Source organism: Magnolia sinica, chromosome 7 (genome assembly GCF_029962835.1).
Source record: "Magnolia sinica isolate HGM2019 chromosome 7, MsV1, whole genome shotgun sequence".
NCBI lineage: Eukaryota > Viridiplantae > Streptophyta > Magnoliopsida > Magnoliales > Magnoliaceae > Magnolia > Magnolia sinica.
Window position 1 is genome coordinate 78,378,535 of NC_080579.1, and position 144,179 is coordinate 78,522,713.

A 144,179-nucleotide genomic window follows, 5' to 3' on the forward strand; every position below is an offset into this window, starting at 1 on the left:
AAGAATAAAAATTAAATGGTATTTGAGCTGCTTGGATGGTTTATCTAGGGGTGTACACCAAGTTGATTTGGCCTCAGCTTGACTTGGCTTGGCCATTGGCTGACCCCAGATCAAACTCGCCTTGGTCCATGAGCTTGATTGGCCAGCTCGGCTTAGTTTGGTCAACAACTTAGGCTAGTTTGGGCGAAGATCGAGCTGAGTTTGCCTGTGCAGCATTTTCACAAACATATGGACTACACCTTCAAAATCTCGATATATGTAAAACAACAGTAGCGATTTTACATGTATTTTATCAAACACCTTCTAAGCAACATAATGTATTTGTTTCATATACATACCTTCCTTGCCAATGGCCACACTTCGTTGATTCATTTCATTAGGCACCTGGTGAGCAACATCAATATCAAAATAACCAAGTCACCGAACTGGTTCGATTCAAGTTGGGTTCGATCCGAGTCAAGTCGAGCCGAGCTTAACTCGAACTCATTTTAGAACTCAAAAATCAGCTCGACTTGGCTCAAATTCAGCTTCGAACCGAGTCAAATTGGGCTTTTTCGAGTCGAGTCGAGCGAGGTAACTAAGCTAGCTCGGTTCGTGTTCACCCTTAGTTTTATCTAAGCTCAACCGAAGTTGAAAAGTAGTTTGATTTAATTTTAAGGAAGATGAGGGAGATTTGAATGGAAGGTATTGTTCACCTTTCCCTGCTCTAAGCTCGTGCATCATTGTTAATGGCGGAGAACAATGCATGTGATTCACTAGATGACAATATTCATATTAAGATAATGAAGATCAATGTTTTCGAACATTTCAATTTAAAAGTTTTAAACCGTTTGGATAACTGAATACGACCCTCCTCAACTACACGGGGATTTATTCTAACAATGACGTCAATGAAGGGCCACTAACGTCAGGTGGCAGAAAAAATATGGTAATGATCTTTTGGCATACATGTGATAGAGAACTAAGCCATTCATTAAGGTATAGTTATTGTGAGCATGCTATATCCGTACCAAAAATCAGGTAGCGTACTTGACACCACACATATTGTATGTTGAGTCATATATGTTATGTTAAAATTGTTGAGCTTTTTTTTTTTTTTTTAAATAAAAATTAAATCAATTTTCTCATATAAGTTTGAGCTTTATAATTTAGGCGTACATATATTTTTTTTAATCCATTAAGGGTTGTTTTGTTGGATGTATTTTAGGAGACTTATAGTGTATTTTATACCTTTTAAGCATTAATTATATAGAATTTGTCCTGGAAGGGATGCTGTATGACATTCACAGCAACAACTTTTAGGTATGGAAAATAAGATGGGCTTGGTGAGTCCCACCATAATTTATATATTTTATCTATGCTGTCTATTCATTCTAAGTAATTATGCCTCATAAAATTAGACATATTGTATGTTGAGTCATGTATGTTATGTTAAAATTGTTAATTTTTTATTTATTTATTTATTTATTTTGTTTTAAAGAAAATTAAATCAATTTTCTCATATAAGTTTGAGCTTTTTAATTTAAGAGCACATGATTTTTTATCCATTGAGGGTTGTTTTGTTGGATGTATTTCAGGAGACTTACAGTGCATTTTATACCTTTTAATCATTAATTATATAGAATTTGTCCCGAAGGGACGCTGTATGACATTCACAGCAACAATTTTGAGGTATGGAAAATGAGATGGGCTCGGTGAGTCCCACCATAATTTATATATTTTATCTATGCCGTCTATTCATTCTACGTTACGCCTCCAAGAATTAGACGGATTCAAAGCTCAATTAGCCTACACTATGGGAAGAACATTTAAACAATTAGTGTTTAATGGTCCATTTGATATTCGAATCGGTCTTATTTTTAGGCACATGTCCTAAAATGATCTATACTAATGTGATGTGGAACGTGTCACAGATACGTTCCTAGCATGGTTGGGCCAAAAGAAGATGGATTATAAATTGACCATAACTTTTGATCTGGGTATCGTTATGGGGCACGCAACCTATCAATCTTTACTGAAACGGGCCATCCGAAGTGAACCGACCCAAAAGGTGGGTCGCATTTGTCCGTTTCATCAAAAAACGCTTGCTTTCAGCTCAAAAACGAATTTTTAGAAAATTTTTACTATTTTTAATAATTTCGATTAATTTTTTTTTCTATTTTTAGAGTTTTAGATTATTATTTTTCCTTTAAGAAATAACTTTTAATTCTACTAAGACTCTTCTAAACAAAGTTTATTTGGAATTTTTATTTTTAGAAATTAGGCATTAGAAGAATTTTATTAGAATGAGGATTTTTATTAGAGTTAGAATTTGCTATTTTTGGTAATTACGAATTTTAGTTTATTTTTTCTTTATTAATGGTGTAAGGAGACGCATTAGATGATTATCAATAATTCATTAATCAATTTCGAATTTATTAGAATTTATTTCTATTTTCTGCTTTCTTTCCTCGTGGATTCAAGAAGTCTCTGTAAGGAGTCCAAAAAAGTTCTGTGGATTTGGAAGAGTTATCCTCTTGAGGAAGACAGTGCTCGACCTCACATCCTTCCCTGCGTCATAATGAATGTATGGAATGGATATAACACATATCATGGTGGGGCCACCAAACTTTGGCTTGAAATTATGGTGAAATCTGATATGGGACAATTGTTCTTTCATTTTCAAATGTAAGTGGTATTGGTTGATGTATGCATTTAATGTTAATTCTAAAGAAATTTTCTGAAAATACATGTAATTACATCACACCAAATAAGTTATTTCTAGTACCTTCAGAAAATAGTTAAAAGTAATTGACACCACTATATAAAATATAAGAGTGTAAAATATATAAGGGTGTCGCTTTCAAGATTAAGTATATAGAGTGATAAAATGCAACATTTGAATGTGACATTTCATAAAATGTTGAAATTAGATGTATGTACGCATTGGAATTTGACTTTTAAAATGTTAGATTCAACCATAGAATAAGAGCTTACATTTCCTGAATATGCGGTATATGATAAAACATATTTTCGGTTAATTAATGAAGATGATTAGAGTAAAGCAAAGATGATTCACAAGTTTTTCAAAGTTTTTTATAACTACGAAGATTTTTTCTGAAAATAAGTATTTCACCACAAATATGTTTCTTTTATCTCTTTGGAAGATTAAGAAAGCCCTAAAAAATTACAGTTAGGGTCCAAATTTTATACAGATGATGACAATTGGTATGCAAATGAAATTTGATAAGTACTGGGATGAATGACATTTATTAATGGCTTTAGAATTTGTTGTTGATCATCGTTGCAAAATAGGCTTAGCTATGTTTATTTTTATGAAGATTTATTATATTAAAAGGATGGTAATTGAAACCTCTAAAGTTCATGACATAATTAAAGAATTATATGTTACATATATTTTTACTTCCTCACAACAAATGTTAAGGAGTTGGAGTCCAAATTTTTATACAAGCGATGACAATGTGATTGATGAATACATGTTTGTCTTTCTTAATATAAGAAAAAATAAAAGATCAGGCAAATAAATCAGAGCTACGCTTGTATCTCAAAGAGTTAATCGTAAAGCGCCCAGATTCAAACTTGGATATTTTGAGAAGGTGGAAGATGAGAGTCAGTGAATCAAAATACTATACACTATTAGTGATGGCACGAGACATGTTGTCCATTCCAAATTCAACAGTGACATTAGAATCCGCTTTGAACACGAGGAGTAGGGTCGTGAGCAAGCATCGAAGCTCACTTTTACTAAAAAACAATTGAAGTATGAATTTGTACGTAAGATTGATTATGACCAATTTGGGGAGGTAATAATTTTGGCGATGAGGATGAGGAGGAGATCGAGTCTCAAGACGAGATTGCACGTGCAACAACAACTACATGAAGAAAGTTATAAATTATTTTTTATTCTGTTGAAAGTGGTGTACCGTGTACTTGAGTTAAATGTATTAGACATCTGAAGGAATGTGATATCTTTTATTCAAATTTTTTATATTATGCTTATATCATAACATATTTCATTATTGCTTTTGATTATCATATTATTTTTGTTTAGTTTTTATGTCAGGTTATTCATTTCTAATTTCTGTTTGATTCCTAATTGTGTCAAAATACTATTTTTTCAAACGATGGAGTGTAGATATGTTGTCATTTGATTCATCGACCGACATTTAGAATTACAGTTCCCTAGTCAAATCCCCAAGTTCTAAAAAAATGAAGATTATGTGTCATTTGTGTGGGGTAAATTTTGTTTACAAAATTAATTGGCTTAGATTATACTTAGCATATCGGGGTGGGGATGCAAAACCATTTCTTAAAGCCCAAAATAAGGTTCAACCTTTTTTTTTTTTTTTTAAAGGCTCCTATAGACTTAATTAAGAAAGGTTTTACTCCATCCAAACCTTCCACAAGAGTCGTAATTGGCGAAAGTTGATACACGAAAAATAAAGAGAACTAATAGGGAAAATGAAAATGACTAAGTTAGATTATTAGTATTAAAAAAAGAACAATTACAATTTGCCTTAAAATGTAGTATGAAAGAGACTTATAGATATCAATGATGTCCTCCAAGATATATAATATGATGCTGAAGCAAGATTAAGTACGAGAAAAAAGAAAAAGAGTAACAGTATTGAAGTTTCTCTAAAGTCTCAGTGCATTTTACAGTGTGCTATGTACTTCATAAAATCTGTTCACAAAAGAAAGCTTGTAAAATCTAATTGAAATTATATAAGAGCACGATGTAAAACTCTCTTCACCTTCTGATTTAAAAGAGGTGAACGAGTACCTATATAAAAATTTAGATAGTAACTCGAGCTTTACAAATGAATCTTTTATAATTTTTTTAAAAAATGCATCTAAAGATAAATTGACAACGAAAGTGATGGATTCAGTTTAGATGCAGGATGGAACTATTATGGACGTGGCTATGGTTATATGCTAGGAAGGCACTTAAGTTGAAGTTACGAACATTGTAGATTTGTAAATTGTAATATTTTCTATTGGATTTCATTTGTAAGTTCGAATTTTATGCATTAGATTTTATGTACATTACATATTGGGTATTTGGGTTCCACAATTCTCAACTTCACTATACTTTAAATAAGTCTAAATAAGAACTCAACTTGATAGCTCGAATTCGAACTCAGCTTGACAGCTCGAACTAGACTTGACTTGAAAGCTCGAACTGGAACTCAACTCAAAAGCTCGATTGTGCCAAGCTCGACTCAGTCCAACTCGTCTACAACTCTATACATGTCAATGGTTTGCCGACTTTCTTTTACATATGCAAAATAAACTTATAGACAAGATGTGAATATATTGCTGCTGGACTATGGATTAGGCGTCTTTGGTGTACAATTAGAACTACTTGTCAGTGACACCATGGTTTCACTGCACATGAGAATTCTGTGTACATGCATAACATGTTCTAATGTGCAATGTATGAAACTGTTTACCAGGTTCAAACATCCCACATACACATATGCTACATCAATCTTCAAGCATTAAAGAATATGGCACATGTGTTAAATATGTACATGTACAAGTGTTATGCCACTTAAAAATATCTAAATTTATCACCTATTCTATAATATATTATACTTTTTTATTCTTTAATTTGTTTTTATACACACGCGCACACACCCCCCACACACTCACACCATAGTGGGATTTCACCACTTATGGATACTCGAACCCTTGACCGGGTGTTGAAACTCTTGAGGGCCTGTTTGGCAGGGCAGATTGGATGGGATTGGAAGGGATTGGAAGATCGATCCTGGGATTGGCCAGGCATGCCAAACAGACATGGGATCCTGATCCCCGCATATAGCAATCATGTATCTTAAGACAATCCAATGACATCACCATCATTACCTTTAAATCCCATCTAATCCACCCTAATCCCTTCAAAATTGCCTGGGACGTGTTTGGTTTGAGGGATTGGAAGGTTTAATCCCGGATTGGCCGGGCGTGCCAAACAGACCGGATATAGCAATCTCATAGATCTTGCACTAATCCACTGAGGCAGCCATCGTTACCTTGAAATCCGTGCAATCCACTCTGATACCATCCAATCCCGTTCAATCTGCCCGGCCAAACAAGCCCCGAGAGTCTACCACCAGAGAAAGAGTAAGGATCCATCTATTATACCTGTGTTTCACAGTATATGACAAAATCAAAGGACTAAACATCTAGCCAACCGCAACATGGCCATGACCAGCTATCCCAACAGCATAGCCATGAATTAACAGTCCTTACACAACTCTCCCCTAATCCAAACAGGGTTAGGAGTTCCACTGAAAAAGGTGCGGCATGTTAGCAAGATTCAACTGTTTATATCCCACCATCACAATAAAGGTGGTTGTCTTAAAAATCAGGCCCATCTGGTAAATAGTTGGGATGTCAGTAATACATTCCTAGCTGTTGGTGTAAATTCAAACATGCATGGACACCAGATGGCCGCTCCTTATTAGATCCATCTGGGTGGGACCCAACCACTCTCTAAATATTTATTATAGCCACAAAGGAGATTCGGGAAAACCCGTTCTCAGATCTTCAAGCCACTTGTACGGTTGAGTGTCGGTGGTGTATGAATTGTGAATTTCAATGAGTGCCATCTACTGAATTATTTCTCATGTACTGGGATGCGGATTGCCTGTCCTCCAAAGCTGTGTGGGATCCACAGATATGTCCGCGACAAATTCACTCCGTACGTCAGTTTCAAAAGGCCACAATAGGACAGGGACATAAAAATGAGATATAACCAAAACTCAGGTGGGCCATACAACACGAAACAGCGGAGATTGAACGTCCACCGTTGGAAACCAAACCTACCTGATATGACCGTGATGTTTATATGCATCCAAACTGTCCACAGGGCTATTACCACTCAGATAAACCGTAGTTACAAATATCATCCTGATGCAAAACTTCTCTGGCCCCAAAAATGTTTCCAACGGTGGACGTTCAATCTCAGCTGTTTCGTGTGGTGTGGCCGACATGAGTTTTGGATCTGCTGATTTTTATGCTTCTGTCCTATTTTCGTCTCTTGAAACTGTTGGACGTAGTGGATCTGTCACGGACATCTCTGTGGGCCCCACACAGCTTTCAGGCATGGGAATCCGCGTCCTGTGGGGGTCTCAAAATTCTTTATGTGGAAAGAGGAACACAGGCGTTACTGCACATTTGTTCACGTGGGATATGAGGATGAAGTGGAAGACCATGGTTGTGTGATGTATCATCGAATGTGTTGGTAGAAACAACAGGACTGAACTCCGAAATGGTGGGGCCCACACAGCTCATGAAAACAAATGTGAATATGGTCAGTTTTGTAGGGGAGCTAGGTTAGATGGGACTCGACACCAAACTATCTCTACATGCAAAGCACGTGTGCCAGTATGCCACATGCGTACTAAATGTGGGCTTTCTTTAGGTGGGCCACATCGTACAAAACAAATGGATGGCTAGAATATCTTTTGAGCCGTTGGTTTCTTTTGTGCCTTTTAGCCCACTTGAGAGTGAAAGGCGCTGATTTTTTCAGCAAGAAGATCAAATCAGTGTGGCCCACCTGCTGCAAAGCTGTGATCTCGCACATAAGCCATTTAAACACACGTGCTTCCCCGTATAGAAACTAATAAAAGTCACGTGGGGGTGGCTAACATGGAGTGTGTATACTGACATGGGTGTGTACAAACAAGCTAATCCAAAAAAAAAAAAAAACTAATAAAAGTCACATGCCTTGCTCGTGGGAAAATGGGATTTTCTAAATTATCTTTATTATTTTTAAGCGGCCAAAAGAAAATGATGTAAAAAAAAAAAAAAAAGAAAAAAAGAAAAGAAAAGAAGAAAAGTCACGTTCCTTTAATCATAACACCTTTTATTGTAAAAAGAAAATATTATTTGACACTTTAAGATGCATGAGTTGGATATATACACGTGATCGCAACGCTCTTGGAAGATTAATGTAGAGATCAAGATGCATGTCGCCATGAACACGTGGCACACAATCATATGAATTAAAGTGATTAAAGTGAGCAGGTGTTATACAAACATGTGGTGGAATATAAGAAGGTATAGTTTGTAAAATAGCTTAGAAGAGTGCGCACAATCACATGACTCACCGGCGGTTATTTTCTTTGTTGCATATGGCAGAATGTAATTTGCCACAACTGATCAATGGCTAAAGATAGTGGATAGTGATTGAATTAGCAGAAGGTAATCGGCTACTTCCACTGATTAGCTAATTGATTAAGGTGAGAATCATGGGAAGGGATTTATAAGATCACATGCCAACAACCCTCACATCTTTATAAATAAAATTAAAAGTGAAGAGCTCCATGTCCATTCCAACCTAACATAATTCTACTCTCCAGCAGCGTAATGCTGCATATCTTCCAGCCCCTTTATTTACACCCATCTTCAGCTCACTGACATGAATTAATAAGAAGTCCCCGTGTTTTGACAGTGTGGGTTCGATATTGGTATAATCTTACTCGTGTTTTGTAAATTCATATAATTTTCAAAACAATTTAAATAATAGAATTTCAAAAAACAGTAATTTTAAAATTAAAATTGTTATGGGTAAAAATGGATTGACCAGGCGAACAGAATCGAAGACTATGGATTGTTTGAAGGCTGAAAAACCACGTTGACAAAAGACCTCGAACTTTAGAGGTCAGCCTCGGTGCCTCGGATACTGACCTCGGCCTCGGGAACTAACTTTGGAGTTCGGGCTTGGATATCGAACTCGGCCTCAGTTACCAACTTTGGAGTTCAACCTTACAATTCAAATACACTTACGGTATTTAAGATATTATATGATTATCCTTGGAGATTTTTTCAAGGATCTTGGGAAATCAATCACGACATGTCCAGAGGAAGATATCTTCCGTAATATGCAATCATCATCCAAGAGGCATTGCCACATACGCTACCGCCTCTAAAAGGTTATAAATAAGGACTCTGCCTACGGTGAAAGGTACACATACAACACCCGATTATTATACTACTGTAAATCCATATCATGACTTAGGCATCGGAAGGTCCCCGGCCTTAACCGGCGCCCCCAATGTACTATCTTGTTTTCCATTAAATCACAGGTACTTTGGCTAGTAGGAAGTGAGGCAAGATTGACGAGATTTTTGCATCAACAGTCTGACGCCGTCTATGGGAACAACATCAAAGTCGTTCCTGTTTTACTAGAAAACCACAATGGAGAAAGGAAGAAAGAGAGCTTTGGCCGCCATTACTGCGACTGCTCCTGCATAAGTGGAACAGTCCGCAAACCAAGGAGATCCGCCTTCCCAACTCCAGGCCGATTCTACAACTGTAGGCCCTGTGTAGTGGTTCCGAAACTGAGGAGGTCGGCTCGTCTCTCTAGAACATCAAGTCGAAGCATTGACCGGTAACATTAACCGGATAATGCAATTTTTGAAGAGACAAAACCTACTTCCCGACCTGGGGATAGATGCACGGGCAACCACCGAGGTTTTTGCACCACCCCAAGCACTAGTTGACTCACAGAGAACTAAGCAACATCCCGGGCAGCCAAGCCATGTGACCTCCCACATCTCGAGAACTGCCACGCCCACCAACTTCAACTTGCGTCACACGTTGGAGTAGAAGAAGCTTGGAAAGGCTCCCGAGGCGGTAGTCAAGAACAAGGGCCCTTGGAAAGCATAACTAAAGGAACTACGAGGTCAAATCGATGATATCTGCCAAGCCTACCACGCCCAAATACCAACCTCCGTCTAGGTTATGCTGGAGGAGACTGAGCCTCCATTTACCGATGATATTATGGAGAGCCCAAATTCTGAATGCCGTAAATCGCCCCTTACTCTGGGTCTGGCGACTCAACTGAGCATTTAGAATCACTCAATGCATGAATTGAGCTTCACGGCGCATCGAGCTTAGATATGTTCGAGCCTTCTCCCTGACTCTGTCGGGAACTGCACGAAAATTGTATAGGCAGCTGAAGTCGAGATCCATCAACTCCTTCACACAACTCGATAAAGCCTTTATCACCCAGTTCATCGGTGCAAAAGATAGGAGAAAGTTGACAACTCATCTCCTCACCATTACTCAGAGAGAAAATGAGCTGCTGAAGGACTACATCATCTGTTTCAACGCTAAAGCTGTCCAGGTCGACGATTATTCCGACTAGATAGATCTGTCCACCTTGGTGGTCGGCCTTAAACGAGGAAAGCTCATCTTCTCTATTGGTAAAAACCCTTTGACTACCCTCGCTGACTTACTTAACCAAGCTAAAAAATATTCCGATGCCGATGAGTTCTTTAGTTCACGAAGAGCTGCTTGAGAAGGAAACAACTCAGTTAAGGATATGAAGTGAAGGGAAGAAGGGAAGCCCTCTATCGTTAACGCCAAAAGAAAGAAGAGGACAACCAAGACCCGGGCCAACGTACCAACTGACATCCGGAAAGTCGCTTCCATCGATACACTCCATTGAACACCAAGCCAAAGCATGTACTTTAGGAAGCTGGGCTGAGCAAGAAAACCTAACGACCGATCTGAACTAATCAACTGAGCTCGGTAATAAGACTCGTCGGCCAACCCCGACCTACTCAACTAAGAGCGACCTCCCTTTTTAAAAGGAAAAAATGTGCTCATGATTCTACTATTGTGTTTTCTACTGCTTTATGGGCTTTTACAATAAAATAACTTCCCCCGGTTAAGGAAAGAAAATTCTTTTAAATGATTTCTCAACTATTCGAACTACACGGTCTACTGAGGACTTCTTTTATAACAATGGAAAACAATCCTCTCACCAGTCGTCCGACTCTTAAAGAAGAGGTTGGACCACTAATTAGCAACGCTACTTAGATTATGAGATCTATTATAGGGACTTCCCTCAGTTGAATGGAAGAAAAGTCCCTTATATTAGTTCTACATCGCCCGTCGATGACTCGGACTTCCCTCAATTGAAGAGAAGAAAAGTCCATCCTATTAATTCTACCATGCGCGATCTACTACCGAATAATCGACTCATCAATCTTATGATTGCTCAGCCCACTAGTTCTATTCCGTCCGACCTCCCGACCTCTTTGGTGCAAGGCATCATACAGTGTCAGTATATACTAACTTACTTCTTGAGCTCCTAAAGAATACTCGGAAGTAGGGGGCTACTGCTATGGGTAAAAATGGACTGACTAGATATACAGACTCAAAGACTATAGATTGGTCGAGGGTCAAAAAATCACCTCAGCCTCAGAGGTCGGCCTCAACCAAAGACCTTAACTTAGGAGGTCGACCTCGGATACCAACCTTGACCTCGGGTACCAACCTCGACCTCAGATACCCACTTCGGCCTTAGGTACCACCCTTGACCTCGGAGGTTGGTCTCGGGTACCACCTTCAGCCTTGGAGGTCGACCTCAGATATTGATCATCACCTTGGAATACAAATACGTTTACAATATATTAAGATAGGATTATCATCCAAGATATTCACTAAGGATCTCCAGAAATCAATCACGACACATCCGGAGGAAAATCTCTTCCGTAATACACAATCATCTTCCAAGAGGCATCACCATATACGTCTCTGAGACCAAAGGCTATAAATAAAGGCCTCGTTTATAATAAAAGGTACGAAAAATATACCGATTCTTTTGCACTTTCCGCAGATCTATCCTGACTTAGGAGTCGGAAGGTCGTCGGCCTTAATCGGCGCCCTCAATGTCTTCCCTTGTTATCCATTAAATCACAGGTACTCCGGCTAGTAGGAGGTGATCAAGGATCGACTGGATTTTTCCATCAACAATATATGTAGTTATTTATTATAAAGAACTTCATTTTTTCTAAACAAACAAGTTAAAATATAGGACAATTACTTCTTTAAAAGTCGGGTTGTGTAGCACGCAATCCATTTGAAAGAAAGAAATCCGGCATATATTGTTAGCTTGAGTCATTGGAAATGATGTGGACTAATGAGACCTGATGGTATTGAAATTTCATGTGCCTTCAACATAGACGTTCCACACTCAATTATAATTTATAAGTAACATATATATCAATTGGGTTTAGATTGGGTCGGGCAACTTGAGACCACAATTTAAGCTCAACCCAAGTTTTATCGAGTTGGTGTTTGTATAACCCAAGCTCAAGACCGAACCGATACATCCTGCGCGGCCCAACCCAATGTCAGGCCGGCCACGGGTCGGTCCGGTTGAACCTAGCGTTGAAACCGTGGCCTCAAGTGGACCGTTCAGATGCTGTACCCATGACATGTGTGCAAAGATGTGAGCATTTCTCTGTGTATGTATAGCTTTTCTACTTTTCTACATCGGCTGATAAGTCGGGGTGGTCATCATGGACAGGAGAAACGAAGCACAGGATCCAAATCTAATGCACATGGTGATAGTTCATGTAACGTCTCGGAAAAATCCGTACAAGGACCCGAGTACCACCTCAGGCAGAAATCACCTAGGACCAGAACCTTTAGAAATTTGGTTAATATTAGCAAGTGCTAAACTAGAATACTTGTAAAATTAGCACTAATCACTTTAAATATGATCTGCAAGATCCAAAATGTGCAGAATCATTGATGCTACATTATCCTGAAATCTAGAATCCTTCTCAAAACCCAGTTGCTCTTGGGAGCATCTTGAAACCTCTTATCGGACTTGGACCGCACGTTGAAAGTCCGATAACCGCGAAACTATACAGTTATGACCGCATTACTGGACTTGACAACCCCATCGGAAATCAAGTCTTAATTGTGTCTAGAAATGCGCAACTTGAGCTCGGAACAAAGTGTGTGAGAAACGTGAAAATATTTAGAAATAAAATCCAAATTTAAGTAATCTGAGTCGTGTCGCTTGCTGGCCAAATATAAAGATTCAGACCATCAGAATCTGACCCAAATGATCACTTGGCTTCATGCATCTCCGAAGATAATGTCCCAACACATAATCGGTATACTTGTGACCTTGATCGAGTGACTCGGTGGGAGTCAATCACCATAATTGCCTATGGGGGGTCCTTAAGCTTGACGAACTGACAACCGACTCCGAACCTGAAACTCATAAACGAAAACAGATCCATGGGTCTAAGAGCTTAAGTCCGACCGCACGTGGAAAAGAGGTGCGGTCCATAAGTGCTGATTAACCCAGGTCCAGTACCGTATACTGGATATGAACCTAAGTACTACCTTGGCCCCAAGGGGCCAATTCAGTAAAAAGCCACCTTCGGGCTCGTACCTATAAGGACCTTAAACACTCTCTTTTCATACTTCCATTAGGTAATTTGAGGAAACCCTAGAGTGAGAAACGATATCAGAGTTAAGAGGTTCAACAGAAGAAAGCATGAGAGTGAGAGTTGTGAGATTCTTCACGAGCATTTCGAATCACGATTTATTTCCACTGCACTCAACCGCCATTTCGTATCACATATACAGGATTAAAAACGAACTTATCGGTGAAAACTTTACCCTAACTTGATCTTACGGTTGCCCATACTATTTTAACTAGATGAATATGGTTTTGCTATTCCCGAACCTGGCTGAAATTGTGATGCGGTAGTTACAAAGACTTAGCCTTTGACAAGGAGTTTCAACCAGGTGTCATCACCATGCGGTACTATAATGTCCTTAGGTTATAGGTTTCACTTAGGCTCTAACCTTAAACGATTCAAATGAAATTTATGGCGACTGTGAGAGTTGCTATCACATGCTTAGACACGTTGTTCCCACACTTTACACATATATATGAACTATGTTGAATATAGTGTATTCTTGTGTTTGTTGAAATATTTGTATGAGTATGGATTCTGGATATGGATTTGCCATGATTAACTGTCGTGTACGTGTATTAGTTGTATGTGTGTCAACTCCTTGGTAAAAGGAATTGTCCAAATGTCTGTTATCACCAACATACGTCATGTATGTTGGAATATGTAGTCTAAGTGTTTGTAGAAACGTCTGAATGAACAAGTGTGTAATAAATTGTACTTTATATGAGAATTGAGAAGAGATTCTCAACTACCTTAATGAAGTGTATGATTTCCTCCATGTAACTTATATTCTTTGTCTGTTTTACTTAGGGACTGCATATGTGTGAATTCATGTTTAAGTTGAAATCCATCAAATGCTCACATACTTGTATGATTGGAATTGTTGATCCATTACTGTTCTGATTAGCTTGTATGATTATCTGTTATAATTGAATGTGTTTGGGACTACGGAATAGTCCAGACAATCGGTAACAGGCATTGAATAGGTGACTGAGGTTGATTTCGCCACATAGGACGTGATCGATGAATCCGAGCCGTACTTGGGATGTTGGCAATGGTTAGGCCACACGAAGTGCTTACGCACTTCATGTCGATTAACTCAACGTGCGCTCATACTAGTCGAGCTCGTCAAGTAACCCGATTGACCCGATATATGTTCACTATGTATGGACGCTACTGCTTGAATTTAAGGTACTAAACTCACCATTGAAAATCTCTTTAACCTTGGTACCTCGATCCGCTAAGACTCATGAGCCGGGCATGGTGGTATGGGACACTGTGGTTAAGCTGTCGGCCTACGCTGGCGTGACGAGCCTCCCCGTAGTGTCCAGTGAGCAACATAGTCTCGTGAGCCGAATACGATGATATGGGACACTGTATTCGAGCTGTCGGCCTACACTGATAAGGTGACGAGCCCTTTGTAGTGACCTCGAGCGTACACTAAGACTGCGTAGAGGTGACGAGTCCTTACGTAGTAACAAGAGTACACTAGGCTTGCACTGATAAGGTGACGAGCCCTTTGTAGTAATCTGGAACCGCAATATCGTATGAGAATTGCTAAGACTGACGACCCTATAATGGATCATTGTTTGGGAATTGATATAAGGGATGTACCTTAGCTTCCCAATCCTGCTATATGAAAAGGACTAATAAGAACTTGGTAATCATATTCATGCACACACACACATGGAGGAATGCTCATATGCACCTTCTCACGTGAGCACCCATGAGCACCTTTGTACACGTTTGATGGGCACAGAATCTGAACGGTCCATGTGATGCGGAACCCTTGAAACTCTATGAGCTAGATTTCTAGCCCGATCCAAAATTCTAGTGGACTATAGCAAATGGAAATGCAAATAAAGGGAGGAAAGTATTTCCTTTTGCCCTAACATTGAGTATAAAACGTGATGATCAAAATAAAATTTACATTTAAAACATGTGGACTCAACGGAATTAGTAATTGCTATTAATTATTCTGACTTGTTTGAGTAGCACATGTGATCACATCCAACAGCTGTATCAGCGGACTTGTTTGATATGTCATGTCAGACTGTATCAGATTATTTATAATGTGATTTGGAATGGCCCACAAAGATTTGATATTCCGCACATTTGTATGTTGGGGGGAGAAAATGGTAATCTGATCATTTCTCACTTATTTAAAGTGAGTTTGGTTGCAACTTACACTGCCCTGATGGTGGGCCCTACTTTACAAGCTTTATAAAAGAAAAAATAACAGTCAAACATCTATTTCTATTGTATAATTACAGTTGTCCACATTTTATTTATCCAATTACACTTACATTATAAGAATTTTTTAACACTTTCTAATTATAAACTTGATTAAATAGTTAATAACAAACTTCGTTTCAATTATATATATAAAAAATGTATTCTTTTAAGTAAAATCTACATTACCTCACTAAGTTTCCTCTCTCCGTTGGGCCAACATGATGAATGGTTGACATCTAACACGTCCATCATTCGATAACTCCTATGATCACCGTTAGTTTCATAGAAAACTCAAATGGGCCACCCCAATAAGAATAATGTAAAAGTATACGATCCACACCGTCAATCTTGTTCGCTGCCTGTTTTCATCATGGAGAGCAAAAGTTGGGTTTGACTGAAACTTGGGTAGGCCACACCGCAAGGAAGAGTCGGGATGGGACGCTTTCCATTAGTTTTTTATGGGCCTATCATGGCTTATATATGACATCCAATCCATTCATATGATTCTACTTACTAATATGAAACTAACCTAAAAAAATCACACTAATGTAGAACTTAGGCCGACCACACTGTGAATTTAGACATTTTAGGTGGATTTTACGCTGTTTCCTACGGTGAGGCCCACTTGAGTTTTAGATCATTGTGATAACCGGGATCAAGGCCTAATATGGGGTGGCCACCTATTTGACTGGGTAGATCTCATCCACATAGCGAATGGTCCACTACTTGGAAGAGTAATGCAATCATTTTAGTTTTATTTAAAAAGAAGAAGGGTATCTTGGTCTTTAAAATGAGTTTGTTTTTGGACCATTGACATGTGTATAAAAGAAAATTATATAAATTTTTTTTTTTAATGATATAAGTGTAATTAAATGATTGATAGGTGTTGGACTGTAACTTTCCCAACCATGTCCCCAAGAAAAAAAACAACCAGTGGTTGGAATTCAAGATTTTCATACATCAGCATTTCAATATTCAATTAAAATTATCTTAGGTCTATAACCATTCAACATAGGATCCCATGATTTGGAAGATTTAATTTCAGCCACATGTGTGCCACTTGTACTAGAGCAACTGCCTGCTTATTATCCACCGTACTCTATCAGAGTACCAAAAATAACACTCAAATCAATGACAGCCGATGAGTTGAATTATGGTATGGATATGTCCCACCGAATGACTAGATCAATCGATTTCCATGCCAGGTGATCCTCATGGTGTGGTCCACCGTTGGAATGGTCCAGATGTTGAATAAGCACGATGCGTCATGGGAAAAACGGGGATGCATTTGAAAGTTCTCATACATGGCAAAAGGAAGAGATGTTTTTTCAACACCCATATCCATAGCTCAAGAGAAATTTACGATTGTGGACCCCACCTTTTATCCAGCGGTTTTTTTGAAGCAATACAAACTTAGAATACGCACTTGGACCTCCTCGTACGGAGTCAGCTTTTCAGGACGAAAATACCCCTCCTTTCACGGCTGTGGTTTTTCCTCTCCCATTTCCACTGCTTGCTTTTCCTCTCCCTTTCTACTGTTGCTTTCACTGCCATTGCTTTCACCCCCTTTCCTCACTGCGTTTCCGGCAGAAAGCCCCAGAAAACCCTTTTTGTGGGCCCCCCTCATCATCATTTTGTCTTCTTTTGAAAATGGTCGGTCTAGTGTAGAAAGCACGTAGCACAGGTATATTTTAAACTCAGTTGGGCCCACATTGAATGTATGTAGTTCCATTTTTATTTTTGTACTAGAGGAAAATGTTCTATATGGTCGAGCTATGTGGGCCCCACCATGATGTATGTCGAACATCAACACCGTGAACCTGATGGGTCCCCTTTAAATTATGGGATAGTAGAAAAATCAGCCGTATATGGAACTCAGGTGGGCCATACCATCTAAAATCATGTGAAGACATGCCTAAAACATATAAAATTACTTGGTGGGGCCCACCTGAAATTTGGATGTGTCTGAAACTTGGTCTGACCCCTCATCCAAGTGGGACACACATTATGGATGGGCTGGATTTGTGAAACACATCTCGGTGGGCCCAAAAAATAAATATGAATGTTTTAATGGAAGGTAACCCCTCTCAAGTTTTGTACTAGGTGTGGCCCACAAAAGTCACAGATTAACTTGATTTTTAAGCTCTAACCCACCATGGAATGGTGCATCTGACTGATGGGGTAGATGTTTGACATATTTCATGATAACGCCCACACAGCTCAACCTCATGGGTAGTTCACATGAGCTCGACCATATAGAACCTTTTCCCACACACACGTATATATACACATGACACATGTGCATGCATGCGGGCGTGTATATATATATTAAAACATATAAAAGCACTTAGTGGGGCTCACCTGAGTTTTGAATGCTGCTGAAACTTGGTCTAAACCCTCGTCCAAGTGGGACACACATAATGGATGGGCTGGATTTGCAAACCACATCTCGGTGGGCCCAAAAAATGATTATGAATGTTTTTATGGTGCACGGCCCCTCCCCACTTCTGTATGTGGTGTGGCCCACACAAGTCACGAATTGACTTGATTTTTAAGACCTAGGCCCACGATGGAATGGTGCATCTGACAAATGGGATAGATGTTCGAAATGCATCACGGTGGGGCCCACACAACTCGACCTCATGGGACGGACTCGTGAGGTCGAGCACATAGTACCTTTTCCCTATATATATATAAGGGGTTGAGCCCCAAATTGAAGCATATTAAAAGATCAAGTGGACCATAACACAATTATAAGCTTAATCCAAAACTTCTGGGGCCCCTAAGAAATGATTAACATGAGAAATTCAATTCAAAATTTTCATGTGGTGTGGTCCATTTGAACATTCGATACGTTTAAATTTTTGGGCTCAATCCATGAAATTATCTTTTAAGTTTTCACCGCTAATTTTGTAGTGTGCCCCGCTCAAATTCAATTTTCCCCCGCTGAATTTCTTGTTTGCCCTGTTAAATTTCTAGTTTTCCCCGTTGAAATTCAAGTTTGCCCCACTGAATTTCTAGTTTGCCCCGCTCAATTTCAAGTTTCCTCGCTGAAATTCAAGTTTGCCCCGCTCAAATTCAAGTTTCCCCCGCTGAATTTCTAGTTTGCCCCTCTCAAATTCAAGTTTCCCCCGCTGAATTTCTAGTTTGTCCCGCTCAATTTCATGTTTCCTCCGCTGAATTTCTAGTTTGCTCCGCTGATTTTGTAGTTTGCCCCGCTCAAATTCAAGTTTCTCCCGCTGAATTTCTTGTTTGCCCTGCTTTCTAATTTTTCCCACTGAAATTCAAGTTTGCCCCACTAAATTTCTAGTTTGCCCCGCTCAAATTCAAGTTTTCCTCGCTGAAATTCAAGTTTGCCCCACTGAATTTTCAGTTTGCCCCACTCAAATTCAAGTTTCCCCTATTGAATTTCATGTTTGCCCCCGCTGAATTTCTAGTTTGCTCTGCTCAATTTCATGTTTCTTCCGCTGAATTTCTAGTTTGCCCCGCTCAATTTCATGTTTCCCCCGCTGAATTTCTATTTTGCCCTGCTGAATTTCTAGTTTGTCCTGCTCAAATTCAAGTTTCCCCCGCTGAAATTGAAGTTTGCCCCGCTGAATTTCTAGTTTGCCCTGCTCAAATTGAAGTTTCCCCCGCTGAATTTTATGTTTGCCCCGCTCAATTTCTAGTTTGCCCCTCTCAATTTCTAGTTTTCTCTACTGAATTTCTAGTTTACCCCGCTGAATTTTGTAGTTTGCCCCGTTGAATTTTCAGTTTGCCCCGCTATTTTTCTAGTGTCACCCGCTGAATATCTAGTTTGCCCAGCTCAATTTCATGTTTGCCTCGCTTATTTTGATAGTTTGTATTGCACAATTTCTGGTATTTCCTCGCTCAATTTCTATCTCTATTTCATATGAACCTTGTTCAAATTCATGAAATGCTACATTGTTTTTAGTTACTTCTGATTTTGCACACTATGTTTATGTTGTGAATTTTATGTTTGATATGTTTTTCAATTTCATCTTTGCAGGTGATGAATATTCTGTTGTAATCCCTAACCCAACCTCTAGGTGTACACTGAAATAGTGGTTGGAGAAGGTGAATGGTGGATTGGAAAAGTACGATAGTCGGCTAAATTTGTTTAGCCAATTCTTTTTTTCATTTCTATTACATGTTACATCCTTTAAATTTTTAGGGGCTCTATTTCACCTTCTTTTTCAATGATATAAAGGTGATCTAGTATTTGAGATCAGGGGGAGACGAGTGTAGTTTACCGAGATGGACTTCGCCCTCATTATGGGCCTTAAAACTGGAGATCTTACTATACCGAAAAATTATTGCACTACGAGTACATTAAGAGACAAATACTTCAAGCAATATCCGGTATCTTGATATAATGGACGTGTTTGATAGATTAGTTGACACCAATAAGCATGAGGATGTCGTGAAGGTTGCCCTACTCCTGGTTGTAGAGTTCTTTCTCAGGGGAATTGAACTGAAAACCATGTGCAACATGGATTACATTCCCCTGGTGGACTTGCTAGATGATTTCTATAGCTATCCTTGGGGTAGTTTGGGATACTATACAATGTAGTAAGGAATAGAATCTGGCGTTGCCGCATCAAGTACCCTTCAGTACACTGTATGAGGAGGAAGACGAATCAGACAAAGAGGGCAAAAATGTTGAGAAAGGCGTGGAGGGAGAGGGGCCGAGGGGGGTATTATTCTTATGGAGGAATTCCGGTTTAAGAAGGAAGAGTTGGAGAAAGAGAGTGAGGTATTGAAGAAGGAGAGGAAAGAATTGAGGAAAGAGAAGGAAGAGTTGAGAAGGAAAGAAGCGATGGTTGATGAGAGGGAGGCGTTACTGAAAGAGAAAGAAGCATTGAAAAAGGAAAAATGATTTGTTTTTTGAAGAGAAGGAAAAGTTAGCGAAGAAGAGAGAGGAGTTTAATAAGGAGAAGGAAGACTGTTTGATGGAGGAGGAGGGTGAGGAGTTGAAGAGAGGGGAAGAAAATGATATTAAAGAGAAAGAACGCTTCATACATGTGGAATTCGATGTGCACTCGTTTGGTATCGCCAAGGGTAATATATTGGATGCATCCACTTCTCATCCCATCTATCAGAGGAGACCTAAAAGGGTACTGAAGCCATCAATTTATAAGGTTTCTCCGTACTTGTCCTTGTCTGCATTTGATACAATCCCTAATTTGGTTCCCGAACCCAAGGCTGCAACAACTTTTGCCACTACTCCGATACCATTTTCTCTACAGATGGATCCATTCAGGATACTATCCGAGTAGCAATTGAAAGAGGCAGAGGACTGGTATGAAGCGAACAAGGCCACGACAGCGGGGTTATGGTTTGGTACGATATGGGTGAAGGATGCGTGGGTTGATAGCATGGTAGGCATTACTAATTTATTCTCTATATGCATTAATTGACATGTAATTATTTGTTATATTAATATATGGCTAAATCGTACTATCCTATTGATTACCCATGCCCCGCTCAATTTCCAGTCTGCCCCAATGGCTTACATTGCTGCACTTTTTCTATTGGAAAAAACCTGTTCTCATGGTTTGCTTGCTTGGTATAATGCAACAGCTGAAGCTAAAACATCTAATAAGTCTTAAGTAGAAAACATACCTCTCAATGCAATGTGCTTATTGAAACGAACATTTCGAGCATGATTCAAAGCATTCCTCAGAAGATCCATAAATTATTCTTTTGGGACACCTCCATAGTTTAGTAGTGAAATTAAAGTCTTATTTAGGTACGTTTTCCTTAGTATCGATCCCTAGTGGGGGTGGCTAACATGGAGGGTGTGTATTGGCATGGGTGTTTACTAGCAAGCTAAGCTACATTTTCATGCATTTCACGGTCAATTCGCTTCACTTCATGGTCATTTCCATGCATTTTATGCTTGCCCCGCTCAATTTCATGTTTACCCCGCTAATTTTATAGTTTGCCCTGCTCAATTTCTAGTTTGCCCCGCTCAATTTCATGTTTGCCTCGCTCAATTTCATGTTTCCTCCGCTGATTTTCATGTTTGCCCCACTGATTTTCTAATTTGCCCCATTCATTTTCGTGCCTGCCCCGCTGATTTTCTAGTTTACCTTGCTGTTTTTCTAGTTTGCCCCGCTCATAATTCAGTTTGTCCCGCTCATATTTCAGTTTACTCCGCTGATTTTCTAGTTTGCCCCGCTCATTTTCATGCTTGACTCGCTCATTTTCATGCTTGACCCGCTCATTTTCATGCTTGCCCCGCTGATTTTCTAGTTTGGCCCGCTCATTTTCATGCTTACCCCTTTGATCTTCTAATTTGCCCCACTCATTTTCTAGTTTCCCCCACTGATTTTCTAGTTTGTCCCGCTTATATTTCAGTTTGCCTCGCTGATTTTCTAGTTTGCCCCGCTCATTTTCAAGCTTGCCCCGCTCATTTTCTAGTTTGCCCAGCTCATTTTCATGCTTGCCCTGCTCATTTTCTAGTTTGCCCTGCTCATTTTCTAGTTTGCCCCGCTCATTTTCATGTTTGTCGTGCTCATTTTCTTTAATTTTCTTCATTGCTTTCACATTTTCCATCAACCGTATGATTGTGAGTTCATAATGGTTTCCTACCTATTCAAATAAACATTTTAGGAACTGAAGAAGAAAAGAAATATTTCTTCATTTAAAATGGGAAATGAGATGTTTTGATCTTTCAATAAAACAGATTTTTAAAAAATGATTTCTTGAAAAATCTGATTTCATGGGGTTTACAATGTTTAGACTTCAATTATCCGTTAAAACTCTTCTTCAGGAATTCCAACGAACGAAAGAAGGTGTGGTTCTTGGATTACAGAACATACATTTTTTTAATCCGAAAAGCACTGAATTCAAAGCGAAAACAGGGAGATTTTAAGGAGATCTCTACCACTTTAGATGATGGAAGTACCTGAAAGGATTTGATTTTTATGAATCTATTCCATAGGGAATAGAAATTGGTAGAATCTTGGAGAGAAATGGAACTCAGTCGGGGTCGACCGGGTCAGACCCGGTCAACCCCGACTGTTTTTTATGGTGATGGCATTCATTCTCCACTATTTTCTATCATGTGACCCATTGAGCTTTGGATCTACATCATTTCTGGGTACATGAGAGTGAAGTGAAGGGAATTGACCGTGAAATGCATTGAATTGACCTTGAAGTGAAGCAAATTGACCGTAAAATGCATGAAAATGATTCCTTAACCACTCTACCATAACATTCTGTAGCTAAGCTTAGATTCTTTTAGTTAGCTTTTGTAATGGGGCTGGAATGGTGATAGTTTATCCCACATGACCAATTGTAGCTAAGTCTAACCACAACATTCTGTGGCTAAGTTAAAGAAGTCTATGCTTTTAGCTAAGCATCCAAAATAGCTCACAAGAACCATCTATTCCACCTGACCCTGTATATTTATCCAAGTCATTGATATGGAGGAAACTATCATAAATGGGTCATGTCTAGTTTACATGTCTTGTTCCTCGTATCCATACCTTATCTGAATTACACAAGCAGGACATCTAGAGCTTGTAGTGCTAGATGAGCCTGCTAAGCATGCATGCAAATATGCCACCATCCAATACTGAGTGAAATAGGACATGTTCAAGTATTTATTACCGAGAATAGGGCATAGCTCACTGATGCATGATTGCACTACTCACATGCTAGCAAAATCATGTTTAAACTGGACTTGAGGCCTAACTATTGCACATTATCTGTAAATAGGGCTGTACATCGAGCCGAGTCGAGTCGAGGTGGGCCAAGCTCGGCTTGACTCGTCCATGCTATACTCGAGTTCGAGCTTGCCCTCGAGCTCAACATTGAGGCTTGGCTTGTTTGCCAAAGCTTTCGAGTTGAGTTCGACTCGAGCTAGTGGTTCGAGTCGAGTCGAGTTTATCTTGAGTTTTGAAACTCAATTGAGCCATATGCAAACTAAATTGTCTAAAAGTTATGCAACTTGCCTGTAACCTAAGGTTAAATGAATTCCCTATAATCCAAAGGGATGCAGATTGCCCACAACAACTTAGGGTAGGAATTCCTTACTATTGAAATCTATGTGGGTCTCACGTCAATTCATTTTAACTACTCTCGTTATGATATAAGATAAAAAATGAGACAAATCTAAAAAAAATGAATTGACTACTCTCATTATGATATAAGACAAAAAATGAGACAAATCTAAAAAAACAAGTGGGCAAGACAACCAACCCAGTCGACCCCAACTAGTTGACCCAGTTTATCGGGTCCCTGGACCAAGGTACCTATGGCTACGGATTAGCGGTACCTATGGCTATGGTTATAATCCGTAGCCATAGGCCAGCTTACTTAAAAACGAAACCAGCGAGTTGGGGTCGACCAGGTTGGGACCCGGTCGACCCGGTCAGAGCTTGGCCTATCGCTATGGATTATTTTCTAATTTTTCTCTTTTTAAAATTTTTTTTTTTTTTTTTACATGGAGAACATTTTCCCCCTTACATTTTTCTATAATACATAATTATGTAAATATGTATATATAAGTATATAAAAATATTTTTCTATCTTTTAATTCATTTCTTTGTCTATTTATTTAACAAGCATATCTCCTAAACTAGAATGATCTACTTAACTTACCGCATATGGGGTTTTGGTGTATATATATTCCGATGAAAACGGAGAGGTATTGAACATGATGTATTACAAATAACACATCATTGTGGAGTGTAGCAAGCGTAATCGGATTGCGTACTGAGTTAGTCAGTACGCTCCCATTGTACTAAGTAAACTCAGTTGGGCCCACATTGAATGTATGTAGTATATCCATGCCGTCCATCCATTTTTCCATCTAATTTTAGCAGTTTAGCCCCAAATTAAAGTATATAAAAAGATCAAGTGGATCATACCACGAGAAATAGTGGGCATAATGATTTCCACAGTTGAAACCATAGTGGGCCCAACAGTGATGTTTGTTTGTTATCAAACCTATTTATAAGATCATACAGACATGGATTAATAGAAAAAACAATTATAAGCTTGATCCAAAACTTCTGTAGCCCCTAAGAAATGATCGACAATAGAAGTTCAATTCAAAATTTCATTTGGTGTAGTCCATTTGAACATTAGATACGTTTAGATTTATCAGCTCAAGCCATGAAATTATCTGTAAAGTTTGCCCCGCTAATTGTCTAGTTTGCTCTACTGAATTTCATGTTTGCCCCGCTCAATTTCATGTTTGTTCTGCTGATTTCCTAGTTTGCCCCGCTCAATTTCATGTTTGTCTTGTTAATTTTCATGTTTCCTCCGTTGATTTTCTAGTTTGCCCCGCTGATTTCCTAGTTTGCCTCGCTGATTTTCTAGTTTCCCCCACTCAATTTCATGTTTGCCCCGCTAATTTTCATGTTTCCCCCGCTGATTTTATAGTTTGCCCCGCTGTTTTCATATTTCCCTCGCTGATTTCCTAGTTTGCCCCGCTGATTTTCATGTTTCCCCCGTTGATTTCCTAGTTTGCCCCACTGATTTTCTAGTTTGCCCTGTTGATTTTCTAGTTTCCCTTAAGTTTGGTTCGTAATATTTCTATTTCAACTAACCAACTACTTGTATATGCATTAACGAAGCCTATTCATGTACGGCTGAAAGTTGGGCGGGTTCAACTTGACCGACCCATGACTGACCCGACATTGGGTTGGGCTCGGGCAGGATATATCGGGTCCGATCTCAAGCTTGGGCTATACAAACACCAACCCAATAAAACTGAGGTTGGGCTTGGGTTGAGGTCTCAGGTTGCCCGACTCAACCCGAACCCGATCAATATATTAGTTACTTATAAATTATAATTGAGTGTGGATTGTTTGTGTAGAAGGTACACTAGTAATGTCGGGTCTCATTTGTCCACGTCATTTCCAAGGACTCAAGCTAACAAGATATGCCGAATTTCTCTCTCCTAAATAGATTGCGTGTTATGCTACATGACTTTTTAAAGGAGTAGTCTTATATTTTAGCTTATTTTTTAAAAGAAAAAAAATGAAGTTCTTTATGATGAATAATCACGTATATAATTAATAAAATCATAGATACAAAAAATAAGTCTTATATTAAAATATAATAAACTAATGTAATAATGAAAATATTAGCACGTATACACCCGATCAACCCAATCAACCCGTCGAGCCCTCTTGGGTTGGGCTTGGGTTGAGAATTCCCAACCCAAGATTGGGTTGGGTTGGGTCAAGGTTTAGGTATAGGAACCTTGAGTTGGGATAGGGTTGATCACTAACTCGAACCAACCCGCTCGACTTTCAGCCCTAATTTCATATTTGCCTCGCTCAATTTCATGTTTGCCCCGCTCAATTTTCAGTTTAACCGCGAAGTGATTGAAATTGACCACGAACTGAATGAAATGGATTTTCGACCATCGACCCGATGGAATCTTGAAAAATAACTAGGTTGGTTGGCTAAATTAGCTTCTCCTACCTCAAAATCATATGTGGTAAGTTAAGTAAATCATTCTAGTTTGGGAGACATGCTTGTTAAATAAATAGACAAAGAAATGAATTAAAAGACAGAAAAATATTTTTATATATTTATATATACATATTTACATAATTATGTATTATAGAAAAATGTAAGGGGGAAAATGTTGTCCATGTAAAAAATAAAAATAATAATAATAATAATAATAATAAAAGAGAAAAAAGTGCATAGCACTACAGTTGTGGCTACAGTTATAATCTGTAGCGATAGGCCAAGGTCTGACCCCCAACCCGGTCGACCTCAACTCACTGGCTTTGGTTTTTTTTTTTTCCCTGTTATAATCCGCACCGATTTTTGTGAGTCCCATTATGAGGTATGTATTATATCCAAACCGTCCATCTATTTGGTGAACTCAAATTAAGGCTTGAGGTGAAAAATAAGACAGATCTGCCTATCAAGTGGACCACACTGTAAAAGGCAGTGGGGAATTGAACGACTACCATTGAAACCCTTTTAGGGGTTACATAAGTTTTGGATCATTATGAAATTTATTTTTCCTCTTCATCTAGGTCTTTGTGACCCTATGAATGAACTTAGATGGGAGGATTTCTCACAAACATCACAGTGGGCCCCAACTTAGACGGGGGAGGATTTCTAATAATTGACGCTCATTCAACCCTGTTTCCTGTAATGTGGTACACTTAAGATTTGGATATAACTCGTTTTTTTGTCTCATACCATAAAATGATCCGGAAAAATATATGGACGGCATGGATGAAAAGCATACATCATGGTGGGGCCCACAGACCACCGATGATCTGCCATTGGCGGGTGGCAGGCGGAGTAGCCAATCCATTTATGTGAAAAGGAGGGGTATTTTCGTCCTGGAATTTGTGGTCCGTACGAGGAGGTCTAAGTGCGTATGTTAAGTTTGTATTGGTTCCTGAATATCCAATGGATAAAAGGTGGGGTCCACAGTCGTAAAATTCTAGCTCAACAACTGGCAGACTGAGTGGAGATACGTAGAGATGTTTTTGTTAAGGAGCGAAGTTTGATACTCTAGCGGAGTGTGATGGATGATACGCACGCACTTAGAAATAGCATATGTGGGATAAAATTAGTTTAAATTAAACCGTTCAAATCATGGGAACAGCTTGGATATATCATGATGAAAAAATTTATAATTATTTTATTATATTATTAAAAGATTGTTGAATATTTAGGGAACGGTCAAAAATTAAACTATCCAATGGTCCTATTTCCATAAACAAGTGTCCCTCAGTGGTTGAGTTTGTTCAACTAAACTAATATTGTGAATCTGACTTAGAAATATTAGATTTCCCATTTTCATCTGTTTAAAGTGAATATGACACGTTTACAATCTTTGAGTGCCCGTGCATCAAGCGTCATCCGCAACCCGAGTACGATACAACTCCCCAGAAAGATTTAAAAAAAAGGGGAGGTTCGCTGGAATACGTATTTGACTCGGATCGGGTCCTTTTCAATGATCCTAACCATTTGTATGATTATCCTTGGATGGGAGATATCCCTAAAACTATACTATAGCATTAGAATATTTCAAACCTTTGATTATTGGTTGGTTGAAAATATCCTAACATAGGAACTCCTATTGATTATTTATTTTTAGATATCTACCATCGAAAGTGAGGCCCATCCTATAAACGGTTTGGATCATTAATAAACAAACTCAGATCCAATGGCTATACTCTTGGCGTATCATACTGTAACATGTAGTATGTATTCTAGCAAACATGAAAAAAACGTGGATGCCTGTTTGTATTTTCTATGCTTTTATAATCACGTGATGGACAGACAGATTACTATAAAAAAAAGTCGTCGTTCTTTCATAATCCTGATTTTGGTGGGCCTCCTGGATTCGGCCATCATTTTGATTCTCTTCCAAATAAAGATTAGAAAAGGAGGATCCTTACTCTTGCCCAGGTGGTAGACTCTCAGAAGTTTCAACACCCGGTCAAGGGTTCTGAGTATCCATAGGTGGTGAAATCCCACTGCGGTGTGCGCGCATGTTTTTTTCAAAAAAGAAAAGAAAAGGAGATTTTGATATGATAGGCACAAGGACATAAAAAGGAAAAGAATAAAAGAAAAAAAGAAAAAAGAAAAAAAAGAAAAAGAAAAGAAAAGAGGATTCTAGGAACATCTCATTTTAGAGGATGTTCAAAGGATTTTAATTAGGGGTGCAACGTGGGCAGGTTGAGTCGAGTTAATGGTAAACCTAAACCCAACTTGAGCTCTGAAATTGGTCCAAGGTCTAACCCAACCTAAGCCCAATTCAAGGTATTAACAAGTCAGACTCAATAAAATTTATAGAATTGGCCCAAGGTCTAACCCAAACTAGCGTGCATGTATTAGGTATCTTAGTCTTTAATTTATAGAATATTATTTGGTATTGAACTTTAATATATGTGTATGTGTGTATTTTTTTTTACTGTAAATGTTTGAAATAGGTTTTGTGATTTTTCTCCATTATATAATGTCCATATGGCTATTGCTATAATGTTGATTGAATTATGTTTTTAATTTAATCATCTATTTTATCAACCTCGACAATAGGCTAGAGTGACTGTTGCCACATGATAGATTATCGCGTAAAATTGTAACGTGGTGGTATGTTAAAATCCTAATGTGATTTAAGAGATTAGCTTGACATGTTCCGTTAGTCTTAGGGCTTTTGGCTTATCAGCTAGGTTCATAAAAGGCATGCTTAATAACATATCATCACATCAAAGAAACCTAAGAAATATCCTTGATAAACGACAACCACATATTCACCGACCACAGACAAACTCAATTGCACACGATGCCATAAGATGTACAATCATTGTACCTTCACATAAAATATACTATTTTCTCTTTGAATCAAGAGTTTTCTTTATGCTATAGAAACTAATGACTTCTAGTAAGATATGATTGAGAATATAATATTCTCATAATCAATAAAACACCTCTAAAATAATTTATGTCACCCTAAATAGTAATTACTTTTGATTTCATTTTTCATAGAGTTGATAGTATCGGAGATTGGGTTATGTGGTTGAAGAGTGTGCTTGGTTACACAAAATGTCACAAAGTTTCATAATGTTTTATAATTAGTTAGACTAATTTTAGTGCAAATTTTCATGATATCTTCTTTAATTTGATGCCATTTGAGTTAAAAAATAATGCCTTCGGATATGATTATCTGTATATATTCTTAGGCTTGGAAAAAGTAAGAGAGGAATGTAATAATATTTTCAAGTTAGTACCTACTAAGACGTTTTATTACAAAGTTGTTTGGAGAATACTCACATCGTAGTATGAGAGTTATCAAGCGGCCAACCTGATATAAACAGTAGATCTACCTCACCCATTAGCCACACCCATTTGATGTGTCCATGCGATCTACCCAACAATTTAAATATTGGTATTGATGCATGTATCACACCCTTAAGAAAGCAAAATATATCAATTTCATATGAAACATATTGCATGTGTCGTGGAATATACCACTATTTTTCAAAAACATTGAGAATTAATCATATTTTTCAATGAAATTTCATGGGATGTTAAAAAAATATTATTACACACTTAGAACTTAAAAGATCACAACAAACGAGTGGCACTCTTCGATAGAAGTGATGAATTAATTTCAAAATGAGTGTATTATTTATAAATTATATAAAATAAGTATGAAAATATAACTAATATATTCAAAACTAAAAAAGAAGTAAAAATATATGTCTGCTTTCATTACACTTGTGTAGTTGTGTCTTAAATACCATAGAGTTACTAAGCAGCTCAAAGTTATCATATCCATCTCCATTGGGGTTGCCATGGTATTGTCGCTCCAAGAATCAACAATATTGTGCCCATGTTATAGTAGAATGATATAACTTAGATACTTTTTCAGATGTTGCTAATACTTATTTTCTCCAAACTAGATCGGTATGTCCATCCATTGGTGATATGTAATCGTCACCATCTGTGGTTGATGTAGATCTGGAGTTGGATTCAAACTGAGTATATATATCACTCTTAAATACATTTGCTTGTAGTTATATCTTAGATATCCCTATTCATATGCCTAGAATATTCCTGCCTATATTTATAGTCGAATGACTTCATCTATATACCATAACTACTGGAGCGGTCCGTCGTATAACCATGAGATTTATAATTATATAATCCATGTTTATATTGTGGCACAAAACTATAGTTGTCTTACCTGCCACTAACATTGATGGACCCCCTCCTCAACACCACCAAGTTGCTTCTTCTTATGACAATACCACTTATTTTTCAATTGAGAAGCTCATATTAAGATAAAACAAGAACCATGCTTTTCATCTTGAATGATATGCTTCTCTCTTATAAGCAGGTTAAGAGGCCTCTGACTCTCATTATCTCTACAAACATTATCATATTTGTCATCCCCATTGCTATTATCGCTATCATCACTATTATTGTCATCTCCATTTATCTGTGTGTCATTGTCGGTGTTAAAGAATGTAGCCACCATGTCTTATGAGATCTTAATGCTTGGCTACTCCAACACCCCTCAACAATGTGTTAAAAGCTTCAGCAGGAGATCACATTCTCTACAATGTATCAATGTGAATGCCCCATGATACTGTCTCCTCTACTATTTTAGGATCATATCAATTATCTAGTAGATCCACGTCAACTAATTTAACTTACTTGTAAACTGAGTCATTTGTATTCCTTTTATAAAATGTATTTTGACCAATCATCATAAGATTTAGTGGGTCTTTTTCTACTTTTCTTACACTTTCTTCCTATAGTAGTTTCTCTCGAAGCTCCATATTATAGTGATAAAATATCAGCTTTTGAAGCATTTTATAACCAAGCTTGTTTCGCTTATTCGTATGAATAAGTGAGGACATGCTCTAATTCAATTCACACAATGATAATGACACTATTAATACGAGTGCGCAAATAGCTAATTGTTACAAGATCTCATGCTTACTCCTATATACGGACCACCATTTGCTTGCAAATTGATCATGGGTGTTTTTTAGTTTCATATGTAACTTTAAAATATAAAACTAAGTTTTAATTCAAAGCCTACATGGGGTAATATGATCTTTGCTTTCCACAACCAGTTCAGCCAGGTTTCTAACATCGTGGCAGAAGCCCGTGCCACGGCTGATGGCATCCATCTGTGTAAAGTCATGGAACTGTCCTCCATCATTGTTGAAACGGACTGCCGCACTCTATTCGATGCGGCCTCATCCTCCTCTTCTTGCCGCTGGATCCTCTGGTACTTCCTTGGTTACATACACCAGCAATCCCAGCCCCTGAACCTTCGCTATTCCCATACGCTCTATGACGGTAACGCTATGGCCGACGATCTTGCTAACATGGACCACAGTGGCTCCTCTGATAGACGTATCTCAAGCCATCAGATCTTCCCCGTCTTATTAGAGCAAACCTCGTCCTGAACAAAGCTAGTATGGGCTGTGTTAGACATCATAAAATCAAGAAAAGAGTTTAATCAATTGCTCCTTCCCGTCCACCCAGCCCCTCTCTACCTCATTTTCTTGGTGACGAGGTTGCCCTCCTCCAGCCTCTCCCTCCCTATCACGGCTTCTCTCCTCTTCTTTAGATTTGTTTTTTGATTTCGGTATATGATAGTCGGGCCCTGATTGTGTTTTTCCTGTCTTTCATGGCCTCGTCCGAATGGATGTACATTGTCTCATCAATACAAATATACAGAGTCTTTGAAAAATAAAAAAATAAAAAATTCAAAACCTACATGTAAAACAACTCACATGATATCATTATTTTTTCTAATTTGCTTGCAACTTTGCACCTAAATAAGCTACTCACATTTTGAAAGTTAATAATCTGTTGATGACATTTAATACTAATTGTAATATATTATAGTAAGAACTTAAACAATAATTAATTATAATAGTTTACATTATTTCTAAAATAAGTTTTTCCTTAAAAATTAAGAAATAATTTCTTGTATACTTCACACACCGCCCTCTTTAAGTCATCGTCGTCATTGAGCTTACAACTGAAGTGGTATTTATAATTTAAGAAGTATGCTAAAACTTTATCAAGATGCACCTATTTATTTATTAATAACCATACAACCCATACTATGCAAGCAACTAATAAAGTATGAAAATATATAGCAAATTTAATTTAATTATCAATTTTAATTGTTTATTAATCTTGTGAAGTGGGTGTACAAGAGTCGTACTCTATCCATTATCAATGATTTTATACATCCATTTATATGCTTTTGGGCTTTTGCCTTAATGATATTTTTCATGTATTGATAGACTTATACATAACACATTTGGATAAATATATCTTGTTATTCACCATCCTTCATACTCTATAAATAGGCTTTAGAAAGAGTTGCCCATGACAATTCATTCAATCGTTATTGCTAGAATATTGCAACTTTAATTTCAATTTTCATACTTCGTAGAATTAAATAAGTTTTTCACTCCTTTCTTTTGTTTCGAGAGGCTTTCTAAGGTGATGAAATTAGAGCAAACTTTGTTGCCTAGGCCACACTCTATCACCATAACACCTTACACGCATCTCAATTAAAAATTAGGTGTGATTATAAATGAAAATTTTATAATTTCTTATGCATCAGTAATCACCCTTAACAGCATGCATGTCCTATACTGCATCTAAGTTCAAATCAATGCAATGAATTACACATGGCATCCAGTATAGGTCATACCTCTTTAACTATCACCCCACCTTTACGAATGTATTTTTATTGTTTGTGACAAACTGTATTGCATTCTTCTTTTTACGTTCTTTATCACAACTTTTATCAACCTATATATTTATTTTGCTCATAAGACATATCAATGGACTTTAAATATATGGTCCTCCTTTCATGGTAAATCAAAATTTTATGATAGACAATTTCTTTGGCCTCGTCCATCTATTATACATCAGTGTGATCCCATAAGTTTCCCAAGACAGCTTTAATTCATCAATATAAGAATGCATTTCAACAACCTCATCATTTAGGTTAGGCCCTATAATCTCATATGGTGTAGATGTCACCACAACCATGCCTCCACGTTATACTTCAATAATTATATTCTTAAAGTGTGAGCTCACAACTGTCTTATATGAAAAACCTCGACACAAATTTTCTCACATCCTCTCTACTCCAAAAATCCTCCAGTCATTTTTTTTTTCTACCTATACATTACCGCATTTGAAGGTATATTTGACATCCTCACACTACTACCATGTACATACCTAGCCCCCAACCTTCTCTTCTAGTACCATCACCCCCTTGACTGCTGCTCCTCGCTCCACTCCGCCACTAGCCTCTTATGTAACAATCTAATCAAGTCATTATCCCACTCCTCCAATAAGGACTCTTTAATTGCCCATTTATAATATGGATCATTATCTTCATCCTCCTCCTTTAATGCCTCAAGATTCCGTATCAGACGTACTCACCCCTTTCCACAACAATTTATTTATTCGCACTTTCTTTTACTTTAAAACACATGTACAATCAATAACGTTTCGATCCTCCTTCACTAGGTATTTCTTCAAATAGGACACCTCACAACTCTTTGATACTTGTGAATAGTTGCACTTGAACCCATGTCGGTTGTTAGGAAGAAGTGTCTCATGTTACCAATCAATGTCGAGCTGCCTCATTTTTTTCAAGACATTTTCTACTTTCATTTTTATGTTAAATAAAAAGAAATTTATAGACATCAAATAGTAGAGTTCGGATCCTCTGTTATAGCCTAACGTCTACTTATAGCTTTCCCGTTGGTCCACATCATCTGTTATTTTAAAAAATAAATAAAGAAAAAACAATTCTAAAAATATTAACAAAAGAAAAAAAAAAAGAGAAGAGAAAATAGAAAAGAAAAGGAAAAATAATAGAAGAAAAGAAAGAGCCTCTGTCGGCTTCTCTCCTAACTCTCTCTCTTCTCTCCCAACTCTCCCTCTTCTCTCTCAGCTTTTCTCCTAACTTTCCCTCTTCTCTCCCAATATTTTTGTTTGAAACAAAGGATCCAGACTCTTTTCCTCTCCAAACATTTCTTCTTACTACAAATAGAGGTCCGGACTTGTGCAGTGTCGAGGCAATTTATGGAGTCATGGATGCATGCCAACGTGGAACAGGTATGCGTGATCTTGGCCATTCAAACTTCAGTGGTTCATAAGAATATATAGGATTTAAGGTTGATTTTTGTCTATTGCTCTTTAAGGTGACCCCTTAGATTTATTCAATGTGTTTTTAGATTTATTTAAAGTGTTTTATGTTAGATGATGCGCCGAGTCTCAGTTCAACGTTGGTCAGATGTTGAGATCAACATCTCAACATGGTGTGTGTGGCATGATGATTCTCATGATATGCTTTTCAAGAATATCATGTATCTTTTAGAATGTGAGATCTTTGGGCTAATTGCTTTGGGTTACATGACTGAATCTCAGGGTTGATTGGTCCTTTGGGCTACATGACTGAATCTCAGGGTTGATTGCTTTTCTTTGCGTTGGCTGAATTTTTAAGCAATAGTCATTCACTTTAAAATCTACACTATGTTTTGTTTGACTTACTTCTTGACATATTTGTTCTCTTAAACTTGCAGATGGAGACTTTGATAGTAACCGTTGCAAATGGGTACCAACATTGCTTGGTTGAAGTGATGTGTGGACAAAGAGGCTAGAGATAGTTATTTGTATTGGCCAAGCTAGGAGTGGACCACATGGAGGACTTTTTTTTTTTTTTTTTCTAATGTATCTAGGTAATTTTCAACTTGTTGTAAATATTATATATTTTAAATTATAAAGTCGTACAATATTCATTTGTTATTGCACTGCAACATTCTTTAGGTCTCAGAAAATGAAATTCACTTCTGAAAGACCTGTTCTTATTTTTGTAGGAGCAAGTTTAGTAGTATAAGTTGCTTTTGGATGTTTGGTTTTGGGCTATCAAAACTATTTTTGTATGTATCGTGATGATTGGATTATATGTATGTACTGATTTGTTTCATTGTTTGTGCAAAAGTTCTAATTATTGGTAGTTTTGCACCTTGCATTTTAGATTCTTGGGATTGGGTGTGGAGACTTGAGGACATCCCCTTTATGTCTTCTACAATGTGATTCACTCATGAAAAAAATTCCCAATAAGGATGACGTGATTTGTGCTCTCTCATTGACACAGTGGCACATGGCGCAAGTAAAGGTGGATGATGGTATATGTAGAACATTAGTGCATATGGGGCATTAGATAGAGAAGATGAATGGTGGAACATGTGGCACACACATGGGGTGCAACAGAAGACGGAAGGCGACACCATTTTGTTTTCTATTTGGAACCATTTTTAACTTATTGTTGCTAATGTTATATTTTTTTATTGTAAAGTAATTAATATAATTGTTGTTTAATATTCATTTTTAATTGTGCTGTGCAACATTTTTTAGGTTTTAAACATGTAAAAAAATACAGGTTTAAATCAAATATAAATAACAAAATAAAATAAAAAATTTTAACCAGCGACAAGCACATATATCGGCGTTTTGGTCAGGAAAATTTTGCCGGTTGTTCATCGGGCCAAATGTGATGATTCGGTAGGTCCATACGGCACTTCAGCAAACTTTAAAAGATGTTTTTTTAGGGATTTACTGGCTCTTTTTTTAAAAAAAATTTATATGTGCTTTTTAAGAATTTGCCGACGTTTTTTTAAGATTTACCGGGGACCATTAGAAGCACTGGAAAGGGCCGCTAACAGCCGGCAAAAGATTTAGCAATACCCCATTTTTCAGCGTTTGTCTAACCACCATAATAACTGTCACTAGTGGTTTTTATATATATATACTTTTACTGGCATTTTTGACCACCGATGAAGGTTGTTTTTCCTATAGTGTTACATGATGAGATTGTGTTTGGGCATGTGATATGGTAATATGACAGTGTGATGAGGTTACAGTTGAGAATGTGAAGCAGTTGATGGACTATATGATGAGATTACATTTGAGAATATGATATGAGTGTGACAGTGTGATGATGTTACACTTGAGAATGTGATACAGCTGATGGACCATATAATAAAGTTACACTTGAGGATATGATTCGTTGTATGATAGTGTAAAGTAATTTCACTTGAGAATGTGATATGGTTGATGGACTACGTGATGAGGTTGCACTTGAGGATGTGATATAGTAGTATGATAGTGCGATGAGGTTACACTTGAGAATGTGAAATAGTTGGACTATGTGATGATGTTGCACTTGAGGATGTGATATGATTGTGTGACAGTGTGATGTGGTTGTTCCAATTGAGAATGTGATATGGTTGATGGACTATGTGATGAAGTTGCACTTGAGGATGTGATATGCTTGTGTGATACTGTGATGTGGTTCTGGTTGAGAATGTAATAGGGTTGTTTATTTTGACAAAGCTTATAGTTTCTTTTTATATATTCAGTTTTCAATATTCATTCATTTACATCTCTCAAAAGAAATAATGAAAAAGAAAGAAAATAGAAATTCTTAGCTCAAAGAAAAAGTAGCAGCTACCTAAGTAGATTCAAGCGACAAATTTTAGTTAAATGTAGGGTTATATCACTTGGTGAATAAAATGCCATATTTTGATGTTCAATTGAATTATAACAACACAATGCAATAAAGTAAATAACGAAAGTGAGTTCCATTCCATTCACAGTCGATGTTACTATGGTTACAAAACAACAAAGTTGGAGCTAATAGTTAACTCCATTCCTTTCACATTCAAGGACTTACACCTTACTGTGATTACTTGCATATTCAACTACCGAAATTGACCAGACATTTAGCTTACCATTTTGCTGAGAACCATTCCATATTAGCATCTTAACAAACATCATCCTCAGCTCGCTTTAACTGCAATTCAATACCTAAGCATTGAGATGTGTTTGTAAATCATCAAAAGTAAGCACCGACTCATTTTAAGAGCCTCAAGAGCCTCCAACAATTTCCAAACTTGTCACTTGCATAACTTCAACTTCATTTGTCATTATCACATTTCAAAGTGGAATTTTGATATATGGATGGCATTCCAATGCATCCATAGATGGAATTTTAATATTTAATTTCATTAATTTTCAAAATTACTGTACATGAATTCTGACAAACCCACAAAAGAAATAAGCCTCACCTGTCGTATAATACACCTAAACAACACAAAATGTACATGAATTCAAGCGAGCCCAACAAAAAAATAAATGGGGTTCACCTTTCTCGCTTATCGTATTATGTACCTAAAAAGCACATAATGTACATGAACAAACCCACAAAAAAAGACCTCACATATCACATAATACACGTATATGATACAAAATATACATTTGATTTAAACAGATAAAAAATATAGTCATTCTGAGTTCTTGAAACATGCCAAAATACGAGCATCCTTCGACTTGAATGATGATCCTTGGCACAATCAAATTACCCTCTCGAGGCACATAACGAAGGAGTTGTTATTACTTAAATTTCTTATTTGCGCAAGCCCATCAACAACTGAATTGCCCTCCAATAACATATAATTCAAAATGAAGTTCACCTTCATGAAGATCCCGTTTATAACAACAAATCAATCCTAACTTCATTTTGATTTGCACATTTAATCAAAATGTAGGGTCATAACAAGCAATTCCTGAAAAAAAATGAAAGAAAACAACCCATCTTTAAATTTAATTACATATTTAATCCACATTTTGTATATTTTGGTTATACACTTTGAGGTGTATATATTTACATTATACATGAGAATGTGAAGAGGTTCGAAGACTAAGAAATGATGGGGTTTAAAGATAGTGTGATTAGATTGCACTTGAAGATATGGTATGCATTTTAAGAAAGTGTGATACAATTACATTTAAAAGTGTAATGAAAATGAATGTGTGTGTGAGTTGATTGCACTTAAGAATGTGATGCAGTTAGAGTATATATCTAAGAGTAATTGAAACCATGGATTAATAAGAAAAGATGCTTACTCTCATAGATTTTAGAATCATATATGCCAATTGAAATTTACCTATGTAAATGCGTGCAAACAAGTGCCACACACACCATGCCAAGTCTCAGTTCAACATTAGTCAGATGTTTAGGTCAATATCTCAAGATGGTGTTATAATTTAATTATGCCACTTTTGTTATTTACTTTATTGGATTGTATTGTTATAATTCAATTGAACATCCAAATATGGCCTTTTATTCACCAAGTGATATGACCCTACATTTAATTAAAATTTGTTACTTGAATCTATTTAGGTAGCTGCTACTTTTTCTCTAGGACTTAAGAATTCTTCTTTTTTTTCTTTTCGATTATTTCTTTTGAGGGATTTAAATGAACAAATATTGAAAATTGGATATATAAAAATAAATTATAATCTTTGCCAAAATAAACAATCCTGTTATATTCTCCACCGGAACCACATCACAGTATCATACAAGCATATCACATCCTCAAGTGCAACCTCATCATATAGTCCATCAACGTATCACATTATCAAGTGGAACAACCACATCACACTGTTACACAATCATATTACATCATCAAGTGCAACATCATCATATAGTCCATCAATTATTTCACATTCTCAATTGTAACCTCATCGCACTATCATACTACCATATCACATCCTCAAGTGCAACATCACCATGCAGTCATTCAACCGTAACACATTCTCAAGTGGAATTACATCACACTATCACACAACCATATCATATCCTCAAATGCAACATCATCACATAGTTCATCAACCATATCACATTCTTAAGTGGATATACCTCATCACACTATCACACAACTATATCATATCCTCAAGTGCAACTTCATCACATAATTCATAAACCGTATTACATTTTTAAGTGGATATACTCACACTATCACACAATCATATTATATCCTTAAGTACAACCTCATCACATAATCCATCAACCATATCATATTCTCAAGTGTAACCACATCACACTATCACCTAACTATATCATATCCTCAAGTGTAACCTCTTCACATCGTTCAACCTTATCACATAGTCCATAAACTGTATCACATTCTCAAGTGGAGCCACATCACACTCTGACACAACAATATCATAAATCCTCAAGTACAATCTCATCACATAGTCCATCAACCGTATAACATTCTCAAGTTTAACATCATTATATAGTCCTTTAACCATATAACATTATTCAATTTGGAACCACTTCACACTGCCACATAACCATATCATATCCTAAAGTGTAACCTAATCATATAGTTCATCAACCGTATCATATCCTCAAGTGTAACCACATCATACTATCACACAAGCATATTATATCTTCAAGTGCAACCTCATCACATAGCCCATCAACTGTATCACATTCTCCAGTGGAACGCTTCACACTGTCACACAACCATATCATATCCTCAAATGTAACCTAATCACATATAGTTCATCAACTGTATCATATTCTCAAGTGTAACCTTATTGCACTATCACACTACCATATCACATCCTCAAGCGCAATCTCATCACGTAGTCCATCAACCATATCACATTCTCAAGCATAACTACTTCACACTATCAAACAACCAATCATATTCTCAAGTTTAACTTCATCATATGGTCCATCGGTTGCATCAAATTATCAAGTGTAACCTCATCACACTGTCACACTCATATCATATTCTCAAATGTAATCTCATCACATGTCTATCAACTGTTTCACATTCTCAAGTATAACCTCATCACATTACACATTACGATATTACATATTCAAGTACAATCTCATCACATAGCACTACAGGAAAAATGACTATCACTGGTGGTCAAAAATGCCGGTAAAAGTTATTGTGGTGGCTAAATAAATGCCGAAAAATGGGGCATCACTAAATGTTTTGCTGGCGGCTAGCGGCCTTTTCCAGTACTTCTACTAGTCCCCGGTAAATCCTGAAAAAGCGCCATCAAATCCTTTAAAAGACACATAAATTTTTTTAAAAAGCCAGTAAATCCCTAAAAAAAACGTTTTTTAAAGTATGTTGAAGCGTCGTATGAACCAACCGAATCACCACATTTAGCCCGATGAACAACTTATAAAATTCTCTTAACCAAAACGCCGATATATGTGCTTCTCACCAGTTAAAAAATATATATTTTTTGTTATTTATATTTGATTTAAGCATGTATTTTTTTTTTAGATGTTTAAAACCTAAATAATGTTGCACAAAACAATTAAAAATGAATATTAAACAACAATTATATTACTTTACAATAAAAAATATAACATTTACAACAATAAGTTGAAAATGGTTCCGAATAGAAAAAAAATGGTGCCACCTTCCATCTTTTGTTGCACCCCATGTGTGTGCCACATGTTCCACCATTCATCTTCTCTATCTGATGCCCCACATGCACCAATGTTCCATATATACCATCATCCATCTTTACTTGCGCCATGTGTCACCGTGTCAATGAGAGAACACAAATTACGTCATCCTTATTGGGTATTTTTCCTGAGTGAATCGCATTGTAGAAGATATATAAAGGAGATGTCCCCAAGTCTACACACCCGATCCTAAGACTCTAAAATGTAAGGCACAAAACTACCAACAATGAGAACTTCTGCACAAACAATGAAACAAATCGATGCATACATACAATCAAATCATCACGTTACATATAAAAATAGTTTTGATAGCCTAAAACCAAACATCCAAAAGCAACCCATAATACTAAACTTGCTCCTACAAATATAAGAACATGTCTTTCGGAAGTGAATTTTCTTTTCTGAGACCCAAAGAATGTTGCAGTACAATAACAAATGAATATTAAACGAATATTGTACGATTTTACAATAAAAGATATATAACATTTACAACAAGTTGAAAATTATCCAAATACATTAGAAAAAAAATCCTCCATATGGTCCACTCCTAGCTTGGCCAATACAAATAACTATCTCCAGCCTCTTTGTTCACACATCACTTCAACCAAGCAACATTAGTACCCATCTGCAACGGTTGCTACCAAAGTCTCTATTTGCAGGTTTAAGAGAACAAACATGTCAAGAAGTAAGTCAAACAAGACATACTGTAGATTTTAAAGTGAATGACCATCGCTTAAGAATTAAGCCAATGCAAAGAAAAGCAATCAACCCTGAGATTCAGTCATGCAACCCAAAGGACCAATCAACCCTGAGATTCAGTCATGCAGCTTAAAAGACCAATCAACGCAGAGATTCAGTCATGCAGCCCAAAGGACCAATCAACCCTGAGATTCAGTCATGCAACCCAAAGCAATTATCCCAAAGATCTCACATTCTAAAAGACACATGATATTCTTGAAAAACATATCATGAGAAACATCATGCCACACACACTATGTTGAGATATTGACATCAACATCTGACCAATGTTGAACTGAGACTCGGCGCATCATCTAACATAAAACACTTCAAATAAATCTACAAACACATTGAATAAATCTAAGGGGTCACTATAAAGAGCAATAGACAAAAATCAACCCTAAATCCTATATATTCTATGGACCACTGGAGTTTTGGATGGCCAAGATCACACATACCTGTTCCACGTTGGCATGCATCCATGACTGCATAAATCGCCTCGACAGTGCACAAGTCTGGACCTCTATTTGTAGTAAGAAGAAATGTTGGGAGAGGAAGAGAGTCTGGATCCTCTGTTTCAAACAAAAATATTGGGGGAGGAGGGAAAGTTGGGAGAGAAGTTGAGAGCGAAGAGAGAGTTGGGAGAGAAGAGGGAGAGTTGGGAGAGAAGCCGATGCAGGCTGTTTCTTTTCTTCCGTTATTTTTCCTTTTATTTTTCTTTTGTTAATATTTTTGAAACTGTTTTTCTTTATTTATTTTTAAAAATAATAGATGGCGTGGACCAATAGGAAAGCTACAAGCAGAGGATCCCCATTAGGATATAACAGAGGATCCGGACTCCAAATTGTATCATCTCAAATACTTTTATATTTATAATTGTTCTTAAAATAAATATTTAAATAATAAATATAAAAAATCACAAATATTTCTATAATATATATATATATATATATATATAATTTATTACCACATTGAATGTATTAATTAGTTGCACTAAATCTATCCTACAATGTACTGTGCATGTATTAAAAAATACATATTTTTTAAGTTATTTTTTTTTTTAATTCTTTGTAAAAATTAAATGTATTTTTAAAATAAATAAAAGAGTGTCTCGATATGATGATTAACATACAATTATCAATACATAAATATATTAGGAACCAATTTTGGTTGTGTAATACAATATTTTTAAAAAATAGTGTTTATTTATTTATTAACATTTTTAATTAAAAAACTCTACCTGCTAACACTTTTAGACTTTTCCCTAATTCCTCCATTTTCTCCAAAATTGAAAATTGGAGGTAAAAAAAATTCATGATTGACTTTGCAAAACACGCAATTTAATGGATGATTAAGTTGGTTTCACTGATTATATACCATTAAAACTTTAAAAAAAAAAAAAAAAAAACACATTTTAAAGGAAAAAAAAAAGAACTCATTAATTGGTTTCCAACCCATTTCCACTCTCCTATCTCATTTTTTCTACCTAAATCCTCCTCTCAAACAACTCACAAGGACTGGTTAAAATCCTTTTCGGTATCTAATCCTTTAATTTTTTGAGATATATATATATATATATATATATATATATATATATATATATATAGATATATATATATATATATATATATATATATATATATATTCCAAATTCTTTTCTTTTCGCAATACTAGAGAGTTTTACACGATATATTCAAAATATCAGTGTATCAATATATCATTGATGCACTGCGGTACAATATTTTCGGCTATAAGGGTAAGGTTTATAGCAATGCCATCTAGTCCATAAATCTGACACGGCTCACTAGGATGGAGGGCCATAACAAAACCATGCCATAAATAAAAAATAAAAAATAAAAAAAGGTGACCCACTATGAAATTGATACTACCTGACGGTTGGGTCCTACAATGAAGACCAGGGGCCAAACACAACGGATGAGGTCGATCTGAACCACACACCACGTGGGCCTCACAATAGCCTGTCACCATCACAAGTCGTGGTGATAGTTTTTGCCTATTGGAATCGTTGGTGTCAACTTTACAGAGGTCAACTTTACAGAGGCTTTGTCAGGGAACTTCCTTCTGATGATTTTTTTTTTTTTTCCGGAAGAGGAATTTTATTTATAATCAGCCAAAGATGTACAACCTTTCAGGCGGGAACCAACAAAAAGGATCGGGCCTCGCTGAGTATTCTTCTGATGAATTTCAATAAAAACAATTGTTGCTGAGTATTCTATTCAACTGTTAGGCCACAGTACCAAAGGGTAGTGGTCTTCAACATGGAATATTTCTGGTTGGAGGACTTTCTTCATAAACGTTTAAGTCCATCCGATCAATAGATTCAATCATCGGACTATGGGGTCCACATGTAGCAGAATCCTTCTGCATCAGAATACACCTGCAAAGGAGCAGGAGCATGCCCTTCATGATCCCCATCCCAGCACAAGTATTTCATTACCTGCCAATGACTTTATAAGTGGGGGCTCACCTTTTGGGAATCCAGGCCTTTCATCCAAGGGCTCAAAATGTTCAATAGATGGCCTGCAACCTCATTCAATGGGGAAAACTCAAAAACCAGAGAAGTCTTTCATGGGGAGTCATCAATTCATGATTGGATCCAGATATGATCATTTTGGATTGTCGAGAAGGCAGGTCACACAGTCATTGGCTGAATAGAAAACACCGTTTTGTTAGAGCATTGTCATACAAACAGCGCATTTTGGTAAGAAATTCTTAGATGGACAACCACATCATCACGAATCAATCGAATGGGGACCAAAAGACTTTCCAAATGCCTCTTGGGAAATTCTGCAAAAGCTTCCACCAAAGCAAAGGATGCTATCATGTTTCTCATTGAGGAAAGGATAGTAAAACAATGGGATGTGATCTCATTACTGCTCGGGTAGGGAACCATGTTTCCTCATCCGAAAGGCCAAGAACTGATATTGTACACCCATTGCTGGGCTCATGTACAGTAGGCTAAACCACATAACTCAAAGACTAAAATTTGGACCCTACATAATAGAGCAGTGTCCTACAAGAAAAGGGCACATCCCGAAATCTCCACTCTCCGATCTTCTGTCTCTGCAAAAGAGAAAATATCTGAAAACATAAGCAAGCATCACAGTGAATACGTGAGCGACATCCAGGCCATTTACAAGACAGGCCCACCATGAAATTGTCCTGGCGCAAAAATCGGTATGGTCCACTCAACGGGTGGGCAAAATGTGTACAATGGGTAAGGACTATTTGTCTTTTATCCTTTTCTTTTTCATCTGAATGCCCATTTTTCTTGTACGCATGCAGCCACCTGATAAATGGTCCAACTAGAGTTTTGTTCGAGGGCATTTTCACATTAGGCCCCGCCTGATGGATGGCTGGATTTTCCAAATGTGCTGTGAAGAAGACACGACTCCCAAGGCATTTCTCAGGATCAAATGTGCAGAGATTTAGTTTCCTTACATTTACAACTTGTACAAAACAAGCAACAAGGCAATGATAGGCCCCTCGTGTTCACATGCCGATTGAGAAACCCATCTGGTATTGAATAGAAGGATAAACTACAAGCTGGGGTTCGCCGGGGGGTCATCCTTCCAGCCCTTGACAAGCAAATCATAGTTGATTGATGCAAGCTGAGAGAGATTCTGATCATCAAATGCAGCAAATTAGAAACACAGGATTCATGATGAGCCAATGAGAGATGATGGAAGGAACTGTAAAAAGGTGACCCAAAAATGCCAAAATATGGTTAGATCCACAACAGCTTTCATGATCTTGATAGAGGAATGGAAACACGAGTTTGTCCACTTTGTAGTGGACTCTCACATGTAGCAGTGTGACACAAGTGAGCACGAACCAAGCTGCTCATCACATGGGCCCCACTTTTGTTAATTCCCTGACACCAAAAAAAAAGAAAAAAAAGAGGCTATTCTCATGCTTACATGGGTCATGCATGTCACATAATCCAAAATCAGTGCACAAGTGTGGACTACTAGGCAAGTGGGCCGCCTAATTTTCAGCCAGGGCACATTCAATGTGGGCCACACCAGACAAATGTCCCTGATATGGCACATATGCCATTAAGATACTAAAGCTGTGTGCACCTCATCACATCAGAGGGAGACTTGGAGCTATGGTAGCCATTTGTTTCTCCAAACTTACGCTGCTCTTGCTTTCTAGACACTTGTTCAGAAAGAATAAGAGTGTGTTTGGATGCACCCCACAATGCCAGTGGGATGGATATTCAATATGATAGATGATTTCCACAACTAAACTCTTCTGATCGCTCTTCTTCTCTTTCACCTGCTGCTATGGTCCTGCTCCTCCTACTGCTCCTACTCTCTTCTTCTTCTTCTTTTCCTTCTTTTTATTGATAAGCTAGACATGGATAGTGAGAGAGACCATTGATCTGGCAGGCCACCACAAGGATAGGCCCATCCAAAAATCACTGTAATTGGATAATTGGATAATCCTGACCAGCCCATCATTGTGAGTTTACTACTTGAATGTGGACTGAAGCTCGACTCTTAACTGTACAGTTACAAGTGATCAAATAGCTACTGTGGTCCAAATGACCTGCTTTTTCATTTCCCATCCACACGATAGCTCAGCAAATCAATGGTCCTGATCCCTTGTACAAGTACCACCTTAAAAGTGCCATGCTTACAGTGAAGATGTTTGGTGTGCGCTTGATGCAAAATCCAAAAGCACATGCAATTGTTGAAAGAAAGAAGAAGAAAAAAAAAGAACATCTTGTTGCTTGTTTCCAGCCATGCCGAACAGGGTGGGGCTGTGAACTCAATACAACCAAGCACAATCATACCTTAAATGAAAAATTACTGAACGAGTAGCCAGGTTCAAAAAGCTCTCTACATTCATCCCCCTGTTTGCAATGAATACCACCCCATATAAGTTATTTGCATGGTATACATAACATATGCAAGAATGATGAGTTATAAGTTCAATACCTGTTCATCTTGACGACGGCTAATGCAACTGCTGCTATCACTCATGCTGTCGCTGTCACCAGAATCCTCTGAATCACTGCCTGCATAAGCACGATCATCGGACTGGCTCCAGGAGTAACGGCTAGTGAAGTAGCTCGTATCAAGTGCGCTATCTGAAGCTGGAACAAATGCGGCCTGTGAAAGCAGTGGCAATTTCATGGTTTAAATATGCTTAGTGTTAGTGTTGCATAAATGCGCATATAGATCGGAGGGGAGAACTAAAACATGTAAATATGGTGTCACCTTTTGCCTGGCGAGCGTGTCCCAGTTGATATCTTTGAAAAATGGATGTTGCTTCACCTGGGTCACAAGTTCTATTTGAGGACTGATATATCTTAGTAGGAATAGCTGGACATCATGGAGACTATGACATGAGGATATGAAAAGTAGTAACATCAGGTTTTGAGTCTGTAGACTATGTACAAGTGGGGCACAAGGTTGGGTGGTCCAGATTGCCCATCTGATTTGCCTTACTCTGGATGGGCATATGCCCCCAAAAATCTCCCAGATTAAACATCCTACCATCAAATCTTCAGCCTTTTTTTATGTAGCAAGTGGACCACCAACATAATTTTCTGAACAGCCTAGTAGGCCACCGGTGGAGGTAGGGCTGTTAATGAGCTGGGCCGGGCCAAACAACTAGCATGGCTCAATAAGCCCAGAGTGTCCAGTTTAAAATATGGGCGCAAACCAACTGAGGTTTGGCTCATTCCAGCCTCCAATGACGAGGTAGGGATTGTCCAATCAGAAGATTTTAGGTGTGACCTATCCACAGTAGGGTGAGGGTCCCTCAGATCAATGGATTGGATCATCCAACCATAACCCACTCTACAGACTCGGGATCGATAGTATGCATATCCTCAGGTAATCATATAGTTCCTCCTGAATTACAGGACACATTGATGTGACATGATGATTAGTTTCATTACACAGAACAAGTATACCTCTGAAGCACCTTTGGCTCCAAGTCTCTGATGAGGATCTTCTGCCAACAATCTAGAACATAGAGAATGCATATTGAAATTCCAATTCCAGAGCAACAGGAACATTACAGAAGGAAAGGAACAAAAGCAGAAGACTAGATATAGAAACAGCTATCACAAAATCAAGAACATGAGATCCCAGGAACAAATGCAGTACCACAAATTCAAATTCCCATTTGTTTACAAAGGCTGCAGAAGCCGGATCTGGCAGGCCTTCGAAACAAACCTCACCTCACATATAACATGACAAAGATGAATTTGTCTTCCATGCTTTAAGGAAAATGGGTGCTCAGCCTCAACAGCCCATGCATTTGCAGCCCATGGTTCGGTAATCCAGATGTTTTCTGATGGGTCCACTGTGGATAGGGTTGCCCAGAAACCTCACATATCAGAAGATCCTGAACCTTTGATCTTGAATATGGACTACCTTTGGGAATTTGAAAAGAATGAAAGAAACTAAATCTTCAACATATTGAAGGCATGATGATGAGGACATCCGAGCACTATACTAGAGGGGGGTTAAGCCAGTCTCCTTATGGCTAGACGACCAGTACATGGGGCCCACTTAGCCCAATTCACATTCATAGCCACGTTGGAAGACCCCACATGCATGTTCATGCATCTTTGAAGACCCCACAATGAGAAGATGCAGGTGGGCTGCATATAGGAACTTGATGGACACATCGGACCTTTGGATTTTGACCATGGACCATTCTAACGGTTGGATTATCATCATTGGACATCTTAATCGTGGACCCCCATGGGCCGCGGAATAGTTTAGTTGTTTATTTTTTTTACATGTTTCTTTATTTTTTGTATGGCTCATATTGGTGTTAAGATTAGGGAGTTAGGAACAACTTTTAATTCTTTAAGCATCCTTATGTTGAGAATCACATCTGAGAGCGTCTTTTTGTAAAAAGGTTGTTTCTAAGACTATAAAGGGTTGGACGTCCCCACCCTAGCCACTATGCATGCTATAAATGAAAGAGAATTCTCTCCTTTTGCTTTGAGATTGGGCAAAAAATTCATCCTGTGATTGGATTGGTGGTGCGAAGCCACAGTGAGCGATTCCCTGGTTATCTTTTCTACTTTTCTCTCTTCTCAACAGGGTAGTATCTTCCGCTTCTCTTCTCTTTTCTCTCTCTAGTCTCCCCAATCTCTCTCTTCTTTAAATTTTCTTGTTTCCCTAAAACCCTAGCTTAGATTCTAGAATCCCAAACCCCAATCCACAAATCCTAAATTTCAAAATCCTAATCTTCAACCCCTTTATCAAAACCCTAGATAACCTATATCCAAAATATGAAAATCCATTGTCCAAATCATAAATCCTTAATTCCCACAACCTGAAACGCATATTCCCAATTCTAGAAACCCTAATTCCTAAATCCTTTAAACCCAAAATCTGAAATCCTAACCTGAAACCTCCCAAAACCTCAACCCTAAGGTTCCAAACCCTAATTCATCTAAGCCTAGATACCCAAACCCATTTCCCACATTCCCTAGCCTTTAAACAGTCATAACACGTCAAAACTCTTACAAGACACATGATTTCCATTGAATTTAGATTTAACCCTATGCTGGGATGGGGGTTTTATCTCCCATAAGTCCCAATTAATCAGTAATTTATGAGATTTGCATTGCGGGACTGTCATAGGCTTGAATTTGGACATGTCATGAATATGAAATTTCTGAATTTATGATAAATTAGCTTTATTTTGTTGCTCCATTACTCTAGTTAATCTATCTTTTAATTTCATGGCATCATATTAGGTTAGATCATTCCGTCTTGCATCACATGACTGTTGTTGGTACTAGAGAGCGTATTTTGAACCATATGGTTTTGTTCGCTTTAGTTAGTGTTAATGAATATGATATGGGCCTACAAAAGCCACTTAAATGGGTTATTTTGGTCTAGGACAGAGGGGATTTTTTGCTTTTGTTATTAAATGGAATTTCTGTGTAATTATGAAACTTTCATCAACGTAGCCCTCTCTCTCTCTCTCTCCTCCCCCCCCTTATTTCTTCTTTTCATTTATCCATTGGTATCCCTTACCTTGCTTGTGCTGAATTTTTTTTAATAAACCTTGGGGTTTTTCTTTTCGTGTGTCAGGCCTTTTGTAATGGTCTGTGTGAGTAGGGGAATGAAGACATTGACTTCTTGAATGATATCACCTCATGTGTGATCATTGCAAACGCGTAGCCAGTTTGCTCGTGTTGGATGCCATGTTCTTAAGTATATTTCTTCGTGGCCGCTTGGAAGTAGTGGACTTGTGGGCTAGTTCTTCTATCTAAGGGGAGATGTGCATTGTGTGAAGTGTAGTGCTCATCGATTGTGCTAGATCAACACACATTTATACTTCTGGAGTACTCTTCTTTTATTTGTTGTGGAAATAAAAAGTGACCTGAAATATGGGTTTATAAAACCATCTAATTTATTTAGGGGTCCAGAAAACCTCTATTAAGTTAAATGGGATAAATTATTTACAGTGATCTAAGTCAATACAAGTTGTTCTCACAATCCATGAAGAATCCATTACTTATGACCAATGGATCCAAGAAAACAAACAAATTATGACCTAGTTATAGAATAGTACGGAACCCTCCATAAGTGCAACTGTCATGTTTCTGAATAGGCCAAGGAAGTATGGGATGCACAACGAGAGATGTATTCATCTGATAAAAACATCCGTCGCACTTATCAGTCATATGAAGAAATATTCAAGCTTCACCAAGGAGATAAATTGTTGGGTGAATACTGTTAACGAGTGTGGGTTGTACCACTATATAGCGCACTTATTTCCATTAGGTGTTCCTGCATTTGTTATTTAAGGATATAGGGGGTATTTTTGCTTCTGTTACTTAAAGGATGTATTCATCATTACTCGTAAACTTTAATATAAAAGGGAGGGGTGGGAACGTGTGTCATTCCAAACCCTAACCCTTCTCTTTATCTTCTTCTCTCTCTCTCTCTCTCTCTCTCTCTCTCTCTCTCTCTCTCTCTCTCTCTCTCTCTCATCAAGTTTACATGGTATCATAGACTAGATATGGGATTTGTTTTTCCCTCTTAGCTTGACGTTTATTTTCTTCTTCTGTTTCTTCTTCTTCTTCTATTTTTTTAAGGTGGATTTTTAAATCGTTTGAGGGCTGATCTACACAAATCTTCTCTCATCGTTGTTGAACCACCATATGGTGGGTTGTGTATTCATGTCCCTTGAATACCTGTGAGGCCCACTTTCATATATAACCATTGTGATGGACCAAATTGGGCCATCGCGTATTGGTCAGATCTATGGTCATATTTAAACATGAAGGTACGTGTGAAAGTTGGTTGTGGCAAGAGGACTAAAGAGCAAGTGTACGTGAGCAAGTTTTGAAGCAAGTGATGCTACCTATTGATCATGTTCTTTGATATACCATATATGTTTTCTTTTAAGATTCATGTTGGATATGTTAAAGTTATAAGTTCTTCCCTTTTTTTGTTTGATTTCCCTTTCAAATATGGATGCCAAGAATGAAGCAAAGACTAGTCTTTAGCCTCTATCTGAGTTTGTAAATCTTCAGATCACATCCACCAAACTTAAGGGAGCAAATTATTTACAATGGACCACATCTGTAGAGGTATTTCTGATGGGCCACATCAATAATTTGTTGCAAGAAATGGGATTTATAGTGCATCTACCTATGCAATTATTTTGTGACAAACAGATTGCTTTATACATAGCTAACAATTTGGTCTATCACAAAAGAACTAAACACATCCAAGTCCATCGTCACTTCATACATAAGAAAGTTTCTAGTGGCAAAATCTCTAATACATATGTTCGATCTCATGGGCGACTTATTGATATGTTCACTAAGGCTCTTCATTCCACTCAGGCTATATATATATATATATATATATATATATATATATATATATATATATATATATATATATATATATATATATATATATTCCAAGATTTCTCGAGCTTGAGAGGGAGTGTTATTGGATGTAATATGGACCTACATAGGCCCACTTAAATGGGTTATTTTGGTCCGGGAAATAGATGGGATTTTCATTTTGTTATTAATGGCATTTCTGTAACTATGAAACTACCGTAATATAAAAGGAGAGGGAAGTGTGAATCTTAACTTCAGCCCATATTCTTCTCTCTACATTCTCCTCCTATCTTTCTTCTTCTCTATTCCATCTCTCTTTCCACTATTTTTGTTTTTGAAAGATACAGTTGGTAATAACTTTACACACACAACCACAAAAGATCACCTTGAAGATTGGAAGTCAAGAACATATTAGGGTAGTTAAATCACAAAACAACTTGAAACAGGAAATACGCTAGGGTTTGAAACAGGGTAGAGAATGGTTTTGATGGCGTTCATATAAATTTCAAGCTGTTGAAACCCTTGAAGACCCAGATAACTGGAGAACAAATGAAAATTCATTTTCCATTGCATCCTAGTTTTGTACAACCAAGCACAAACTCAATCAACTAAAAAAATATAATAATGATAATAACCTAGTTTCTGGACAAGATGTGTAGTCAATTCAACTTTACTCATGACCTGACAAGACAATTCAGCTCAGACAAGATACAGAGTCAGTTCAGTTCATCAAGTTATTAGGCTATTACTGCAGTATTTATCTTGCCAGGCCCAGTTGTCAAACCTTTTTTTTTAATAAAAATAGAAAGGAAACAAAATTTCAAGAAACAGGGAGTTTTAGTGAAATGGAGTGAAGTATTACAATTCTAGAAGGAACAAAGTTATTGTGTAGACAACTTTTAAGTCTATTTAACGATCGGACATGAGGTCAGCCATTTCTACAGGAAGATGACCAAATTGTCAAAACTTGCAAGTGAGGGCTACACCTTCAAAGGTCCCTTGATGGAATTAAATCAAATTAAATTATATGTATTACTTTCTGGTAAAGTACAAACCAAAGCATCTCTAAGAAAATTGAAATAAAATGACAAGGATAATCACTAGGATAATCGCTAGTCTTACTTGTCAATTAGATCTTCTGCTTCATAACTCATTTCTTCAGGTACCCGAGGCCAAGGTATTGTACGATTGAGTATATTGTCGAAAATTTTCTGTATGAGAACATGACACAATGGTAAGAAAGAAATCATGATTCTAAATTGTCTGAATAAAAAAAACTACCACCAAACAATTAAAATAAAGAACTGCAGAATGCCTCTAAGATGGGTTGTGGAGTTCTACAATTTGAGTAGGTTTTTGAGATCCAAAACATGACTACATAATTACATTTGCCAAAAGTACATGGCTGGTTCGTAAGCTAAATACAAGCATACTCACAAGATTTTTTTTCCCTGAAATGCTTCACAAGGAAATTACTAGCAGTTGTTTTCTCAAATTTTCTTACAAGAAAAAGGAAGAAATGATGTTTGGTTCTTCAGTTGTGTAAGGCTCATAGTTCAGTGATCCAAACCTTGCATATTATGATGGATCTCACCATGGATAGACAATACACCAAAATATCCTCCATACCGGAATTCCTAACTACAGTTATTTGATTTTTTTTTTACTGTTAACCCTAGACATTTTTTTTTCTTTCTTAACCATCTATTTCTTACCTTGACTCCACCTGGAAGAGATGTGCCAGCCTGTCCCCAGGCTGCGAAAAGGAGTATTACATCAGGTATCACCATGCAATCATTAAATAACTCGACCCCAAATAGCCAGGACAAGGCTATGATGATGATGAATGAGGAAAGGCGAGATCTCCAAATATGATTTGGCTAATCTAAGGAATGCCTGAGAAATTGCAGTAATGATAATTAAAAAGGCATTATTTATCATTTTCCATCTTTTTCAGTGATAATTAACATTTGTATCAAAAGAACTGGTACAGGTATTGCCTGTACAGTTAAGAAGATGTATTCAGCTCCTACTCTAGTCGACTTTTGTTCTATTTTTCTTGTTTTGGTCCATTCCAACTGAAATGTGTCCTATAAGACATTGTAAATTGTTTTTTATAGGTCATCTTGGCCTATCAAGATGCATTGAAGGAATAAAACTTCTCAATTAACTGAGCTTTTAGAAATACCAGAGACTCATCAGGTAAATAGAGTATGTCCTTTTCTTATTATTTATTTGCTTTTTGTGGATCTTCACTGAAGTGGAACACCAGAATGGCCAGAATGCTGAATGCTCTATTCAAGTATGGAAAATGAACCTCAAACAAGCGAAATTGACATATATGAATCAATCAGAATTAAATGTTATAATAAAGTGAAGCAAAGTACAGAGTAACAAACAAAAGTATTACAGATCTAACATCTAATTCCCCACTACAAAATTTAAATGTACACCAGAACTGGGCCAACTGTTAGATTCTGAATCAAGTTCCACATGGAAGTGATAAATGCAACCCACAGAGGATGGTAATGAGTCTGCTTCATTCTTTTACATGCATATCCTGGTTATGGCACCATTACTAACATTAATTTGAAGGCCCAATATAGCTTCAGAACATCTTAGAATCACTTTTGTGATGCCAAATTAAGAACATGATGCTTCACAAAGGATAATTTCTTCTTCTTCTTTTTTTCTTTGGAAAGATGATGCAATACTATTAAAAGGTGAAAACCAAAAGGAGAACAAAACCAAAAAGAAAAGAAAAAAGAACAAAACTAGAATACAAGAAGGAAGCGCAGCCCTACCTAACCAACCCTCGAAATGGATCAAGGAACCCATTCCCTAATAAACAAGGCAACCCAATTACAAACCCCAATCTCAGAACCACTCAAATTACAGCAGCAACGATCATTTCTTTCAAGCCAAATTGACCACAAAAGGGCCAGCAATGGAATCCTCCATCTAGAAGTCCCAAGAGAGCCACCCTCACCAGAACACCAAGAACGGAATAAACCTTCAATCAAACTAGGCCAGCACATATTCGCGGAATGGAGGATACCGGACTACACAACCCAGGAGAAAGAACAATAAATGAAGAGGAGGTCATTTTCTTTTAGAGGTAACAACAAAACTTTATTAAAAAGCTCGTGAAAACGCGAGGGAAGAATACAACCCAAAAGCAGAAAATAAAAAAGGCCCAAAGCTATGGCCAGCCAAAGCTGCCTTTACATACACAGACCACCCAACCCCAAAATAAGACCCCTAAACTCTAGAAATGGCCTCCTCACCCTCCCGCTCATTTTGAAAGCAACGACAATTCCTAGCCTCCCAAATGAGTGACCCAGAACACCGCCATGATTAACAATCTCCATGTAGCTTTGCCGGATTTGCCCAGTCCGTGCCAAGCCCAAAGCAACTTCCTCCACTGTCTTCGGTATGACCCAGTCAGTATGAAGCGACATAAGGAAGTGTGTCCACTCCGGTAGCAAGCGGGCAGTGAATGAATAGATGATCAATTCACTCCTCATTATCCATACACATGAGGCAAATATTGGGAGGAAGAATATGCGATCTCCTTTGCAGGTAGTCAGTCAATCATGATAATTCTCTTCCGCCCTACCAACCGAACAAAGGCTGCCATGTGAGGGGCTCCACAAAACCAATGATGAAAAGGGTGACACGGGCCCGAATGGCGAGGCATCTCGGAAACGAGAGTAAAAAAAAGAGCTCATCGAGAACTTTCTGGATGGATGTTTTGATAGAAGGATCTTGTCTTCCCTTAAATTGTAGGCGTAACATTGTTAAGAAGATCTAGAAGGCCAGCTAGATTGTCAATTTCCACCTCCATTAACATACTCCTTAGCGCCCAAACAGGCAGGACAAGCATTGGGCAACACCATAGATCTTTTCCGCAAATTATCAATTGTGAGGATCTAGTTACTTCCAACTAGCCACATGAAAGTCGTGATTTTTGGAGGGGCACGATAGGAACAAAGGAAAGCGGTATGACTCGAGCAACTTCTAGAAATAGCCTACGACAACTTCATGTAGAATGAGCGCACCGAAAAAATTCCGGACTTGCTGAAACGCCGAACCAGGGAATCCTTCCACTTCAGGAGTAGGCGAAATCCCCTGCAAACGAGATAAAAAGCCCACCAGATCAATGAATTCGAAATCATTCAAGTTCTAGCAGCTAGGAGGAAGCCACATGGCACGGGAAACCTAATCGGAAAAACGGTTTGCAATAGAAATATTAGCTATCGGGCAGAGGTTGGCTAGGGCAGGGACAAGGAAGGACGGACAAAGGGAGGGCTCTTCGCCAAGGTATTCAAAATCGGTTACGTAACGGCCATTATGTAACAGTAACGGTTACAACTGTTACACGTCACGGGGTCGAAACGGTCGTTACAGAAAAACGGGTTGTAACGGCCCCGTAACAGTTTTTTCAAAAAATAAAAAACAGTCGTAACGGCCAATACGACCCTTGTCATAACGGTAACGGTGGTGGCCGTTACGGCCGCCATTACTATTTTGGAATACCTTGCTCTTCGCATCATACATCCTCCCAGAATCTAACCCTAGTCCCCTCCCCTATAGCAAAACTTAGACCCTCAGCAAGCAACAGAGCAACTCGAGCCACCGATTTCCACAGGAAAGAAGCCCTGTAGAGAGACAAATCCCTAATCCACCAACCCCTGGGAGAGGAACCATACTTGATAGCAATAATTCTCCTCCAAAGGCTAGAATCCTCGACCCCAAAACCCCACACCCATTTGCCCAACATGGTCGAATTAACTACATCAAGACACTTGATGCCCGCTTCCCTTTCCACTACTGGACAACAAACTTCTTTCCAATTAAGCAAGTGAAACTTCCTGGTGGGGAGCCAACTTGCCATAGGAATTCCCTCCTAAGCATATCAATCCGGACCAAAACCGACTTAGGACACTAAAAAAGAGTCGAGAAATAGATAGGGAGATTGGAAAGGGCGGCTTAAATGGGAGTGACCCTCCCACTTAGGGAGAGCAACTTACTTTTCCACGAAGAAAGCTCTCTCCAATCTCTCAACCACCTCGTCCCAAAGGTGCAAAGTTGGCTTTCCCAAACATAGGGAAACACCCAAGTAGGAAGAAGGGAAGGACCTAGATTGACAACTAAAAGTTTCAGCAAGCTGGACCACCTCGGCCTGAGGGATATTAAAACCCGGGATTTCATTTTTCTCAATATTAATTTTAAGGCCTAATATCACATCAAACCACAAGATAGCTATCCACAAGTTGTACACCATGAGCTCAGAAGCTTGACAGAATAAGTGTGTAATCTGCAAATTGGAGATGGTTAATCTCCTAAGGTAAATTGGGGACATGAAAACCTCTAAAAAGACCTTTAGATACCTTTAGATACCTTTAGATAACATTTTACTGAAGGCTTCAACCACCACCATAAACAAAAATGGAGAAACAAGATCTCCTTGATGAAGGCCCCAAGAAGATTTGAAAAAACCAAAAGGGGATCCATTGATCAACACCGAGAGTTTAGCTGATGAGACACAAGCATGAACCCATTTCCTCCATTTGACATTGAAACCCATACGATTTAACATGTAATCAAGAAATGACTAATCTACGTTGCCATAAGCCTTTTCAAGGTACAGTTTAGAAATAATAGCCTCCATCCCTTCCTTAAGACAAAACTCCAAACATTCATGCACAATGAGGGCCCTCTCAAGGATCCGTCTCCCGGCTACAAACACACACTGGAAGAGTGAGATAACCTTATAAAGAACCAATTTGATTCTCTAACTAAGAATTTTAGCTAAGATTTCATAAGGACTCCCTATCAGATTAATAGGTTTGAAGTTCTTAAGGCTATCCACACCTTTTGGCTTGGGAATAAGAACCAAGAAAGAACATCCTAATTTAGATGCAATGCTACCCAAATCATAAAACTCCGCAGCAAAATCCAAAAGATTCGATTTAAGAGCCCAAAAAGATTGAAAAAAAGAAGAAGAAGAAGAAACTATTGGAAACTCGTCTGGCCTCAGGGCTTTAACCCTCCCCAAGTCCAAAATGGCAGCTTTGATTTCCTCCAAGCTGATGGGAACCTCAAAAGCCTCAGCTTCCTCTAGAGAGAGAATCAAAAGCAAGATTGTCTAAAGATGGACTTGAGATCCCATCATTCGAGAGCAAGGCTTCATAAAATTTGACTATGGCATTACTGATAGAATCCTTATCCATGACTCTATTCCCGTCAACAACAAAGGAGGAAATACAATTGGATTTGGCCCTGGTGTTAGCTATACCATGAAAAAAAATTGGTATTTTTATCTTCCTCTTTAAGTCGAACCACTCGAGACCTTTGGCGCTACTTGATTTCCTCTTCTTTGACCCTAGCAGAATAATCAAAAGATAACTTATCTTTCATAGCCCGATCAGAATCTGAAAGTAGACCACCCTCCTTAATGTTGAGAGCCTAAATGTCATTCAGAGCAACTCCATCTCGAGCTCCCTGAGGCCAAACACTTATGCTTCCAAGAAGAGAGCTTGGCTCTAAGCATCTTCAACTTCTTGAAAAGCCTAAAACTTGCACGCCCATCAATATCAAAGGACGAGCACTAATAGGAGACTAAGGTTCGAAAACCTTCAACCTCCATCCAGGCCAGCTCAAAAGGAAAGGGCTTAGGACCCCAATTAATCTCCATCCATATCCAGCAAAACATGACAGTGATTTGACACTAGCCTAGGTAGATCCCTTTGATGGGTAAGAGGGAACTTTTGAATCCACTTTGGAGACACTAGAAATATGTCCAAGAGAAACATAGAATGAGACGCTTGACCATTGGACCAAGTGAATCTCGCCCCTACCATCAAGATATCCACCAAGCTACGACTAAGGACCTAGTCAATAAATCCTCTCATACTAGCAGAGACCCAACCACCATGGAGCTTCTCGTGAGCAAACCGAATAACATTAAAATCCCCCCAATCCACCATGGAAGATACCATCTAACAAAGACAAGACGAATCATCCTAAAAAAGGGGGCGGAGAGAAGGGTGGCTCAAACCATACACCCTAGAGAACATCCATTTGAATCCAAAAGACACCTCTCAGAGAGCAATATTAATGGAAAAGACCCCCACCCAACTGTTCTCTTTGTGCCAAAGACGGGTTCCACAACACCACAATACCTCCCCGCAACCCTATCGAATCAAAAGACACCCACTCCACAACCTTACGACCACATAGACTAAACAATGCCCCTATCAATAGACTGAAGCTCGGACTCTTGGAGGACAACAATACTGGCTTTAGACAGCTTACAAACCGACTTAACTATCACGCGCTTTTGGGGGCAACCAAGCACACGCACATTCCAAGAAAGTCTCTTCATTGGGTAACCGATCTTACCCCTCTTCCCCTCTCACTACGAGGAACCACATCCAGAGGCCCATCCGAGCTAACCCTTAGGTTAATCAACTCCCTACACCCCTTCGAAGACTTTGAGGATCTCCTGCAAACATCCCCTGACGGCAAACTAACACTTTTTTGAACCATAGGTTGGAATAAAGCCACAAAATTCTCATCTATGTCCCTAGAAACAACCCCAAATAATCTACCCACATGGCAAATAGCATCCCTAACCCATCTTTTACTACTAACAACAACAACTAGACCCTCCACACTATCAAAGGATAGAATCGAGGAATGGAGATGCCCTGAAGGGGTCCGAACGTCCTCAAAACAGATAGCCTGAATAGGTGAGACATCCAAAGAATCCACTTTACCATGAGGAAACCCAAACTGACACTCGAAGGAGACATCCCCGATCTCCTTAATTGCAGCCCAAGAAGGGTTGATAGGCGAGAAAGGGAATTGTAGCAAGAGACCATTTCCCATACCATTACCGCCCAACAAGATATCCCGACTGACCCTAGATGGAGACTCTGAATGGAAGCGAAGGGAGGAAGAAGGCGGGGTATGAAATGAATCTTATTGAAATGGGGAACAGGGGTTTAACTCGCACGCGGGAGACAGAGCTCTCACGTGCCAACCTACTTGGACAACCCACACAAACAAGGGACTCCACATGAATGGGTAAAGGGGGAGGGACACCTCACTCCATATCTAAAGACCCCATGCTAGCTGGTGAAGAAGCGTGGGATGAAACACCTGTCACTGGAACTGTCAAACATGTCGTCACTAACATTCTTAAAAGGCTCCCCATCCTCCATCAGATATGAAGGCAAGAGGACGTGTATCTGCATTCTGTCAACTACAGCTGTCTCGAGGTGGACACACATTGGAGACTCATAGGTGTAAGAGGTGGTCGACTAGCCTCTCTCATCAAGCCCCATAAATGCGAAAGGTTGTTAATGCCATCACACCGTCATCACAAATATCACACATCTGATCCATATGCATCTCGACTCTCGAGCTCAGTGAACAACAAGCCTTCTCTCTAGGTGACACATAGCCACCGCACTGCACGAGGAGCCTCTTGTAATAAATGCCTGAGGATCCGATTCAGATCCATTCCCACTCATTTCTCCTCCTAATGCGAGATCAAGCTGGTATATGGACATGTGGGTGGGATTCCATTCTTGAGACAAAAGGAGGATCAAAAGGGCCTCATCAAACCGATGTGGCATAATTCTGAGGCTTTAATCAAAAGGGACCACTAGAGGAAGGATCAAAGCCCTACACATGCTGGGCTCATCATTACATGGAGCCATCTCTAGGCGTGGTGGAACGATTACATAGAACGGACAAGTGGGAGGGAAGAGGATGTCAGCTGTATATCAAAGAACGTGATAGGAAGTGTCAGGGACATGTATACACACCACCTATCTTAATGGAACCACACGAGTCAAGGACTCGGATCTCAACTTACATGAGCATCTCGAAAGATCCAATAGCCTGCAGAAAAGCCTCACTGCGGGATCACTAGAAGCCGTGATACACAGCTGGAGAAGGGGCCCTTGTCGGCTTCTTGCCATGAAAACCGGCAGAAGCAGCTCCTAAAAAATGCCCATCCCTTCCATTTGGACTACCCTGATAGCGAGTTTTACCTCCCCAACAAAAACAGAAATGGAGGGAATCGACACCGGGATTTTTATTCTAACACAGATCATGTCCCATCTGAGTTCCTCCCACCTCAAGTTGGATTCATCGATGGCAAGCAATTCCCCCCAAAAAGGAGCCAATAGCCACCATCACTTTCTCCAACCAAAGCTCCAAAGGGACATAAAAAAAACATGGAACCACATGTTAGATGAACAGAACAGAGACCAATCAACCCATTTGCTGAGAGAAAGAACTAGACCGCCCTTGTGAAGCTGACCTGCAAAAACTACACAATTAACTCTCTGTTGGGCTGAGAGAAACCCGAAAGACGAACTCAGATATTTGTTGGAGAAGGAAATCCCCCTCCGATAAACCGCAAGATTGAATAAACCAAAAGGCCAACTCCAAGGACGACATTTCCTCCCTTGGAGACGCAACCAAACTCCATTGCAAATTAGACCAAGCTTTATCGACTACGGGAGGGAGATCTCTAATTTCAGACCCAATAACAACATAACACTTGGTGATAGGGCCTGAAATTGGAACCGGAGGGGATTCTGAGCAAGGAGAGGAAGTGGAAGGAGATACATGATTCTCAACCAAATTCGGTGGATAGCTCCCAGTAACTGGTTCACCCACCAGGGTCTCTTTGAAGGACATCGGACCCTTCCTCAAGCTGGAACCACCACCATCCGATCTAACCAAGATAAGAGGAAGAATTAGGGTTGACTCTTTTCCCTTGTTGTCGCCTACCCTTAACCCCTTTCCCTTCTCCGTTCACCGTCGTTGACCCAAAATGTGCCCATTGGACCTTGATTTCCCTTTCATTGAAATATCTACCCCTCATCCCTTCAAGAGCTTTACAGAGCTCCTCTTCGCTATTCATCCTAACAAAAGCGAACATGGATGACGACAATTTAACCCTAGGTATGATCACCTCCCTTACTTTCCCTAAATGCCTGAAGACCCTAGAGAAGTTAATCTCCATCCACTCTTCAGGGAAATGGTTAACAAAGATGGTCGGAAGTTCCTTCAAAGATTCGTCCCCTATTCTACCATGTTTCCCCAAGTCCCTCTTCCTACCCTTATCCACTAGGGTCCATTCACCATCTTCCTTATCTCGAGCTGATTCGACCACCTTCACTGGTCCTTCGTAAGCAATTCCCTTTCCTTTAGATTAGGCCCTAGCTCTACCACCCTCTATGCTTCTCAATGACCTCCTACTTTTGCATGCCAATACCCCAGAGCTTCTACCTGCCCTACTTTCGGGAAGTATATCTTCCATAAGACCCCTTTAAACCGGGGCCATAAACGCAATCCCACTCATCAACTTCGTATAGACCGCGATGATCCCTACTATCTTCGATATGCCCCGCATCCCTCAAGGGATCTCTAATTCCTTTCGTAGTCTCCCCTCTAGAGCCTGTCCTCGGAACTCTTGAAATCTTCCTTGTCTCAATCGTTGAGACAATTGTCATCTCAATCTCCATGAAAATCGCCACAAGAAACCCCACGAGCATACATGGTTTAAACTAAGAAATGGTTGCAAGAAACCCCAGGACTTTTATGCACATTTTTCACAGTTTTTCTTTGTATCCCCTTTCACAATGGGATTTTGTTATTTGATTGAGGTATCATTCATGAGTTAAAGGCAGGAGATTGGGATTCCCAGGATGTCAACCAAAAAGTAATCGAGGATACCAATGTTGGAAGTGGCAGTTATGAGCTCAATAAGGCCTTAGGCCACATTAGAAACAAAGGAAGGGAAGAGCAAATGCCCATATGAAAGGCAATGAAAATATTAAAGAATTCTTTTGGGAATCCATGGAACAAATAAAGAAATAAGTTGCAGATACACATGCCAATGTTTTAAATATCGACAATATCAGCTGATATATCCTAGGATATATCTTGTATCCCACCTGTGTGATACGAAACGAACGGGTAGTGCTGATATATCCTACCTATTCAATCCAGTGAGCATTTTCGATTTTCGAACCATGTTTTTGTTGTAACTCATGTTAAAATCAGTGTCAAACGGTTACAAATCTATGATTCTTCACATTTTCCATCAAAAATCATGGATTTGGAACTTCGATTTCGAGATTTAGGGGAGATGGGGCAAGTTGCGAAAAATTGAGAAAAATCAAAATTTCTCAATTTCTCGCAAATTAGTTGCAATCTTTGTATGCAAACACAAAATTAAACATGTATGTAACCTGATCTGGTGATTCTTCTTTTGCTTTTGAATGTATTGCTTGTGTTTCCATACATGTCTTCTTACGTTTATAAATTATATGAATATACTTTGAATATAATTGCATCAGTTCAATTGGAAAGCACATATATTAGGGCCCCATACAAAGGAAACCCCTATCATGTGCAATTTTTTATTTTTTATTTGTAATGTTTTGATTTCTAAGTGTGTATTGATGTCTTTTTCAACAATCCCTGAAGTTTCTTTGAAAAATTCGACCAAATTCCCAATGATCCCATGTTTCCCAACAACAACAATATATTACACGATACAACCGATATATCATATGCGATAACCGATATGTATCCGCATCCCAAGGGTGCGATACATTACACAATAACGATATCTAAAACATTGACACATGCTTCAGAAAGAACAATCTACTCAATCATATGCTTTTTCCACGTCAACTTTACAAATACTAATTTGTGTCTGACACCCTGCTACTTCCTATAGAGTCAACACCCTGAAATGATGATTTTATAAGGCCCATAACTTCTTGGAGTCCATCCGTGAGAGCTTGAGGGGTCGTTTGGCACCATGGATTTGGGGGGATTTGAGGGGATTTCGAATCCCCTGGTTGTTTGGCACCATAAAGTAATTGGGGGTTTCAAATCCCCTCAAACAAGGGGTTTGAAATCCATGGTGAAAGCTTGGATTACATCTAAAATCCTTCCAAGAGTTGCATGTGTAACATGTGTCACTAGACTATTAATCTATTGGACACATGGCCCACTAATGATATCCCGAAATAATATCATCAATTGCATCACTATAATTACTTCAATACGATGATCAGCACCGTCCAAACATTGTCAATGCAAATCACACTTAGACGTGATCTTGTGCTTGTGGCCCATTCGAGACTTGGAATTTCATCATTTTCGGGCAAAGTATATATTTTTAGCGGACTTATTACAACCATTGTGTCAAACATTATGTACGTTCAGTAATTAGAGATATTAAAGTTGATTTAGTAATTAAATTCAAACCCCTATAAATATACTATGCATAGCTACTTTTGGATTAAAGTTGATTCTGAATCCAGGGTGACAAACACAATAAGAGGATTTCAAATCCAGGGGGTTCCAAATCCACACTCCCAAATGGGCACTTAGCCAGTATCTTGTTATAGGACTCCCACCTAACTTAACAACCAAAGATCCACCATTCTAGAGCCCAACCTTTCTAGGAATAAACGAGATGAAAGTGGAGTTGGTGTCAATGTGAATTATACTCTTTCTAGAATTCATTGATAGCCATTGTGAATAATGCATGTTTCCTAGAATTGACCGAATATGTCCTTGATTACCTCTCGACATTTCCAATAGACTGCCATTGTAGATTTATCCGGTCCAAGCACCTTACCCCTCTGCATAGCAAACACCAAGGGGCCCCCTTGATTTTCTCACTAATTTTTTTTATTTTTTATTTTTTTTCTAACCAACTAGCTTTATCAATTGGAATGATTAAAACACAATGTCATCAAGGGTGGAACTATTGACCTCTTCCTTGGAGTAGAGAGATTGGAGAAATTCAACAATCAAGTCTTCAATCTCTCTCTTCAACAAAACAACTCTTCACCCAAGCTTGGAAATATGGTTAATACTTCTTGCATTGATAGATAGATGGAAGTGTTATTGAAGGGACTACTTTGGTGAAGATAGATTCTATTGAGAATGGCATGTGTGTGTGTGTGTGTGTGTGTGTGTGTGTGTGTGTGTAGGAGGTGGAAGATCTGTAGACGATCTTAACCTAACTAGTATGAGTTGTACATGTACAGCTGTAGATACGTATCTTGAGTAAATAGAGAAGGAAAGAACAATCTATTCCATCATAAGCTTTTTCCACGTCAACTATACAAATCATGATTTGTGTTTGGCAGTCTGCTTCTTCCTATGGAGTCAATACCCTTAAATAGGGATTTGATAAAGCCCATAACTTCTTTGAGCCATCCGGGAGAGCTTTAGCCAATATCTTGTTACAAGATTCCCACCTAACTTGACGGCCAAAAATCTACCATTCCCCGTAGCCCCCATCTTTTTAGGAATAAACAAGGTAAAAGTGTAGTTTGTGCTAATGTGAATTATGCCCTTTCTAGAATTCATTGAATATAGCCATTGTGAATCATGCTCATTTCCTAGAATTAACTGAATTCATCTTCGATTTCCTCCTAACATTTTTTTTTTATATATAAAATGCCATCATGAGCCCATCCGGTCCACACGTCTTATCCCTCTCCATAGCAAACACCACTCCCTTCGATTTCCTCACTAAAATCTTTCTAACCAATTCACTTTATCAATTGGAATGATTAAAACACCATGCCATCAAGGGTGGACTTGTCGACTTCTTCCTTGGAGTAGAGAAATTAGAAAAATTCAACAATCAAGTCATCAGTTTCACATACGCACGCGCACACACAAACAAACACAAGATGTGAGAATCTGAAAAGATCTTAAACTATCTACTATGAGTTGTACATGTACTCCCGATGAGAACAAAGATGGGCAGAAAAGGATTCTGGCATAAACATGTTGGCTACATTGCATTTAAGGCAACGAGGCCAAGGAGATGAGGTGACTGCACAACTTAAAAGTGCTCCTGCACAGAATCGAAACTGATGCTCCCAACGAGCACCAAATGAAAGACACCAAACACCTCTTTTCTTCCAAGAACAAGGTGGGTTTTCACAACTCTCCACCAACTAGGAAAATATGTCACTGTATTGATGGTCTTGAGCGAAGTTGAGGGCTAAACCAGCAAGATGGTCAGATAACCAACTAAGGGGAGTTTATAAAAAGAAGAAGAAGAAGAAGAAAGCAAAAGGAACATGATAATAACAAGTCGGACTTGTTATCAAGGCATTCTCATTCAAAAGCAGTGGATGTAGAAGTTTTCCTACATTCCAATGGCATTGCAAACAGTGCGTTAATCTTTTCGTGAGGATGAAACGTGTTCTATAATGCTAAATTTCAGCTTTAATAACCTTCAATTTGCCTATTGGGCATGCATAAGTGATGTACGCCCACGGTCCACCATAGGGCCCAATATGTGCTGATTTTTTTAATGTTTATTTAAATATTTGGATCCTAAATCAAGGATTGAAATTTACAATGTGGAAAATATGGAGGCTGACCTAAGGATGTGATTGAAGAAATGAAGGCATGTGGTTGAAGATCTGGGATGTAATTGAAGATTTTAGAATTATTTTTATATTTGCTTTTACTATTACTGGGCTTTTACCATCTTAGGTAGATCGGATTGATTTGAAGTAAACTATGAGATGCAGTTAGGATTATTTTCTATATTGGCTTTTACGATCTTATGTAGATTATATTGATTTGAAGTCAAATATGATAGATTTGAAATCAATCTCTTAGCTAGGGGGAATCTCATTAAAGATTCACTTAAAAGTGAATTTTTTTTATTTTTATTTTTTGGTGGGGGGGTCTAGGCTAGGCTAGGTGGTGGTAAGTAATTCCAAAGTTTTCTAAGTGTGAGTTCTTTTCTTAAGCATTGTAAGAAAAAGCTTGATATTAATAAAGTTATTTCTCATTCTCTACTTAATTTTTCTTATGACTATAATTCTAGGTAATTCCAAAATTTTCTAAGTGTGACTTCTTTTCTCAAGCATTGTAAGAAAAAGTTTGATATTAATAAAGTTCTTTCTCCCTCTACTTAATTTTTCTAGTGAGTGTAATTCTTATCTGCTTCTTTGCGATTCGTTGTCGATATTTCATTGATTCAATAATACAACCTGGTTATAGAAACAATGAGATATCAACACCAAAACGAAAAGAAGTGGACAAGAACTACACTTTCAAGAAAAAATGAGTAGAGGAGAAATAACTTCATTAATATCAAACTTCTTACTACCATGCTTAAGAAAGGAACTCGCAATTAGAAATTTTTAGAATTACTATTTCCTACACGCTCCCCTTTTATAGACTCAAGTGAATCTCTAACGAGAATCCCCCCAACTAAGAGATTAATTTCAAATCAATCATAGTTGACTTCAAATCAAGAAGATTGTAAAAGTCTAATAATAATAAAACCAAACACAGAAAATAATCCTAATTACATCTCATAGTTGACTTCAAATCAATCTAGTCTACCTTAGATAGTAAAAGCAAATATAAAAAATAATCTTAAAATCTTCAATTACATCTCTAAATTAGCCACATATCTTCAATCACATCTCCCTCATATCTTCAATCAGATCCTTAAATCAACCCTATATTTTCCACAAATTGTAAATTGCAATCCCAGATTTAGGCCCTAATCAGTACATATTGGGCCCTATGGTGGGTCCTGGGCTTACATCAATAAGAGAGCAGCACTTCTATCTTGTCTGCAAAAAAAAAAGTTTAACAAAATTAGCTCTCTCGATATTGGCTTAGCAACTCAATTAAACTTTACCTCCAGCCCGCCAACTAGAGATTCATCCTAAGCATGTATTGATCTAAAATTGGGCCAAAGTTTACGCAAATCCCACCCCTTATTTATGCTAGCTAGGACAAATAGATAGTTGAAGCTAGTGTTTTAAATATCAACGATATTAGCTGATATATCCCACGGTATATCTTGTATCCCACCTGTGTGATATGAAATGCACAAGTAGTGGGATATATCCCACATGTTCAATCCGGTGAGCATTTTTTTATTTTCAATCTTTTTTCTGTAAATCATGTTAAATTAGTGTTAAATTGTTACAAATCCATGATTTTTCATGTTTGCATGAAAAATCATGGATTGGGAACTTCGATTTCGAGATTTGGAGGACCGACTTGTGGAAATTTGAAATAAACCAAAATTTTCCCAATTTCTCACAAATCAGTGGCAATCTTTCTGTCCAAACATAAAATCAAACATGTATGTAACCTGATCTCGTGATTCTTTTTTTGCTTTTGAATGTATTACTTATGTTTCCACACGTCTTCTTACATTTATAAATTATATGAATAGACTCTAAATATACTTGCATCAATTCGGTTAGACAGCACGTAGATTACGACCCCATACAAAGAAAACCTATTATGTGCAGTTGTTTTTTTTGTAATGTTTTGATTTGTAAGTATGTATTGATGTCTTTTTTAACAATCACTGAAATTTCATTGAAAAATTTGACCAATTTCTAATGTTTCCCCTATGTTTCCAAGAACAACGATACATTACGTGATACAACCAATATATCCCACGCGAAAACCGATACGTATCCGTATCCCAAGGGTGTGATATGTAACACGATACCGATATTTCGAACACTGGTTGAAGCAAGACTCTAAGCATACACTTTTCAAACTTCTCAATATGATTTCGCAGACCATGACCACATACTCTATAGAACTCACTCATGTATACAAGGCGTAGACACGCTCATGCCCAAATCCATGTTACCTGAGTATCGGCATGTGTCAAGTATAGCAAGGATTGGGTAAGATGGATTTAAACCTTGAATTCTCAAGATATGGGTAAGACAAGGATTTGTTACATGTCACAAGAATAATCATGTCTAAATATTTTCCCGAGAATATCAACAACATGTGTTTTTAGAGAATTGGTGCGCTTCACTTTAAATCTAAGTTGCATAAATTGTCAGGGGAAGTAGTAACAGATTTCATGGTGGGAAAGGACAGAAGAATGTATTTCAAAATTTTAGCAAGTGTAAAAGCATAGGAATTGGAAGGGGGACCACAAGTCTAAAGCAGAAGCGCAAACAGCACCTCGGGTAGAAGGTTCCTTCAACTCAGCTATAAATACGAAAGAACTTTTGACTTTCCCATGCCTACTACTCAACCACTGAAACAATTGAGTTAATATTCTTTACATTTCTATGCATAAATGCCTGCTCAAAAAATAAAAGAATTCTATGCATAATCACCAATAATCACCTTTGCATATTTTCCTCAAGAAACAAAATCATTGCTGTTCTATACAATCCTCAATTCCTCATTTCCAAATAGAAAAATGAGATAAAAGGATTTTAGGGTTCACTATGAACAATAGTGGTCATAATCCGAATCTAGTGGTGCCACGAGCAATGTTATGATTTAGTAAATAAAAATTGTGGATATCAAACCAAACAAGACTAAAACACTTTGGGATCAGGCAATAGAATAGAAAAACAGTGCCAAGCTTAGGGAGCAGAAGGTAGCATGTAACGGCTGCATGCTCTGGCCATGGATTGAATCCCATCTTATCACCAGGAAAAAAAGGGGGGGTATTGAAGAAAGAACCACAAAAATTTAGATTTCTAGAAGAAATGTTCCAGGAATATGAAGCAAACCTGTGGGTGCGCTGCATTGAAGGGTGGAATACCAACAATCAGTTCAAAAAGAATAACACCCACAGACCACCAATCCGCAGTTGTACCTGCCAAAATGGATCATATGAAAGTCAATTCTAGAGAAGTGACCTCTGAATAGCCGAAAAAGGAAAAGCATCTCCTTGGCTAAATAATGATTAATTGTGTGGTGTAAAGTGGAAGAATGTTATACCAACCATGTGCTACTCCCAGTAGTATCTCTGGTGCCAAATAATCAGGGGTACCAACAGCGGAACGTTTCCGCTGCCGCTCCCGTTGATGGAAGTGCTCATATTCAGATGACTGAGATTCATCTTCTCCAAGTAGTGATGTCCCACTAACTGCTGGACCTGATAAATCATCAGTGCTGTTGATGAGACCAACCTTTGAAAGCCCAAAATCTGTCAACTGTCCAGAAATTTAACCAAAAAAAATAGTAAGGGTCTACATGAAGGAAAATTGACAAGGGTACAGCCATTTCATGATGTTAAACATGCCAAGAATACTAGATTGATAGGCCAGTTATCTAGAAAGAATACTGATTAATTAAAATAAACACTGGAGAGTAAATAAATAAAACTTATAAATAATTCTACTCTTTCAAATCAAATAATCCACATGACATATCAAGGAAGAAAATTGATCATGGTAATATAACCAGCCATTTGGGTGAATGAGCTATGCTGAGTTTGATACTCCACCAATCAAGTTTCGTTCTAATAGTAGCCAAGAGTTAACAATTGTCTCTACCTCACTAGAGACATTGAAAAGTTTGGCAAAAAGCATCAAATGCACAAAGTGGACTTTGTTTGAGATTAACCAGTTAGCCTATTGTTAGAACTTCAATAAGGATACCTTGCGCATTAACCGGTTAGCCTATCGGTAGAAGTTTGATACACACATTGTGACAACTTGAAAGAAACCAAAAGAAAAGGCTCATAGAGAATCTCTCCCAGAAGTCCCAATCAAATATCACGAAACTTGCAATTCAGATGAACTGCAAAGAGAAGGAATTTAAGTCTTACAAGGAAGCAAATCAACTTTGGACTAAGAGGAGGTTTGTCCAAATCCTATATGTTTGTAGGTTTACCATTGCAAAACGTCCAAACCACGATGAGACAAACAAAAAGTGCCCCATCATGTGTAACACCCCGATCCCAACGGTAAGATATTGTCCGCTTTGGCTGGCACAATGTCCACCTTCACGGCTTTGTTCTCGCAGGTGGAAGCGGTTAGCGAACCACTCGCAAAACGCATCTTACCCTTGAAGGCCAAAGCCCCACATATAGCCCAGATCTTTAGGCATTCCCTTTCCAATGTGGGACAGGCCGTGCCTGCCCAACCGGGCTGTGGTCCTCAGTCGGGTCGGTGACGAGCCTTCGAAAATAGACTGCCAGCTGTCAAGGAGGTGGTGCGCCTGTCCCACATCGGAAAGGGAATGCCTAAAGATCTGGGCTATATGTGGGGCTTCGGCCTTCAAGGGTAAGACGCGTTTTGCGGGTGGTTCGCTAACCGCTTCCACCTGCGAGAACAAAGCCGTGAAGGTGGACATTGTGCCAGCCAAAGCGGACAATATCTTACCGTTGGGACCGGGGTGTTACAAATGGTATCAGAGCGAGGGCGCTCTGTCTCCCGAGGGGGGGTGGGTGCCTGCCCAGCCGGGCTGTGGTCCTCAGTCGGGTTGATGACGAGCCTTCGAAAATAGACTGCCAGCTGTCAAGGAGGTGGTGCGCCTGTCCCACATCGGAAAGGGAATGCCTAAAGATCTGGGCTATATGTGGGGCTTCGGCCTTTAAGGGTAAGATGCGTTTTGCGAGTGGTTCGCTAACCGCTTCCACCTGTGAGAACAAAGCTGTGAAGGTGGACATTGTGCCAGCTAAAGCGAACAATATCTTACCGTTGGGACCGGGGTGTTACATCATGAGACCAAACATATCAAAACTAAAGAAACATAAGATATTGCTAGCCAAGTCCCTGGAGAAGCTGACACTGCTGCCAACTGTTTAGCCAAGGTGTACTTATAGTGTGGTAACATGCATTTATTGTTTTATTGGACTTTATCCACTAAAGATTTCAAATCAATTATTTGTTTATTTTCAGCAACAAACATCCATTAAGGTAATCGATAAATGCAGGCAACACAAAATAGAGTCTCGACACTGACTTCACTATAACATCAGCAAGGAAGAAGCAATGTCACTCAATTATTATCAAACTGATTGCAATCTTTTTCTATCTGTGAGGATCCCGCCAGGCCATAAATCTTGCTAAGAAGAATGCCTACGTTGTGGCAATTCCCCCTAAAAGGTAATGGGTTACTCCCACGTCCTTCCAGAGTGTATCTTTTCACAGGTTAACCAAAAACAAAAAACAAAAGAAACTTCGAATATTTCCCTCTTCGCTTAACCTCGACATCTGTTGACCTTGTATACTATTTCAGAAGGACCTTCCCTTTACCTCTGGGGTAGGAAAATCATGACTGGGATAGCGGATGCAAAGCTATGGAACACCTACTCCCACATCGGATATATTGCGTAGCAAATTGGAGGAATCCAAATATGGCATATAAACAGAACTTCTATTGCCCTGCCCCATCAAAACATTGAACTAGCAACAAATCTAAAAGAAACATTTGACGATCAATTATGAATTTAAACATAAAAATGTTCAGATAATATTAAAATACAACGGATTCACGAATAACAGATATCTCCCAAAAAGATTTCCAGTTCGATCTTTTTTATTTTTTCTCTCGACTCTAACCAACCCACCTATTTTCCCAATCTAAATCGAGAAGGGTTTACAGGAAGAAGAATTTGTTCAGCGTGTTCTATTTGAAGTTGGCATCTCTAGGAACATGACTGAAAGAAAATCGGCCACTAAAGATTCTTACTCCCTTTAACTAAAAAACCAACACGTCCAAAAAACCATGGTACTGCTTGACAATGACACCCAGGATAGATCCACATCCAAACAACAGTGGTACCACTTGACAGTGACACCCAAGCTAGATAGTTACAAGAGTCGCCTCAGTGATAACAGTCACCATCAATTTTCTATGAAAAGCAAGAATTCTGACCTTGATAGCCTCCGATTCCACTCTGATTGAATAAACTCGCCCATTAGGCAAGAGCATGCAAGATGAATCAGACCATTCTCCTCACCACCAACACCCCCAATGCCAGATGGGCCAGGGTTGCCAATAGATGACCCATCAATGTTAACTTCCACCATCCACTAGGTGGCGGCTTCTGCCTTTCCAGAATCTCTAGCACATGATCATCTACACCTTTTTTTTTGAAGGCACGATCATCTACACCTATAATATCACTCCAACTACAAATAATGTCTTCCGCCAAGACACTAAAGACAGGAGAAGCAAGGCCCCAGTCAGCAATCACCAATTTAATAATTAGCCATAAAGGATTTGTCATCAAACATTCTTTCCGAATACCCCACATGATATCCAAGAGGAACATTGTTCACAAGATTGCACCACGTTGTTTAAAGAGAGAGAGAGAGAGAGAGAGAGAGAGAGAGAGAGAGACCAACTTCCAATAAGAGCCTCGATCAACTCTAGGAACCTGAAGTAATCTTAAAAAGGTCATAGAAAAGGGGCCAAATCTCCCACACTGCAACACAATGAATGAATAAATTATTTGTTGTTTCTACCTTCTTCTGGTACAATTAACACATTCTTCTTCTTCTTCTTCTTCTTCTTTTTTTATTTTTTTTTTAATGTCTTCCACCAAGACACTAAAGACAGGAGAAGCAAGGCCCCAGTCAGCAATCACCAATTTAATAATTAGCCATAAAGGATTTGTCATCAGACATTCTTTCCGAATACCCCACATGATATCCAAGAGGAACATTGTTCACAAGATTGCACCACGCAGTTTAAAGAGAGAGAGACACCAACTTCCAATAAGAGCCTCGATCAACTCTAGGAAACTGAAGTAATCTGTAAAAGGCCATAGAAAAGGGGCCAAATCTCCCACACTGCAACACAATGAATGAATAAATTATTTGTTGTTTCTGCCTTCTTCTGGTACAATTAACACATTCAGAATCACCACAATCCTATTTCCAGTATTGTCAATTATAAGGATCTTGCTAGCTAACACTAACTAACAAATGGTCTCCACAAAAGGGGGTGTAAAAGAACCCCACACCTTAGTTGCATAGACCTCCTAACCCGAAGCCACTCATGCTAGGACTCACATTTCAAAACGATCTCCTGCTCCCGCTTCGTAGTGACTGATACTTGCTAGTATCTCGAAAGACACTTCTCTGCTCCAGCACCTGAATCTATTGTCGTTTCAATTCATGCTTCGCACCAATTTGAAAGCATGCATTCACATTTATTCTTAATATTAGTGAAGCATATGAATTGACCATTCACGAGGCTAAAGAAGCAATGGGAGGAAAATTTTCCTGGCTAGATCTTTCATGCAAAATGGTTGGAAGAAGCTAATGTCCATATTCTTGATGCAATCCAATTGATTGGTGAAGAGGAAGACGTGGCTCAAATACGAGGCTCAAAGAACTTCATGGTAAAAAGAAGGTAAGAGGAGACTAAATGAAGGCAATAGTCTACGGTGGTTTGGCTAAAAGAAGGGGAAAACACGAAATGTCTAAGTGCTAATTGTTTGAATTATCTCCGATATTATCGAAATGTCTCCGATATTATCTTTATCTCCAGCTCAGCGATACCGATAATGCTGGTAGTATCAGAAATTTCAGGAATTAGCAATGTCTTGCAAAGTATCGCCAACGTATCAATATCACTAATGTAATCGCCAATATTTTCAACTACGTAAATTCTAGGTGTCGCTTGTATTGCCAATGCATCAATATTGCCAATGTATCGCCAATATTTTCGACTATGTAAATTCTAGGTAATGCTTCTCTCATAAGTGTATCGACAATATTTCAATAATATTGCCAACGTATTGATATCATCAAATTTTAATTTATTAGGAAAAAATTTATTTCATTTTTTTTTTTTATGGGCACATGGTTGTATGTAGTGTTCAATTTGACATTGATAATATTAATAATATCTCGATATTATCGATATCGCAACATGCGCGATATTGAGACCATAATCTTTCATTTCCTTTCCAATTGGTTATGCTTTCTTGGTGAAATATAATGTGTTGTTGATATTTTGCAATATCGATGGATGTTTGGATGGAAGGTTGGATGGTTAAATAGGCTTGGATGGGATGGTTGGACTGATTTCTTACAACAGCACATGCTTTTAAGGCCCTATTAAATGGAACCTTGTTATATATGCATTTTTTTTGCAATTTTTTATTTTTAAATATGCAAATATGTACATTTTAACATCTCCTGAAGTTTCGCTGAAAATTCCACCGTTTTTCCCATGTTTCCCCGCATTTCCGGTTATCAGCGATATCGATATTGTTCCGTATCCCTGGCCAATGAAACTTGTAGCAATACCAATACTTCGAACACACACCAACCAAATTAATACCCCAGTAACACCAACATTTTCAAATCAATAGCTTGTTGCTAACCCAATGGCGTTGGCAAGCTGGCGAGGGGTAAGAAAAGATTGAACAAAATGAGGGGAGCAGCATAACAGTCAATATTATCAAAGCAAAATGAGAATTCTCCAAAAAATATGGAAGTCCAATATAACAAAGATGTGGGAGTCAAGAAACCTAGTAAAAACACTACAAAGAAAATCAAGAAAGTACACGACCAAAGAAGGAAACAGATTGAAAGCAAAACTTAAATGCGGTGACTCTACAACATTAAAAAAGCAGTCCAAGGAATTCAAACTGAACAGAAAGGGATGACGATCAGTATAATGACAACACCAAAAACAAGGAAATTCACCCTCTCCAACCGTTTCAACACACCCAAAAAAATAAACCGGCATGCATGCACCAAAGAGAATAGGTGTGCAAACGAAATTACAAAAAGTAGTAATTTGACAACTTTCCAAATATTATTGAGAAATGAAGATCAATCACGAAGGTTCGTACAGCCAATTTAAGAACCTCCTAGAAAGGGAAGTCTTCATGCCACAGTCGAAAAAGAAGGAAGAGACACTGGTAAAATGACCAAGGCAGTTCAAGAAAGATAACCAACCTTGATATGACCATCATGAGCAATCAACAAATTATCTGGCTTCAAATCACGATGCACCACACGCAGGGAATGTAAGTATTCCAACGCAAGAACCTGCATGTCATTTGCATTAAGAAGAGAAACAAATATTTCACAAAATAAATGACACCAAATTACAGAAAATGTACACTTGAGCTCACCACTTCTGCTATGTATATACGAGCAACATCTTCTTCTAAGCAACCTAAGTTTCTCAGTAAAGAGTATAGATCTCCTCCATTCAAGTACTCCATTACAAGATATAAATTCTCTTGACACGTGAAAGAATAAAAAAACCGTACCTGAAATGTTTAATATTCTAGTCAGAAAGAAAAATTTTAAGTTTCCATGCTAAAGATAAGTGCTTTTTTCACTAGACCTCACCACAAAAGGATTGCGAACTGAAATTAAGATGTTGCGCTCGGCCAAAATACTCTCCACAGCATTTTTACGGATCATGTCAGCCTTTTTAAGAACCTGTACGCATCAAATATTCATTAAAATTGATCAAACTTTAACTCTCCCATATAGCTCCCAAACGATATAATCGTAACTCAATGCCAGATCAAACAAATTGAAATGGAGTTAAAAGAAGGCATGAAAAAAAAAAATGAAGAAACAAGAAAAGGATTTCAATTCATCAAGGTCTTAAATAAAGATTAGAGGCTGAGACTATAATCAATACTTATGCAGTCTCTCCAAAAATATGGCAATTTATCATGCAGAACACTAGCTAACCAACCGATAGTGTTGACTGTAGCATGTTCTTCTTTTCGGACCTGTTTTGATGGGAAGGCTGCAATGCAACCAGATAGGAAATCCTTTATTATTCTCATTTCAGGCAAGAGACAAATGAAAAGAATTTGAAAAGGGCGCTCTTTTAATACCATCTCCTCTTCTTTTTTCTATCAGTAACAAGGAATTTATTAAAGGAAAACCATCAAGGCAATGGAAAACAGCCCCCCATACAAGAGAAGATATATGGATTAAGCAGTGTGTAGGAAAATATATGTAATTGTGTGTGTATTTTATCCGAGTACTACTGTGAAGCACTATGTTACTCCCATGTTAATGTGTATGTGTCGGTTTTTTGAGCTAACACTTGGGCATTTGCTTACTGAAGTTCCATTTGGACAGCCTTCTCTGAACATGGCACATGTCCATGGTTTGTCAACAAAAGTATTTTGAAGTATTTTGACATGACATTAATTTCAATAAAACCGAAGACAGACAAGCTTGTCTAAAAATTAGCCATTACTGTGGATTGGGCAATCCAGACACGAAATTGGTGTTAGCCTATTTTCAAAAAAAAAAAAAAAACACACACACACAAAGTAGCAATATTATGTGCGCATGCATGGCATGTGTGTCACAAGTGAGACCGCTCATCTTCGGGCACCCTACGTGTGCCACTTTCAACATTCAAGCACCCCACATGTCCACCTGTGCCAATGCCCATGTGTACATACACCTCATGTACCACATCTACCATGTGTGTCACCACGCATATTCAAGAGAATGACATGTGTTACCATGCATTTCCAAGTAACTAGTATGTGCCACGTTTGCCATATTAATCTACAACTACGTCGCATGTCCACACGGGCCTAACGATGTAGGACCGATGTATGAAATTAAATAATGAATGGAGATCAATCAGCAAATTACTTTAAATCATTAAAAATCACAAGCACACTAAATACCATCTCACATTCCATGATTCTAAGCAGTTATGAAAAGTTCAAACCTAAATTAACAAGCATACGTCCCACATGACATTAAATACATGAAACTAGGATATAATGGATGTAGAACATCCTAATAGCATAGGGATTATCCTAACTTAAAAGGGAAAATGTAAAACTAACTAGGGCTATCTAGATTTGGGTGTGGCCGTGTGGGTAAGGCTAGGATTTAGGGAAACTGGGGGAAACTTGAAATTAGGGTTTAATTGGGTAAAGGAATTGATTATTTAGGTTTTAACTAGGGGGGAATTAGAGTTTTGGATGGTTGGTGGCTAGGGATTTGAGATGAATGAGGGGAATTTGGGAATTAGAGTTTGCAGTTGAAATTGGGGATTTTTGGAATTGGGTAGTAGGGTTTGGGTTTGGACGGGGGAATGGAAAGGGTTTTGAAGGGAAAAGAGGAGAAGGAACCAAAAGGGATGAAGGGGGACCGTACGGCCAGCCCTATGGGCTCACACATGTGACCGTACGATCGCGCGTGTGGGTTCGGTAGGGTAGGTTTTGGGTCCCAAGGTTAGGTTTGATGTGGGAATGATGAAGGAGAAAGATTGAAAGAGTTTGGAAGTGGTTATGAAGAATTTGAATGGGAGAAATCAAAAGTTGTAACAAATACCTTGTAAAGAAGAAACTCAAAATGAATAAATGAGAACCTTGCACTCTCGTTGATGGAAGATTTGAAGACTTCTTGACATCTCATGAAGATTAGAGAAAAGAAAGAGAATTTTCTTCTTTTCTTAATGAGCGAAAACACCTAAGAGAGGTCACATGAAAGACTTCTTCACCTCTCATAGAGTGTCCAAAAGCATAAATCAAACATAAAACTAGTCCTAAAACATATATGTCCTATGATGAAAAATGGCCCACAATCAATGGCCCGATCATATACTCCATGCGATCCAACGGTCTGATCGTCGCATCCTTCAAATCCAACAGTCCGAATCACTCCCTAAAGCAATCCATGTACATCTTCTCAATGTAGGGTCTTCCAGATGCTCGTACATGCATTATGGGGTCTTCAACACGGATACTTGCCTGGGCACGGAGAAACTGGGGCTTGCCTCCTCCTCTGAAATGTGTACAAAGGTGTACGTGATGCGATGTCCTCATCACCTAATGTGTACAATAGTTACTATGCTTGTCCAGACAGGGAGTTTGACAAACAACAGACTAATACAACAAAATAGTCCATTCATCCAAGCTTGTCCTAGCCCTCTAAAAGGGAAAAGTATGGGATTTGAAAGAGCTTGATTTTAGAATATTTATGGTGATTTTTCTAGGATTTTTTGGTAATTTTTTGGGGTGTTTAAAAAATAAAAAGTCTGGAAATGGTATAGATTTTGTTTTTTCTGTACAATTTTTACAAGGATTTTTGTAATGTTTCTACATATGGATCTAGTGCAGTTGAGTGCTTCCCTACTACAAAAACAAGGTTTGTGTAACTTGGATGAGATTCGAACGAGTCTTGAAGTTTTTATGGAATAACATTGTCATGCAAGAAAAAATAGCTATGTTTTGGGGGTTGTTATGAATTATTGCTCAAATTTAGAGTTGTACACAAGTCGAGTTAGCTCGATCAACTCGCTCGACTCAACTTGATCAAACCCTGACTCGAATCGAATTGGGTCGGTGACTCAGTCATTTTGATCTTAATGTTGCTCACCGAGTGTTTGATGAAATGCCTCAACAAAGTGTTGTTTCTTAGACTGCCCTCATATCAGGGTATTCTCGAAATGGGTATTCGAGGGAAGATTAAATAAATAAATCCCCACACAAAAAAAAAAAAAAAAAACTATACATTATAGGACTGCCCTCATATCTTGATCTTGATGTTACTCATCGAGTATTTAATGAAATGCTTGCAAAGCACTTTTACTGAGAGCTTTCGAAGTGTGAGAGATTGAAGATGCAATCTGTGTTTGAGAAAATGTCACACAGGCTTGAACTTGGCCCGAGCTGCTGACCAAACCAAGCTGGCCGGTCCAGCTCGACGACTGAGTCGAGCCGAGTTCAAGCTAGGGTTGGTTGTTGGCCGAGTCAAGTTGTGCCAAGCTCGACTCGTGTACAACTCTGCTCAAATTTGGTGACCATATGAAGTTCGATGAAAGATGGTCGACTGGGTAAATTCAGGGCTGTTTTGTGGTTATTTGAAGAGATCTTTTGATACAAGGAGCAGTGGGCCTAGCTAATCTCCACCATTTATCTTTAGGTTGTCCGCAATCTTATCATTCAAAAGCTCGTGTGTTCGCAACATTACATGCGGATCATCATCGATGACCCATGTAGACCACTACTTGCATCATCTGGATCAAGAGAAGGACGAAGATTATTGCTCATTCTGATGAAGATTTATATCTTTGACCTAAGCAGGTAGATTTTACAATTTGGGTTGTTTCAAGCTTTTGATCCACTTAGGCTCGTCGAATCTTCAAACAAAGATCACCACAAGGTGAGCTTTGGATGGTTTCAAGTTGTTGGCCCACTTAGCCTCATCAAATCTATCAATGGAGATCATCACACGTGGGCCACGATTTCAAACACCTTAGGATCAAATTTCCCCCAATGGACCAAATCAACTCCATGGACTCCCACAACCCAACCATCTATGCTGATCCTGTCACTTTTCTTGTAGCAAACCACTTTTGGAGGACCAACTCGAAACGGTGCAAAACTATTCTCGTTTGAAAACTAATTGATCCAGCTTTCCAAGGAGCCCAAGAATGCGGGATGCTGATGTTGTATGGCTAAGATATAGCCAATATAGTGGACGGCTATCAAAATGTTGCATTTTTCCAAAACTTTTGATGCAAGGAAGCTACCACCAAATTTCTCTTTGGTTCGCTTCCTCTCTTCACACGTTTTAGGCCTCCTCTCACTCCCTTACAAGCCATGTGTCATGTGGAGATGAATTTCAGAGATTTTGTGGGTGCTACTTAGAGGCAAATACATCCAAAGTCAGTAATTTAGTTAGTTTTTACTTCTTTGCTTAGTTCTTCAGAGAGCTATGATTAGTTAAGGGTTTTAGATGTTCTTTCTCATTAGTAGAGTGAAAATTGTCTTGGATCTAAAATTGTTTTAGTTAGCGATATAAATAAAGGCTCCCAACATAGGAGCATATAGTGATTGAGGTTTAAAATTTTATCTTGCAACTTGTGTGTATTTGTGGGATTGTGATTCCCATGCTCGATCCGCTCGCGGATGTTCGATTTCCAGGTTTTTTGTTTCTCCTTGCTAAATCACTCAAGTTGCTCGCTAAATCATGGCATCAGTTATTTGTCATCAACGTCTGTCGTTAGCTACTTGTCATCATCTCTGATGCCCACGCTTGTCGTTTCAACTATACGTACGACCTTCGTTAAGTGGCATCAAAGCAGAGTCTAGTCCAACATGACCGATCTAAGTGTTTGTCCCATCTGTCGTTTCCACTACCTCTATTAATATTATCGATCACCATCCAATCCATTCGGGCCAGTCATCTACAACGACGGATCAGATCTTCAATCTAAAAGATGTACCAGTTACGTACGGTTGAGATTTGTACCTTAGCAAAAGCCTAATTTTCAAAAGGGAACCTAAAGAGATTAGCTCAATCATCACCGATCACTTTTAAAGGGTCATCATCAGCATCAACATCCACCATCACCTTGTCGCCATTATTTACTCCAATCCACCATCACTATCGTAGAATCCTTCACCTATGACATCCATTGAGCACCACAAGTGAATCATCAACACTGATAATAAATTAACTGAGGAGTATTCCTATTTGTTACATACGGTTGGAATATAGGCCTTAGCAAAGGTCCAATTTTCAACCAACAACCTGAAGAGATTAGCCCAATGATCAGCAATCACTTCGGCAAAAACATCATCGACGTCAAAGTCCATCATCAACTCCAATCCACCATTGCCACTGTTGCATCCTTCGCCTCTACCATCTACTGAGCACCCCGAGTGCAGCATCAACATCATCAATGAAGCGACTACGAAATGTTCATATCCGTTCAATCTAATTAACATCTAATACAAATCACTTGTCAAATTAGAACTCTCATGGACAAAAAACTCGAGGGCAAGTTGCTTTCCAACCAAGGGAATCTAATGTAAAGAACATTTGGGTGAAGTTAATCTTTACCATTTATCTTTAAATTTCCTATGATCTTATCATTCAAAGGCATATGTTTTTTATGCATCACATGTAGACTATCGTCATTGACCCAGGTGAGCCACTACTTGCATTATCAAGATCTAGAGAAGGACGAAGATCATTGCTCGTCCTGATAAACATGTACATACTCGACCCGTTGGAGAGATTCAACATCTATATTATTTCAAGCTATTGGCCCACTTAGGTTCATCAAATCTACAAACAAAGATCATCACAAGGTGGGCCACAAACTCACACACCTTCCAATCGAATTTCAGCCCCAATAAACCCCATATCAACCTAGAGAACCCTACCACCAAACCAAATGTCCAAAACTCGTCAAATTTCTTGCGGCCAACTTTTGGACAACCAAGTGACATCAAAATAGTGCAAAATTAGTCTTGTTTGAAAGTCAATTGAGTCAAGTTTCCAAATGAGCCCAAGAACACACAATTCGGATAGTTATGGCTAAGATATGGACGACCGCCAAGAGGTTGCATTGTTCTAAGATTTTTGGTGCAAAGAAGTTTCCACCAAGTTTATCTATGGCTCACTTCCTCTCTTTAGACACTTTCAGCCTCTGCTTGTTGCCTTACAAGCCACATGTCGAGTTGAGGTGAATTTAAGAGATTGTGGGCCCCACTTTAAGCCAAATACATCCAACGTGACTAATATTGCTATTTTTTACTTCTTAGTTCGTTGGAGTGTTATGATTGGTTAAGGATTTAGAATTTTTTTTCTCATTGGTTAAGTGAAAATTGTACTAGATTTGAAATTGCTTTGGTTAGCATTACAAATACAGGCTCCAATGAAGGAGCGTACTAGATTAAGTTTTATAAAATTATCTTACACATTGTGTGTGCTTATTAGGTTGTGATTCTCTTGCTCGACCTACTCACAAAGACCTAATTTTCAAGTTTTTTGCTTTCACGTTGCTTAAGTCTCTCACAAGATGCCAAAATCCGGCGCAATTAACGTGATTTGTCCCAAAGTTGCTCGTTAAATCATAGAATTAGTTATAAATTAGAGATCTCCATCTTCTATCTTCGGTATCATCGCGAACGATCGTCCACGCCGTTTTGGACAACACAAATAGTCTCATCGAGTGGTATCAAAGATGATGAATTGTTGACGAGATTAAGCGAAGATGATGGTGGTAAATGACAAAAGTAGAGATGATGAATATGGTGGATGATGAAACGAGACAAGACAAACTATGTGACTCGACTCTGATATCACTTGATGATGGCTATACATGTCGTTAAAATGACATGCGCAGGCATGACGGTGAAAAGTTTACGAAAAACTGATATCGTAATTCGGCAAGCAACCCAACAACAAATCGCATTAATGGGGTTAGATTTCAGCACCCTGCGGGCAACTCAACAATGGGCAACTAAAACCCTAGAAATTGGACCTCCACAAGCAACTTGAGTAGGGGAATCACAATCTCACAGACACATAACACGCAAGATACTTTTATAAAACTCATTCAACTACATGCTCTTACATTAGGAGCCTTTATTTATGAAGTCAATCAAAACATTTGCAAATCCAGTACAATTTCTACCTTACATATGTGAAAGAATTTCTAAAACCCTTAAACAATCATAACTCTCCAAAGTACTAAGAAAAAATAAAAACTAACTAAACTGCCAACTTTAGATGTATTTAGCTCCAAGTGGGGCCCACAAAATCCCACAGTTTCACCTTCATGTGACACGTGGCTTGTGCGGTAACAAGAGAAGACCCAAAAGGCATGAAAAGAGCAAATGAACTGGAAAGAAACTTAGTGGAAACTCCCTTGCACTAAAAATTTTGGAAAAACAAAACCTCTTGATGGTCATCCACTAAATCCGCCATACCTAAGCCATATGACATTGAAATTGCGTGTTCTTAGGCTTTCAAACAAGACAAATTTTGCACCCTTTTCGACATTGTTTGGCCCTCCAAAAGTCGGCTAGAAGGAAATTGATGGGATCTGGATAGACGATTGGATCATTGGGTCCATCGGGCTAATTTGAGGTCCACTGGCCTTGAAATTCGACCGAAAGTGTGTGAGATCACAACTCACCTCATGTTGATCTGTGTTTCTAAATTCAATGAGCCTAAGTTGGCTAAGAAATTAAAATGATCTAGATCATCAAATCTATCCACCCGAGTCAAGGATGTGGATCTTCATCAAAACAAGCAATAATCTTTCATCCTTTTCTAGATTCGAATTGTGCAAATGGTGGTCCACCTGGGTCAATGATGATGATCCGCATGTAATGCATCAGAAACGCATGCCTTTGAACTGTAAGATCATGGCAATTTAAAGATCAATGGTTGGAAATTAACTTGGCCCAAAGGCTCCCTACATCATACTCCCTAGATTCTATGGGAGTTCTAACTCGATGTGCAATTTATACTAGATGTCAATCAGATTGATTGGATAAAAACACCCTTCAATCACTTCATAGTTCATACACAATGTTCATGATACACACGAGGTGCTCAACGGATGGTAGAGGCGAAGGATAAAATAATGATGATGGTGAAACTAAGTTGACAATGGCAACTAAGAGATGGTAGACTCTGACGTTGATCATGTCCCCCTGAAAGTGATCGGTGATGATTGGGCTGATCTCTTCAAGTTCCTGGTCAAAGATCGGGTTTGTGCTAAGGTCCAAATCCCCATTGTACATATCAACTACATCTTGTAGATTAAAGATCTTATCCATCCAGGTAGATAATCAACTGAGATGGATCAAATGGTGATGAATGATGATGGTGGTGGAGATGACACTGATAAAGATGGTGGCGACGACGGATGGGGCACAAGTACCTAGATCAGTCACGGTGGGCATGACTCCGCATTGATTCCAAATAATGATGACCATCTGAATCACTGACACTCGTGCGTGTCACCTCAACCATATGGAAGGTCATCATTAGCTCCTTCCACCATTGGCCACATATGGGGTATTTTGCAATTTCCTAAAATTTTGTTGTATTCAAGGATAATTAGTGATTAAGATATTGTAGCGGGTTGACGGTGTTCTCCTTTAATGTTTTGAGGGATTAACACATGTGTATATGTACTAAGTGAAGGTGAAGCAATCTAGGTGCGGTATAACTCATACAAATTGTTTAACTTAATACTCGACCCAACCTAACATGGATGATTTTTGCAAGCATCGGAGTTTCCTTTTCCATTCACCAATCTTCCTTTGTTAGGCCTTTGTTATTAATTGTGGGTGTAGTTCATTCACATGTTATATAGTGTTGCACATGCGTCTTCACATGCCGTTGTAGGGGGAGCTCCCTCTTAACCTTTGTGAGTGCAGTTCATTTGTTGTGCTTGTTGTGCGTCTTTGAGAGGATTTTGCATGTGAATGGCAGTTCGATTGCTTAATAGTTGTTAAGCTTGGCCATGGCCTTCTATTCCAAGAGGAGATTCATAGACGTTAGAAGCCCATGCGTAGCAAATGAAGATTGCATATCCCACCATTTTGTGTTTAAGGGGGAGTGAAGGGGGAGTGATGGGCTATGTTGATTGTTATGATCTTCAATGTGTTCCAAGCTAGGCATGATTGATATTCATGCTCCAACTTGAGGGGGTGTGTAAGTAAGCATATATGTGATTGTGTGTGTGTGCTCAAGCCGAGCTCTCTCTCTCTCTCTCTCTCTCTCTCTCTCTCTCTCTCTCTCTCGTCACTCCATTGAAAAATGTTGGGATCTTTATGGGAAGTCGGCATGAGCTAATCAAGGATCAGACATTGGAGAGAACAATGGACCTTCTCCGGCTAATTCTATCTACAACTCAACAATCACAAGAACCGATTACAATCACTCAGGAGGATTATTCCAAGTTGCTTAAAAAATCTGCTGAATCAACCTACTCCCGCTGCTTCTAGAACTACTTCCACCGCTAAGGTCACATCTGTGACCTCAGGTATGGCATGTTTAGGTTCCAAGATTCCTACTCCATGGGTCATTGACTCTGGAGATCTGACCATATGACATGTGAGTTCAGTTGTTTTCCTGAATTAATGCATCGTTAATGGGTTCATCTATTACTCTGGAAAATGGTACTCAATCTAGAATATGTGGAATTAGTATTGTTCACCCTAATTCTTCCCTTTCATTATCATGTCCTTTATGTTTCTAAATTTCCCTTGAGTTCCTAACTGATAGCAAACTCACCAAACCTCTTAACTGCTTTGTGACCTTCCATCCCTTAAATTGTGTTTTTCAAAATCTAAAGACGAAGAAGAAGATTGGTGGAGGACATGAATGTCATGGGTTGTACTATCTTGAGTGTGACGTTGTTGACACAATAGCACAGAAGAACGTCTCTCCTTACCAGTGGCAATGCCGTCTAGGTCATCCATCCTAAAAGATTCTTAAAAGCATTATTCCTTCCTTGTAATTTGTGTCAAATCTAGAGTGTGAAATGTGTGAGTCAAGTAAACATCATCCTGCTACTTTTTCACCATGTGTGGAAAAGTGTAGATTAATTCCTTTTTATTTAGTTCATTCACATGTTTGGAGACCGATTAAAATCTCCAGTAGATCAAGGTACAAGTATTTTAGTTCATTCAGCCTGGGTGATGCCCAGTTTGATTGTGGACTTATTTTGGGCTTGGCATGGAGGCAGGTGATTAAAGAAGGGAAAGCTCTATGGCATTTGCCCTTTTTAGCAGTGTTTATCGTCCATATGGGGGAGCGTAACAAGAGATGCTTTCAAAATAGGAGATCTTTGCTTGAGGAGGTCATTAGGGAAGTTAAATGCAATGTTTCGAGTTGGGCTTATGTTATTAAGGCAGTTAATTCTACCATTCTCTTCTATTTTTGAATTATAGAGTTGGGTTATATTCTTTTACGTTTTTTGCGTTTTTCTAATAATTTTTTCAATTCTCTCAAAAACAAACTCACAAATGACTTGGATTTATTTAATGAAAGACGTATCTGAATTACTCTCTATTTTTAAGACTTTTCACATAGAAGTACAAAATTAATTTAATTTAAAAGTGTTTGTGTTTCATTCCGATAACGCCAAGGAATATATATTTGTATATATATGTGTGTGTATGTGTGTGTGTGTGTGTGAATATATATATATATATATATATATATATATATAGCCTTTGGCCGTAACTTTTCTAAAACAGGAATCCTTCATCAAACATTGTGTGCCCACACTTCACCACAAAACGGTGTTGCAGAACGGAAAAATCATCACCTAGTTGAGGTGAATCATGCTCTATTACTTCATATGAATGTTCCCAAAAATTTTTGGAATGATGTAGTACTCACATGTTTTCTAATAAATTGAATGCCCTTAATTGTTCTAATGAATCAATCACCACCATTGTTTGAAGTATCCCCGATATTATCCGTATCTCTAGCTTGGTGATACTAATAACATTGGTAGTATCAGAAATTCCAGGTATCGACGATGTATCGCTAAGTATCGCCAATGTATCGATATAACCAATGTATCGCCAATATTTTCAACAATGTAAATTATAGTTGTTGCTTATATTGCCAATGTATCGATATCGCCAATATTTTCGACTGTGTAAATTCCAGGCGTCACTTGTATCGCCTATGTATCGGCAATATTTCGATAATATCGCCAATGTATCAATATCGCCAAAAAATTTGTTTATTAAAAAAAAATTCCATTTCAAATTTTTTTAGGGGCACATGGTTGTATGCAATGTTCCATTTGTCAATGATAATATCGATGATATCGCGACATTATCTTTCTCACAACAAGGGCAATATCGAGACCACAATCTTTCGTTTTCTTTTTAGTTGTCAACAATTTCTTGGCGAAAAAATCATGCGTTGTCTATATTCTGAAATGTCGATAGATGTTTGGATTAAAGGTTGGATGGTTGGACTGATTTCTTACGACATCACATTCTTTTAGGCCCGCATTAAATGGAAACTTATTGTGTGTGCATTCTTTTTTGCAATTTTTTAATTCTTAAATATACAAATATATATTTTAATATCTCTTGAAGTTTCACTAAAAATTCCACCGTTTTCCCCATTATTTCCCCGCATTTCTGGTTATCAGTGATATCATCAGCGACATCAATATTATTCTGTATCCTCGGCCAGCGAAACTTGTAGTAATACCAATACTTCGAACACTTATGACTACATCAAATTTTACTTCGAAATACTCCATTATGTTCTTTGCACCCCAAAGTTTTTGGATGCGTATGCTTTATTCACCAGTTCTTTTCTTTTTTTTTTTGAAACTATGATGATATTCCATTTTAAAAAGGCCACAGCCTAAAAATACAAATATACACCGAAAAACGACTAAGCACACCCACCCAAAGGCCTAGAAGAAAAGGCAAAGAAAGCTATGCTTCCGCCCATTCCTTGACAAAAGGAAGAACCCTCCTGAAGACATCAGAAACTCCTCTCTTCTTTTCCCTGAAGCATCGCTCATTTCTTTCTAACCATATAGCCCAAAGAAACGCTAACAAACGTAATCTTCACCTCCTCTTTTCCAATATTCCTATCCCCCCATCATGTCATGAAGTCAGAAGATCTTCCATGTGATTGGGGAGTACCCATAAAACTCCAAAATAGCGAAGAAGAAGAGTCCACACCTCCCTCAAGGAGCAATGAATAAACAGATGATCCACTGATTCCGCATCTTCATAGCACATCAAACAAATGTTCGGGAGGACCATCTTCCTTTTGCAAAGATTGTCAATTGTAAACACTTTGTTCCTTCCTACTAACCAACCAAAAGCCGCCGCCATCAAAGGAGCACAATAGCACCAAAGATGAGTCGTAGCAGAAACACCATCGTTCCTTTCATCTTCAATCAAAAACTGATAAAAGGAACCAACGGAGGAGTCCGACCTATCCTTTAACCACTTCAACAAATCCACATTTGAAGGCACCGAGGCAAAATTCCTTAGAAGTTGAAGCAAAAGAACCAAATCTTCGATTTCCTCATCATCAAGATTTCTTCTAAAGGTAAGAGTCCAAGATACTTCCTCACCTCTCACTGAAAAGCAATTACTTACCTTCACCCCTTCTTCCCTAGATAAAGCCCCTAAAGATGAACATCAGTTGGCCATGATAAATTAGACCCTAGAGTCATTAAATGTCTTTTTCTTAGGTACTTATGGACACAAAGGGGTTATCATTGTTATAGTCCTCTTTAAAGACAATATGTATCTGCAAATGTTACATTTTTCGAGTCCACTCTGCTCTTCTCAAAAAACAGTATATCTCTTGATGTGGAAGTTGTGCATGTACCTGTTGCAGTTGAAGAAGATATAATCAAATCTCCTCCCTCTGTCGATTCCACCATTCTCACTATGCCTCCACAGCAAGTCTACTTGCAACAAAAACGTACAGGTAATACAGTCAACCATGGTGTGCCATCCACCATATCTTCTGAGCCTAATGATCCAAATAAGTATGATGCTCCTATTGCCTTAAGGAAAGGTAAGCGTGCTTGTACTGATCATCCTATTGACAAATATGTCTCCTTTCAATGCTAGTCTCCCACTTTTCATAGATTTGCACTATCCTTATCCTCTCATTCTATTCTCAAGCTATACTAGGAAGCATTATCGCATAAAGGGTGGAAGCAGGCAATGGATGAGGAAATGGTTGCACTTTATCATAATAGCACTTAGGAGCTCACTAATCTACCTTCTGAAAAACGTGTTGTTGGTTGTCAGTGGATGTACACTATTAAGTTTTATCCTAATGGAGCGATTGAACATTTGAAAGCTCGCTTGGTTGATGAGGGATATACTCAGACCCTTAGTGTTGGTTATACTAAAACCTTTTCCCCTATTGCCAAGATGAATTCCATTTGTGTTATTCTTTCCGTGATAGTTAACCACGACTAGACCCTTTTCCAAATAGATGTCAAAAATGCATTTTTTTTCATAGTGATCTCACGGAGGAGGTTTATATGGAGCAACTGCCTAGATTTGTTGTTCAAGGGGAGTCAGACAAAGTGTGTAAACTGAAGAAGGCGATAATGGGCTAAAGTAATCCCCATGTCCATGGTTTGACAAATTCAATAGAGTTGTGCTGAACAATAGCTTTGTTCAGAGCCATGCTGATCATTCCATCATATATAGAAAGGCACCTCAAGTCTTATTTTGTTAATTGTTAATAGTATATGTTGATGATTTTTTCATTACAGGAAGTAATAACAAGGAGATTAAGGAGCTTAAAAGGTATCTTCAAAGGCATTGTTTCATAAAAGATTTGGGTTATCTTCGATATTTTCTTGGTATAGAAGTGGCCAGATCAAAGGAATGAATTAATCTGTCTCAACGGAAATACATTCTAGATTTGCTCATGGAGACGAGCCTTCTTGGTACTAAGCCGATTGATATACAAACAGAGTTGAATCACAAACTTGTTGGCGATCATGTATTTAAAGACCTAGAGAGGTATAAAAGACTAGTGGGTAAATTTATCTACTCAACCGTTAGTCGACCAAACATATCTCATGTGGTGAGCATCGTGAGGCAATTTATGAGCTCTCCGAAGTTACCTCACATGGATGCAATTATTTGAATTTTGTGAACCTTAAAAAAGCACAAGGTTAGGGAATACTATATAAACAGAACAATCATCTTCAAATCATAGGATACTCTAATGCAGACCAGCCAAGTTCTTTAGTAAATAGTTGTCTACTAGTAGGTATTGCATGTTTGTAGGGGAAAACCTTGTTATGTAGAAGAGTAAAAATGGGAATGTTGTGGCCCAATCAAGCACGGAAGCAGAATATAGAATGATAAGTCACACTACGTGTGAGTTAATGTGAATCAATAAATTATTACAGGAGATGAGGTTTGCAGTGAATCTAACTATGCAGACGTTTTATGATAATCAAGTTGCATCCTATATTGCAAACAATCGAGTCTATCATGAGAGATCTAAATGTATTGAAGTTGATTGTCACTTCATACATGAGAAGGTCTCCAGTGATCAAATCTCTATGTCGTATAGCCGGTCTCACGATCAACTCACTAATGCATTCTCCAAGGCTCTTGGTCATACTTAGTCAACACGCATATTCTCCAAGCTTGGCATCAATAACGTCTATACTCTAGCTTGAGGGGTAGTGTTAATTGAAGTGGATACGGCCCACCTAGCTCTTTTTCTCATATTATCTTTTATTTATGTTAATTAGGATATGTTGGGTATTTTTGCTTGTGTTAATTCAAGGATACAACTGTCATATTGGATTTGTTTAGTTATAAAATGGGAGAGAGGGGGAGGTCCAACTCAATTAGGGCTTTCCTCTTCTTTTTTCTTCTCCTCTTTCACGTGCCACAGTACCATGCCATTACTGTAGTAACAAGAAGATTGTTCTACAATACTTACTACTCAATTGATATTTTTTTCAAATAAAATCAATTCTTTCTTCTTGATGGATGAAAAAACTGTTATGTAACAAGAAAAGATACAATGTTAGGGGAGAAGCAATGAGGAACCAAATGAAGGTGACCTCACATCACTCCTCTAGCAAGAGAATCTGGATTTTATTTTTTATTTTATGTTATTTTATTTTTATTATTTTTTTTGCCTCTCAGAACTTGCCTTAAAGATGCCATTTATATGGGAAGAAAAATACTGAACGTATCTACCAATGAGCCAAAGATGCAATGGTCAATGCCCATTTGATGACGTTAAGTGGATCACTTTCAACAATCAAAAGAAAAAACGAATGCTTTGAAATTCAAAGACCTTGTAGAAGAGCTCTTGATTCAAAGACCTTGTGAAAGAGATCTCTAATACCCAAGAAATTGTACCAGCTGTACTGAACTCATGCATCGCAGAACATTTAAGAATTGACTATGACAGTATCTGTATAGCCTCCATTCTGCTTACAAAAAAATACTTGAAAAAAAATAAATAAATAAACATTTTTGTTTCTGCTTTGACTGTGCAACATTTGGTTTATGTAAAGCAGTCAGATAGCTCAGTGAACCTACAGAATAATACTAATGAATTTACTGGTCTGATGTGCTGCCAGAATGCCATTAAGTTCACAATACAGAGAAATAAACTTCAAATGCTGTACAGATCAACTGTTCTCACTGAGTATTGTAAGCATGCATGTTTAAAGTGTGTGCGCGTGCACACACAAAAACATGTAGAAAAGCATTGCCTAAAGTAGCAAGCATGCTAGTTGTTAAAACATCTATAAGAAGTGCTGAACAAATCCCAAGAGTGAAATCAACCATGTTTTTTATCCATGAACTAAATGCAACAACAACCAGAAAGCTTTTCAATGATAATGACCATTAGCAGCAATAAGAGCTTGATAGTGAAACATATGCAAACTGCAAGCACAAGATAAAGATACCTTTATAGCAAAGAGATCACCCGTTGTTCTTTTCTTTGCCAAGAAAACCCGACCAAATGCCCCACGACTGATTGGTTTAATGATCTCAAAGTCATCTATTGAAGTCCGGTCCTTAGTAGCATGAATGGGGCTTGTACGTAAGCTACGAACCGTGTCATCTTCCAATGGGCCATCTTCATCAATTATAATACTTGTTAAATCAACCTTTTCATCATCAATCAGCTCACAAAGCTGAACATACTTCTCCCTATGAAATCATAAACCATCCCAGGTTGAACTAATAAATGAGAAATTGGATTACGAAAACCATGACGAAAAATTATAAGAGTTAATAAACATTTGGTGCAATGAGCAGATTTTATGCACAAAGTTTGAAGAAAAGTGACAGCATGTGTAGAAAAGGATTTACTAAATCGTTTCCTGTTTACTAGGAGTGCCGAACAACCTGCACAGCTAAAAGACTCACCGAAGCAGTTTCTCTATGCGTGCTCCAAATGTCTGCACAGTGACTGCATCTAGTTTCCTCCGATGAATAATAAGTTGTAGTTCCTCTAGACAGGTGACCAAGTAAGGCAAAGATTGTTCATCCATGGATGTATTTGCGATGCAGCGAGCAATATCGGCAAGATCATTTATCTGCATTATTTCAAGGAGAAGTTTCAGCACAAAAACAGACACTATTGAAATTTAAAACACGAACATCCATACCACTACTATGCAATAAGCAATATCAGAAAGTATTGCACCATCTCAACCCGATCAAAGAAAAGGATGTTCTAAAAAACTTTTCTTAAGAAATAGGAAGTAGTGTACCATTCTATGAAGGATTACAAGTTGAACGATAATGTCAAAGCAGAGTGAATTGCAAGAAGTATATATGTCACTTTCTAGTTTTTTTTGTCAGGGAGAGATGGACAAGGTGTGTCATCTCAAGAAGGCAATTAATGGACCGAAGTAGTTTTCTTTTCTTTTCTTTCTTTTTTTCTTTTTAGAGGAAAGACAAGCAAAGTAGTTTCCAGGTTAGCTCATCTGATGTGAAGAATGCTTTTCTTCACAGTGAAGTGCAATAAGTATTTGTCTCTTCCTCCTGTTTTTGGCATCAAGGATAGAAAGAGGTGTGTCGTCTCAAGAAGACAATTTATAGATTAAGGTAGTTTTTTGGTTGGTGCAGTCACAGAAAGGAATTTGTCTCTCTGCAGAAGTAGATGTTAGATATTATGCAAGAGGCATTCTCGCGCTTCCATGTTTAGGGATCCACCATTTGTGTGAAACCCATTGAATTTAAAAGCTTTTTTGGGGTGTCCATCATCTTCTTCTTTCTCTTTTTTTCCTTCTGAAAATTACCAAAATGCCCTGGCTCAACTGACTCGCCAAACCAGGCCTAGTCAAATAAGTCCCAAGCTGACCCAGGACACCAAGGTTGGGTCACAGACAAACCAAGGTGTGCTTATTTTCTCGACCCAGTAATGATGCCTGTGATCGGGCCAGATTGGCTCCAAGGTTTACCCGGATCATGGGTTGCTTTCGTACGTGGTATGGGAATGGGCACACAGTACGCTACTTCCTCCAATGCATGGTATGCTAGGGGTAGGATCCTGTGCATCACTCAATACGTGCACGGTGTATGCAATATAGTTTAACATATGAACTCATATTGCAATTTATATATGCAATGATGAATGTTATTGATATAGACCCCGCATAGAGAGTGTTATATTATAACTAAATAAATAAAGGTATCATCACTACATTCTAAATATAAATTTGCATTAACTTAATCGATATTAAGAACAAAAGAAATGATAGTATGAACAAAGAGCACTAAATCGGATCACTAAAAATAGCAATTGGATCACCAAATACCCATAATTCGGAACACTTGATCCAGAACATAAAACGCAGGGGTTTTCACATTTTAGGCAGCATTGGTTGGCTCAGTAGAGTCCAGAGTTGATCCACCTGGTTTGAGAAGAGGCGTGCTTTTCAAATGTCATGGATGCTTGCAAGTTTTGGCATACTCCAATGCTTGATGGGTTGGTTATGTGTCAAATCAAAGATTGACTAATTGCTACTGCATGTTTGTTGGTAACATTTGTTTCTTGGAGAAGTAGACTACCCAGCGATGGCTCATGCGATAGTCTATGGTTCAAATCCCTTACAATAGAATGTTGGATTTGGTCCTCTCTGCTATGGCTCTACATTGCGAAGTCAGGCTGTGATGCATATTGCTCTAGGCCAGTTTTTCATGAGCAGAAAATAATAATAATAATATTTAAAAAATAAAAAATAAATAAATCATACTAGTGGACTATCATTTTGTTCAAGAAAAGGCTGCCAAGAGCGAGATTTCTACACACCCCTATGTAAAATCAAATCGACTAGCTCATATTTTTAAGAAGGTTGTTAACCGTCCTCAACTGCAGTTCATGATGGATAAGATGGGAACAGATAATATTTATCCATTGGCTTGAAGCGGAGTATTAGTCCATATTTCAGCAAAAGGACAAAAGTTACGTGAAATCAGCAAATCGGTTAGCCGATATTTTTAAGAAGGCCGTTCGTTGTCCTCGACCGCACTTCATGATGGGTATGTGAGTTCTCTCGTACTCTCTTTTACTAAGGGTACTCTTGTAAATTTTGATGACTTCAAAAAATAAAGAGGAGTGTTAGTCCTCTCTTTTACATTTATTAAGCCACCCTTTCACTCTGGAGTGTGACTTCTCTTTTACCTTTACTAAGCCGGTCTCATCGAGTGTGACAGAGCTTTTAAGAAACATATGTAACAACCCATCATAGATCTGGAGTTCTGGATTGTCCATTCATTCTGTACCACTACTGGAAAGCCATGTTCAAATATATCAAACCAGGTCCGATGATCCTAACCATATGATCAACAGCATAAAAATCAAGATCAAGCAAAGAAAAAATAGATCGAATCATCATCTCAAAGCATCTATTTAACAGGACCAATGGTTTATTGCTAATGATGTCATATGATGCCCATTTGATATATGGCTTGTAAAAAGCAGATGTCTATGACAAAATGGCTGATGTTCAAAGGGTTAGGATCATTGGAACAGGGTGATTTTTGCATTATGCCCTCTTAGCAGTGGTTTGGAATAAATGGAATTTCAGGATTGATGTGGATGTCCTAAATATCATTTCAACGCTGAGCATTGCTAGCGTCCCATGGTGGAGGAGGTTAGCATTTTTTACTTGGAACTGATTTTCTTCTCCCATTTTCTCATTTCAACTTCTCTTCCCCTCTTCGAGTCACCTAAGCCTAGAGAAGCATTTGGAGTCGAATGAGTCTTCAATATTGCTTTGAGTATAGCCAATCGATGCTCATTCAAACAAGAAAATAGAACCACTGCAGCAATTAGTTGAGAATTAAGTTTAAGAAGAGGAAATACTTGCTGAAGATCTTCATGTTCAGAAAATGAACCCCTCCCTGCCAAAAGCAAGTCTATCTGACTGGTCCTAGGTGTCAATAATGGAGATCGAGGAGTCATGCTGCCAGCCGATGATGTTGCCATTCCTTGATCAGACTTGGGACCAAAACGAGTCCTACATGACATGGACGGAAGACCCTTTAGATCATCCACAAAGACCGAATTGTCAGCTTCCTGGAGGCAATCAAGCATGTCTTCTGATCCCCTGCGGGACCAATCACTGAGCTTCGGAGAGAGAACATCAGATTCTTCAGTGACACTCGAGTTTGAAACTTTTGCAACATCCGGACTACCTAGTGCATTCTGTAAATCCTTATGTGAATAGGACTCTTTGTGTGAATAGGGCTCTGCCATCTTCTCAAGAGTTTCAGCAATTCTGAGAAGACGCTCATTGACACTTACACCCTTCTGATCGCATCTATCTGCAATTGCACAGATTCTCGAATGGTCTTCCACATGAAAAGTTGGAACTTCCTCCTCACAGATGCGACAGATTATTGATGTCTCGTCAGAAAGATTTTGCTGATCTCCCCAATAACCCCAAGAAACCTTATGCTGATGCTTGGAAGGAGCAGAACAAGGCCCATGAAAATCTTTTGCAGGAGGAAATTCAGGAGGCTTACTAGCAAGTTGATCTGTATCGGAACTTTCCCTCCTGTTGTTTAACATCGGCAGGGAGTCCAATTTACCTCCAAATAGCTCATCTTTAGCTGATGTAGCTTCTTTTTGGGGTTTTCCTGCCGGAGACGGAAGCTTCTTCCAAGAAGCTATCCGATCACGGGCCGCAGGCGACTCGTATTCTACAGCTACTACTTCATTAGGTGAGGAGATATTTACAGGTGGTATCGCCTGCTCTCTCTTCCAACTCAAGCCTTGTTGCTCCTGACTGTACGACTTTCTAGCAGAGGCTGCTGCCTTTGAGCTCCTTCCACTGCTCGAGCTTTGTCCATCCCTTCCTGTACCTGATGGAACTCGTTTCTCATCGGAATACAGGACTCTCGACTGACGAAGGCCAACACCAAGAACATGGTCATCCTCAGCCAACCCACTTTCTTTGTGGAACTGCAGCAAACGGGTGCATCTTGTGAGAATGAAAAGCATCCGGGTATGGAGTTGCTTCAGCATGCCCATGGGGAGCTCCTGCCGTCGATCATCCAGATCTTGAACTATACCTTCACATTGAACCCAAAATTCACTAGCTGACATAACAGCACAGTGCCTTGCTAGAACCAATAAATCCTCAATGATTTCCTGCCATTCCGGATGAGTTTCTACATTCTTTTCCAAAATGCCAACCAAATCCCCTGCAAAAATAGCCAGATCGGAGTCCACTTCTTCCTTCGCTTTGTCAAATTTTGCTCGAATAACCACCAACACTTCCTGTGTATTAAAATAATAATAATAAAAGACTATTAGGAACTGAAAGAAGAATTCTAAGAAGCTCCACTTAAATGTGCCGAAAATTAGCATCAACAGAATACATGCATGCATATGTGTGTATGTATTAAAGCACCTGCAAGAAAACATGAGCATAGACAAATAAAACAGTAACCAAATACCACATGATGGAAAGAAAACTAATACATTTAGAAACTGGAACCTTATCTCGCTATCAGCATATCCTTACCTCCAAATTAGTTAAGCCTCGGGGCTTCCAAAATGGAAAAGGCTTCACTCCTTTCGAATTCAACTCATGTGAAAAACTCTTAATATCGCCAGGAAACCTCTTCCTAGGAGCACTTGTAACCCGCATTATGGCTTGAAAACGTGGAGATTCAGATTCCTTAGGAGTGCCACAATCATCATATGGAGTCTACAAGAGCAATTGTGCAAAGAATCAAATTATCACTCATGTCACTCCCAATAAAAGTTATAAAAGGCAACAGATTCAGTTAAAATATGTTGCTTTCATGAAGGATAACAAAAAAAAAAAACCATGTGGTACCTGTGGCTCTGGAGTACAAGCATCTGAACTTCTTAAGCTTTGAGAATGGCCACCTGAATTGTTTTGCCCTGGTAAGTTAATTCAAAGAATCAAGTTAGCATCTAAGCATACATAGGATGCACAGATCTCACAAAGACATTACAAGAGCAGCATAGAGGCCCCCATCAGCAGAGGGGATCCTCAGCTACAAATAAGCAATCTCAATTTTCTATGTTTTTCTCTTTTTTTTCTTTTTCTTTCTTTTCTTTTTTTAATATGTTAAAATATCTTCCAGGAAGAAAAGAAAGAAAGAAAGAAAGGGGGAAAAAAAAAGATATGCTGAAAATATTTCTCTGGCACAGAACGTTCAGAATGAAACTCTACAACCTTTTGCTAACTTCGAGGAAGCTTTGCATCACTAATAGACAATCTCCTAGTGTTAATAGGATCAGCTTAACGAGAAGTGGCCAAACTGTGTAGAAATGAATATTCAGATGCCCCTCAATGGTGCACTTGCCTACACTACCTTGGAATCTTTAATATCAACAGACCTACAAATACAAACCATGTCCACATCCAAGTTGCCTAAAAAACTACATCAAGATGTAATTTCAGAAAACTAAATAGCAGCACCTTCCATCTCTATGCAAACTTAAACAGGCAATGTAACATCCCCAATAGATTTCCAATCCCTCAATCATGGCAAAGAATGCTTCATCTCTAAAAATTCATCCAATCATTCTTTCCTTCCATGTCCCCCCACATGATCGCTGGAGGGCAACCTTCCAGAGTATCCACTAATTCTTAAGGGAAGGGGCTGAACTTCCATGCATCCGACAGCTTCGTGAAAGACAAAGTGTTTATTTATTTATTTGAATGGTGACAATAATTTTATTCAAGGACCACATCACTGCCAAGAAAGAAAGATACCAATGACACATTTTCTATTTACCACATGGCTCCAACTATACACCAGGCTCCCGATTGAGCCAGGCTTAAACCATTATATAAAAACAAGGCCGATATCATTGCATATGTATCAAAAGCGAATTCACAAGGGATCAACAGGTGATCCACCGACTCTGAATCTTTAAGGCGCATAATACACCCTTTTTTATCACCATGTTTCTTCTACGAAAGTTATCCATGGTAAGGATCCTGTCTTTGAACATTAGCCAAGGAAGTGCTACAACTCTTGACGGTCATGGGCATGTCCCCATGGTGGCCAAAGGATCTGAGGATGAACTCAAATCCCCCTATGGAGAAGCCGATAGAATGATTTCACCAATAAGGTAACTAATCTGCAAAGGTCGATGGATTAACTGCAAAACCCTTCTAACAAGAAGTGGAGGAAGATGGTCGATATTATCTTCTTCAACAAAATAAGTAACTCATATTATATAGCATTAGAGGACCTGATGTTGGAGATAGAACCTATGAGAATCCTGTCCCAAACTACAGTTCGACTAAAACCTAACAGCCTTGGAGCACCCCACACAACACTTCATTCTCCTAAAAAAGAAAAATCAAAAGATCTAAAAAGAAATCCCATTATTTTCAACCTTTACAACCAGTGAATCATATCTGTTAGGAGTGTAGGTCCCTCGAACTTACCTAGCAACCCAAGCCCATTATCCTTCAGAGGCTTTAAAAGCTTAAAGCAACAAAACACCATATTGCCACACCATGAGTGCATCGCCTATTGTGCTCATTCCTTAGAAATTAGATGCTTAAGACATCAAAAGAACATCTGCCCATCAGCCTTCTCGACAGTTGCTACAAAATCATAGCTAAGTAGTGGCTTCGGAATGAGTAAGGTTCTCAGGTCCATTATCTCTCCATCCAATCAGCAAACATCCATGGAGATTTATTGTTGATGGCCCTTTTGTCGCTCATGAATTGATTAAGGACTTTCAGAAACTAGGGGAGAAAGGCTTAGTCTTGAAGATTGACCTGGAGAAGGCATGTGACAGCATAAATTGGCGATTTCTCAATTACATGCTAGAAAGGAAGGGATTTCAGAGAAAGCGGAAGAGATGGACCAGTCCCCTTTTGGTTTCTTTAAGGGATCTTGTGGCATTCATCAATGAGATCCTTCTTCGCTGCTGCTTTTTACAGTAGTTGCAGAAGTGCCCGACGAACTTATGGGAAAAGCTATTGAGAACAATTTCATAAAGGGATGTCAACTATAATGTAATTTTCCAGTGCTCTCACCTCCAATATGTAGACGACACAATTTTGTTTCGATTGAGAGGCAGGGAAGAGGTTCAAGGCTTCAATTTTGTCGTATGCCTGCTTGAGATTAATGTTAAGGATAAATATAAGTAAAAGCTCTATCGCAGGGATCAACTTGGAATGAGGAGTGAAAGTGTTGGCAGAGGATCTAGGCTGTAAAATAGAAAATATGCTGATCAAGCTTCTAGGTATGCCATTGGATGTGGGCAAGCAATCCAAAGCCACATGGAACTCAGTCGTTGAAAGGGGCATGTCCAAACAAGCAGCTTGGGAAGGCAAATTTCTATCTCTTGGGGGAAGATAACCCTAATCTAAGTAGCTTTGGCCAATGTTCCTCTCTTTTTTCTTCTTCTTTTTTTCTTTTTTTGAGAGAGAGAGAGAGAGAGAGAGAGAGAGAGAGAGAGAACTGAAATTTATTAGAAGAGCGCAAAAAAATACACCCCGACTCTACAACTTGACAACAGAGGAGAGATGGGCAAGATTGACAGCCTTAACAAAAGAAGCCCAACCCAAAACATTACATTTAATTTCCCTAATGACCTCAAGCGAAGATCTCCTATTGCGAAAACATATCCTGTTTTGCACCCCCAAATGGACCAAAGTGCCGCTAAAAAGAACAAATGCCAAATAATTGTCCCCTCTTTGCCCACCCCACCCCTGTGCCAAGCCCAAAACAGATCCGTGATCGAACTCGGCATCACCCAAACTGGACGGAGAAAAAAGTTCCACACCTTTCAAGCAAAAGAACAATGAATGAAAAGGCGGTCGATCAACTCCGCGTCTTCCATATACATCAAACAAATATTGGGGACGATGAGGGCTCTTCTTTGCAGATTATCGATGGTTAATACTCTCTTTCTACCCACAAGCCAAGCAAACGCCGCAACTCTTGGAAAAGCACCATACAACCAAAAATGATGCAGAAAAAGATGAGTACAAGGCTTGCCACATATCAGCTTGTAGAAAGAACGAATGGAAAAGAGACCCAAACTATGGACTTGCCAACCCATTGTGTCCTCTTCTTGAAGTGAAGGAGCTAAATTCTTCAGCCTCGCCAACAAATCCGCCAATTTAGAGATTTCCTCATCGGACATAACCCTTCAGCAAGGAGGGGATCAAACGATCAAACCACCACATATAGAGAAGCAGTCTTGGACAAAGATAAAACGATCAGAGGTGAGACAAGCCACGCTAGGAAGGTCGTCTTGAAGTGATGAATCTCCTGCTCAGATGTCCACCTAGAAACAGATACGACTACTGGTTCCCAAAGAGAAGGAAATTCCTTTCATAAATAAATGCTACACCGCTGCCGGGCTCACCAACTCCTCATCATCTACATGCACTCCAAGCAGTTCGCTATTTGCCACATTAACGTTGAGCCCTAATACCGCTTTGAAACAAACAATGATTTTCTACAAATTATCCACCAATACCATGTCCACATCACAAAACAAAAAGGTGTCGTCAACATACTAAAGGTGACTAATCTGCATCCCCCGTTTGATAGTCTAACAACTTATTAACCCAAAAACCTCTCCTCTATGAAGCATGTGGTTCAAAGCCTCTGACCACAACAAATAAGTATGAAGATAATGGATCACCTTGCCTAATTCCCCTGGAAGACTTGAAGAAGCCTTTAGGCGGTCGGCGATCCATCAATCAAAATGGTGAAAGAAGCCAAAGGAACACAAGACCACATCCAGTCCCTCCAATTCTGCCCACGACCCAACCTACTAAGCATATAGTCGAGGAATTCTCAGTCAACATGATCATACGCTTTTTCAATGTCGAGCTTGTAGACTACTCCCTTTGCTTATCTTTGAACCGTGAATCGATACATCATGGGCAATTAAAGTGCTATCCAAAATTTGCCCTCCCATCACAAAGGCCCCTTGATTCTCATATATGACACGCGCAAGAACCTCTCAAAATCGAAGAACCAAAACTTTAGCAATGATTTTGTATGGGCCTTCAATAAGACTAATGGGCCTAATCTCTTTAATCATTTCCACCATTTCAACTTTAAGAATAAGAGCAATGAAGGACACCGCTAACTCCTTAGATAGGCGGCCACAATCATAGAATTATGAAACAAAGTTCATCACATCACTTTAAACAACAAGCCAAAAATGTTGGAAAAACAGCATTGGGAAACCATCAAGGCTGGGAGCATTCTCCCCACACATAGAGTCAAGGGCAACTTTGACCTCCTCCTCAGAATAGGGCTTCCAAGAGACTACGCCAACTTCCTCGACAATTGCGAAAATTCCAAATTATCTAATCTCGATCTCAGCCACTGCTCACGAGATTACAGGTTCTTGTAGAACAAAATAATGGAGTCACAAATCTTCCCCTTCTCTGAAGTTCTACTCCCAATCTCCCATTGATGACCAAACTACTTATTTTATAGTCCCAGCCCTTGCACTAGCTATGTTGTGAAAGAAACACATATTTCTATCCCCTTCTTTAAGCCATAACACTCTTGATCGATGCCTCGATTAGATTTCCTCTTTTCTAATATGATTGGTATAACTAGCGGCAAGTTTGGATCTCTCTTCACAATCTTCAATAAACAGCAGATCGGTCACCTCCTTAATATCCAACTCATTAATCACCTTCGGCAAAATGCCAAAATCTCAAATTTTGCCTCCCTAGCACCCCAAACCTCTTTTTCCAGCCCTTAATCTTTTTTTCAACAAACGAAGTGATGGGGACATCAAAGGACCTACTTGGATGTACCAGAGACAAAGACGACCACCCACATTAGCGCAGCTCTCTTTGTGGATGGGAGATGAGTTCCAGATGGGGCCCACCAGGCCATTTCCATTGGGCATGCATCAAGAAGACCTCACTTAGGGATGATGCATGCGGGCTGCTTAGAAGACAATTTTAGTCATATAATTTTTATTTCATGTCAATCCGACCGTTGGATCTTGTCGATCAGGCTATTAGGCCATCAAATCTTCTAAATATGGGCCCCTTGGACCCTGATCTTGTTTCATTTATGTTTTTTGTTATTTTTAAGATTTATTGACGGTTAAGGTTGATGGAAAGTGTTTTAGTTTGCTTATTTTGGATGATGGGCCATGTCACTTAAGTGAATGGCATACTTGTAATTTTTTTGAAGTTCTAATATAAAAGCCGGGGTTGTGTATGGACATCCAACCCTAATGGGAAGTTGAGAAAAGAAAAGAAAAAAGGTCCTTATGTTGAAAGGGTATTTTCTTCTTTATTTTTAGAGTTCGTGAGAAACCCTCCGTTCCAATTGAATTCTGGAAGGGTAGAGGCTTGCTTGGTGGTGGATTCCTCCAAGGTGCTTTCTTCCTCTTTCTCTTCTCCAACAAGGTACTCGACTTTTTCTCTTTTTTCTTCTTTTCTTTCCCTTACAACTCTTTTAAACCCATCAAAACCCAACCCAATCCACCTCCTTTCTCTTTTCCCCTACCCATCCACGCGTGGACCCGCACGCACGTGCATCCATACTCCATACAGGTTGCCACGTGTGGACCCAATTTGTTACTTTTCCCTCCTTGATTCCCCTCCCAAACTCTACCTAATTCCTAGATCCCTAATTCCCAAATCTCAATCCCTAGATCCTAAAACCATAACAAAAATCTTTTTTTTTTTTGTAAAACCTTTCCCAAAACTTGATTTTATGGGGGGTCATTGTCTTTTCACGTGGTTGTTGCACTACATATGCTGGATTGGAAGTCCCTACTTCCAAGTGGGCCACTCTCGTAATATTTTATATTTTTGTGCACCGCGTATGTGATAGCCTAGGCCCTTTCTGTTACAAACCTGAATTTTTTGAATCTATTATGTGGATATGTTTGGTTTTACATGCTGAATGATGAAATTAATACGTAATTGATCTCACATATCGCATCGTATGTTAGTTTTCAATCGTTCTACATCAAATTTGGTATTAGAGCCTAGGTCTAGTGTAGGGTAGGTGTTCGACGAAATTCTTATACCAATAGTAGAGCATATGGATCGCATATAGCTTGCTAAATTTTCTGATTTGGCTTGTTAAATTTTTTGCTTGGGTATTTTAAAAAGTCATATATTGCTAGAATTTTCAGATTTAGTGACTTTAAGACCACTAGTTTTGGCCTTATTAGAATCATTCTAGGATTGTCCATAGGAATTAAGGTACTTAGAGTCATCATACATAAAGTACAGGCGCATCATATAGTATCACATTGAGCATCATCAAATCTGAATTTTGCATTGCATTCATCATATGGTACACATAGCTAGGTTGTCTTTCATTAGGGTCGTTTAGTGTATGCAAACGCAAACAGGTCATGGTTTTGGTCAATTCCCCACAATGAACCCGGATCAAATTGTCAAGGCTCTCGAAAAGATTGACTACCATCTGACCGCCATTGAGACGCACAATAGGACCACTACCGCACAATTCACTGCCAGCAACCAGCATATCACGCGGCTAGAGGCCACCTCCCACAGTTCTCCCATTACCAAGGAAGACCACCAGTCTCATGCAGGAGAGCCAGCGGATGAGGACCCAGTTGAACAAGGTTCAGTCCCAGTAGAACCCATTAGGGGTCGTAATAGGAACTTTAGTGAGGAAGTAGGTCATGTAGGACCGCGTGCCCATGGGCCCCTTAGAGAGTCGCGGGATCAATACGACCATGAAGAACGAGTTATGAAGAGCGTCAAAGTCGATGCTCCCAATTTTAATAGTCGCTTGAACCCAAAGCATTTCCGTGACTGGCTAGCTGACATGGACTACTTCGAGTGGCATGACATGTCAGATCACCGTCAAGCGAAGTCCGCTGAGATGAAGTTGACGGGTCAAGCCAAGCTATTATGGACCACTACAGAGCAAAAGGCAAAGCGGCGTGGAGATGAACCCATTACATCATAGGTTGAGATGAAAACTTCTTAGGGAAAACTACGTCCCACTCTACTACCGTGATCGCCTTTTGGATCAGTAGTAGTCCTTGAGGCAAGGATCAATGCATTTATCAGATTACATTGAGAGATTCAAGGAGTACGTGATACGATGTGATGTCGATGAGTCCTCTGTAGTGACCATGTCTCGTTTTAGGATGGGCTTGCGCCCTTAAGATTAGGCGTGAGCTCATCCCTCATGATGTTGGTTCAGTAGAGGAGGCCTACCTTAGTATAGAGGAGCTTGAACAGTACCTAGTGTAACCGACCATGAAGCGGTTTGGGTCTCGTGATTCCAGTGGCAGGGTTGCTCATCAGGGAGCCAAACTAAAGCCCTAATTGGTGCTCCCACCTATAATAGAGATGTTAAAGGTAAGGGTCTAGTTAGCACTAGTTTGAAGAGAAGTGAGCACATGCAGAATTTCCATTGCAACGGTTATGGTCACCTCGCAAAGGTATGCCCGAACAAAGAAAGGGGTAAAGCTCTTATGATAGATGAGGCAGATGAGGATGAAGAGGGAAATTGCGATGTAGAGGAACATGAGCCTGATGTTGGTGTTAGTGATGAGGAGTTTGATGAGCAGGACACCCGCACTCTCATAATAGTCGAATGCGCCTTTGCCCAAGGTAAAGAAAATGATTATTAGAGCAGGAACATGATCTTTTACACTTGTACCAAGTGTGGAGTAAAAATTTTGTAAAGTGATCGTGGACAATGGCAGCTGTACTAACATGGTCTCTACCGGTACCGTGAGTCGACTGGGCTTGAAAGTCGAGTCTCACCCTTAGCCCTACAGAGTGTCGTGGGTTGATGAGTCCTCCATTCCGGTCTCACAACGATGTTGCATCCCCATCCAATGTAGGTCATATAAGGATTCTTTGTGGTGCGATATGGTTCCCATGGATGTCAGCCATATCATCTTGGGGACGCTACAATATTCGGTCGCTTGAATATTTGTACATTCATGTTTGAGGGCAAGAAAATTAGATTGAGTCCTCTTCCACCCAAGAGTATACCAGAAAAGATGGAGACCACCAAGAAATGGTGATCCTGGAACTTCGAGGAAGTCCAAGCCTAAGTCTCCACACATTATTAATGTAAAAGAATTTGAAAGAGAGATTGGGGAGGATTCAGGTGTATGTATGCCCTCATAACTAGCGAGGCTACCCCCCAGGTTGGTGTAGAGTTACCCACTGAGGTGATTTCGGTGATGTCTTTCCTGACGACCTCCCAGGTGAACTTCCACCTATGAGGGAGATCCAGCATGCCATTGATCTTGTCCCCGGGGTCGACTCTCTCAAACCTTCCTCATTACAAAATGAACCCCACAGAGCATGCAGAACTCAAGAAGCAAGTTGATGAGCTTCTTAAGAAAGGGTTAATTCAGGAAAGCATGAATACATGTGTCGTGCCCGCCCTTCTGACGCCCAAGAAGGATGGCACGTGGTGCATGTGTGTGAATAGCAGAGCCATCAACAAGATTACCATTAAGTACCGGTTTCTTATACTGCGTCTCAATGATATATTGGACATGATGGCCAATGCCACAATTTTCTCCAAAATAAACCTCAAGAGTGGGCACCACCATATCCATTTTCGCCCAGGTGATGAATGAAAAACTGCCTTCAAGATGAAGGATGGGTTGTATGAGTAGGCTAGTCATGCCTTTTGGGCCGACCAATGCCCCAAGTACATTTATGCGAGTCATGACCCAGGTGTTGAAACCCTTATGGGGAAGTTCCTAGAAGCGTGCTTTGATAACATCCTTATTTATAACATGACTAAAGAACAACACCACCACCTGAGGCAAGTGTGTGGAATCCTTACGGCAAAGAAGTTGTATGTCAACCTCAAGAAGTATTCGCTTTTGTCTAATAGTGTCATCTTCTTAGGTTTTATTGTGTCATATAAGGGCATGTCTGCGAATCTCGAGAAAGTCAAGGCCATAGTCAATTGGCCTAAGCCACGTAATATTCATGGGATGCGTAGCTTTCACGGCTTAGCCACCTTTTATAGGCGGTTCATTAGAGGGTTTAGTTCCATCATGGCTCCCATTACCGATTGCATAAAAAAGAGGAGTTCTGATGGACTAAAGCAGCCTCTAGAGCGTTCAAGGAGATCAAAGTCAAGATGACTGAAGCTCCTATCATGCGACTTCTAGATTTTACAAGGCTTTTGAGGTTGCTTGTGATGTGTCTAGTGTAGGTATAGGAGGAGTGTTTAGTCAAGAAGGGCACCATGTCGCTTTCTTTAGCAAGAAGTTGAATGAAGCGAAACAAAAGTATTCTACCTATGACAAGGAATTTTATGCGGTAGTGCAGTCTTTGTGCCATTGGCAACAATATTTATTACCGCAAGAGTTCGACTTATTCTCTGACTATAAGGCTTTACACCATCTCAACTCGCAAAAGAAGTTGAACCCGAATCATGCCAAGTGGGTCCAATTTTTTCAAGAGTACACTAGTGTTGAAGCACAGGGCCGGGGTTGAGAATAAACCTGCCGATGCGTTGAGTCATAAAGTTGTGTTACTCCAATCCATGAACGTCAAAGTCACTGGGTTTGAACGATTAAAGGAAAATTATTCTAGTTGCCCAGATTTTGAAGAGGTGTACGCATTGCTGTTAGATGGTGAGTCTAGGGGTAGTAGTGAGTTTGTCCTTGTCAGTGAGTTTTTGTTTAGAGGTGATAGATTGTTTATACCCCGTATGTCCCTCCGTGACTTTCTTGTCTAGGAGCTTCATGTTGGAGGGATAGTTGGTGGCTTTGGGCATGACAAGACTATTGCCCTTGTAGAGGAGCGTTTTTATTGGCTAAGTCTCAAGCGAGACGTGGCTAACACTATGGGGCAATGTAGAACTTATCAGCTGGCAAAGCAAAGGAAGTAGAACACCAATTTATATACACCTTTGCCAGTCCCCCACACCCCATGGGTTGATATTAGAATGGATTTTGCGCTTGGGCTCCCCAAGATGATTAAAAAGCATGATTCCATTTTTGTAGTTATGGACCGTTTTTCGAAAATGGCTCACTTCCTCACATGTTCTAAAACGTCTGATGCCACGTTAACGTGGCTAAGATATTCCTTGGAGAGGTAGTTCGTATGTATGGTTTGCAAACGACCATTGTGTAAGATTGAGATGTGCGGTTTATGAGTTATTTTTTTAAAAACTATATGACACATGATGGGAACAAAGTTGCAGTTCTCTTCGGCATACCGTCCTCAAACTGATGGTGAGACGAAAGCTGTCAATCGAAGCTAAGAGAATTTGCTACGATGTCTGGTGGGAGACCATATTAGGACTTGGGATGCAGTTTTGCCCATAGCCGAATTCGCATACAACAATTCCATCAATAGATCAACAGGAATGAGTCCACTTGACCTAGTATTTCGATACAAGCCTAGAACACCTATAGATCTCATACCCATGTCCGTCTCACATAGGTCATCTGAGTCCGCAGAAGCATTTGCAAGGCATATTCATGACTTGCATAGCGAGATCAAGAGACGCATTAATGCTAGTAATCAACAGTATAAAATCTCTACAGATTCACATCGTAGGTTTAAGGAGTTTCGTGTGGATGACTACAACATGGTCCACATTAGGCCTGAACAATTCCCACAGGGAACCGTGAGGAAATTGCATGCCCACAGTGCAGGTCCATATAAAATTTTGACAAGAGTGGGCCCTAATGCGTATGTGGTGGATCTTCCATCTAACATGAGCATTAGTGCAACATTCAGCACGGAGGACCATGTGCCTTCTGGCGGACCCACACCCCCATCTTCTAGCCCTCCTGCAAACCTTTCTCCTAGCCCAGATGGTGTCCCTGACCCCACCCCCAGCCCATGGCCTTTAACAGACCCTACTTCCCACCCATTGCCTTATCTTCCATCACTGGTGGAAAAGAAGAGCTCAAAGATATTCTGGACCACTAAGCGGTCTCTACCTGCCATGAAGGATATTAGAAATACCTAGTGAAGTGGAAGAACAGGCTGAAATCAAACAACACCCGCATTACAGAGGCAGAGTTTCAGCGCATTGATCCTGACCTCCTCTAGCGTTACCACAGCTTTATTTTGCCAATGGCGAATTCTTCACAATCGAGGAGAGTTGATGGGTACATCAGAGGACCTACTCAGGTGTACCAGAGACGGAGGCGACCGCCCACATCAACACAGCTCTCTTTGTGGATGGGAGACGAGTTCCAGATGAGGCCTGTCAGGCTATTTTAAAGACCCCACATGCATTGAACGTGCATCAGGAAGACCCACTTAGGGATGATGCATGTAGGCTGCTTAAGAGACAGTTTTAGTCATAGGATTTTTATTTCATGTCGCTCCAACCATTAGATCTTGTCAATCGGGCCATCGGATCTTCCAAATCCGGGCCCATTAGACCTTGATCTTATTTCGTTTATGTTTTTTTTGTTATTTTTAGGATTTATTTGACGGTTAAGATTGATGGTAAGTGTTTTAGTTTGCTTATTTTGGATGATGGGCCCTATCACTTTAGTAAATGGCATATTTGTATTTATTTTTTAAGTTTTAATATAAAAGCGGGGGGGGGTTGGTGGTCTTTGTTTTTAGGGTTTGTGAGAAACCCTCCCCTCTAATCAAATTGTGTAAGGGTAGAGGCTTGCTTGGTGGTGGATTCCTCCAACGTGCTTTCTTTCTCTTTTCTCCAACAAGGTACTCCACTTCTCTTTTTTCTTCTTTTCCTTCCCTTACAAGTCTTCTAAACCCAATCAAAAAACACCTCCTTTCTTTTTCCCCTACCCATCCACGCGTGGACCTGCACGCACATGCATCCTTACGGACTACCACGTGTGGGCACCTTTTGGTACTTTTCCCTCCTTGATTCCCCTCCCAAACCCTACCTAAACCCTAGATCCCTAATTCCCAAAAAAAAAAATCCCAAAACCCTAATGAAAATCTTTTTTTAACCCTTTCCCAAAGCTGATTTTATTGATGTCATTGTCTTTTCACGTGGTTGTTGCACTACCCACGCTCGATTGGAAGTCCCTACTTCCAAGTTCCAAGTGGGCCATTCACGTAATATTTTATATTTTTGTGCACCGCGTATGTGATAGCCTAGGCTCTTTGTGTTACAAATATAAACTTTTTGAATCTATTATGTGGATATGTTTGGTTTTACATGTTGAATGTTGAAATTAATGGATAATTGACCTCACATCTTGCATCATAGGTTAGTTTCAATACTTGAGGATTGTTGAGCTTGCTCATAGTCTTTCATTCGCAGTCTCTAGCATTCGGCTAGAGGAAGTTCTTTTCCACTATCTCTTTCTTCTTTTCTTTGATCTGCTTGCTTTCCCTTTGGAGGTTTGCATTAATTGGTATTAGAGCAAGTTCTGCTCTTGGGAAACTTAAAGAAGGTAATTTTCTCATCTCAATCCTACCCTTTTATCTTTCCCCTTCCTCAATCCTTCATCTTCCATTTTCTTTTCTCTTCCCAAAATCACCAAACCCTAAACCATACCTTTTCCTTTTTACCCTAAATCCTTCAAATCCTAACCGTACAAAAAAAAAAAAAAAGCTTAAATTCTCTTACAACCCTGCCATATCCTAATCCCATTCCAACCCATCAATTCCTTGCCCTTCCTCTTTTCCTTACCCAAAAAAAAAAAAAAAAAAACAATCACAAACCCGTAACCCTCATAACTTTAGACTTAGAATCCAAACCTATAGTTCAACCCATGTTCTTGTTTGGAGATGTCGTGGATATAAAGATGCTCATATGTGTCATACAGTTATACCTATTCGGACTCTCATGCCTTTTCATATCCATCGCGCTATTCTTCCCCGAGTTACTTCAATAATCAAGATTGCCCTTCCTATCACCTTGAGTCATGCCCATTTTCATATGTGCCTTATAGTATCTCCAAGAAGAAGAATATCAGCCTAGCTACGGAGTCCAACAACATCGTTATGTGCAATCGAAAGCCAAATGGATGAACAACCTCTAACGGGACTATCTAATTTATCCCGAATGAGGAAGAAATGTTCGCACTTTGGATCCCGGTAAGCATGGCAAATTTGACATTTCAGATTATGATGGTAATTTGGATCCCAAGGTGTTCAATGACTAGCTAAAGTCAATGAAGCGATATTTTGGTTGGTACGAGATGTAAGAAGCCGTCGAGTTACGTTTTGTTGCCCTAAAACTTAAGGGGACAGCTCAAGAATGGTGGTAAGCTATTGAGGAAGATTTGCAACGGCGTGGCCTTCCTCCCATAAGCAATTGGGAGGAAATGAAGCCAAGATTGAAGCGAAGGTTCCTACCACTAGATTATGAGACAACTTCTCTCCAAGAGCTCCTCATGCTTCGGCAAGACAATCTGACTGTGGAATACTCACAATGTTATTATGACTTAATTATCCACTGCCGCTTAACAGAAACCAGAAGACAACATGTGGCACGTTATTGCAATGGGCTACAGTTTGATATGCAAAGAAAATTGATGATCGTTCAGCTTAATAACGTACACGAAGCGTATCAGATGGCCCAAAAATGCAGGAGTACAAGTTGGTGATAAGGCATGGTAGCCCTCAAGGTGGGGGCTATGCATCCACCTGCCCCGCTACTAGTGGCTCCACTTCGCATTCACAACCATTTGTGTCCCACAATAACTTGCCTCGGGATTACAAAATTAATCAAAACTCTGCCTCCAATCCTCTTTTCTGAAATGGTGATACAAAGGGAAAGTCTATTGCAAGGGAGGTCGACCAACACTTGTTTCAAGTGTGGTAGCCGTGGATATTATGCGATAGAGTGTCTCTTTCGCGATCTCCAGTTTAGAAAAGCAAAAAAACTTCATTGCAGACGAAGTCAAAGATGAACATAAAAACGATCCGGAAGATGACGAGCGGGAACTTGAGGAAGGCCTAAATGGCCTTAACGAAAACAAGTTATCATTGGTAGTTAGAGGGATTCTGAAAGCACTAAAAGAGGAGGCCAAGAAGACTAGTTGAGAAGTAAAATCTTCCTTACACAGGTAGTGTGGTGGAAATGCTATCAAGATCATTATTGATGGAGGCTGCAGCATGAACGTGGCATCACAAAGCATGGTAGACAAGTTAAAACTTAGACCTCAAACACATCCCAAGCCATACAAGATTGCATGGGTGAATGACATGTTCATCCTTGTGAGTAAGAGGTGCTTAGTGAACTTCTCTATAGGTCATTACGAATAATCGCTTTAGTGTGACATCATTCCAATGAAGGTCACACATATATTATTAGGGCACTCGTGGATATACGATAGGTATGTAACTCATAAGGATCGCAAGAACACATAGAACTTTATGTAGAAAGGAAAGCCCATTACTCTTAACCCTATAAAGGATGACGAATCCAAAGAGGAAAAGTCGACTTCCACAATGTTGAATATGGCCCAATTCATGGAATAAGAATCGCGAACGGGAAATCATATATGCTCTAGTAGGATGCAAGACCAATCCAGTTGGTGATGTCTTTGTTCAACCACTTGAGATTCAGGACGTTTTGTCCCAAATCCCAATTTCAGGATTTAGTCCCTGGTGAACTACCAAGTGAGCTTCCACCCATGCACAACATTCAACATGTGATTGATTTGATACATGGAGTGCCATTGCCAAATCTTCTAACATATCGAATGAACCCGACAAAGCATGCAGAACTTCTTCGACAGGTGGAGGAATTGTTAATAAAAGGTTTCGTTTGTGATAACCTCAGATCATGTGTTGTGATGGCATTATTGACACCAAAGAAGGATGGCAGCTGGTGCATGTGTATTAACAATCACGCCATCAACAAGATAACGGTAAAGTACCGTTTTCCCATTTTACGCCTAGATGACATGCCGGACATGATGGCGAATGCTATAAACTTTTCAAAGATTGATTTTTGAAGCAGGTACCACCAAATAAGAATTCGTCCTGGAGATGAGTGGAAAATTACTTTCAAGACAATAGATGGATCAATGGCCAGATCGAAAGAAGTTCAAGTCAAGTCAAAAAGTCAGCTAACAAATTATCCAATTGAAGAGACTAGAGGATTAACATATATGCACGATCCAATGGTCAACGAGATGGATACTTTCACGATCACCATAATGCCATCTCAATGTCAATCAAGGCTCACAGATCGAAAGCTAACTGTGATGAATGGGCCACAATCGACGTTTAGAACATGGAGGACTAATAACAAGGCACCATTACCTTTACGACACGGGGCATAACGGTTGTAACGGCCGTTACGGTCTCTCTTTTTTATTTTTCTATTTATTGAAAAAAATCCCAAAAAACCTATATCTGCCACGTAATGTTGATTAAAAAGTATGAAAAACATGTATATGTCCCGTAATAGACCATTACGAGGCTATTATGGCCTTTATAGGGGATGTAACGTGCTGTTAACGGCAATTACAAGTCATTTTTTTCCATAACGGTTGTTACAGCCATTACGACCCCGTAACGTGTAACAGTTGCCACCGTTACCTTTACGTAACAGCCTTTACGGCCCCATAATGGCCTTTACGGCACACCATCCAATAAGAAGCAAAAGAAAAGATGGCGCATGTTTGAACACCGTATTATGCACAAGCCACCCATCAGGCATGCGGGTCTCCACCATCAACTGCTAGCTAAGCCGAAGAAGACGCATTATAAACAAGGATCTTTGCAAGAGATTATGATTACCAATTTAAACTCGAGGACAAGTTGTTTTTTTTTTTTTAAGCTGGGTGAAATTGGTGCAACCAAATAGCCACACAAGCCGATTGATCACATTTGAAGAAAAAACCCACACGTCATGTGCACGCTCCACACCTGTGTACAAGAAAAGGCCCAGTTTTCCTTTTTGGCCAATCACTACTTTTCTTTTCTTTCAAATCTCTACATTAGGAAATTTCTTTTTTCTTTCATATCTTTATATCAAGCAAGAAGTAATTTTAGATTTTTCTTATTTAAGTTATTTCTTATTTAAGTGCTTTCTTATTTAGGTAGTTTCATATTTCCATATCTTGTCTAGCTAGAAATTCTATTTTTAGATTCCATAAATTTTATTGCAGATTGTAAGTACTCCTTATAAATAAGGCTTACACCTATGGAATAAGACAGGTGTATTGATAATTTTTTTAATAACTCTCATATTTCTCTACAGTAGTTGTTCAACGGGGGAGGGACTAGAGGACTATTGAGCTTGCTCAGAGTATTTCATTCGCAGTCTCTAGCATTCGGCTAGAGGATTGTTGGATTCTTTCCCACAATCTCTTTTTTCTTTTATTCGAACTATTTGCTTCCCCTTTCGGGGTTTGCATTAAAGACCATGATTGTTGCAGGGGCCTTAAAGTGGATGGTCCATTGCCCAGATATTGAGGGGATCAGATAAGGGTATCATTCTGATCACTGATTCCAAATAGACAATCAAGTCAAAGTTAAACTCACAACAATCGAGTGGCTACCATTGTCCGATCCTTGTAAATTCAGGATACAACCCCGTCCACTAACTCCCACCAGATCAACAGTCCTGATCACAACATGCATTTGCAACATGTATGGTGTGTACAGTACTTCATAGAAAGCACACCTCAGAATAGAATTTTTCAATAAGAATTCCAAGTAAATCCATACCCATTTCAGCAGACGGCCCACCATTCCTTACATGGAGCCCGGTCTGAACACCTGGGCTCTGGTCTCTCAAAGGGCCACCGCTCCCCGTCGACATGCTATCGCAGTTACTCCCAATGTCAGCCCAACTGCCGAATGAATTATTCTCCTGTGAACCCTTCCTCCCAACGCCCTGCCCCCCCTTCTTTCCAACACCCCTCTCCACCACGCCAGACGAAGTTGAGCACCCGTCTGCAGCGCCAGCCCGCCTCGAGAGGTTGCTCACGCCGAGCGCCGATCCCTTGTCAGTAGTGGTAGCACGGAACCCAAGGAAGCTCTCCTGCGGCAGTGGCCCGGATCTTGTCTTGATCCGGTTCAGCCCTAGCGACGCCGCAACGAGCGGCGAGTCCTTGATCTCGGGCGGACCCTTCCGCAGCTTCGCCGCGGCGGAGGAGGAAGATCCAATAGCGGGAGCGGAATCCAACACCTGCTGCGGCGGCGGCGGCTGCTGCAGCTCTTTCCCTTTGCTGGCTTCCTTCTTCTTCTGCACCTGATGGTTCTGCTGCTGTTGCTGCTGCGTCTGACTTTTAGAAGCGTCTCTGACGAGAGTCTGACGGCAGATCTGAGGAGGATCGGATTTGACCTTCTTCTTCTCGGATCTGGCCGTTGGTGAGGATCCCATGGTCGGGGTTTTCGGGCTACTGTTAGATCCGTCTGAGGAATCTGATTTTTTGGAGGATGAGAAGAATCTACCCTTGAATACCATTTCTGTAACTTTCTTTTTCTTTCTTTTTTTTTTCTTTTTTTTCTTTTAGAGAATCGGGAGAGAAGAAGGAAGATGATGAAAGACTGAGAGTTGAAAATAAGGAAAAGAAAGGACCTAATTTTGGTAAGAAGACTAAAAATACATGTATGAAGGATTTTTGGGATTGTGTTGGTAGGAAGTGAGAAGCGGAATAGATGGCTGTTTTTAGTAGTCCTGTTGACTATTGGATGATCTGGAGTGCTGCAGGAATGACTATTTATTAGTTCTGGTTTATTGAAGATATCTTCCCACTCGTGTGTGAGATTGGAAGCGTCCATCATGTGTAGTGGGGTGTGAGAGTTTTATTGAAGATATCTTGGGACTCGTGTGTGAGATTGGAAGCGTCCATCATGTGTAGTGGGGTGTGAGAGTGATGCAACTTGCCTGTAATCCGCGTTACCAGAATCCCTCTTTACCCAAGCTCTCTCTTTCGCGGCTTCGGTGGATCCTGACTGTGGGCCTACCCTGATGTATTTTTCTTGTATCCATGCCGTGCATCCGTTTCCCCGACTCATCTTAGGGCATGAGTTAAAAACCATGGCAGATCGAAATCTCAGATGGACCACACCTTGGGAAACGGTAGTGATTGAATGCTCGTTATTGAATACTTTTTGGGACCACCGGAATGTTTATTTGCCATCAAACTAGGTATGAAAGACCTTGATCAACGGAGCACATATCAGCTTGATTCAAAACTTCCATGAAAAGTGTTTAATTGTTAATCACCGTTGCTTCCTATGTCATGGTCCACTTAAGATTTAGATCCACTGTATTTTGAGCTCATTCCTTAAAATAAGTTGTCCAAATAAATAGAAAAATACATTGCACATGATCTACAATCAGGGATCTATCAACCTAAGTGAAATTGCGGATCCATCGAAACCACGTAGCCACCGCTCTGCCAGTCCATTTAGCTAACTTAATTTGGAAGGGTCTACCTTAATTTTGGACGGTATCTTATTTCAGAGCTAGATCCAAAATTGAGGTTGTCCACGTTATAGGAAATAGTGGAGATTAATCGTCTCCCATTGAAACCTTTTTAAAGTTTATCCAACTTAACTTTGGACAAGCTTGGGTTCTTTTGTTTCTACATTACGGTGGAAATATCCTTATGTATGGATTAGATGGCATGATATTGGTTACCAATTTAGTGACACACACACACACACACACACACACACATAGATATATATATATATATATATATATATATATATATATATATATATATATATATATATATATATATATATATATATATATATATTATATATGCATGTGTATTTTGAATGTAAGAGCTAGTAGTAACTCAGCTCGAAGCAAACACCTTGCGGCTGCAAGCACAAAAATAGTCCACTTAATATTACATTGGTAAATATTGGTCTAACTATTCAATCATCAATTATGTAAAATTAAATGATCAAAAAATGGGAGGATTCATCTTTCTAATTAGCTATATTTTTCCTTTAAATTAAAAATTTTCTATATTTTTTAGCATGATATTCACTTTATGCAATTCAACTATAAAATAATATAATAAAAAAGAATAAAATTAGGTCAAAACATATTAATTGAACAAATGAACTACACTAAAAGAAAAAATAATAAATGATAACTAACGACAATCTATTCATAATGAACTAGTGTTTGTAGGACTCATTTGTAATCGTGAATAGCCCACAATGAAAATTTGGTGGGTGCACAATGGTTGCTCTATGGTCAAAGGGCTTTTGCTTATGGGCATATCGCCACTTATTCGCAAGTTGTGTATGGCTTATTTGATCATCAAATCAATTGGATTTTGCACCATGGGCCATCTAAGATGGAAAAGTGAGCCTCGTCTACATGAAGGGTATGTAGACCACTTTTCCAAACTGTATAATAGGAAGTGTTGCATGTGTGTTTCAATCTTTGCAATGCCTACCACACATGCATATTGTGATCTAAATAAATGTACATGCACGTAAACACTAAAAGATGAATGTATCAATTCATTATAACACACACACACACACAGATATATACACACACCAAGAGATGCATGGATATACCCACTACATTAATTCCATCCATTTATATATCATAGTTATGTGACTTATTTCACCATAAATCAGTTGAAGCCCATATATATGTATATATCCAATTCTTAAGTCGTTTATATATCATAATTATGTAATTTTTTTCACCAAAAATCACTTCAAACCTATATATACCCAAATCTTAAGTCATTTGGAAAACATGGAAATCTCTTCTCATTCTCTGCTTTGAGCTCCCCTTATTTCTTAAGTAGGGCTAAAAGACCATATGTATCTTATTTGTAGTGTAAACCAATGACTAACAATATTATAGTACCAAGACCTGGTATAGACTTCGCGAGTATTTTGGCCCAATTAAATATTGAAAAGAGTGCACAAGAGCTCTGTTACTGTTGAGGGTCAAATATTGCATATTAAACCCCAGTTATTACCTTATTTTACGAACTTGATACCGTTTAATGCCCTACTTTAATCGTGTTTGTGTTGCAAGGTGAATTTAGGAGCTTGGACTGAAAATAGGTGCGAAATGCGTAGATTTAATGCTCTGAAGACACCAAGGCAAGGGACGGACTCCAGGGGACCAAGATCGAAGGATTTACATGCCAGAGATCCGAGAAAATCAAGAAACTGAAGCCTAAGTGGCCCGAAATTGGTCTAGAATGTAAAATCACAGAGTTCCCACCATCTATTTAGTTCAAAACTTCATATATGGCCTGATGACGATAAATGAACCGTACATGTCAAATTTTAGCCCTTGGATCCCTGTGAAAGTGGCCCAACGGTCAGATCAACCTATGAATTATCACTTTGGGGCCACCTAATCTTTGGATATGCTTCAACTTTGGTATCAACCCCTTAAATTAGATGATACAACAGATGGATGGTATAGATTTCTCATACCCATCATTGTGGGCCTTACAGCATGTCATGTACACCACACTTATCCATGCATTCGTTGTGCACCGTGAGTCCAAAGACGGCTAACACGTCTTTGACTGCAAATCCCAACCAGATTCAAACTCCTCCTCTGCTTGCTGCGAAACGCTCGAACAAAGCACTACGCATGATCTCTGTGGGCCACCATATGGACCAATCAGCTCAATCCAAGCCATCCATTCGATGAATATGACGGTCCTAACCAAGATCTTGTGGTTCTTGGTCTGAAATATGCCAGACAGAGATTGCAAATGCACTGAACGGCAGAGTCTTTGCCGAAAAATCAATCAGGTGGGATGCGCCAATGAAAATTTTAACCGTCCATATCCAAATGGTTTTTTGAAGAGAATGCAATGGACGGAGTGGATTTCCTGGAAAAATTCGATCGTGGGCCCACTAACTATTGCAGACTTGTGGTTCCGTAGCAGGTGTGATTCGGAAGAAGCCGGCAAAACCGCAGGCCGTTCGGTGATCAAGATCCGAATCATGGACATGATCCAGACTGTTCAAAGCCATCCCAGGGGACCACCGTTCAAGCTCAAGGAGTCTGAATGGCTCGGATCCTGCCTATGAGACAGCCATGGACCGACAATGCTGGAAAAACGTGAGTCGGTTTCCAAGTTCTGCGTAAATAGAGTCGCGCACTGAGTCGGTTCTCCGACTCCAGCAAGATCTCCAGCCTACCAACTTCCCTGCATATAAAAGAACGAGAATAGAGAGAGAGTGAGAGGGGGATCAGAAGCTAGGACATGAAGCACAAGAGAGAGATTAGAGTTTGTTTTTAGTTTTTTTTTTCTGTCTTTTCTTTTAAGAAGTAGTTAATCATGCCTGTGGTTAGCTAACCTCTTAGCTAGGGCTAAGAGGTGAAGCTTGTGGCGTGATGGGTAGTATTCTACCGCTTGATTTATGTTATATGAATTGATTTTGAGTATAGTTTGATTATAAGGAATGCTTTCAGTTTTTAATGATTTGTTGTGATTTAAATTACAATGGATCTACGATAGCTTGAGCATGTTCTAAGCATTATAGGGTTTGTGAATTTGGGAACCCTGTTGTTCACCATTGTCTCCTGGGCATGGTTGGATGACGGAATCCTTCTTAACATTCACACATCCCTTAGACTGGATGTAGATTAGTTTAATTCTGTTGTTTGCTTTGTCTCATGGGCATAATTTTGTGATGGAATCCATTCTAATTTACATCTATCTTATCTCTTGAAAACTAGATTAAAAGAAGTTCATATTTGATTTTCATGGTATATATTCCAACTGGATGTAGATGAGACTCGAAGTCCAGTTGAGTTCTTGAATCAAGCGTAGATCTCCCTGATCTCTACAAGTGGATCTTTGGCACCCTAGTTTCCTACCTTTAATTTCACCAGTTTTACATTAATATTTCACCATTATTCCTCAAATTACAATTGACTTAGATTTCATCTTAGTCTAGTTCTAATTCTACTTACTTTCATATTATGTACAAGTTTCAGTCCCTTGGTATTCGACATCGGTCTCACCGAGTTTATTACTACATCACAACCCTATACTTGGGGAGTGAACAGTTACAACATTGGCAAGTATAAATTGTCTTCAAGAAGCGGCATTACAACACACTCTAATCCGAAATTCTTTAAGTAAGTCATCCATTAGATATTAAATATAACAATATAGAGGCAAATTAAGACGCGTACATCCACTTTAGCGAGAATTAATCTAGTCAATCATAACCTTATAAGACCCAGTCATTTTGATATAAGAAATTATTAACAATGAGTATAGAAAATTATTTTTCTACTAAAACATCTCAAGATCTCTTATGTAGTAAGTGAAATACGTCTCACTCAACCCAATCCAGTTGAGCATCTAACTATGGATGAAGTTGAAGAGTGATGCCTCCTTATTCAAGAGTGGAATGAATGATGACTATATACGTTGTCATTATATTTTCAATGTGTTTATAGATGCCACTACATGACTTGTATATCAGAGCGAAGACTATTACAAATGTATGGGATGAAGACTAAGTATCTAACCTTAGAGGAAGGTAATAAAAAGATCTTAATAAGAAATTTATTCAAAGTTTAAGATTGTTTACTATATGTTAATTTTTGTAGAAGTACATAAATTGCATCTTACTACCAACGAAACGTCACCTCTGGCATGAAAATAGATAAGAATTTTAATGTCAAAACAATTATACAAAAATTGTCATTATCATTAAATGATTATCAAACTAAGTTCAACCATAAAAAGGAAAATATGTCACTTGACCTTTGGGCATTTACATTGGTGGATCGAGTGCAGGTTACTTGTCCAAGGGCCAATTAGATTGGACTTTGATCAAATTTAATGATGAATGAGAAGTTGATTAATCCTTGGACCCAAGGACATGTAAGGATCGTGAATTTGATTATATGACTTTAGCTCTCTTTATGACTATAGCATGACTATAAAAAGTGGGTGTGGCTGGGTATATCCATTGGAGTCAATTGATTCTTTCATAGGCTAATAATGGATCTACTGGGCTTACTTAAGAATGTGTATATGGCACAATCTAATATATGGGGGACTCATTAAGAGCCTTTTCTTCTGAGCCCAGTACTTGAAAGGTTTTGACATATTTTACGAAGGTTTTCAACATTGATATTTTATTTTAACCATTAAAAATATCTTGATTGCATTTAATGATCTAATTGTTCAATTATAATGGTCCACTATTTGATCAATATGAAATATAGATCTTAGGTGGGGCGACCATAACATTGGAAGGATTGGATCATAACTACATGCACGGATAAGCAGTTACGGTTTTCCATATGTCTGTAGGGACGGTGAGAATTTGTACAATGGCGGAGTACCACATTTAGTGCACACTTGAAATCCTAAATCCCTTACAATATAATAGATCTTATCCTAAAAGGGAGATAATATCACCATCACTTAGAGAATAGAGAGAATGAGCGTGAGAGAGAATGAAAGATCAATTTTCTCCTCTTCTTCTACATTCCTTCTCATCCACACGTGTCTGGAGTTTGCTTGGTGGATGTGTGTTGTGTTACTCAACTTTACCTCGAGACTCTAATATAGTCTTCCACTCTTCCTCTATTTAGAATAGATTGGATAGAGACATCCTAGGTTAGAGGAGTAACATCCACAAATCAAAAAACTCTAAAAACAGTTCATCATACCTTTATATGTTTAGAAATTTAAGATTATCAATACAAGAGGTCTGAAACTTAATTAAATTAGATTTTTTGAAATTTTGTTAAATTTTACTGTATTTTATTAAAGAGAGTGCCTACTTTAAAAGATATCTCGCATACCTAAACAAAATGAAGGATCTTATATCAAGTTACTTCCTAAGAACAGTTTAAAATTAGCTTTTGAATCCAACATGTTTGTTTTATCAAGTTATATGTGGCTTTTATTAAGAATGTGCATATAATGGAATATTCAAACTTAGCATTATTAATGAAATAAACAATGTTTTTTTTTATATGTATATTATTAATAGAATGAATCATTTGAATGGTAGCTTAAGATATGTGAATTTTAATTATTTTAAGTGTATGATAAATCTAGAGTTCATTGATAAAGTCAATAATAAATGCATAAACAAATGTAAAATTACTAAAAGCCTTTAATGAGCGGAAAAGGAATGCAAGCTTTTATACTTAGGTATCGTTTAATAAGATGAAGAATAAGATACAAAAATTAAAGTAAGTGTTGAATTTTAACGCTTATAAATACTGAAAAATCTATTTGGTAATATGTTTGAAAAAGAAATCATATTTGAAAATAAGCACTTCTTTCACACAAAAATAAATTATTTCGGTCAACACAAACAACAAATGCTTGAAAATTAGCAAATTGTTATATTTGCTCCTATTGTTTCATGATACAAGGTTTGCCGAAGAGAGAAAAATAGGTCGATCTAGTAACCATATCACGTAGTGTCCAGGGACAGACCATCAATCCATTGGTTCACCCAGCATGGGCATGCCTGTAACTAGGTGATTGGATGAAAATATAACAGTACAAGCTACTTACATGATCGCATGAGCAGAATTATCGAAATGAGGGCCCCACATGACCATCATGGGCTGGACATGCGACACATTACCCACCTCGAGTGAGTGGCCCTACATATACCACACATGTGGTCACTAATTGAAAATCAATCCTGGATCAAGACACGCACACATGATTATCAAAGCAACATGAATCAACTACCCAAAAATAATTAATTGAGGTCCATGGACTGATTTGACTGAGTCTCCATGATTGAGCACCCCATAGGCCAATATGAGTCGATAGATGATTCCCAGATGTTCTTCCCAATCCTCGTGGATTAGCCTTAACATTACCAAGTACATACTGCTTCGCAACCCTGCACTTGGGGTTGTCCAACACTTGCATCCATGGCGTACATACATTTTCCCATATTATTTTAAGTCATGTCCCTAAAAATATGTTGATCCAAATTTCAGGCAGGCCGCATCACATGAAATAGTGGTGATTAAGCACCCATTGTCAAAATTCTTCCAAGTCCCACTCTTTTGTTCATCTGTCATCCAGCTCGTACAAAGGTCACACATGACGTTCTCCTATGAAAAAAAATAATACATAAAAAATATAACAAAAAAGAAGAAGAGAGAAAGATAGAGGATCATGCTAGCAGTGTCCAGGAGGAACATCAACTCCCATTTCTTGTCCAAAAAGGTTATATGGCCCATCGTGGACCCCCCCTGGTGTGATGGATCCACATTCTCTATTAGATTCCTTAACCCATTTTAGGCCATGGGTAAAAAAATGAGGAAGATTCATATCTCAAGTGGACCACACTACAAGAAACTATTGATTGAATGCCCAATGTTAAAAACCTCCTAAAGCTCACCTTGACGTGTATAAATTGTATCCACTCCGTCTATTTAGTGGGGCCCTTTGTGGCCCACTGTAGTGTATGGGTTTTATCCACCCCCTCCATCAGGTGGGCCACCCTAAAAAGAGACATATCCCAATCTCATGTGAACCACACCATATGAATCGATGTTGATTGAAACCTACCATTAAAACCTACCCCTGGGGCACTGTAATGTTTATTTGACACCCAAACCATTCAGATTGTGGGCCTCGTCGTGAACCCCACCTTGATGATGTATTTTATCCATGTCATCCACTAACTTGCTATCTCATTTTAGAGCTTGAGACAAAATGAAGTAGATCTAAATTTAGTTGGGTCATTGATCAAGCCTAAATATTGCATATTTATCTCCTCAATTATACTAATTTCTATGCATTTAAATGTTAAATCGATATACTAATGAGTGTTTTTTGCATGTGAGATAATTCGGGAACTAAGAATGAATGTGTGCTTAAAAATGAGAAATTAAATAAAAAAAAAAAAAGTTATAATGAAGAATTGAAGATTTGGATGGAGGGAATGAGGATTTAAAGTGCCCAAGACCTAAAGAAGTCAAGTATCGAGGTGGTGAAAATAACTGAAATCAAGTAGTGAAGAATTTAAGAAACCAACAGAGGTTCAATCAATTGAACTCAGGGTTTAATTGATTAAGGATGCATCAAGCCACGTCGAGCAATCCACTCGAGTGATTGGTCGAAAATCAAATTTAAGGCCAAACTCTCTGGATAGTTTATGGAACGAACGATTGATCAATAGAGGAGTCCAATCGATCGATGAAAATTCTAAAATTTAACAAAAGCTTGATGGACATATTTGATACAATCGATCGATTGACAAATCAGATTAGTCAATCGGCCACGTTGTATGAATTTGAAAATTAATTGCTAGGCATTATTGGAAATCGATCAATCGACGGTATATGCAATTGTGTAAATCTTAAGTTAGTTCAAAGTTTTCCTATTTAAGGAGGTATTTATAAGCATTCTAAGCACGAGTGAAATTAGAGGGAAGGCTCTAGAGAAGGCGAAACTTCTCCGTCATCGTTCCTCATCTTCGATTCGTCGATTTGAGTTTGTTTTTCTTTATTTTTGTATTTTAATATATTAATCATGCTTCTAAGGGATGAAACTTTTGATGGATTTGGATATTTGATTTGCTTTTAAAAAAATTTATTTAGTTTTATGTTGAATTGTGATTGGATATGATTGAATTCCTAGATTGGAGAAGGAATCAATTTGTAAAATTAATTAATTTATTGTGGCTTATGAGTATAACATATACTTTTGATTCCCTATGATTGATTGCCTAGATATTTATGAGAGATCAAACCTATCATATTATGATCTATGTTAGATGTTTATGATTGAATTTACTGTTATATCTTCCAATTAAAATAGATTGAAATCCAGTTCTAATTGAGTTATCAACTTGAAAATGGTAGTAAGTTCAAGTTCTATTAATTGGGGATTCTTGGATCCTTTGTCACTTTTATCAATTGTTTTAAATCATTTATATTTCATTGGATTAAAACCCCAAATAACCCATGTAGTTATACTTGTGTTCTCACTATTTTGATGAGAAACATATTTCAAGGATTCAAATATACATGTTGTAAAACAATAAGGAAACTTAAATGAAAGAACATTTATCATCAATCATTTCATTAATCTAGATTCTTAGTACATTTCGTATATTGCCCTTGATTCTAAAATAGAATACAATTAATTATACAAATTTAAATACTAATTAAAAAAATAGCGATTGCGGTAACATTTCGGCTCTATGGAGTATCCATCGAAATGATAGAAGAATTACACAGATTAAAAACCCTTGCTTCACGCTGAAATATGAGCCAAAAGTCTTGAATTGGAAATATTGTTAGGCTTGATTGTGCAGATATTAAAATATTTATTAAACAGCTTGTGCGGGACTTTTGTTACGCGGTCACATAATACAGCTCTATTGCGCAGTTGAGTAACAGGCTCAGTCCCTGTTCTCCTCCTTTTTCTTTCGCCCGCGGGCTTTTTGATTCTTCTACTCAATAAGCTCTTAAATGTTCCAAGTATCCAAATGAGAAGGGTAAGGGAGTATTTATAGGCACCTGCACGTGTGAATCGCCAAATGTACGTAATGCAACCTTGTTGCGTGAGTGCACATCACTTTTCTATTGTGTGATCATGTAAAACATACATGTTGCAGGAGATGCATATTGCGCGGTCATATCATTGATCTTCTAATTTTATCATGCTTTCTTACTCCACAACAGCATAACCCTTTTTTATCTTCTTTCTTGAGTTGCGCATTTGCACAACATATCCTTATTGTGCAGTCGCATAACACATACTTATTGCGTGGGTGCGCAACTAATTTTATGCTTCAACAGATGCCCCCCTCCATCCTCCTTTTGAATTGCTTATAAAGAAATGAAAAAAAATGGGGGATCAAATCTTCATATATGCAAACTTCATCTTTCTGCAAAAATCCTATTTATTGCGTGATTGTGCAACGCACACTATTGCGCGATCAGGCCAATGTAACACCTATTTGGGTCCCCTAGTCTATATAAATTCATCTATTGTTTTAATCATCACTTCTCACCATAACCCAACACTTTGATAGTTATTTGCGTGACCGCGCAATAAATCTCCCATCTCAACTTATTGCGCGACTGTGCAACAAGTTTCACTACAACACTTTGCGTGGCTTCATAACTCATTTTCTTCCAATCTCCTTGTGTGACCACATAATATATCTTTTGCCTCGACAAAAATTTTCAAGCATAAAAACTCTATTGAATTTTAAACTTATTCTTTTAGCATAGTTGATCTTTTGTAGGTATTTCTCATAGTCATCTTGTCACCTTCTTGGAACTGACACTTCTTCTTTAACATTTTTTCTATCTCCCGTTACCTCTTCTCCTTTGTAGTAAATGGCAAAAAGTAAAAGGTATCCTAGAACCTCTTCGGAACCATCCAAACCTACCTGTCAAACTACTAGGAGTCAGGCAACAGGATCGCCTTTGATATTTCATTCACCATAGGAAGAGTTGCCCACTTGTCTGTGGGTGATATTGTGTAGCCACTTTGTGAGTTATGCCCATATTTCTTCATAAGGTTCATAAATGACCTATTAGAAGAGTGGGAGCCATCATCACTTATGATGACTCTAGGCATTCCAAATCTTGACAAAATATTTTATTTCAGAAATCATATAACTGTTTTGTGGTCATTAGTCCTACATGGAATCACTTCTACCAATTTTGAAACATAATCCACAGTTAAGAGGATATAAAAGTGTCCAAAAGATAAAGTAATGGGTCTCATAAAATCGATACCCCAGTAATAATTTTTTATATAATTAAGATCAAGTTTAAGAGCATTGCATATCGATAGGACATCTTTCCTAATTTCTGACATCGTACACACGCTTTGCAAACCTCATGAGTATCCTTAAACATTGTCGGCTAATAGAAACCACATTGTAAAATTTTTGCAGTGGTTTACTTTGTTAAAAAAGTGACCAGCACAAGCTTGTGAATGATAAAAGGAGATGACACTAGTTTGTTAATTGTTTGGGACACATATCCTAATGATTTGATATGAGAAGTATTTAAATAAATATGGGTCATTAAAAAAAAACTACGTATTAAACATTCACATGCGTTGTAATCGGATTACTACGACTGCTTATGCGGAAGCTTGGTGGAGTTAAGGAATGAAGGCAATGTCAGGAGAGAATTTCATATTTTAATACCCATTTGCCTACTTAAGCTAACATGCAATTAAGCTAAGTAAGACATTCAACTCTAAGGCTTCTATACACCCTGAAATTCAAGGACTAAGTAGCTACTTGGCTCTTGAATTCCCGAGTGCCACGTGTGCAACAATGAGTCACAAATGCATATAGTTAATCAGGTATTAGCAAGCAATGACAAATTAGACTAAGTATGCTTAATTGCTAATTAGATAATTAAGTTTCAAGTGCTACTAACTAAATAAAGTTCCATCGTAAATTTATACCTAACATAACAACTTAATAGATTCGAATAACAGACATCTAGGGATCCAATCCTATACGTTCGTCACACCCCAAAATGATCTGGGCTTTGGCCTAGTCTTGCCGACATCCATCTCGCTAATATGCCCCGCCAAACTCTTGATAGTACGCCTGCTCCTCGCCGTCATTAACACCGACATCGTCTAATGTGTGCTACTCTAGGATACCTACATCTATATCGGGTTCTGGTTGGTGTTTTAGAACACCGTCCTAGAGTTGGAGTGAGTGATCAACTCAGTAGTACCATTAGCAATAGGCATATGAATTATCATGCATAGGATACATTTAATGAACAACAATCAGCATGGAATCCTAAACACTGTTGTTAATGCAAATGCATGGTTATGATATGATGCATGCTCCTTACAAAAACCAACACTCCCTCAAGCGACGACATCTAACATTCGCAATGAAACAACACTCCCTCAAAAGCGACCTCGACTGCATAGTCACCACAAATATAATGCAATGTTGTGAAATATATTAGCTTGGTTGATTAGTTAAGTTCATTTGTCTAGCAGGTTGGGGAAACTGGAATACCCTTGGTGAAGTTATTGCCCTAACCCGATCGCGCGGCTTAAGGGCCGTGGCCATGTGACTCTCGCGACCCTTAGCCCTATCTTGAGGTCATTAATCCCGAAAGGTAGTATAAGCATAGACGAAACAGATTGGGACTTAGATGTCCTACTCGCGGTCACTGTAAGGAGGTCGTCACCCCAACACAGGCCGACAGCATGGGTACAGTGTTCCATACCACCGTTCTCGGCTCATGAGTCCAATTGCTTAATGGACATTACAAGGAGACTTGTCACACCAGCGTAGGCCGACAGCACGGGCATAGTGTCCTATACCACTATCCCCGGCTCATGGACTTTATGGGCCGTAAATCATAGTTAACAATGAGCGCAATGGTCTTAGGGTACTTTGGATTCATACATGCGTGATCAAACAAGGTTAATGTACAAGGATGGTCGACTTATAGTCAATAAGCCCCGACGGGCTGAACCGTAGCTAATCGGCCTGAGAACAGTGTCTCGTGTAGTCTAACTACGGCCAACAGCCTATAGTTCAACTATTCGGGCCAGATTCACTCACGGACAAGTCCAACAAGGACTGCTCAAGAAATTCCAAGTAATCAACCAATCCATAGGGGAAATATGCATTACACACATCAACATAACATCTATGCATACATTTCACGCAAGACAAATATAATTTTAGTGAAATCAATGCATGGGCAGCTATATTCACAAAGTTCTATTTAATTTATAGGTTCTACACAACATATTCCAGCTCATACAATTATATGGATAGTCATGTAGCAATGCAACTAAAATAAATCATCCACAGGTTATCATGCATTATACAGTTCAACCATGCATTAAAATCCAGGCAAGTGACTTGACCCAATCGGAAATTCTTCATCATTATATGTCCACGACAAAGCATTCTTAATCGCAAATTCAGGAAATCACGAAATCAAGTGCTAAATAACTATTTCTAGCAATTCATATTATCATGATAGGCATAGTTAATGCTAAACTATAACAAACACAATTAACCATTAGCAAATTAGGGAAATTCACGAATTCGTAACCAATATAGCATGCGCATCAGCAATTTAATTTATTTAAGGGTTTCGGGTCAAGCCCTTTCCCATAAATTTCAGAAATCTCTCATTGGTCATCCTAGTTATACCTAAAAAGGAAAATCCAGCCACATGCACCAACATTCACTAAACACGTTCGTTAAATCTATACTAGGCACGATAATCGACTACATAAAGGTAATGGTCCTCACTTAAACTTAGCCGGAGATTGTTGAGACAATTCTAGCGACGCTGGGTCCGTAAGCTCGAGGTGCCGAGGCCTTGCATTGCATTGGATGGACAAAGATCACATGCATATTGCAGAAATTATGAAAATAGAGTGAGAATTCCTATATTACCTTAAATGGGTTGGAATTCCTCTTCCAACGGTGGAGAACAATTAGGATTTTCAGTGGAGGAGGGGAGAGGACGTTGGAATTTACGAATTTTGGCCACTGGGGTCACATACAAGTGAGGTGCCCCAATCTCTCTCCTCTTCTCTCTTTCTCTCTCTTAGTTACTGGAAATGGGGTTAAAGAGAGAGAGGGTGTTGAGGGTCAAATATTGCATATCAGACCCCATTTATTGCTTGGATTTATGAACATGATATTGTTTAATAGCTCGATTTAATCGTGTTTATGCTGCAGGTTGAATTTAGGAGCTTGGACTGAAAAAGGTGCTAAAAGCATGGATTTGACACTCCAAAGTCACCAGAGCAAGAGACGGACTCTAGAGGATCAAGAATGAAGAATTTACACACTAGGGATTTGAGGAAATCAAACCGTTCACATTAAAGAGGCCCGAAAATGGTCCAAAATACAAGATCACATGGTTTCTGCCATCCAATTGACACGAGACTTTGTACATGGGATGAGGACCATAAATTAACCGTACACATAAAATTTCATCCATTGAAGACCTCAAGAAGTGCCCCAACTGACAGATCAACCCATAAACCATTGATTCTGGGCCTACCTGGTATCTGAAACTGCCTCAAATTTGGATTCAACGCCTTAATCTGGGGAGACAAAATATATGGACGGTGCAGATTTATCTAGAAAATTACAGTGGACCCCACCTTGTGTGGCATGTGCACGTGCACAAGTGCACTAGCCGTGTGCTGTACTTCCACCATGGTCAAACGTACCTTTGACCGCACCATCTCAGTTGCCAAAACAGAGACGAAAACTCTCTGTTTCGCAAACCGACGGGTGGTCCATTTTGCGGAAGATAGTGGGTCCTATACGTCATCCTTACGGCTAATCTAAACCGTCCATCTTGTAGATGGCCTCGAATATGACAAACCCATGTTGAAATTTCGGACCCATACGTACACACGTATGCGGTACAAAGGCCACAAACGGACTGCCCTGCAATGTTCAAAAGTAATTTTATTGTGATTTCTCCACTGGGCCCCGTCAATAGACATTCAAAACCACCCATTCTTGACTGAAATTTCTTCCTGAATCTAATGGACGGGGTGGATTTCCATGAAAGCCCTCTGTGGGGCCCACCGATCACGACAGCGCTGGACGTGCGAAAGGTTACGCACGTCCGTAAAATTCAGTTTTCCAGGCAGTTGTGGCCCACCATCTTTGATCATATAGCAGATATGAACCATCCATCGTGTAGGCCAGCCAAAATAATTCCAAGAGACGTTTATTTTACAGAAATAATGCAAGGAACGCGAGAGTTATGAAGCCCCGAACTTGGCTGCGAAAAGGCTTTCGCTGTGCCTGCGATAGCGTTCCAAATTCGATTTCCACTACTCTAACAACTATTAATAGAGTTCCAAAATGTAGAGAAGAGGACGGAAGTGGGAGGAGATGATCTAGGGTAGCCGTGAAGGCCAGAGACGTAGAGAGAGAGAGAAGTGGAGCTATCTTTCTTCCATTGGTTCTTCCCTTTTTCTTTTATTTTCCTTTTTATGAGATTTTAGCATGTCTATGACAGGCTAAACCTCTTAGCTAGGGCTAAGAGGTGAAGCTTGTGGCGTGATGGGACTAACTCTATGCCTTTGATTTATGCTAGACTGACTGATGTTAATTTTAGTTCAATTAAAAGGAATACTTTCAGTTTTTTTAATGGTTTGTTGTGACTAAAATTACAATAGATCTGCGATGGCTTTAAGTATTTCTTCCTCCTTTTGATGTTTATGACGTCAGGAAGCCCTGTTGTTCACCATCGTCTCATGGGCAGGGTTGGATGACGGTATCTTTCCTAACTTTCATGCATTGTTGATTGGTTGGTAATTAGTTTAATTCTGTTGTTTGCTTTGTCTCCTGGGCATGGTTTGATGATGGAATCCATTCTAATTCATATACCTTTCATCTCGTAAAGACTAGATTAAGTAAATTCAGTTTGATTTCTATGATTTTTGATGCAGGTATAAGATCTCCCTGATCTCTACAAGTGGATCCTCTGAATCCCTAATTTCCTTCCTCTGAATTTCTTAAGTTTTAGATTAGTATTTCACTATTATTCATCAATTTATATTTGATTTCGATTTCATCTTAGGCTAGTTCTATTTCTACCTAGCTTCAGATAACGTACAGGTTTCAGTCCCTTGGGATTCGACCTCGGTCTCACCGAGTTTATTACTACATCACAACCCTATACTTGGGGAGTGAACAGAGGGCAGCCTTTTATATGCCCAAGGTTATTTCATTTAACCTTATTGTTTTGGATAATTCCCCAAATTGCTAGGTGGGACCCCTATTGAGTTATTGGAGCTACTCTGACAGGCCCCTGGCCCATTTGACACATGAGATAGGTGCTCCATGGCCTAATGAAGGGTTGAGCGAAATTTGATCGCAAACAGCAGCGGGGTTTTACCGCAGCAGCCTGATTCAAGATCAACAGTCACCATTCCACGATCAACGGTCAGATTTTGTAGGCGCGAGCCTTGACTTATTTCCAACCTTCGGTGTGAATTTAGAAGAGATCCGACAGCTAGAAAGCCTAAATTTGCATACTTAAGCAGAGGGGTTATTACGGTAAATTTTAGAATTTTGTCACCTTTGACCAGGCGACTTGTAGTTTACAAGTGCTAGCATGGCAGCGCTACTTGACGGTTTTGGGTATTTTCAGGGCCTGATGTCTGCATGGGACCACAAGCCCAGCGAGCCCAAAGGTTTGACAAAGTTTTGGGATTTTTGGACATTCCCCGAGCGATACAAGGCCCGTACGGATAATCTTCGAATATAAAGGGGCTACCTGGCTCTATGGCCTGTGCTTGACCGAGCACGATTTGATTTAATCCCATTAGTGGTGAATTTTATCATTAATTAGCCCATAATAGGCCCACACGTATGACTGAACTATTTGATCCTGCGTCAGTTCGCGCGTGTGCCTCAGGACACTGTTCCCTTTTTGGACGGGGCATTATAACTTCCAATCCAATAGAAAGTCCAATCACATAGACTACTAATGATATATGCCAATTAAGTAACTAATCTATAACATGATAGTGCACATGTGTGTGTGGGATATGCTAACTATCAACTCCTAGCATTTATCCAATCATGCATACAAATAAATAAATATTCCATCACATAAGCATGATTAAACAAGTGCGCAAATGACAATCTCAAACACAAACATGTATAGCGATTTTATTTCCCTATTACAATTCCGGAGGATGCGCTCAACCCACAAGTGTACTGGATTTTCCTATACAAGGAAGGGCTCTCGTAAGAGACTTTATGTGATTTTCTATAAACTCACCATAAACCTCGGTCCTACATAATAACCTACTAACATACACTCCCGTAAGTGACTTTAATTATTTGGTTTTCCATAGGCTAACCAACAACCAAGGTCTTAGTCTAAGGACCTGCGTTTACTCCTGTTGGAGGCTCCCACTGAGACTAACATGTACGCACTTGTGTCGGGTGGCCTACACAGGATCATCTAGAGGTTCAAATGTTGTTTTGGGTTAAAAGTTAGGTCATCAAGGCACCTCATTTACCTGTTCTTTGCTCCTTTATGCTCTTGTACTCTGTTGTCTTCGGTCTTCAGTTTCCAAAGGCTTAACCGACTACATGATTCAATGACTTACGTGATTGACAAACATAATGCATAAATCGAATTAGTGCACTAACAATCTCCCCCTTTGTCAATTACATGACAATAATCTAACTTAGACCATATCATGGTCCATACCAATGACATATTAAAACAACTCAAAATATTACATGTTGATATATAAATGATTTACAACTTGATATATTAAGACATGTAACACTTGCATTGCTCCTCCATAATTGCTCCCCCTATCTCATTAATCCCTACAATGACAAACAAACCCTGCAAGAAATAATTAATTATTTTGATGAGACTTGATCTTTCTCCCCATTTTTAATAGTATTTGACAAAAAGTTAGTTCCAATAAATATACCAATAAAAATATATATGAATTAACTCTATAAGTTATAGATTATCAATTATGAGGCACATACTAACAAGGGTTAAATGGTGCATATATTCATTAAAAACATGGAGCATGCTAATTATGGTCATTCAAAAGATATACCAATTACAATGAGAATGATTAATGATAGTCTAAGGTAAAAACATTATATATTTAAAATTTAGCAACTTTAGATCTTAAACTATCAATGAAAATGAGGCTTAATCCTTGAATTTACCATTATGCTCAATATGAGGCTGAATCCTCTGATTTAACTATAGAGCACTAACATGGGACTGAATTCCTTTAATATACAATTAGGCTCATAAATGCTGATGAAATTCTCAGATTTTATCAATTAAGCTCAAGATGAGACTTGATCATCTGATTTAACAATTTAGCCCTAAGGTACCTTCCAAGGTCAACTAGTTGAGGTGTTATGCTTTCTCAAATCGTTAGAGAGGGATGTTGTGGTGTATGCCGATAAGACACGTAAGTGACTAAGGTCTTCAACACTATAGGAATATTCTTAAGCGGATTCAAACTCCATATCATCCCATATTGCCGCCATAGCATTGCCTTTAGATCTTATTTTGCTAGGACAATCAGGGGCAATCCCAAGTATAGGACTGCGCTGTAGTAATAAACTCGATAAGACCGAGATCAATCCACATGGAATTAGTGAGAACACAATGAAAACTAAATGAGTTATCTGGGTTTAAATCCAGTGAAAAATTAAATAAAGGGCTTAAACAAATAATAAAGCAACCAAGGATCTAAGAATCCTCAATCAATAGAATTTAAACTTAATTCACCTTCTCAAGTTGATAACTCAACTAGAACTAGATTTTAATCCATCTAATTGGAAGATAACACAGTAAATTCAATCATAGCATCCAACATAGATTAGAATTAAGATAGGTTGATCTCTCATGAAGAAATAGATAATCAATCACAAGGAATAAAAAACATTCATTGTACCCGGAGGCTGTTTTGATAAAAATGTAGTTTTTGAAATATTCGCATTTTAAGAACAAGAAAAACTTGGGTAGAAGAATATTCGTCGTCACACAACTTTATTGATATAAGTTCTTATTACATTTCTTACATTGCCCTTTATTTTAAAATAAAATGTAATTAGCATCAAATAATGATTGAAAAGAATAATTTTAACAACATTTTGTTTCCTATTGAAAATCCATCGAAACGACAATAAAGTTGAGCATGTTTTGAGCTCTTTTCATATACTGAACAATGTCGTCCTAAATTTAGAAAAATTATTAAACCCCTTTTTCTGTAAAGAGGTTGCATGGCAACGCTAGATTGATAAGTTGCTTGGTCGCACAACTTGCTTGACAGTCTTCCATTGTTTTAACTTCAATTTTCTCCATCTCTGAGATACGTTGACAATGGCCAGTGTAACTCTCCTGAAGAGGAGTTATTGCGCGGATTCTCCTCGATACATTTCTCTTCACTAGGTAATATCCTCTAATTCCTCCAAGTTCTTCAAAAATTCCTTAATGAAAGGACATGAGGGATATTTATAGGTGCTCACACATGTGAAACTTTGATTTCGTACAGCTTATTGAAGTTGCGCGAGTGGGCCAATCTTCTTCTGATTCTACACAACAATTGCGTGGTTGCATTACATATTTCAGTTGTGAGGTCACATAACAATTTCTTTTATAGATGTCAACAAACTAACTTGTCCACTTGGGTTTCCTGAGTTCTTCCTTTTATGTGCCCACGAAACTCATTCTAGTTGCGCAGTTGCACAACTTATATGTTTAAGAAATTGTTTACCTCAATAAATGCCCCCTCCGTCCCCTTTGGTTCCTTTTCGAAGATGGAATTGAATGTGGATCGACCTTTCTCCCATCTTTTTCAACCAAAATCTTCAAAGAGTAATAGTTGTGTGACTTTGAAGTGTCGGGTGATATGAGTTGTGTGGTTGCTCAACTTTTAGTGGGTTCATGCCTATAAAAGACATACTCTTTGTTCCCATCTCACTTCACTCTCTTGGACTATCTTCACTCTACCTCTTGATCACTCAGTTGTGCGACCGTGTAAAATTTTCTGCCTTGCACAACTCTTCCTACTCGTGTAACTCTTTCAGACCCGTGTAACTTAACTTTGCTTCGACAAAAAAATCTCAAGTACTAAAATTTTGTCCAATCTTCTCTCTCTCTCTCTCTCTTTGTCTTTCTAACTCTTACTCTTTTTGTTTAACAGAATTATATAAAAATGACTAAGTCGACAGCAACCCCATCAACTCTTGAAGGATCTTTGACTCCATCTCATCAGAAATGGAGTCAAACTCAACATCCCATGAGGGCCTCTCACCGTGCTCGATCCCCTTCGTCTACGGAGCATCCTTCAAAGAAAATGAAGATCTAAGCAATTGCTCATCTTTTTTCAAGATGTTGTTGTCACCATAGATAGACTTCTTTAACTACATCATGAGTTGACAAGTCCTATTAACAGGGCCATCATCATTGGAGAAATTGAAAGACCGCCCAGAAGAGGTCCCAAATCTGTCTGGGAAGAATGGTTGAAAAGTACTGCCAATAGTCCTACCGATAGTACTAGACTGCCAGATAGAGAAGACATACCTCCACCTACTCGTTTGCAGAAGAAGAAGTAGAGTAAAATGATCAACTCCAAGAGAAAATCAAGGAGTTTAACAAGCAATGCTTATAGAATTCGTGGGACAACATTAATGCATCTCAAAGTTTAGTTAAATTTAGTAGTCCCTACAGAGACGAGTTGATTGCAATCCTAGTTATTGTCCATCGGCACCATTCCATTCTTTAGAGTGAGCCTGTAGACACAATAGCCCGCAACAGAATTCTTTTCCATGCTCATTGGATTATAAAGGAACTTGTCATTTTAGAAGGTTCCTTAATCGAACGTGGATCTAGGCAGCAAGCCGAAATTTTTCCTCCAATGCGCTTTATAATGTCGAGTTATAACCTTCACGACCTCTTCTCGATGCATTACTTTGAGACTTTTCAGTGGAGATATCATGTTCATGATAACCCCCACACTGAGAAAATGATGAGTTTCGCAGTCATGGTTTTCTAGGGCTGCATGCATATTACAACACTTGGGTGAAGAGCATCATTAAGAGACACTCTAACACGTTAATTAAGATCGGTCTATTGGATGCCATTGAAGTCACCACCAATATCTTTTATAGAGACATCAACGTCTTCAAAGGATTTTTAAACTACTGGTGCCCTACCACCAACTCTTTCCATCTCCCAATTGGTGAAGTCAGTATCACCCTTTGGGACATACAGAATGATTGGTCTCCCGATCACCTCTTATTTCTTCGATGAATACACACCCACTAATGAAGAATTTGCTCACTTTTCTTCCATTGGCCGAACTTCTCAGATTTCAGAGACTACTAAAGAAGTCTTATGAGAAATGGCCAAAATTTTAGATATTAAAAAGATAGCCAATCCGACATATCTTGCACATTTTACTTGGTACCTTGTGCGAGTTTTCAACTTATGTCCTGCTCCTTATACCTTTTACTCTTCTTTTTCGAGTATCTCCGGTGGTATCGGTAAAGATTTGGAATGTCTGGCAAAAAATCAAACATTCCGGTGGCTTTTCCAAACCACATGAGCTTGTTGCCTTTCTGGTCTACTGGTTAAGCTTGGTAGTTCTTCCAAGTTCCAAATGGGTGGACGCCATAAGACCAACTCTCTTTATAGTCATGGGAGCCATGTCAGAAGGGATAAAGTATTCTTTAGCTGTAACACCCCAAACTTTTCAATACCCAATTATTGAAAGTTCTTGAGTCTTACTATGAAATTTAATTTAGTATATACACGTGTATGTCACTAATTTAGCCTATTCTAACCTTACATGTATTTTCTAACTTGAATTTAACCTTTGAGAATATTCTTCATTCATAGATTAAGACATCCGACCGTTGATTTTTACAGCAAGATCATCATATATCTGAGTATTCTCACTTGTTCATCATAACCGACCATTCAATCAACTATTCACCGCTAGGTAAAAATATCTGACCGTCCACTTTGAGTTTGGGCCACCCGATCATGGTAAACTGACTACTTGATCTCTATATCTACTCGTACACGTATCAAATCGAGATGCGGATCCGTTCATCTTGTTCACCACTGATGAATATTCTTAACCCACCATCAAGACTATAATTTGAAGAACTTACACATGTGAAAAAGTGTAACACCCTGGTTCCTGGAACCCGAGTACACTACTCGTTTTTCAAAAAACTGAGCGTTAACCTTTAAATATCCCAAATTCCACGTACGTTTTTTTCTTTTATTATCAGAATTAATAAACTAGCGGGACAAAAGCAAATTAAGTATAAGAGGGAGTCCAAATACACATAACTAGGATTTTAAGTGGTTACCCAAAAACTTATACAAATCATTGTCTTAAGGTTTAATAATACATGACAGTACATCTTAAATGAAAATGAAATCAATAATAGGGAGTCACAAGATCGTCTAGCTCCTTCTATTCTACCTGAACACTAGCATGCGCATCCTTTGTGTCTCCTGCACGCTGATTATGATTCGATAGTGTCAACGGCTATCGCAGTGAGCTATAACCCCAAAAATTTATCATATCATTAAGATAATTTAGCATTGTAACACCCTGATTCTCATAACCTGAGGATGATTGCTTGAGTACGAGAATCCCGAAGGTTACGTCATACTATGTAACTACCATTCATGTAATGTTCAACACATTTCGTAATATCGATACATAACTACAATACAAACTATTTAAACAAGTTCATCATATGTGAGTGGAAGTAAAAAAATAAACCAAGATCCCACAGTAGGGGATTTTTAATTACAATTCCCAAACCTAGTAAAACTAAGATAATGCCTGAAAACATGGAAGTAAATAGATCCTATATCATCAGTTGGGCTCCAACGGCTCAACCGTGTCCTCTCCATACTCCTTATCAGCTGCACCGGGGGTGTCATTGTAGGCGCCATCTTCTTCCGTCATACATGTGTCTATTTGGTGCAATCGCACGATTGGGTGAGTGAAAACTCAGTGGGAATTCTCCTCATAGATTCATTCATATCACATTATTCTAATATAGGTTAACATAGGATATTCGATTCATAAGGCAAGATAACTACATATGCACATGCATGAATGTATGAATGTATGTTCAAGTCACAAATCTGGTTATGCACATCCAGCTGTTAAAATAAAATACTGCCCACGGTAGGTAAACTACCTGGAAAAGGCCATGAAGGTGAGTGCGCCCAAGGATGACCTCCTGGAAAAATACATGGGGTACGCCCGAGGAGGTACTAAAATCCCGGAAAAGCCTCATAAAAGAAAGGAGCGGCCCATAGTGGTACAAATGTGCATATTTTGATGGTTGCATTTAGGTAATACAACCTTTAGCAACCCAACAAGATGTGACTTACGATGAACACTTGGTAAAGCTCTCATGTTATGTGTGGATGTTATGCACTATGACATTAATGTATGCTTCATTAATAGGATAAGAATGTCCTTCCAATTAAGTATGAAACACCCATCCATGAATTTAATATGGTTTTCCATAATTTCTTTACATTCAACGAAGGCTTACCAAGCCTCATGAAAAGCCTCAAGTGAGCTTACGAATTATTTAAGGGTCCTTTTATATTTCTAAAGGAGCCGTACATATTTCTTACACAACTCACAATGTAATATGAATTAAGAGTTGTAAGGCCCAAGTCAGATTAGTAGAATTAAGTTCCTGATATAGAGATGACAAGAGGAATTTTAGTACTATGATAAATCCATTACAACAATGAAAGATAGAATTTATATCCTTACTTGGAGCACTACTTGGGACAAGATTGCATTTCCCATGTTGTAGGATCTACCCCTATGATAGTGACAAGTGAGCTAGAAACTAGAGAATATAGCAAGTCATGAAGTAATTTTTTCACTATACAGTTTATAGATAACTTGGCATGAAGTTTCATTTTCTCATCATGTGCAATTGAAAATCTAATCATAGGCAATTAATTATAAATATAACATGGAAATTATAAAGTAATACTTCCCACATATAATCAAAGGAACATGACATTATAAAATTACTTCATGAAAATTTACTCAACTAGGAATTAGAAGTATGCAACTAGGACTAATAATCCTCTAAAATTCTCCATAATGGGTATTTAATCTACATGAGAATTAATGAATGGAAGAAGCTATGGGGGATGCTCCTCACCTTGATGTTGATCTTTATTCATTTTTCTCATAATAGGAGTTCAAGATGCTTTTTCTTGGAGTTGATTGAAGGGGATTATCCTTCAAGCAAGGTGGCAGTGGGTAGTAGTACCTGTTGTAGTACATTACAAGGCTCTAGTAAGTCATTGCAAGGTTCCAGCGAGTCGATACTGAGTTGACTTGGTTGAACATCTCAACCCAAAACTAGTTGATTTTCCATTTGAGAAAACCCACCTGTTGTAGAAATCTGATGTTGAGGTCCTGGATGCATAGTGAATGCTTCAGGCTTCAGGTAGGGATATGTCCTGGTTGTTTAATTCAGGCGTTAATCACTGAGTTAACTCAGTTAGGTATTTAAGCATTCATTAGTTTAGACGTACAACCTTAACATAGGTAAGTTCGGTCAGGATACCTGTGCTGAGGTTGGTTTTGGGGGCTGAATCGAAAGGGTCATCAGATCTGACATGAGGTTGGGTTCTACCTGAAATGTAGATGAGACTATATTTAGTAATCCCTCGACTCAGTCGATTCTTTCGATGACTCGGTTTAATACTCCAGAAGTGATCAAGATCGACCTGTGATACTCGATGGTGCGGTTGTACTGGGTCAAACTGACCACTGCCATGGATTCTGATCTAGATTTTCCACCCAGAAACATGGTTGAGTCACTCCACTCGTGACCGAGTTGAGGTGACTGTGAATACAGTACTCAGCCAAACTGACGAGTTCCTCAGAAACAGAGGGAGGAGCGACAAGGATTACCTGATTTGGGACATTGCTTGGGTGCGGACAGATGGTTTGGGATGACTGGCTTTACCAGTAGATGATGCAGCTGGAAGGCGGTTGGAGTGTGAACTCGGTTGACTCGGGACGAGCTGAAACAGCAGCTGCAAACCGGTTCCAGCAATTATATCTCTCACTAACTTCTTTCTCTCTCTCAATCTTACTTCCCTCTCTCTGTTCTCTTCACGATATCCGAATGACTCGGGCTGAGTTGAGTTGCTACCAAACCAGTAACTCGCCCAAGCGGCGTTCAAACTCTCCCACTCTCTTTCTCTTTCTATTTCTTAAAAAAAAAAAATTCTCCTTGGGATTCGCCCTAAAATCAGGCTACTTATAGCCTTTCCGATTCTGGAGAGTTCTATGACTAATCATGAGGATTAGCATGGAGAGAACTTGAGTTAACCAAGGATAGCTAATCAAACGGATTTCTTGAGGCATCAATCCTTATGCATGGGTTCAAATGTTTGTCCTTGATGAACAATACGTGGGATGGGCCACCTAATGAACAGTTTGGATGCTTGAACAGGCCACTTGTGCAGGGTGTGGGTTTCATGGTCGGATCAAGGAAGGTGAAGGATGATAATGGTGTTTTTTGGCTAGGTGGTTTATCCATAAATCAGGGCCGTTTGGATGGTCTTGACATGGCCTAAAAATAATGTGGGGTCCATCTCACGGTGCAAGGAGGGCTGTTGATTAAGACAACCCCTTAACGAGTGAATGACCCACCGCCACCCTAATATTTCGCTTGCTAGGATATTTTCGTTAAACCCTAGTCTCAACGCTCCAGATTAGCTTGAGAGAAGCTTCTAGGCGTCAATGGACGGACAAGATACGTCGTTCCTCAATAAGGAAAGTTCTTTCCGCAATCCGTCGGGTAGGGGCGTGTTTTTGGAAACTGTAGGGCTGATGGGGCTTTGGTTGCGTGCGTGGATTCCGTCTGACTGTTTCCAACGGTTGGATCTGCCACAGGGGCGGTGTACGTGGCGCTATCTCCTTCGTCAAGGCCTTTCCTTTACAATACAAGATTGGACGCTGCCTGTGCTGTCACGAGGAGCTTTCAATCCTAGGTGGCAACGTGGTCAGGGTTAGTGGGACCCTGCCTATCAGATGGATAGTTTGGATCACACCTTTATATTCAGATGGTGGCTGTCTACATAGTCAAACGAGCGGTCCCTTCTAAGCAGCGTCGGGCGGGAGGGAAATTTTGAATTTCCTTCCCATTTGTGAATTTCATCGGGTCAAAGCTTCTTTCACCTGATGACTTGATCTCGTGTACAACATGTGTACGTTATTTTTGTACACGCTCAGCTCAGATGTGGGGTCCATGTCATGATCTAGTCCGATTCATGTCGACCATAAGTCTTGGAAGTTCTCCTAGTGCCTATGGCTTAAAGGTTGGTACGTACAAATGGTTGGGTCTTTGTCTTTCAAAGGTTTGTAACTAGTAAGTGATAGGTTATCATGGTTTCTGATTACCCGTGATTAATCTGAGCCACACGTTCCTTGTACGGGGTTTTCAAATCGCTCTGGACTGAAGATCAGCCCGGTTCTATTCTTGTAGAGGGTTGTACTTGGAGATTTAGTTAGTTCTAAGTGGAGGTGGTCGTTCTTGATTTCAAGTTTAAATTCACGATGAAAATTGAGGGTCATTACAAGCATAGTTATCAAGAACAGTATATAACAAATATTTCTCAATGATTATCATAAAAATCAGATAAGGTTCATTAAATACGCATTTATCAGATAAATTTTACAAAGATAATCTTGTATAAATGTATGAATGCATGCACATGCTCACAGACTTGGGGATGTACATCCATATTGAGGGTCAAATATTGCATATTAGACCCCATTTATTGCCTAGATTTATGAACATGGTATTATTTAACGGGCCGATTTAATCGTGTTTGTGATGCAGGGTGTGTTTACGAGCTTGGATTGAAATAGGATGCTAAAAACATGGATTTAATGGTCATGAGTCACCAAGGCAAGGGACGGACCCCAGGGGACCAGGATTGACAGATTTACATGCTAGAGATCCGAGAAAACTGAGAAACTGAAGCTCAAGCAGCCCAAAAATCAGCCCGAATGCAAGATCACAGGGTTCCCACCATCTGCTCCGCTCGAAACTTCATACATGGCTTTAGGACCACTAATTAACCATAAAAAGTGAATTTCAGCTCCCGGATCCCTGTGAAAGTGGCCCAACGGCCAGATCAGACCCTTAAATCCTGATGTGGGGCCCAGATGATCTCAGGATATGCCTCAATTTTGGACTCGATGACTTAAATGAGATGATGAAATGGTTGGACGGATCAGATCTGTTGAATACATCACCTTGGGACCCACTCATGCGATGCGTGTGCATTGTTTGTATAAGACTCGCCGCGCACCACAAGAATCCAAGTCGGTCAGCGTAGCGCTGACTGACGAATTCTCAAAAATCCAAAGACGCAACAGCGTCTTCTACGCGATTAACCGAATGATGCTTGTGGGCCCCACCCATCATCCATGTAAATGATCCGGATCGTCCATGGTGTCTGGAGGGTAGTTGTGACCCTCTCTAAGGTCGCCTTTTGGCCCCATATGCACGTAAACACATCTTCAACCATCCAAAGCAAGATGGACAGTGGAGTGAAAGATCTCGTGGGCCTCATCAAGGTCGGGTTAAAACAATCCATTTCCGATCAGAATCTCGATCTGAATCCAATAGACAGTAGATTTATCCTTAGACTTTGATCATGGGTCCCACCAATCAAACAGCGTAGAGGCCGTGAGAGCTCTGTTTCACAACAGATCCTACGTATGGTCCTTGTGGGCCATTCACAAGATCTTACAGGATGATCCGGTCCATTCATCTTATTTAGGATGAAAAACCAACCGGACGGGGCCCTTTCCACCATCTGTATCAACAGGGATAGAAATCTATCCGCACCCCAAATCCCACGCACTCTGGTTGCACGATTCGCACTATGTTCGGGTGTTGGTGATTGCAGATCTCTGTGGGCCCCTGTCTTGAAGGTGTTTGGAAATCTGTACCGTCCATCTTGTAGGGACGAAAAATCTGATCAAGACGTGGAAGTTGTTTCGCTGATCGGCAAGGTAAGAAGGGAGTTGCGTGCGTTGGCTTCCTGACTCATAAACTGACTTACGCTGCAGCTGCGTAAAGATTGATGCGCCAGCCCCAGCCGACCTATGCCATCGACTACACCTCTCCAGCTTTACACACAATCACCGACTCCATCAACCTATAAAAGGAGATGTGAGAGAGAGAGAGTAGGGGCATTGAAAATTCCATCCATGGCAGGGGACGTGGAGCAGAGAGAGAGAGAGAGAGTAATATTTATTTTTTTAATTTATTTCTACTATTTCTTTTTATTATTTCTTTTAAGATGTTTAGCCTAATCATGTCTATTCTAGGCTAAACCTCTTAGCTAGGATTAAGAGGTGAAACTTGTAGCGTGATGGGAGACCTTTTGTTTATGCCTTTTGTTTAAACTGAACTGATGTTGATTTTGGTTTAATTAAGAGAATGTTTTTAGTTTTTAATGATCTATTGTGACTAAAATTATAATGGGTTTGTGATAGCTTTGAGCATGTTCCTTTCCTTTTTATGTTTATGACATCAGGAAGCCCTGTTGTTCACCATCGTCTCCTGGGCATGGTCGGATGACGGTACCCTTCCTAACCTTCATACATTGTTGAGTGGTTGGTAATTAGTTTAATTCTGTTGTTTACTTTGTCTCCTGGCATGGTTTGGTGATGGAATCCATTCTAATTCATATACCTTTCATCTCTTGAAAACTATATCAAAGGAAGTTCAGTTTGATTTTCATGGCTACACCCTTCAACTGGATGAAGATGAGACTCTCAGTCTTGTTAAGTTCTTGAAGCAAGCATAAGATTTCCCTGATCTCTACAAGTGGATCCTCTGAATCCCTAGTTTCCTACCTCTGATCTCTCTAAATTTTAGATAAATATTTCACCATTACTCCTTAAATTTATTTGATTTAGATTTCGTCTTAGTCTAGTTCTAGTTCTACTTAGTTTCAGATAACGTACAGGTATCAGTCCATTGAGATTCAACCTCGGTCTCACCAAGTTTATTACTACATCACAACCTTATACTTGGGGAGTGAATAATCTAGTTGGTAAAAAGTCATTCAAGGAGAACTAGTCACCCGAAAAAGTACTCAAAGGTACGCTCAAGGAGAATTAGTCACTTGGAATGGGCTATGCAACGAAGTCGCCCAAGGAGAATTAGCAACCGGAAAAGTACTCAAAGGTACGCCTAAGGAGAACTAGTCACTCAGAAAAGACTATGCAACGAAGTCGCCCAATGAGAACTAGCCACCCGAAAAAGTACTCAAAGGTACGCCCAAGGAGAACTAGTCACCCGGAAAAGACTATACAATGAGGACACCCAAGGTGGACTAGTCTCTCGAAAAAGTACTCAAAGGTACGTCCCAGGAGGACTAGGCACCCGGAAAAGTACGCATGCCATGAAAATGCATAATTAGTCCAACCATTATTATTCTGATTTCAAAGAATCATTTTAAGAAAGCTCAGAGGTCATTATAGGAGGTTTGTCATCCAGCATAGGTCGATAGCTTAAGCATAGTGTCCCATTCTACCATCCCTGACTTATGAGACTAACAATTGAAATGTTTAAAGATAACCTACCCAAATAGTGGCCAATTATCGTTCTACAAGTGGGACTTATCATCGCAAGGTTACATGAAGATGATTCCTTAAAGCCACGTAAGGCAATTATTATATCAAGCCACAATGGGCAAACATACAATTAAAGCCACATCGGGCACCTAGTTGGTTGAAGCCACATATGGCAAATAGTCCTTTTTAGGATACAATGGAAGGGATTGACCCTAAAAGCCACATGAGGCGCAACGATTCATTAGATGATAAGTCCAACAAAAATAAATTCCATTTAATTTATTAAACAGAATGACCACTAGTTCAAGGACTTCTAAGCATTCCATCAAGTAATCATGGATGATAAACTAAATCATGCAGAATAATATCGAGATATCACATGCACATCTATATCATACATTTCAAATTAGATTAGAGGCATTTAATTCACACTGAATCCAATTCATCAATTATCTTAAGGAATCAAAATCAATAAAAGCAATCCACTACATTAAGCAATTAATGAGATAAGTGAGCAAGGAAAAATAGCAGGGCTAGTTATCAAGATGTGGAAAAAGCTTGAAGGGTAATCCTCATGTTAGAGTCTAATCCCTCTCTCTTTGTTGTTAGATGTA

The 144,179-nt window shown here is 38.9% G+C and overlaps 1 protein-coding gene across 5 annotated transcripts; it reads right to left on the reverse strand.

Moving 5' to 3' along the window:
- Positions 1 to 43,888: 43,888 nt before the first annotated feature.
- On the reverse strand, positions 43,889 to 114,094 carry LOC131251485 (probable serine/threonine protein kinase IREH1). Of its 5 annotated transcripts, none has more exons than XM_058252225.1 (18): positions 113,147 to 114,092; positions 96,362 to 96,429; positions 96,044 to 96,229; positions 94,378 to 95,796; positions 91,431 to 91,600; positions 90,965 to 91,211; positions 75,094 to 75,186; positions 74,871 to 75,011; positions 74,692 to 74,784; positions 68,766 to 68,976; positions 68,551 to 68,636; positions 52,064 to 52,152; positions 47,021 to 47,072; positions 46,320 to 46,376; positions 46,038 to 46,211; positions 45,893 to 45,952; positions 44,533 to 44,714; positions 43,889 to 44,154 (listed from the first exon to the last, which is right to left on the reverse strand). In XM_058252225.1, exons 1-17 carry the CDS (start codon positions 113,865 to 113,867, stop codon positions 44,631 to 44,633), a joined length of 3,951 nt encoding a protein of 1,316 aa, XP_058108208.1. In that variant the 5' UTR covers positions 113,868 to 114,092; the 3' UTR covers positions 43,889 to 44,154; positions 44,533 to 44,630. The 5 variants fall into 5 exon arrangements, with proteins under 5 accessions (XP_058108208.1, XP_058108206.1, XP_058108207.1 ...); XM_058252223.1 differs by having other exon boundaries at positions 113,126 to 114,092; XM_058252224.1 differs by having other exon boundaries at positions 43,889 to 44,172; positions 113,126 to 114,092.
- Between the last annotated feature and the right edge of the window lie 30,085 nt (positions 114,095 to 144,179).

Bases quoted from the DNA above. Each gene is read 5' to 3' on its own strand.
- LOC131251485 (XM_058252223.1), bottom strand. From the start codon at position 113,867: ATGGTATTCAAGGGTAGATTCTTCTCATCCTCCAAAAAATCAGATTCC. The intron at 75,012-75,093 runs GTGAGGTCTAGT...TAAACATTTCAG, and splicing joins CAGTTCGCAATCCTTTTGTG to GTACGGTTTTTTTATTCTTT. The intron at 74,785-74,870 runs GTGAGCTCAAGT...AATGACATGCAG, and splicing joins GTATATACATAGCAGAAGTG to GTTCTTGCGTTGGAATACTT.